This window comes from Saccopteryx bilineata, chromosome X (genome assembly GCF_036850765.1).
Source record: "Saccopteryx bilineata isolate mSacBil1 chromosome X, mSacBil1_pri_phased_curated, whole genome shotgun sequence".
In the NCBI taxonomy this organism is placed as follows: Eukaryota; Metazoa; Chordata; class Mammalia; order Chiroptera; family Emballonuridae; genus Saccopteryx; species Saccopteryx bilineata.
The window spans coordinates 109,202,659-109,340,579 of NC_089502.1; the positions used below are offsets into that span (position 1 = coordinate 109,202,659).

General features: G+C 50.6%; 6 protein-coding genes, 1 non-coding gene and 1 pseudogene across 17 annotated transcripts; 4 read left to right on the forward strand and 4 right to left on the reverse strand.

Moving 5' to 3' along the window:
* Window positions 1-2,298: 2,298 nt before the first annotated feature.
* On the reverse strand, window positions 2,299-2,374 carry TRNAS-GCU (transfer RNA serine (anticodon GCU)). The gene has a single exon. It is a non-coding gene; the product is annotated as a tRNA-Ser (tRNA).
* Window positions 2,375-25,972: 23,598 nt separating this feature from the next.
* On the reverse strand, window positions 25,973-26,793 carry TMEM187 (transmembrane protein 187). The gene is given in 6 exon segments (XM_066250518.1): window positions 25,973-26,262; window positions 26,265-26,377; window positions 26,379-26,453; window positions 26,455-26,530; window positions 26,533-26,562; window positions 26,565-26,793. Coding segments are annotated over 6 exon segments (813 nt in total).
* A 6,479-nt stretch (window positions 26,794-33,272) lies between these two features.
* On the forward strand, window positions 33,273-59,000 carry HCFC1 (host cell factor C1). Of its 7 annotated transcripts, XM_066250240.1 has the most exons (27): window positions 33,274-34,101; window positions 34,368-34,777; window positions 40,595-40,743; window positions 40,989-41,149; window positions 41,706-41,914; window positions 43,098-43,182; window positions 43,701-43,807; window positions 44,946-45,125; window positions 45,252-45,611; window positions 45,854-46,014; window positions 46,744-46,941; window positions 47,303-47,527; window positions 48,051-48,155; window positions 48,350-48,569; window positions 48,817-48,959; window positions 49,107-49,245; window positions 49,456-49,676; window positions 50,269-51,802; window positions 52,077-52,240; window positions 52,708-53,284; window positions 53,691-54,014; window positions 54,176-54,294; window positions 54,375-54,512; window positions 54,898-55,083; window positions 55,727-56,030; window positions 56,639-56,702; window positions 56,921-59,000. In XM_066250240.1, the coding sequence occupies exons 2-27, from the start codon at window positions 34,585-34,587 to the stop codon at window positions 56,958-56,960; spliced, it is 6,306 nt and encodes a 2,101-aa protein (XP_066106337.1). In that variant the 5' UTR covers window positions 33,274-34,101; window positions 34,368-34,584; the 3' UTR covers window positions 56,961-59,000. The 7 variants fall into 7 exon arrangements, with proteins under 7 accessions (XP_066106340.1, XP_066106338.1, XP_066106339.1 ...); XM_066250243.1 differs by having other exon boundaries at window positions 33,273-34,777; window positions 54,378-54,512; XM_066250241.1 differs by having other exon boundaries at window positions 33,273-34,777; window positions 53,694-54,014.
* A 5,550-nt stretch (window positions 59,001-64,550) lies between these two features.
* On the forward strand, window positions 64,551-72,371 carry RENBP (renin binding protein). 3 transcript variants are annotated; one of them, XM_066249291.1, is made up of 11 exons: window positions 64,551-64,653; window positions 64,920-65,029; window positions 65,184-65,259; window positions 65,482-65,557; window positions 65,740-65,912; window positions 66,518-66,742; window positions 67,270-67,351; window positions 67,667-67,842; window positions 68,481-68,612; window positions 72,042-72,129; window positions 72,219-72,371. In XM_066249291.1, exons 2-11 carry the CDS (start codon window positions 64,923-64,925, stop codon window positions 72,350-72,352), a joined length of 1,269 nt encoding a protein of 422 aa, XP_066105388.1. In that variant the 5' UTR covers window positions 64,551-64,653; window positions 64,920-64,922; the 3' UTR covers window positions 72,353-72,371. The 3 variants fall into 3 exon arrangements, with proteins under 3 accessions (XP_066105388.1, XP_066105387.1, XP_066105389.1); XM_066249290.1 differs by having other exon boundaries at window positions 64,553-64,631; XM_066249292.1 differs by having other exon boundaries at window positions 64,553-64,631; window positions 65,740-65,828.
* A 218-nt stretch (window positions 72,372-72,589) lies between these two features.
* On the forward strand, window positions 72,590-77,758 carry NAA10 (N-alpha-acetyltransferase 10, NatA catalytic subunit). 2 transcript variants are annotated; one of them, XM_066249294.1, is made up of 8 exons: window positions 72,590-72,784; window positions 73,202-73,300; window positions 73,635-73,675; window positions 74,879-74,924; window positions 75,011-75,126; window positions 75,326-75,370; window positions 76,675-76,759; window positions 77,440-77,758. In XM_066249294.1, exons 1-8 carry the CDS (start codon window positions 72,764-72,766, stop codon window positions 77,674-77,676), a joined length of 690 nt encoding a protein of 229 aa, XP_066105391.1. In that variant the 5' UTR covers window positions 72,590-72,763; the 3' UTR covers window positions 77,677-77,758. The 2 variants fall into 2 exon arrangements, with proteins under 2 accessions (XP_066105391.1, XP_066105390.1); XM_066249293.1 differs by having other exon boundaries at window positions 72,593-72,784; window positions 73,635-73,693.
* Window positions 77,759-81,549: 3,791 nt separating this feature from the next.
* ARHGAP4 (Rho GTPase activating protein 4) lies at window positions 81,550-101,386 on the forward strand. 2 transcript variants are annotated; one of them, XM_066249810.1, is made up of 22 exons: window positions 81,550-81,692; window positions 86,618-86,822; window positions 87,005-87,167; window positions 87,401-87,463; window positions 87,715-87,903; window positions 88,588-88,716; window positions 88,797-89,018; window positions 95,702-95,803; window positions 95,954-96,145; window positions 96,235-96,319; window positions 96,597-96,624; window positions 96,879-96,981; window positions 97,556-97,616; window positions 97,695-97,772; window positions 97,847-97,981; window positions 98,101-98,206; window positions 98,304-98,537; window positions 98,628-98,701; window positions 98,774-98,981; window positions 99,172-99,261; window positions 99,574-99,667; window positions 100,824-101,386. In XM_066249810.1, exons 1-22 carry the CDS (start codon window positions 81,626-81,628, stop codon window positions 101,055-101,057), a joined length of 2,862 nt encoding a protein of 953 aa, XP_066105907.1. In that variant the 5' UTR covers window positions 81,550-81,625; the 3' UTR covers window positions 101,058-101,386. The 2 variants fall into 2 exon arrangements, with proteins under 2 accessions (XP_066105907.1, XP_066105908.1); XM_066249811.1 differs by having other exon boundaries at window positions 98,792-98,981.
* Window positions 101,387-101,749: 363 nt separating this feature from the next.
* On the reverse strand, window positions 101,750-104,306 carry AVPR2 (arginine vasopressin receptor 2). The gene is made up of 4 exons (XM_066249389.1): window positions 104,261-104,306; window positions 103,668-103,721; window positions 102,474-103,358; window positions 101,750-102,295 (listed from the first exon to the last, which is right to left on the reverse strand). Exons 2-4 carry the CDS (start codon window positions 103,684-103,686, stop codon window positions 102,090-102,092), a joined length of 1,110 nt encoding a protein of 369 aa, XP_066105486.1. The 5' UTR covers window positions 103,687-103,721; window positions 104,261-104,306; the 3' UTR covers window positions 101,750-102,089.
* Window positions 104,307-135,769: 31,463 nt separating this feature from the next.
* Window positions 135,770-136,092, reverse strand: LOC136317166 (cytochrome c oxidase subunit NDUFA4 pseudogene; annotated as a pseudogene).
* Window positions 136,093-137,921: the final 1,829 nt, after the last annotated feature.

The window sequence follows — 137,921 nt, forward strand, 5'->3', positions numbered from 1 at the left end:
AAAGACCATGTGGAGGAGAGGAGAAGCAGCCAAGATGGCAGAGTGCTGAAGAAGAAGTCAGTTTGTACAGAGAGAAGGAGATGGGGAACAGAGGTGAATAAGGCTGGTGAGGTAGAAACCTTTGATTCTAGGAAACTCGGATGAGTCAGTGGCTTTGGGAGCCCTGAATGGAAAGGGAAGTGTTTTCCCATTGTGTGTATTTCTTGCCCGCTGGGTGCAAACTAGGATTAAATGTAATGACCCACTGGTTCTTGGCTTCGTTGTTTCATTACCGACTGTCCAAATCAAATGCGAACCTGCATGGGCCAGGCAGCTGTGATGGTGGCTGCAGCTACTGGCCATACATTTGGCGTAGTCTGTGGCAGAATTTGGATCAGTTCCGTATGGAGCCACCACCACCTTGAGTGGTGGAGTAGAAGACTGGCTGCTGTTATGGTTCCCCATGGCTGTCCTTTTAGGGGCTGTAGGCTGGCTGACTTTTACAGCCATGTGTGAGGAAACCGAAAGCTCTGTGGAAGAGGCTGCCCGGGACCTGCAAACCAAGCAGTGGAAGGAGCTGGAGCAAACGTGGTAGAAACAGATGCTGAACCTGGAGCTGGAGGAAGCGCTGGAGGAGGAGGCCGACCAGGTTTGTGAGATTCGCTTGGAAATGGAGCAGCCGCTGGAGAAGGAATCACAGGTTCATGAGTTGCAGCATGCCCTGGACATTGTGGAGAACCAGCAGCGGTGGGAGGCCGGGGCCGGGGCTGCAAGGCCCACAGAGCAGAAGAAGGCAGCGGCGGCGGCCTGGGGCTCAAGCCCGACAGCGGGAACTGGTGTTTTCAGTTCCCCTTTGGAGGAGGAGGAGAATCGTGCTGGAGTTGCGATCCACAGTCTCCAGAAGATGAGGGCCCAGCTGGAAGGAGTACCTACTATGCCCCTGGTAGGTCTGCGATTTTGGGACATAACGGTATATGCCATCATGCTCTCCAGAGCAGAGATGGAAATGCTGACTGCCATTGCCACGTGCTCCTCCTTAGGACAGAGTTAAGACCTGCCAGGACGGCAGGGATGAGGGGGGTGGCTGAGGCCCCATGTGTGTGGACTGATTCCTGGACTACGACCGGAGTGGGCACTGGCTCCTTTGTTGGATGGACTTACGGATTTTGGACAATGTGAAATACCCTGATGGGGGTGGGGGGCTGCTTTGCTACAGGCCCTTCCTCTGCCCCGGGAAGCTTTTCAAATGGCTAGAAAGAAGGCCAAGGACATTTTGTGCTTTTGGCAAAGTGCTCAGAGACTGGTGAAATGTACCTTTGTAATTGTTAAAATTGTATGATTTGTCATGTTGTTGTAATTTGTGTAATGTGCCTAATTTCCTTGTGCAGGAATACCTGTGCTTTAGATTGTGAAGCAAGCAAAAGGGGTGGAATGTTGGTCAAATAAGTTTGTAAATATGATATATATGTTTGCTCGCTTATAGTTTGCATTGGGTATGGCAGGCAGGGTTGTTATACCCTAAGGCTTGGGATTTTTTTGGGGGGGGTTGTTTTTTTTTACAGAGACAGAGAGAGGGATAGATAGGGACAGACAGACAGGAACAGAGAGAGATGAAAAGCATCAATCATCAGTTTTTCGTTGCAACACCTTAGTTGTTCATTGATTGCTTTCTCATATGTGCCTTGACCATGGGCCTTCAGCTGACCGAGTAACCCCTTGCTCAAGCCAGCAACCTTTGGTCCACGCTGGTGAGCTTTACTCAAACCAGATGAGCCTGTGCTCAAACTGGCGACCTCGGGGTCTCAAACCTGGGTCCTTCCGCATCCCAGTCTGACGCTCTATCCACTGCGCCACCGCCTGGTTAGGTGAGGCTTGGTTTTAAGACTAGGCTTTTCCTCACACCCTTGACTGTTGCATGATGTGGGGGTGGTGCACTGACATGAGGCATCCCATTATGCCTCAGATAAATGACTTTGTATTAGAGACTTCCTTGTTTGTATATTGGATTAAAGGTGGTTTGTTTGTTTTTTTGTTTGTATATTTCTGAAGTTGGAAACGGGGAGGCAGTCAGACAGACTCCTGCATGCGCCCGACTGGGATCCACCTGGCACGCCCACCAGGGGGCGATGCTCTGCCCATCTGGGGCGTCGCTCTGTTGCAACCAGAGCCATTCTAGTACCTGAGGCAGAGGCCACAGAGCCATCCTCAGCGCCCAGGCCAACTTTGCTTCAATGGAGCTTTGGCTGCAGGAGGGGAAGAGAGAGACAGAGAGGAAGGAGAGGGGGAGGGGTGGAGAAGCAGATGGGCACTTCTCCTGTGTGCCCTGGCTGGGAATTGAACCTGGGACTCCTGCACAGCAGGCTGACGCTCTACCACTGAGCCAACCGGCCAGGGCTGGATTAAATGTTTTGATTTCTATACTATAAAATGGGACAGAGGAGCCCATACAGAGGAGAGCAGAGAAAGACCATGTGGAGGAGAGGAGAAGCAGCCAAGATGGCAGAGTGCTGAAGGAGAAGCCAGTTTGTGAAGAGAGAAGGAGATGGGGAGCAGAGGTGAATAAGGCTGGTGAGCTAGAAACCTTTGATTCTAGGAAACTCAGATGAGTCAATGGCTTTGGGAGCCCTGAATGGAAAGGGAAGTGTTTTCCCACTGTGTGTATTTCTTACCTGCCGGTGCGAACTAGGATTAAATGTAATGGCTCACCAGTTCTTGGCTCCATTGTTTCATTACCGTCTGTCTGAATCAAATGTGAATCTGCATGGGCCAGGTGGCTGTGACGGTGGCTGTGGCTACTGGCTTTACAGGGGGGGGGGGGGGGGTTTGCGTGAAAGAGAGACAGGAAGAAAGGGAAATGAGAAGCATCAACTCATAGTTGTGCCGATTGACCAGGGGGCTCTAGCCAAGCCAATGACCCCTTTCTCAAGCCAGTGACCATGGTGTCATGTCTATGATCCCATGCTCAAGCTGGCGACCATGAGTTTAAGCTGGCAACCTTGGCGTTTTGAACCTGTGTCCTCAGCGTCCCAGGCCAATGCTCTATTTACTGCACCACTGCCTGGTCGGGCTAGGGTAATGTTTGAAAATTAACACCATTAGTTTCAAGAACCAATGAGACTAGCGTGACCTGTGGTGGTGCAGTGGTTAAAGCGTCGACCTGGAAATGCTGAGGTCGCCGGTTCAAAACCCTGGGCTTGCCTGGTAAAGGCACATATGGGAGTTGATGCTTCTAGCTCCTCCCCCCCTTCTCTCTCTCTGTCTCTCCTCTCTCTCTCTCTCTCTCTGTGTGTCTCTCCCTCTCCTCTCTAAAGTGAATAAATAAAAAAAAATTTAAAAAAAAAGAACCAATGGGACTAATTACAGGAGACCTGAAAAATGATGGACTTGGCCTTTGAGGTCCTAAGGGGGGATTTGGTACAACCTAATGGTGGGGCAGGGACAAGTGCTGGTAAAAATAAAAGCCATTTCATGCATATGCTTCCAAAGAGTTGAGACTTCTACAAAGTCTAGTTGAGGGAGTGAGACCAGATGTGAAAAGAGAAAATGATGCCCAGTCTCAGATCAGGCCCAGTGAAGAGAGCCAGAATCAGGGCTGGCAAGGCGACCTCGGTCCTGCCTTACAAGCCATTCCAGCAGACCCAGACCGAGGAGCTATCTCCCTGACTGAGGATGGGCAGCCGCTGGGCTCCCTGACACCTCGGCAGTCTCTCACAGCCCCCGTCAGAGCCTCGGGCCGCAGATGAGCCCTCTCCACTGTGAAGCTCAGTTGCCAAGAGGAACCCTGAGCTGCATGTCATCAAATGAGACTTGATATTGTAAAGATGACAGATCCCTTACACATTAGTTGGGTTTTCTTGCTGATGGTTGTTGGTCAAATAAGTTTGTGAGGCGAATGTGATAACCACTACACTACGGAAACCACCACTAAATAAGTTTGTAAATATGATGTATATGTTTGTTCGCTTTGGGTGTGGGAGACAGGCTGTAAGCTGGCAAAGTCATTATAGCCTAAGGCTTAGTTTTAAGACTAAGCCTTTCGCACCCCTTTAATACTAAGATCTTTTCAAAACTAAGCTTTTCTCCACACCCTTGACTGTTGCATGATGTGGGGTGGTGTACTCTTATAAGGAATTCCATTTATGCGTCAGATGAGTGGCTTAATATCAGAGACTTTCTTATTTGTATATTGGCTTAAAGGCTTTAATTTCTACACTATAAAATAAGGCAGACCAGGGGCACCCTCGCTCAGATCCTGTCATAGAGAAGAGATGCAGATCCATGAGCACAATGAGCATTTGGAATTATTTTAAACCATTGTTTGGGGTAGAGTGTTCTGCAGCGATGATTAACTAGAACAGCATCGTTCCAGTCCCTGTGTATTAAGGAGACTGAATTTCGCCTAGGCGGGTAGCTCAGTTGCTTGGGGCGTCATCCTGATATGTCAAGGTCGCAGGTTGGATCTCCGCTCAGGGCGCATACAAGAGGCAACCAATGAGTGTGTACATAAGTAGAACAACAAGTCGATGCTTCTCTCTCTCTCTCACTCTCTCACATCAATAAATAAATAAATAAAATTTTTCAAAAAGAAGAGCTTCTTTAAAAAATGAACTGAAATTTGCCTGACCTGTGGTGGCGCAGTGGATAAAGCGTCGACCTGGAAATGCTGAGGTTGCCGGTTCGAAACCCTGGGCTTGCCTGGTCAAGGCACATATGGGAGTTGATGCTTCCAGCTCCTCCCCCCTTCTCTCTCTCTCTCTCTCTCTCTCTCTCTGTCTCTCTCTCTCTCTGTCTCTCCCTCTCCTCTCTAAAATGAATAAATTAAAAAAAATTTTTAGCCTGACCAGGCGGTGGCGCAGTGGATAGAGCGTCAGACTGGGATGCGGAAGACCCAGGTTCGAGACCCCGAGGTCGCCAGCTTGAGCGCGGGCTCATCTGGTTTGAGCAAAGCTCACCAGCTTGGACCCAAGGTCGCTGGATCCAGCAAGGGGTTGCTTGGTCTGCTGAAGGCCCGCAGTCAAGGCACATATGAGAAAGCAATCAATGAACAACTTAAGGTGTCGCAATGCGCAACGAAAAAATTAATGATTGATGCTTCTCATCTCTCTGTTCCTGTCTATCCCTCACTCTGACTCTCTCTCTGTCTCTGTAAAAAAAAAAAAAAAAAAAAAAAAAAAAAAAAAAAAAAAAAAAAAAAAAAAAATTTTAAAAATGAACTGAAATTTATCAAATACCTTTTTCCTATATTTTATTTTTTATTGTGGTAAAATATAAACATGAAATGTAACAATCTGACCATTACAGTTCAATGGCAATTAAGTTCAGATCGTTCACATTGCTGTGCAACCATCCCCACCATTCATCCCAAGAACTTTTTCATCTTTCCAAAGTGAAGTCTGTCCCCATTAGACACTAACACCCCCTCCCCCAGCCCCTGGCACCAACCACCCTGATTTCTGTCTCTGTAAGTTGGACTCCTCTAGGGATGCTATGTAAGTAAAGTCATACAGTGTCTGTCCTTTTGTGACTGGCTTATTTCACTTAGCGTATGTCCCCAAGTTTCATCCATGTTGAAACATGTATCGCCTGACCAGGCCATAGTGCAGTGGATAGAGCGTCGGACTGTGATGTGGAAGACCCAGGTTCAAGACCCTGAGGTCACCAGCTTGAGCGTGGGGTTATCTGGTTTGAGCAAGGCTCACCAGCTTGAGCCCAAGGTTGCTGGCTCGAGCAAGGGGTCACTCGGTCTGCTGTAGCCCCCGGTCAAGGCACATATGAGAAATCAATCAATAAACAATTAAGGAACTGCAATGAAGAATTGATGTTTCTCATCTCCCTCCTTTCCTGTCTGTCTGTCCCTATCTGTCCCTCTCTCTGACTGTCCCTCTGTCTCTACCACCAAAACAAAAGAAAAAGAAACATGTATCAGAACTCCCTAACTTTTAAGGCTGAATGACATTCCACCGCAGGGAGAGACCATATTTTGTTTATCTGGTCACCCATCAATGGGTTGCTTCCACCTTTTGGCTACTGTGAGTAACACTGCCGTGAGCACTGGTGTATAAGTATGGGTTCCAACCCCTGCTTCCAATTTTGTTGGATAGATACCCAGAAGTAGAATTGCTTCAAATACCTTTTTTTTTTCTTTTTTACAGGGACAGAGAGAGAGTCAGAGAAAGGGATAGATAGGGACAGACAGACAGGAATGGAGAGAGATGAGAAGCATCAATCATTAGACTTTCGTTGCGACTTCTTAGTTGTTCATTGATTGCTTTCTCATATGTGCCTTGACCGTGGGCCTTCAGCAAACTGAGTAACCCCTTGCTCGAGCCAGCGACCTTGGGTCCAAGCTGGTGAGCTTTTTTTTTTTTTTGCTCAAGCCAGATGAGCCCGCGCTCAAGCTGGTGACCATGGGGTCTCGAACCTCAGTTCTCTGCATCCCAGTTCAACGCTCTATCCACTGCGCCACCGCCTGGTCAGGCCAAATACCTTTTTGACATCTGCTAATGTCATGTTTTCCTTCTTTGACACATTCATATTACTAATTATAATGACATACTTCTTAAATGAATCTCCCTGCACTCTTAGAATGAACTGCATTCAGTTATGGTATATTCGTTTTTTAATCCGCTTTTGGATTATACTAGCTAATTTTTCTTCTTTTTTTTGTACTAATTTTTTAAAAATATTTTATTTATTAATTTTTAGAGAGAGAGGAGGAGGGAGGAGCAGGCAACACCCACATGTGCCTTGACCAGGCAAGCCCAGGGCTTCGAACCGGCGACCTCAGTGTTCCAGGTCGATGTTTTATCCACTGTGCCACCACAGGCCAGGCTTTTGTACTAATTTTTAATGGTCAAAATGTGCATCAGCCTGACCTGTGGTGGCGCAGTGGGATAAAGCGTCGACCTGAAAGTGCTGAGGTCGCCGGTTCGAAACCCTGGGCTTGCCTGGTCAAGGCACATATGGGAGTTGATGCTTCCAGCTCCTCCCCGCTTCTCTCTCTCTGTCTCTCCTCTCTCTCTCTCTGTCTCTCTCCCTCTCCTCTCTAAAATGAATAAATTAAAAAAAATATATGCATCAATTTTTTTAGTGCTAATGAACTGCAATTTTCTTTGTGGTGTGTGTGGGTGTGTGCTCTTTGTCAGGTCTGGAAAGCTGATTCATTCCGTCAGTCAGCCCAGGAGTGCCTACTGAGCAGCAGATGTGGCCTGGACTCTTGGAATGGAGCAGTGACTGAGACGCAGTCTGTCTCTGTGCTGCTAATGGTCTCCTAGGAGAAGAAGATTCTTCAGGTTTCATGAAACATATTTGGAAGCTTTCCTTTACTTCTTTTTTTTTTTTTTTTAAAGAACATTTTATTAATTTGGGCTAGGCGTACAGAGAGATTTTTTCTTTTTTAAATTTTTATGTATTTATTCGTTTTAGAGGAGAGAGAGAGAGAGAAAGGGGGGAGGAGCAGAAAGCACCAACTCCCATATGTGCCTTGACCAGGCAAGCCCAGGGTTTTGAACCGGCGACCTCAGTGTTCCAGGTCGATGCTTTATCCACTGTGCCACCACAGGTCAGGCTCCTTTACTTCTTTAACACACTAGCACTACCCCTTTCTGAAAGGCCAAAAAGAATTCATTTGAGACCTGAAGCTGTGGCAGGCGTGTCTGTATGCTAACCCATTTTCTTCTCTACTCAGCTGTTCTCTTTCTTCTGAGATCAATTTTGGCAATATCAGTTCCCACTATGGGAGGCCAGGTAGCTCAGTTGATTAGTGTTGTCCCAATATGCCAAGGTTGCAGGTTTGATCCCCCGTTAGGGCACATATAAGAATCAACGAACGAATGCATGGCTGAGTGGAGCAACAAATTGATGCCTCTCTCTCTCTCAAATCAATATGGGGTTTTTTTTTGTTTTTTTTTAATAATTTTATTTTTTAAATTTTTTAAAGATTTTATTTATTCATTATAGAGAGGGAAGAGAGGAGAGAGAGAGAGAGAGAGAGAGAGAGAGAGAGAGAGAGAAGGGGGGAGGAGCTGGAAGCATCAACTCCCATATGTGCCTTGACCAGGCAAGCCTAGGGTTTTGAACCAGCAACCTCAGCATTTCCAGGTTGATGCTTTATCCACTGCATCACCACTGGTCAGGCAAATCAATATGTTTTTGTCACAAACCAGCTCGACTCATAATTGTGCAGGTCGACTGGGAACAGTGGAGGATTAGAAAATAAACACAGAAAGAAGAAAAAGGATGGGATCGGGAGGACTCATTGTCAAGACTGATGGTCTGCAAGAGAAAGTCTGCACCCCCAAACACTTTATTTATAGTGCAGAGAGCAAAGCCATTTGCAAAACAGAGAGCTCAGATACAAAGTCACATTTCTGAGGCAAACCAAGAATTCTCCCAAGTGCAGAAAACCCCCCACCATGCATAACATCTTTTTTTTTTTTTTTTTTTTTTTTTGGTGGGCCATTAGCTTTAATCCTAGGTCGTACCCAGCGAGCAAGAAATACTCACAGTGGGAAAACATTTCCCTTTCCATTCAAGGCTCCCAAATCCACTGACTTACCCGAGTTTCCTAGAATCAAAGGTTTCTACCTCACCAGCCTTATTCACCTCTGTTCCTCATCTCCTTCTCTCTGCACAAACTCGCTTCTCTTTCAGTACTCCGCCATCTTGGCTGCTTCTCCTCTCCTCCACGTGGCCTTTCTCTGCTCTCCTCCATAACATCTTAACTTCACAAAACAAAGGGTAAAAAGAAAACTGCCTTCAATCTCTTTGAGGGAAATGGGGGATAGGACAAGTAGAAACCATCAGCATTGCAACTAACATTGAGGTGCAGGGAAGGGCATGTAAATTGCCTTTACCAACTTAATCAATCAGCCAGAGGTTGTGGGGAAGAGCTTAGCCCTTTGGCTTAAGCCTTAAACTGCGAGGACTTTTGTCAGCTTGCAGTCTTCAACATTTTTTTTTCAAGAGATATAAACAGACAGACAAACCGGAAGGGAGAGAGGTGAGAAGCGTCAACTCGTACTTGCGACACTTGTAGTTGTTCATTGATTGCTTCTCATATGTGCCTTAACAAGGTGGGGGGCTCCAGCCAAGCCAGTGACGCCTTGCTCAAGCCAGTGACCTTGGGCTCAAGCCAGCAACCTTGGGGTCATGTCTATGATCCCACACTTAAGCCAGCAACCCAGTGCTCAATCTAAAGGAGCCCATGCTCAAGCTGGTGACCTCGGGATTCCAAATCTGGGTCCTCAGTATCCCAGATCAATGCTCTATCCACTACGCCACTGCCTGGTCAGGCTCAAATCAATATATTTTAAAAATTTAAAAAAAAACCACCTTTGGGCCATGGTACTGTCAGAGTTCCTCACAGCCTGTCACTTAAGGCTACTGCTCAGCCACAGAACAGACCTCACCTTGGGTTATAGCGGTTCAAGAGTGAGGAGGCCAGTCCTAAGAACCCCAGTGCTTCTCCCTGTGGAACGCTGCTCTTCCTCTCACTCTCCCGTCCCTCTCTCCTCATCACATCCCCTCCCCCCTCCCACTCTTCTGCCCTCACCTCATGCTCTCTGCATTAAGACAGATGCAGGACCCGGGTTCGATTCCCGGCCAGGGCACACAGGAGAAGCGCCCATTTGCTTCTCCACCCCTCCACCGCGCTTTCCTCTCTGTCTCTCTCTTCCCTTCCCGCAGCCAAGGCTCCATTGGAGCAAAGATGGCCCGGGCGCTGGGGATGGCTCTGTGGCCTCTGCCTCAGGCGCTAGAGTGGCTCTGGTCGCCAACATGGCGACGCCCCGGAGGGGCAGAGCATCGCCCCCTGGTGGGCAGAGCGTCGCCCCATGGTGGGCGTGCCGGGTGGATCCCGGTCGGGCGCATGCGGGAGTCTGTCTGACTGTCTCTCCCTGTTTCCAGCTTCAGAAAAAAGAAAAAAAAAAGAAAAAAAAAAAAAAGACAGATGCAGACAAAGAGATGTACAGCTTCATTAGTCATGAGAAAATGCACAAGAAAATCACAATGAGATATGCCCTGGCCAGATAGCTCAGTTGGTTAGAGCATCGTTCAGAAGCACAGAGGTCGCCAGTTCGATCCCCGATCAGGGCACATATACAGGAATGGATCAATGTTCCTGTCTCTCTCTCTCTCTCTCTCTTCCTTCCTTTCTCTCTCTCTAAAATCAATAAAATAAACATTAAAAAACCCCACAGTGATATAGCTATACACACACACAGCAGAATGAATAACACTAAAAAGACTGATCATACCAAGTGTTGTTAAAACGTGGAGCCAGGGGAAAGTAAACTCAGACAGCCACTTGGATAACTGTTGGGCAGTTCCTATGAACTTGAACTTTACCTACTCTATGTAAGCAATTCCACTTCTAGGTGTATACCAAAAAGAAATGAATGCGTATGTTCATAAAAAGTCTTGTACATGACTGTTCAATAGCACTTTATTTATATTAGCCAAGAACTAGAAACACACCAAATGCTCATTAACAGACAAACATAAATAAAGCTGTCATGTATCCATGCCATAGAAAACAACTCAGTAATAAAATGGAATGAATGTGCTGATAAGTGTATGAGTGCCACACACATGTACTATATGTTTCCATTTCTATGAAGTTGTAGAACACAAAAGACCAATCTGTCATGACACAGGTGACAATAGTCTTTACCTTTGGGGGTTGGTTTGATTTGGAGCCACATGTAGGGAAAGTTCAAGGTGTACACTTAATGTTTTGGTCCAATAAAAATAATATAAATATGTCAATGTCTAAAGCTATAAATTTTACTTTAATTACCACTTTCACTATCATCCACCAGTTTATTTATTTTTATTTATTTTTGAGAGAGGGACAGACAGGAGGGTAGAGGGATGAGAAGAAACAACTCATATTTGTGGCACTTTAGTTGTTAATGGATTGTTTCTTCTATTTGTCTTGGGGTGGGTGGCTTCAGCCAAACCATGGAGCCCAGAAACCATGGGCTCAAGTCAGCGACCTTGTGGTTCAGTTCAGCGACCCTGGGATCATGTTGATGATCCCATGCTCAAGCTGGCACCCCGCGCTCAAGCCTGTGAACTTGCGCTCCAGCCAGTGACCTCGAGGTTTCGAACCTGGGTCCTCAGCATCCCGGGTCAACTCTCTATCCACTGTGCCACCACTGGTCAGGCTGTAGCTATTTTTATTAATGTAGTTCTAAGTATTTTAAAAATTCTCATTATGATTTTTGAAACTTTGCCACGTACAGTGCTTGTGCGTGTTTGTGCATGTGAGCACGTGCATATGCGCTATATTGACTTTGAACTTGATTGTGCTGTGCTCCCACAATGTGGTCTGACACCAAGTCTTCCAACTTCCTTGCTTTTTGTTTTATGGCTAGGATGCCACCATTGTCTTTAGATGCCGCTTGTGGACATGGGGTGAATTGAGAGGACACTAGCCCATCAGAGAGCTTTTTTTGTGTGTATGTGTGACAGAGAGAGAGACAGAAAGAAGGACAGATAGGGACAGACAGACAGGAAGGAAGAGAGATGAGAAGTATCAATTCTTCATTGCAGCATCTTAGTTGTCCATTGATTGCCAGAGAACTTTTAATCACAAGTTTGTTCACATTTTCTGTGTTTTCTCAGAATCGTCTGCTTGACCTTAATACCTTCAAGGGAAGCCCATAAAAACCTCCCTTTATGCCTGACTAGGTAGTGGCGCAGTGGATAGAGTGTCGGACTGGAACGCAGAGGACCCAGGTTTGAAACCCTGAGGTCTCCAGCTTAAGCGCGGGCGCATCTGGTTTGAGCAAGGCTCACCAGCTTGAGCTCAAGGTCACTGGCTTGAGCAAAGGGTCGCTCACTCTGCTATAGCCACCCTGGTCAAGGCACATATGAGAAAGCAATCAATGAACAACTAAGGTGCTGCAACATAGGACTGATGCTTCTCACTCTCTCCCTTGCTGTCTATCCCTCTCTTTGTCTCTCTCTGTCTCTGTCAGAAAAAAAGAAACCTCCCTTTATTATGCTAAATTTGTCTATTTCGTCTTGGAGTTCTGTCAATTTTTGCTTTGTACATTTTAAACCTATTTTAACATTATTCTTAAAATGTTCTTGTTTTGTCCCAAAGTCTTATTTTGTCTGATTTTTTTCTTTTTGTATTTTTCTGAAGTTGGAAACCGGGAGGCAGTCAGACAGACTCCCGCATGAGCCCGACTGGGATCCACCCCGCACGCCCACCAGGGGGCAATGCTCTGCCCATCCGGGGTATCGCTCTGTCGTGACCAGAGCCACTCTAGCGCCTGAGGCAGAGGCCATAGAGCCATCCCCAGTGCCTGGGCCATCTTTGCTCCAATGGAGCCTCGGCTGCTGGAGGGGAAGAGAGAGACAGAGAGGAAGGAGAGGGGTAGGGGTGGAGAAGCAGATTGGCGCTTCTCCTGTGTGCCCTTGCCGGGAATCGAACCCGGGACTTCCACACACCAGGCTGACGCTCTACCCCTGAGCCAACCGACCAGGGCCTATTTTGTCTGATATTAATATAGCTATGCCGGCTCTCTGTTGATTAATAGGCGCCTAGTATATCTTTTTTTCTCATTCTTTCACTTTCAAGATTTCAAACTGTAATCTTTCTGCAGATATATGTTTTAGGTGTGTCTCTAGTAGACAACATATGCCTGAAGGTTGTGGTTTTGATACAATATGACAATCTCTGTAATCTCTGACAGTTCCTTGATCTGAAGTTCTCTGAGGTGACATTTGTCGTTTGTTGTGTCTGCCTCCGCAGAAGCCTCCATTGGGGCTGGCTCAGCTTGTTGTGGGTATTATAGGCTCAGCTCCTCCCCTTGTCTGGGTTGTACAATATACAGAACAGTCTGGGGTGGGGAGCCCATCTTAATAGCAAAGATGAAGAGTTTCAGATGGTAAACATTTCTGATGGCTTGCCTGGCAAGGGCAGGGTACCCTCTGGTGAAGCTGAGAAGTTAGGGGCTGGGCAGAGTAGCCTCCCGTGTCTACACTTGAGGTGTGACACATCGGAGTGCAAATGCTATTGCATTCCTGATTAAAAACTTTTTTAAGGCCCTGGCTGGTTGGCTCAGTGGTAGAGTGTCGGCCTGGCGTGCGGAAGTCCCGGGTTCGATTCCCGGCCAAGGCACACAGGAGAGGCGCCCATCTGCTTCTCCACCCCTCCCCCTCTCCTTCCTCTCTGTCTCTCTCTTCCCCTCCCGCAGCCAAGGCTCCATTGGAGCAAAGATGGCCCGGGCGCTGGGGATGGCTCCATGGCCTCTGCCTCAGGCGCTAGAGTGGCTCTGGTTGCAACAGAGTGATGCCCCAGATGGGCAGAGCATCGCCCCCTGGTGGGCATGCCGGGTGGATCCCAGTCGGGCGCATGCGGGAGTCTGTCTGACTGCCTCCCCGTTTCCAGCTTCAGAAAAATACAAAAAAAACACAAAAAAACTTTTTTAAATGTTTATTTCATTGATTTTAGAGGGAGAGGAATAGAGAGAGAGACAGGAACATCTATCCATTCCTGTATGTTCCTTGACCAGGGATCAAACTGGCAACCTCTGTGCTTCAGGACGATACTCTAACCAACTGAGCTATCCAGCCAGTGCCTGATTAAAGACTTTTGAAAATTAAGAATGTACTTTCAAACCATAATAAGATACCACCTTCACACTCACTCGGATGGCTATAGTCAAAAATTGGTAACAAAGGGTGGTAAGGATGTGGAGGAATTGGAATCCTGTGCATTGCTGGTGGGAATGTGAAATGGTGCAGCTACTGTGGAAAACAGTGTGGTGGCTCCTCACAGCATTAAACCTGGAATTAGTATATGACCCAGCACTTCCACTCCCAGCTACATACCCAAGAGAAAGGAAAATATCCGTCCCCACTGAAACATGTACACAAATGTTCATAGTGGCATTACTTATAGTAGCCAAAAGGTGGAAGCAACCCAAGGGTCCGACACCTGATGACTGGATAAACCATGTGTGGTCTATCCACACAGTAGAATACTATTCAGCCATGAAGTCCTGACACATGCTCAACATGGATCAAACTCGAAAACATGATGCTAAATGAAAGAAGGCACAAAAGGTACATATCATATGACCCCAATTATATGAAATGTCAAGAAAAGGCAAATCTATAGAGATAGAAAGTAGATCAGTGGGGAAAGTGCATCAGTGGGGAATGAATGCTTATGGATCCAGGGTTCTTTTCTGGGCTAATGAAGATGTTCTGGAATTAAATAATAATGATGGTGGCACAACCCCGTGAATATACTAACAACCACTGAAATGTACACTTTAAAAGGGTAAAACTATTATATGTAACTTATATCTCAATTTTTTTAAGTGAGAAGAGGAGAGATAGACTCCCACATGAGACCAGACCAGAACCCACCTGGCAACCCCTGTCTGGGGCCAATGTTCAAATCATCCGCGCTATCCACAGCACCTGGGGCCATACTTGAACCAATTGAGCCACTGGCTGCAAGAGGGGAAGAAAGAAAGAAAGGGGAGAGGGAGCCTGACCAGGCGGTGGTGCAGTGGATAGAGTGTTGGACTGGGATGCGGAAGACCCAGGTTCGAGACCCCAAAGTTGCCAGCTTGAGCGAAGGCTCATCTGGTTTGAGCAGAGCTCACCAGCTTGGACCCAAAGTTGCTGCCTTGAGCAAGGGGTTACTTGTTCTGCTGAAGCCCGTGTGGTCAAGGCACATATGAAAAAGCAATCAATGAACAACTAAGGTGTCGCAACAAGAAACTGATGATTGATGCTTCTCATCTCTCTCCCTTCCTGTCTGTCTGTCCCTATCTATCCCTCTCACTGACTCTGTAAAAAAAAAAAAAAAAAAAAAAAAAAAAAAGGGGGAGAGGGAGGCGAATAGAAGCAGGTGATTACTTCTTATGTGGGCCCTGACCGGGGATCAAACCCAAAATGTCCGTATGCCAGGTTGATGCTCTATCCACTGAGCCAACCAGCTAGGGTCTATATCTCAATTTTTAAAAATATTTTTATTGATTGATTTCAGAGAAAGAGGAAAGAAGAGACAGATGTAAACATCAATTTGTTTTTGTATGTGCCCTAGGGATCGAACCAGCAACTTTTGCGTATCAGGACAATGCTCTAAACAACCAACCTATCTGGCCAGGGCTATATCTCAATTTTTAGAATATATTTTCAAAATGAAATTTGGACCCCAAGTTGTGATGACAAGGGCTCCAGTTACACACAACAAAGTATCAGCCAAGAGCCAGGGAGGGAAGTGGCCAGGCAAACCCCACTGTGGCCACTTCCTACCTCCAGTGAACTTGAAGCTCATTTAACTTCTCAAGACTCACTTTCCTCGACAGAAAACCTTCAGTTACTGTTAGCTGACAGAATGATTTGTGTCTCCTCATTTATAATGCAACCATAAGAATGCAGCACAAGGCTGTGAAGAGTTGACAATATCGACACCTCATTATACGAAGAGCCTGAGCTGCCTGTATGGGTTACCCTGTCTAACTCTCACAGTCACCCCATACCATAGGAGAGAAGTGCTGTTAGGATCTCCTTTTAGAGAGAGGAAACGGAGGCACGGAGAGCTTACGAAACTCACCCAGAGCCTCCGATCTAGTGAATTGCAAAGACCAATGTCGACTCTTTTAAAAATGTGTGGTTAAACACAGATAACAAAATTTACTATTTTAACAATTTTTAAAAATATGTCTTTTTTCAATAAAGATTTTTATTTATTCATTTCAGAGAGAGGAGAGAGAGAGAGAGAGAGAGAGAGGAGATGAGTGGCAAGCATCAATTTATGGTTGCTTCCTGTATGTGCCTTGACTGGGCAAGCCCAGGGTTTTGAACCAGCAACCTCAGCATTCCAAGTCAATGCTTTAGCCACTGAACCACCACAGGTCAGGTTTAACAATTTTTTTTTTTTAGTGAAAGGAGGGGAAGCAGAGACAGACTCTTGCATATGCCCTGACTGGGATGCAACCAGCAAGCCCACTAGGGGGCGATGTTCTGCCCATCTGGGCCATTGCTCTGTTGCAGCCGAAGCCATTTTAGTGCCTGAGGCAGAGGCCATGGAGCCATCCTCAGCGAGGGGGGGGAGGGGAGGGACGACTTGCTCTAATCAAGCCTTGGCTGCAGGAGGGGAGGAGGAGAGAGAGAGAGAGAGAGAGAGAGAGAGAGAGAGAGAGCACGTGCGAGAAGAAATAGGGTAGGGGTGGAGAAGCAGTTGGGCGCTTCTCCTGAAGAAATAGGGTAGGGGTGGAGAAGCAGATGGGCGCTTCTCCTGTGTGCTCTGGCCGGGAATCAAACCGGGGACATCCACATGCTGGGCCAATGTTCTACCATGGAGCCAACTGGCTAGGGCTATTTTAACAATTTTTGAAGATTTTATTTATTTATTTTTAGAGAAAGAGAAAGAGAGAGAAGCATCAAGTCGGAGTTGCTTCACTTTAGTTGTTCATTGATTGCTTCTCAGATATGCCTTGGACAGGCAAGCCTGGGGTTTCGAACCGGCAACCTCAGCATTCTGAGTCAACGCTTTTATCCACTGTGCCACCACAGGTCAGGCAATTTTATTTTATTTTATTATTATTTTTTTTTTACAGAGACAGAGAGAGAGTCAGAGAGAGGGATAGATGGGGACAGACAGGAACGAAGAGAGATGAGAAGCATCAATCATTAGACTTTCGTTGCGACACCTTAGTTGTTCATTGATTGCTTTCTCATATGTGCCTTGACCGTGGGCCTTCAGCAGACTGAGTAACCCCTTGCTCGAGCCAGCGACCTTGGGTCCAAGCTGGTGAGCTTTGCTCAAACCAGATGAGTTCGCACTCAAGCTGGAGACCTCGGGGTCTCGAACCTGGGTCCTCCGCATCCCAGTCCGACGCTCCATCCACTGCGCCACCGCCTGGTCAGGCAGGTCAGGCAATTTTAACAATTTTAAATTGATTTGTTTAGAGAAAGAAGAAAAAAGAGAGAAAAAGAGAGTGAGAAACATCAATTTATTGTTCCACTTATTTATGCACTCATTGGTTGATTTTTTTTTTTTTTTTTTTTTTAGAGGCAGGGGAGGGAGGGACAGGAAGGGAAAGAGAGAGGGAGGAGTGAGATGAGAAGCATTAACTCGTAGTTCCTTCGCTTTAGTTGTTCATTGATTCTTTCTCATACATGTCTTGACTGACAGCTCAAGCCGAGCCAGTGACCCCTTGTTCAAGCCAGCAACCTTTGGGCTCAAGCCAGCGACCTTGGGATCATGTTGATGATCTCGCATTCAAGCCAGCGACCCTGCACTCAAGCTGGTGACCCTGCACTCAAGCTGACGAACCTGTGCTAAAGCTGGTGACCTCAAGCTTTTGAGCCAGGGACCTGAGCATTCCAGATTGACACTCTGTCCGCTGTGCCACCACTTGTCTGGCAAAATTGCCTGGTTGAATTTTGTATGTGTTCTGATCAGGGATCAAACCTGCAATTTTGGCTTTTTGGGAGGACACTCTAACCAACTGAGCTACCCTGCCAGGGCTTATTTTAACGATTTTAAAATGTACAGCTCTATGGCGTTAAGAGCATTCATATTTTGTGCAATCACCACTATTTATCTCCAGAACTTTTTCATCTTTCACAACTGAAACTCTGTCCCCATAAGAAACTCTGTCCCCTTTCTCTCCTTTCCCGAGCCCCTGGCACCAACCCTTCTACTCTCTGTCTCTAAGACTTGAAAACTCTAGGGACCGCACAGAAGTGGAATCACACAGTATTGGTCTATTGTGACTTGCTGGTTTCACTTAGCATCATATCCTCAAGGTTCAAACATATTGTAGCATGTGTCAGAATTTCCTTCCTTTTTAAGGCTGAATAACATTCTACTGTGTTGTCCATCCATTCCTCTGTCAATGAACCTTTTGGCTGATGTGCATAACTACTGCTATGAATACAAATGTGCAAAACTCGCCTGACCTGTGGTGGCGCAGTGGATAAAGCGTCGACCTGGAAATGCTGAGGTCACCAGTTCAAAACCCCGGACTTGCCTGGTCAAAGCACATATGGGAGTTGATGCTTCCAGCTCCTCCCCCCCTTCTCTCTCTATGTCTCTCCTCTCTCTCTCTCTCTGTCTCTCCCTCTCCTCTCTAAAATGAATAATAAAAAAAAACTCTTTGAGACCCTGCTTCCAATTATTTTGGGTAGATACCCAGAAGTGGAATTGCTGGATCATATGGTAATTCTATACATATTTATTTTTTTCAAGCAACCTCACTTTTAAACCAGGAAAAGCAAACAAGAAGGAAATGAAATTTTACTTTACCCCCATCAGATCGACAGAGAGTAAATCCTCTAACAGTATTGAGTACTGACAAGGCCATGGAGCAGTCATCCTGGAGGGCAGTAATTTCAGCAACCACTTTGGCAAGGAATTTGGCAACTTCCAGTCAAGTTGAAGCATAGCTGTGCCACATGCAAGCACCTTCCCTTGCACAGTGTTCACACATAAGCAGAGAGGTGTGGACAGCCGCACCAAAGGAGGAACTACCCAAACAGGCATAGCAGGAGACCTGGAGGAAAACTCTCACCAACCAGGTCCTACAGCCAGTGGGAGAAGGATCTGGACCGTACAGTACATTTATATAAAGTTACAACACATACAAGACAGTAGTATATATTGCCAGTGCATATGCCCACTCATCAGGAAGGCATGACAGCGTGCCAGGGAGTAGGGTATACCCAACTCCGGATCGTGTTTACCTCTGGAGTAGGAGGGCAGGGACAGGACTCCAACTCAGTCTATTAGGTTTCATGTCTTTCAAAGGAGGAAGCCGCCCTGGCCGCTTTGCTCGGGGGATAGAGCATCAACCTGGCATGTGGATGTCCCGTGTTCGATCCCCGGTCAGGGCACACAGGAGAAGCAACTGTCTGCTTCTCTTCCCTTCCCTCTTCCCCTTCTCTCTCTCTTCCTCTCTCGGAGCCAGTGGCTTGATTGGTCCAAGCATCGCCCTCAGCTGATTTGAGCATCAGCCCCAGAGGGGGGTTGCTGGGTGGATCGAGGTCGGGGTGCATGCAGGAGTCTATCTCTATCTCCTCTTGTCTCACTTTAAAAATATAAAATTAAATTAAAAAAAAAATAAGGAGGAAACCTGTGCCAGCTGAGAGGGTGGCGACAAACACCCTGGCGGAGGCCCCAGTGGAAGTTAGGCAGGGCGGAGAAAGAAGAGGCAGAAGTAAAACCAGAAGTCAGCAGTTCTGAAGAGAAGCAGAAGGCAAAGATCAAAGCGAAAGGCAGGAAACAGAAGAAAGAATTAGAGAAGCATGAAAATGGTTAGGAAGACCTGCTGTGTTTCCATGGTCCAGGCTGCAAATAGCAACGTAGCTCTCCGGTCCCACAGGGGCCAAGCCCTGGCAATCAGCCAAGCCCCTGCCCGACCATGTGGCCCAGCAGCTACCAGGTCACTTACCAGAGAGACAGCAGGGACTCAAGGGGCGTCTAGAATGAGGATTGCTTGTCTCAGCAATGAGCATGGAGATTGCAGAAACACACTGGGACTGAGAAAAACAGGACCTCAGCCTTCACTTAGTAGGGGAAGAGATGCTCCCTAATCACATGACTATCTGTGTCCTCACTTAGCTGATATTTATCCAAAAATTTCTATTCATGGAGACCTTTAGAGGTGAGAGGGGAAATGCTTTGCCTGTTGGATGTGCTCAACTTTAACTGCCGAGAAACAAAATCTCCTTTGTTCTCTCAGGATGCAATGAAACATCTTACACAGGGTTTGAGAGTTTCTGCTCCTCAGTTACACATGATCATTAAATGTGACAGTGAACTACACTTGGTAAACCATCATGTTGACAATGATGAAAGCTCCTCTGTTTTTTGTGGGGTTTTTTGTATTTTTCTGAAGTGAGAAGTGGGGAGGCAGAGAGACAGACTCCCACATGCGCCCGACCGGGATCCACCCAGCATGCCCACTAGGGGGCGATGCTCTGCCCATCTGGGAAATCGCTCTGTTGTGACTGGAGCCATTCTAGCATCTGAGGCAGAGGCCACAGAGCCATCCTCAGCACCTGGGCCAACTTTGCTCCAATGGAGCCTTGGCTGCAGAAGGGGAAGAGAGAGATAGAGAAGAAGGAAAGGGGGAAGGATGGAGAAGCAGATGGCCGCTTCTCCTATGTGCCCTGACCTAGAATGTAACCCGGGACTTCCACACGCCAGGCCAATGCTCTACCACTGAGCCAACCGGCCAAGGCGGCTCCTCTGTTTTATTTCTAAATGTAAATTTTAACTTTTTATAATAATTCTTGTCTTTAATATTTTTATAATTAAAATTTTATAATAAAAAAGGTCTGAAGCAGCTATAGGAGATGTTAAGATTTGACAAAGCTAGCTTATGTGTAGACAAGTATTATCTAGACAACAAGAACACTTTTCTACGCAAGACTAGAAACTCAAAAGCTATGAAGAAAAAGACAGACATGACATATATGACTACAGCAATCTTCAAGCATGTTGCTATAAGGATACCCATAAAGTCCAAAGACAAAGAAAACAGATTTATCATATGTATAACAGATGAATGGTTAATATTTACAATACAAAAAAAGCTTCTACACATTGAGAAGAATGAGGAAAGCATATAACATGCAACTTCCAGAAGAACCAACACAAACTTCCAACAGCCCAATGTACAAGCACCAGTTGTGCACATGTATGTGCATGTGTGTGGAGGAGGCATGAGTTAAGAGTCACAATGAGATCTTGTTTCACCCCCCTAAGATTGGCACAAAATGAAAAAGCGTACTAACACCTGCTGGTGGGTGGTGGCCCAGGGAGCCCTCTCTCGTAGCTGGTAGAAATGTGAATCATGAGTGTCAGTAGGATAAGCAAGGGATTTAAAACCCATTTGCCTTTCGGCCCTGGCCGGTTGGCTCAGTGGTAGAGCGTCGGCCTGGCGTGCGGGAGACCCGGGTTTGATTCTCAGCCAGGGCACACAGGAGAAGCGCCCATCTGCCTCTCCACCCCTCCCCCTCTCCTTCCTCTCTGTCTCTCTCTTCCCCTCCTGCAGCCAAGGCTCCATTGGAGCAAAGATGGCCCGGGCACTGGGGGTGGCTCTATGGCCTCTGCCTCAGGAGCTGGAATGGCTCTGGTTGCAACAGATCGACACCCCAGATGGGCAGAGCATCACCCCCTGGTAGGCATGCCGGGTGGATCCTGGTTGGGCGCATGTGGGAGTCTGTCTGACTGCCTCCCCGTTTCCAACTTCAGAAAAATACAAAATAAATAAATAAAAATAAAACCCATGTGCCTTTCAATTGCACTCCTGAGACTGACCTGGAGAAAGGGGAGCTCCAATGTGCAGTGGTGTACACATGCACTTTTATTTTATTTCATTTTATTTTATTTTATTTTTTGTGAGAGGGAGGGAGAAAGGAAGGGAGAGAGATGAGAAGCATCAATTTATAGTTGCATTACTTTAGTTATTCACGGATTGCTTCTCATATGTGCCTTGGCTGGGGTCTCCATCTGAGCTATTGACCCCCTGCTCAAGCCAGCGATGTTAGGCTCAAGCCAGAGACCATGGTGTCATTCGACAACCCCATGCTCAAGCTGGCGACCCCGCGCTCAAACCGGTGACCTTGGGGTTTTGGGCCTGGGACTAGCATCCCAGGTCGAAGCTCTATCCACTGCACCACCACCAGTCAGGCCACAAGTACACTTTCTAGCAGGGAATCAGTTCGCTGGATGAGGACTAGTAAAGTAGTTGGGTGCCAGCTCCAGCTGTACATGGGCCATCACTAAAGCCGAACAGTGCCTGGGGCAGCACCTGCACCCATCACTGTGAAGTCAGGAGAGCACGTGCATGGGAGTACGTTTCCCACAGTGAAACCACCAGACTCCTGACGTCCTTTCAGAGGGCTCGTTATCTCCCTCCCACCACCATGAGCCTGCGCTAGCTACCCAATCAGAGCAAAACCAACACAACTATTTTCACTGGGGGCAGAAAGCAAATCTCCAGGCCATGGTATGGCAAGGCTGGGGAAAGGCCATGCGGCAACACTATTGCCACTTCGTTCAGGGGGAGGTAGAGCAACAGCTGCGGCCAGGAGGGGGTGCCTGGGTTTCTGGTGCTCAGTGTTGCAACTTGTAGTCAAGTTGAACTTTGAGAGTTTCAGTTTCTGTGAAATGTGGGGGTTGGCGCAGATGGTTTCTAAGATTCCTTTCAGCTTTGGAACCTCTAAACCGTTAGGCCAAACATGGGGAGACGGCCCCTTTGGTAATCATTGGCTTCTCAGCTGTGCTATGTGAGGGGTAGTGGTGGAAGATGGAGCCAGATAGTAACAACAACAAATAAATGAACAGGGAGGGGCAAGGACTTCTCAGAGCAGAGCCAGGCAGGGCCACAGCCACCAGCCTCCTTCCTCTAGTGTCTCAAGCACTGCAGGCACTCTCGAATCCTGAACCCCGGGGCAGGACTGAGGCAGTCTGTGGTCCCTGCCCTAGAAGCCAGGGCTTGCCAGGGCTGGAGGGGACCAGGAAACTGCTTGGCTAATCCTGGCCACACTTTTTTTGGGGGGGGGCAGAGAGAGTCAGAGAGAGGGACAGATAGACAGGAAGGGAGAGAGATGAGAAACATCAATTCTTTGTTGCAGCACCTTAGTTGCTCATTGATTGCTTTCTCATATGTGCCTTGATGTGGGGGGGCACGCCTTGGCGGGGGGGGGCACTACAGCAGACCGAGTGACCCCTTGCTCGAGCCAGCGACCTTGGTGAGCCTTGCTAAACCTGATGAGCCCGCGCTCAAGCTGGCAAACTCCGGGTCTCAAACCTGGGTCCTCCGCATCCCAGTCTGGTGCTCTATCCACTGTGCCACTGCCTGGTCAGGCTCCTGGCCACACTTTTTGAGAAACACTGAAAAAAATTGTAGGCAGAAAGAGAAAGTTCCAGGCCTCTGGCTTTAATTGGGAAGGTTCAATGCAGGGCTATCGGGTTTAGCAAATAAAAAGACATACCTAGTTCAATCTGAATTTCAGATAACAATGAACAGTGTTTCAACAGAAGCACATGTCATGTGAAATCTTGGACATACAGGTACTAAAATGTTATTCGTCATCCTGCATTTCATCTGACAACCTTGGACAGGAGCCCCTGCAGGAGAGAGTGGGGTTGGGCTTCTGGAGGTCTCTGCCCTCCTCGAGGTGTCTCTAACACAGGAGCCCTTCGGTGCAGTTCACTCTCCTGGGTGTCCCCAGGCCCTGGAGTGGTGAAGGCCCCTGTTGTTCCCCATGAAGCCGTCCTGAATCACCCTCCTCTGAATGTACCACCTGTTTCCTGTGGGGACCCCGCCTGACACAGGAGCGGAATGAAAACCACAAGGTTCTCAGGGTAATTTATTAAGTAGGTATTGGTAGAAATAAAATAAAATAAGCTGCCTGACCTGTGGTGGCAGAGTAGATAAGGTGTCGACCTGGGAATGCTGAGGTCACCGGTTTGAAGCCCAGGGCTTGCCTGTCAAGACACATAAGAGAAGCAACTACTACAAATTGATGCTTCCCGCTCCTCTCCCCCTGCCTTTCTCTCTCTCCTTCCTCTCTCTAAAGTCAATAAATAAAATCTTTTAAAAATAATAAAATTAAAAGTAATAATAATAATAATAATAAAATAAGCTATTGGTGCTTGCAGCTCAAAGGTGTGGAATGAGCAAGACTGCAAAGCCCCAGCAATTTTCAGTGGATCCACTCAGTCAATCAAGTAAACAGCTACTAAGAGAAATAGCGAAAGGGGGAAAGATCACCTAGACACTAGGTGAAGAGCCTGTCCCCTTCATTCCTCCACCTTCGCACCCCCATCTCTAACTGAGCCACCCAAGGAAGAACCTCTCTCTCTCTCCCTCTGGCCTCTTTGAGATAAGGGAGGCCTCTTTGGAGACGCCCATAGTTTTTTTCTCTTCTAGGGCATATAGAGCCTTATAATGGAATAAAGCTGTTTCCCCAAGCAAATGCTGCCCTGGCTTTTCACCTTCTGGCTTGCCCTATTTCAGGCCCCTAAGTCCTGGGCCTGGCTCCACCATTTGTCCAGGCCTTGGGGGTGGGGTAGAGGCTGGTTAGCCAGCACCTGAGCAGAAGCAATCCTTATGGGGCTTGTACCTGCTGGGCTCTTCAGGTGACTCACCACCCATTCTAGGTATGCCCAGCCAAGACAGAACATCCGACCCAGGCACCCAGTTTCAAATGCATCTCAGTAGTCATGGCAACGGACCATATGCCAACCCGAGAGGCTTTTGGAGAGAGACGTCAGAGGGCACTGAGCTAATGCACATGGGCATCCAGACCTGAAATGCTATTTGGCAGGGACAGAGTATCCTCTCTGTCCTCACCTTTGTCTTTGAAGACCAGAGGCTTTCCAGGTCACAGAGGATGAAACAGGCATCTGAAGAACACGTTAACAGCAAGGAGAGAGAAGGATCTCCAGGGGTCTGCGTGGGGCAACCCAAAGGCAGATCCACAGCCTCTCTCCGACTCCAGTGTCACCCCAGGCTTGCTGGTTCAAACACTACCATTTGTAAGAGAGGTATGCTGAGGGGTTTAAAGATGCCAACTCCAGAGACCCACTCCGAGATGCCATAAGGTCATGATTCCTAAGGACCCGGGATGACTGGGATGTGGGGATTGCTCAGACTATGTTCTGGGTCTCTCTCTCCAAGCGTGACTGGCATATGACATTTCGGTAACCCTAGCCTCTAAGGCGGCGATTTTCAACTGGTGTGCCACAAGAATTTTTTTTTAATTTCCTTTTTAAATTTTTTTTTTTCAGAGACAGAGAAAGAGTCAGAGAGAGGGATAGACAGGGACAGACAGACAGGAACAAAGAGATGAGAAGCATCAATCATTAGTTTTTTGTTGTGCATTGCGACACCTTAGTTGTTCATTGATTGCTTTCTCATATGTGCCTTGACCACGGGCCTTCAGCAGACGAGTAACCCCTTGCTTGAGCCAGCAACCTTGAGTCCAAGCTGGTGAGCTTTTGCTCAAACCAGATGAGCCCGTGCTCAAGCTGGCGACATCGGGGTCTCGAACCTGGGTCCTCAGCATCCCAGTCCGACGCTCTATCCACTGTGCCACCGCCTGGTCTGGCAAATAACACAAGAATTTTTAAAACATGCAATTCCTGACTATTTAGTTGGGGGCACTGACCTCTTTTCCCTGAATTGTCAAATACAAAAATGACAACAGCCAACACAACAATAGTTGTCTGGTATGAATCAAAACTATGCCTATTTTTTTTGTCAGATCGCTAAAAACATCTATTTTTTGGTGTGCCAGAATTTTAGTCATTACTTTATGTATGCCATGAGATGAAAGAGGTTGAAAATCACCACTCTAAGGACATCTCAGGCATACCCTGGCTCTGAGGCTGACCCACCAAGCAACATTCTGTTAAGAATTTAACTTTTAATATCTGTGTATACTTCTTCATCTAGACGCACCCTGCCTTGTTCCACAAAGGCTAGGAAGTGACATCGCTTCCACATGACCTGCTGTTAGCTTGGCAGTTAAGATGGCATGGTGAGTTAATGCTCTGGCCTTCTGATTTCCCTATCAGTCTGCTGGGCATGGATATTTCATGTGACTCACTCACCCTGAACCCTCCTCTCTGGAACACTCGCTGACAACCCCACTGCCTGGCCTGGTGTGCTGGCCAGAAGCTACCCTTACCCCACTGTCACCAGCCCACATTTGTAACCCACATCCTGAAGTTACTGCAAACAACCATTCTCTCTCCAACTGGGAGCGTCATGGATTTCTTGGGGTGATTTTCCCCCCAACATTTTATTTTGAAAATTTCAAACTACAGAAAAGTTACAAGAATAGTACAATAAAGTATAACATTTCACCCTTAAATATTGAAGCCCATGATTTCGAAGGAAAGGACAGTCATCCATGTAATAATCATATCACATTCAGGAAATTTAACAATGAAGATAAAATGTCATCTGATTGTCTATTTTGACATTGGGGGTCAGTGGCTGTAAGTAGCCTCTTTCCACACTTTAATGCACTTCCCCTCAGGAGGGAGTTTCTGGCAGGTGTTTAACTTTGTCAGAAATAAGAATGCAAAGTGGAACTGAAGCACATCACAGACTTTGGATCAGAAGTGGCCCGTGAGCTGTAGAGATATATGCGAACGTGCCAGCTGATGGTCACACAGCTGGAGGACCACAAAGGCCAGGCAGGAGAGCACCTCCAGAATCAAGTATATTCCTGAACAGTCACTGCCATAGCACCTGCGGACATGCAGGGCCTGGCCACAGTGGCAGCAATGCACACACCCAGCGCAACCTCAAACCCACGCAGATGCAGCAGAGCAAGGCCATAACTAAACAGCGAGAGGCACTCGATGGTGAGGAGCAAGCGGAGCTCCCAGTAGGTCTAGGTAGAGGCACCAGGACACTGACCGTGCAAAGATGGGCAGAGTGGGCCGCTGATCGAACACAGCAGCAACCCAGCATCACAGTCTGCAGCCACTGCACTGGACTGTAGGCCAGGGCCATGGCAGCGAAGACATCCTTCAGGTAACAGCCCGCTGTACCTCATTAGGGCGCCTGGGGCACTGACATCTCTCTATAGCCAGTATACTGCCGGGAGCACAGAGGTCTAGTTAATGATTGAGTTAAAGGGCGGGGCAAGGAAAGTGGGGAGGTTGGTTCCCGGGGCTTCCGCATGGTGCTCATAACCCACGCGGACCAAGATGTCTTCAAAAACACCTGTGTAGACAGTGGCCATGCAGAGGCAGCTAGTCACAGCCACATGGCAGAGGGCCTGACCTGACTTGGGCTTCATCTGGAGCCCCAGTTGTGACTTGGGGCAAAGAGCTTAAAAGCATGGCAGCCTTCACTGTTATTTCAGAATTCAGATAAACAGCTTTTGCAAAACACTCAGCCTCCCAGCTGAGCCAGCAGGAAGAAGTCCTGTGATTTCCCACGCAGATGCTGTGACCTTGCCCTGGAGAGGCGGTGGCAGGCCAGAGGAAGGCAGGGGTCCTGCTGATTGGCTGGCATGAGTGGAGGACCGTTCTGCCTTTTCCTTTGTGGTTAGAAATAAAACCATCCAAAAAAGAGCCTCCTTCTTGATGACTTTCAGCCTTAGGATTCACCAACAGTTTTTATCAGAAGAAAAAAAAAAAGCCTGACCTGTGGGGGTACAGTGGATAAAGCCTTGACCTGGAATGCTGAAGTCACCAGTTTGAAACCCTGGGCTTGTCCAGTTGAGGCACATACAAGAAGCAACTACTACGAGTTGATGCTTCCTGCTCCTTCCTGCAACGTTCTCTCTATCCTCCTTAAAATCAATTTAAAAAAATCTTTAAAAAAATAAATAAAAGTGAAACGATACTTACAGTATGTTCACCTTCTTACACACGACTTCTAGAAGCCTCTAGAACAGGGGTCCCCAAACTTTTTACACAGGGGGCCAGTTCACTGTCCCTCAGACCATTGGAGGGCTGGACTATAAAAAAAAACTATGAACAAATCCCTATGCATACTGCACATATCTTATTTTAAAGTAAAAAAAAAAAAAAAAGGAACAAATACAATATTTAAAATAAAGAACAAGTAAATTTAAATCAACAAACTGACCAGTATTTCAATGGGAACTATGGACCTGCTTTTGGCTAATGAGATGGTCAATGTGCTCCTCTCACTGACCACCAATGAAAGAGGTGCCCCTTCTGGAAGTGAGGAGGGGGCCAGATAAATGGCCTCAGGGGGCCGCATGTGGCCCGTGGGCTGTAGTTTGGGGACCCCTGCTCTAGAATCTTCTCTTGCCTAGGCATTTTGTGCCTCTCCTGACACCTGTGCTGTTCTTCTCTCATCTGTGGACTATAAAAATCCTGCTCCTTACCCTAATTCCCTTGGAGCCACTATATTTAGAGATTCCAATCTTCCCTGGGTCTGTTCTTATAACTCAGAATGGGCTTCCCACCTCAGTAGTGTTATAAATGTGAAACTCTCCAGGCTAGCCCCCAAACCCTTTTAACCAAATACCCAGTTGAACAAGAGACCATCAGCTGTGGTCTGAGTTCTGGAGTCCAAGGCAAGAGATGGCGTGGTGATGGAGGAGGCGAGGGAGGAGGACAACGAGCATCTCCCCTCTGCTCTCTGGGTGTGAGGCCAGGCAGCACAAGGAGCTCTCCTCCAGGCCTGCTACCCTGGCTCCTCCTCTTGCCCTCTCTGGAAGTTCCATATCATGCCCAAATCACCTTCTTTCCTTGGCCCACAATAAAACTTTTCATTTCCTGCAGTCACAGAAGCAGACAATTTAAAAACAATGTAGACTTATCAGTGATTGTCAACTGCTTTGGGGCTGGCTGTGGGGTGAGTTGGCCTACTAGCCTAGAAATGTATTAGCGAAGAAAGAAGAGGTTTGATGCTCTGAAAATGACTCAAAGCCAAGACAGCAGGCGGTGGCAGGCACGGGAAAAGAAGGACGGTCTGTGTTCAAACCTCAGCTCCCCCACCTTCTGTGTGACGTGGGGCCTTAATCATTCTGGGCCTAAGTTTGCATACCTGTAGAATGGGGTCACTACAAGTACCTTCCCACAGATTCCTCATATATATTAAATGAGTTCTTATATATGTAGACCACTTAGCAGCATTTACTTATTTTTTAATGTTTATTTATTGATTTTATTTTATTTTTTATTTATTTATATATTTTTTTGTATTTTTCTGAGGTTGGAAACGGGGAGGCAGTCAGACAGACTCTCGCATGCACCTGACTGGGATCCTCCTGGCATGCCCATCAGGGGGCGATGCTCTGCCCATCCGGGGCATCGCTCTGCCAATCAGAGCCATTCTAGCGCCTGGGGCAGAGGCCACAGAGCCATCCTCAGCACCCGGGCAAACTTTGCTCCAATGGAGCCTTGGCTGCAGGAGGGGAAGAGAGAGACAGAGAGGAAGGAGAGGGGGAGGGGTGGAGAAGCAGATGGGCACCTCTCCTGTGTGCCCTGGCTGGGAATCGAACCCGGGACTCTCGCATGCCAGGCCGACGCTCTATCACTGAGCCAACTGGCCAGGGCCTTTATTGATTTTAGAGAGACAGGAAGAGAGAGAGAGGAGAGAAACATCGATTTGTTGTTCCACTTATTTGTGCACTCATTGGGTGATTCTATCATGTGCCCTAACCGGGGTTTGTACCTGCAAATTACATGTATGGAGACTATGCGAGATCTAACCAACTGAACTACCCAGCCATGGCAGCACCATTTATTTATAATTATTATTTTTTTTAAGTGAGAGTGAGAGACAAAGAGATAGAGACAGGAAGGGAGAGAGATAAGAAGTATCAACTCATAGTTGCAGCACCTTAGTTGTTCATTGATTGCTTCTCTATTTTTTTTTTTAAGTGAGAGGAGGGGAGATAGTGAGACAGACTCCCGCATGGGACCCTGACTGGGATCCACCTGGGAACCCTCGTCTGGGGCCAATGCTCTAATCAACTGAGCTATCCTTAGAACCTGGGGCCAACGCTCGAACCAGTCAAACCACTGGCTGCGAGAAAGGAAGAGAGAGAGAAGTAGGAGAGGAGGGGAAGAAAAGCAGATGGTCGCTTCTCATGTGTGCCTTGACTGGGGATTGAACCCGGGACACTCACAATACTGGGCCGATGCTCTATCCACTGAGTCAACCAGCCAAGGCCTGATTGCTTTTCATATGTGCCTTGACAGGGGGAAGGGGGTTGGAACTCAAGCCAAGCCAGTGACGCCTTGCTCAAGGCAGCAACCTTGGGCTTCAAGCCAGCAACCTTTGGGCTCAAGCCAGTGACCATGGGATCATGTTTAGCCCACGCTCAGACCAGTAATCTCAGGGTTTTGAACGTGGGTCCTCAGTGTCCCAGATTGACGCTCTCTCTGCTGTGCCAGCACCAGTCAGGCAGCACCATTTATTTTTGAAGCTCAATATCTATCTCCCTTCCTGCAGTTTAGGCCCTGAAAGGGTGAGACAGGGACTGATTCTCTGCTCTCCCTTCAGTGCTCAGTGAAGACCTACTCAATTTCAATTCAGTTTCATTTAAGCACCAAGCTGGCACCTTTGCTCTTTTTCCTTGCTCTTCCTTCGGTTCCCTTTGCCACTTCACTTCTCAGTCGGGCCAAGGGGCCCACCGGCATCCTTTGGGGAAGGAACTGCTAGGCCTTAGGCCAAGTTTTCTTTCTTTCTTTCTTTTTTTTTTTAGATTTTATTTATTCACTTTAGAGAGAGGAGACAAAGACAGAGAGAGAGAGAAGGGGAGAGAGAAGGGGGGAGAGAAGGAGGGAGGAGCAGGAATCATCAACTCTCACATGTGCCTTGACCAGGCAAGCCCAGGGTTTTGAACCGACGACCTCAGTGTTCCAGGTTGACGCTTTACCCACTGTGCCACCACAGGTCAGCAGGCTGAGCTTTCTTATCCCTGTCTGTCCTGTCTTGGGGGTTTGCTCTTGAGGACCACGTGGCCTCATATTTCCACAAGTGAATGGAAGCCCTCACCCTGACTCCGCATCATGGGGCTGACCACAAGCCTCCATCTCAGCCTGTGCCACTGTCGGCACCTCCCACATCCTCTTCTCTGTAAGGGACCTCCAGGCTACCCCTGCCCTGGGTTCCCATTTTCAGGCTGGTGGCTGTTAACGTGGTCTGCACACACCAGTCCCCAGCGTCTTCTTCCTCAAATACCCCTAAATCGAATGGTGTCACTCCCTACTCAACACCCTGCAGTGGCTGGCACTTCACTCCGCACATAATCCCATCCCAACCTCTTGGCCAGACATCAAAGTGCCATCCCCATGGGGCCCTGAGAGCTTTCCAGGCACAGTCTGTCCTCCAGCTAGAACGAGACTGGTCCTTGTTCCCTCATGGCCCGCTCACACCCCAACTTGGCTGTCATTTCCTCGCAGGCACATCCCCATTCAGCCCGATTCTGGCTGGGATGGGAGCTGAGGCCCGCCTAGTGTCTCTGGGCCCCTCCTCGCACCCGTCTAGGACCTGGCTCCCTAGTGTGGCAGTGCCCCGCCTTCAGGGCTCCATGGAGCCCGAGGTAGCCTAACTTCCTATCTGCCAGCTAGCATGGAGGAGAGCCAAGAACATGAGTCAACACTGTCAACTTGATAGAGAAGGAGGTCCAGGAAGGATGTGGAAAGTGACTCCTTTCTCGGGCCAGTCCGCCAGAGTCCACTTGAGCCCTTGTGCAAGCTGAAAGTGACATCTAATCAAACCAACTTCCCAAGTCCAACAGGAAAACCTGGTGTTTTATGGCCTAGCTTCTCTGTACCCTTGAACTGCCACGACCCTTGTTACAGAATTCAAAATTTTCAGATTCCCCCAGCACCTGGCACACAAAGGCCAAAGGATCCACAGCATTTGGATGAATCCCTGTCTGGGGTCTTTGGGGAAAATCCTGCAAAGCATGGCTAAGGGGCTAACACAGCTCCTTATCTTCTCCTGCTTTCTGTTGTGATATGCATTTAAATAGGAAGAATCACTATCACCTGTCACAGTGGTGACTTCTTGGGCCTGGAGCATTTGACAACTGTTTGCTGTGCCCCTGACTACCCTAATCACCCTTGCTGCCTTTCTGCCGATAAGAAGATGCCAGCCTGAGGGCTGCAATGTGGGACATCCCCACAAAGTGAGGTCTCAATCACCTGAATGCCCAAGGGACCTGGAAGCAACCACAGGGATTCCTGCACTTTGAGGAGAAAACTGCTGGGGGTAGACAAGGCCCCTAGGACCCAGCAGTTCCACTTCCTTCCTTACAGGGGAGGGACTCCGAACCAGAGAGGGGAGGCGAATGGCCAAGGTCACTTAAGGCAGTTGCTGAGGTCCTGAGTAGCAGGGCCACACAGGTGAGGCCTCTTTGGCCTTTCTCAAACAAATGCTTTCAAATGCATAAAGTAAAACAGAATTGCAACATAAGTTTAATATGTCAAAAGACGGTTGCTAAAAGATTTTTTTTTAAATGTGAGATATGATAATGTATGCGCTTCTTTACTAATAGGTTAAATTCCAGGATCAATGGGCAGGTTGAATAACTACAGTAATTTCAAAGTAGTTATTCTGCCAGCCAGTAGGTCTTGCCATTTAGTTAATTTCAGGATATCTACAACAAAAGCTATACCATCATAAATGATTTGTCATTTTCTTTATTTAAAGATTTTATTTATTGATTTGAGAAAGGGAGAGAGGGAGGGCCAGAGAAAAAGGTGTGTGTAGGGGTGAAGGAGAGGGAAGTATCAACTCAAAGTAGTTGTTTCACGTATGTGCCTTGACAGGGCAAGCCCAGGGACCTCAGCTTGCCAAATTGAGGCTTTATCCACTGCGCCACCACAGGACAGGCAATCCATCATTTTCATTGGTGACAGTCACCTAGCTAACGCTTTGTTCTCCACGCCTACATTTGTAATTACGGTAAAGGCCAAATTTCGGGTAGAGGGCTGGTAAAAATAAAGAGGAGAAAAAGTGAAAAAGTCATCTGTTGTTAGTCCAAGCTCTCAGACATCACTACAGCCTGTGTCAGGAAGTGAGCATGACCGTGCAGGGTCCAGGCGGCCTCTTGCAAGATTTGTACCCAATTTGGAACCCGGGGAGGACGTCAGTACCCACCTCTCAAGGTTGTTGTGTGAGAACTCGCAGTATTGGCGCGAAAAGGCACGCAATCACCATCCGGGTATTTTGACTCTCTCGCTTTGCTAGGGGAAATTCAAATCTCGAAAAAGGGCGGACCCGAAAAGCGGTCTTGCGCCTGCGCGCGGGGCGGGGCGCGGTGCTCTGGGAAGCAGGCGGGGCGGGGTGACGCGAGGTGACGCGAGTTGACACAGAGCTCTCCCGCGCCCCCCTGCCCCCCTGCTCAGCTCGAATGCTGCCAGCCTGGCTGCTCGCCCTGCGGCCGGCGGGTCTGGGGGCAGCCCAGCGCGCAACGGCGCTCTGGCGCGCACCCGGCTTATTTCGTTGGGGCGCGGGCGGTGGCGGCAGCGGCTCCCGGGGGCGGAGCCGAGGGCCTGGGAGCCTGGGAGCCTGGGAGCCGGCTGCGTCACTGTCTACTCTCACCCCACCCCCGGATCCCCGCGCAGGGTTCTCGAGCCGCCTTTCCCGCGGATGCGCGGTGTACGGAGCCGGGGAACGGACATTCTCCGGCTCGAGGCGTGACTCTGGTGTCTCCTGTCAGCCATCCTCAGCAACCTATGCCCTGTCAACTCTAAGCGTGTGTCCCTTCAGCGACCCGGGGAACAGTTCCCAAGGGGGGCGGGGCCAAGCTCGTCTGAGACATTCTCATCCGGGCATTCCCCAGATGCCGCAGCTGCCATCTTTGTTTTGTGCTGAAAGTCGCTATTGACGCCCGTGGACGGCCGGGCGGAGGGAAGTGGCAAGATGGCGGCTCCCAGGGCGGAGGCGTGGAGGAGTGCTGAGAGGGACCTCGGGACTGGGCGCGCGTGCGCCTGACCTGGGAGAACAATAAGCCCAAGTCGAGAGCGCAGCGACCCCAGGTCTTCGCCGCGGAGCAGTGCGGAGGGGTTCCTTTAAAAGGCAAAGCTGAGCGAAGGCGGGAGGGGTGTGTGTGACGTCACCATACCCCGCCCCCTCGCCCGACCGACGCCGCCGCCATGTTTAGTTGTTACTTCTTCACACAAGATGGCGGCTCCCAGGGAGGAGGCATGAGCGCCCTGCCGTTACCGCTCTTCATGCCGTACAGTTGCCACTTCGGGGCCTAACTCTGGCTCTTTGCAGCGGCTCTTGTGGGTAGGAGTCGTAAGGCGGGAAGCGAGGATCGGACGCTACCTTGTGTTTGGTTTGCAGTGGAAGAACTGACCCAGGAGGGAGAGAATAGGGGAGAAGGGGGAGGTAATCTCAAGATGGCGGCTCCCAGGGCGGCAGGCGCAGCCTGAGCAGCAGAGCCGGACTGAGGAAAGAGGTTCGAGACCTCACAAGCAGCACGGCGCAAGCCTCCGAGCGGTCCCCGAGAATTTGAGCTCGTTTCACTGGACTCTGGCGCGCCTCTATTCCTTACGAGTATCGAGGCTGTTTTGGGAGCGGCGCCTGCACTAAGCGCTGGGCGGGGAAGCGGGACGGTCTCAAGATGGCGGCTCCCACAATTGTGGTCTGAGCACCGGCAGAGGTGGGATATCCGCGGCGCTTGTGGCTCCTTTCCACCCGCCCCGGAAGCCGGCCAGTGTAGGAGTCTTAAGGGGTGTGGGAACCGGGCCGGGGCTCCGCCATTTCCGGCGGGTGAGTCTACGACTGAGGAAGGGAGGAGAGAGAGGCGGCTCAAGATGGCGGCTCCCAGGGCCTCCGGCTCGAGCTTGTAAGCAGGAGCGCCCAGGCAAGTAGTCAGAACACCGGGACTCGGCGGCCTCCAGCTTTTTGAGCTCAGCCGTTCTACAGTTTTAGGACGTTCTTGAGGAGTCAGGGTGAGAGAGAAGAAGGGGAAGAACCGAAGGGAAGGAGGATAGTTAAGATGGCGGCCTCCATGGAGCCGTCCACCGCTGTGTGAAGAACTGCTTTTCCGTGAGAGCTGCTTTAGACGAAAGGGGTGTGTGGGAGGTGTTGGGGGGCTCCCTTCCCGCTTGGTCACTTTCTCACTGTGTCCCTTCCCGGAGACATGGCTTCGGCCGTGTCTCCCGCCAACTCGCCAGCGGTGCTCCTGCAGCCCCGCTGGAAGCGAGTGGTGGGCTGGTCGGGTCCAGTGCCCCGACCTCGTCACGGCCACCGCGCCGTGGCCATCAAGGAGCTCATCGTGGTATTTGGCGGCGGCAACGAGGGGATAGTGGATGAACTACACGTGTACAACACAGGTGAGTGCAAAGCCCGCTCGGTCTTTGGATCTTTTCCTCCTTTCATTCCTCCTCTCCTATCTTCCATCCCTCCCTCCATCACTTCCCTCATCTTTCTTTCTCCTCCCTTCTATCCCCCTCCCCTATCTCCCATTCCTCCCCCTCTCTTCGCTCTGCTGTGCTTTCTCCTCTCCGCGACTCTTTGCTCTGCCCGCTTCTCTGCTCTTCTCCCCATTCTGACTCCTGTGTTTGAGGCTGCTTTCTTTATTGAAGAGGAACCGTCTTGTCCGGCTGGTGCGGGGGCGTCGCCTTCGTTGGTGACTTCAGACATACACCGTTACCCGGGCGGGCGGGCGGATGCGTCCCTTTGGCGCAGGCAGATTCCACCCCCTCCTTCCTTCCCTCCCTCACTCCCTCCTTCCTCCTGCGCCTGCTCAGCTATTCATCGCTAGTGCTCATTCGGGAGAGATGACAACTTCTAGATTACAGATGAGTTCTGTTTCGAGAAAAGAGGGAGAGTCGAGCAAGCCTAATCCTGATTTCTGGGGTTGTGTGCGTGGTGGGTAACCTCTCCTAGATGGTTCAGGAGGCTTGGGGAACCACAGAACAGGCAGCATTGCTGCTTTCCTCTCCCGGCATTCACTTCTGCAATGCTTCTCTTCAAATTACCGGTTTTCTTGATCCTGGGATGTAGGAAATGAATTCCAGTGAGGTCGCAGCGAGCTAGGTGGTCCCTTACCTGATTCTCCTCTTCCTTAGAGGTTGAAGAGATTGCCTGCCCATGTCCATGCCTTCCCTAAACCCAAGCCCTGGTTCTTTTCTTGGGAGGAGTAGATTGGATGGCAGACAACACTGTGATGCGCTTCTGCATTTGGGTATCACTGGCCTGTGGCTGGCTTTCAGCTTTTGCCAGGTGTCCTTGCTAGCTCTCTAGGACTTGGCTGCAGCCCCCTCCCCATGGTGACCACTTGGCCTGGTTTGCACACCTATTGCTTCATTCCAAATGGGTGGTTGAATGGCTGCTGGCCAATAGCACCTCACCTTGCTCATAAGGAAGGGCTAGGTGTTGTCACTGAGAACAGTGGGCCTGTGTGCGTCTGTTCTGTTCTGGGTGAGAACCTGAAGGACTAAGGCATGGGCAGGGAAAAGCCCCCCCACCCCCAGGTCAGACAGTAGTCTTTTAGGAAGCTCCCCTCTGCAGGAGCAGAGAGGTGTGGACTCGTTGGACATTGCCAGGAGCCATTTGCCAGCTCTTTCTCTCTTGCTATCTCATCTAGCAAACTCCTTTTGCTCTAGATCCATTCTGTTCCAGAGCTCTGGTGGTACTGATACTGGGCCTCCTGCTTTGATGTTGCTGTGGGGTGGAGAGCTGGCAGCTGGAGGGAGAACTTGGTTGGAGTGGCAACGGTCAGAGCTGGGTTCTTGGTTGGATGCTTCTCACCCACCCACCCACCCATCCCCAGGCGGAGTGCAATTTTCCCTGAACCTTCTGGGTTGTTGCCCCCAACCGACCAAATTGACTTTCAAAGGCTGGTGGGTTGCAGTGACCCTTTGCATTCCAGGTCTCAGCACCTGTTGCCTCCAGGGAGGCCAGGCTGGTTGGTGGAGCTCCGTGCCAGCTCAGACAGCTGCGGTGGCAGCAATTAGCCCAGTAAGGTAAAGCTGAGGGGCAGGGCTGTTTTTAGAGAGGCTGTTGCCCTGAACAGAACCTTAGCTCCTTGGACCGACTTTATTCTCACAAGGCCTGGAGCAGGCTCCTTGGCTGGGAAATACCATTTTAGAAAGTAGGGCAGGGGCCTAATTAGCATCAGCTCCAAAGTCCACTTCTTCTTGGGTCCTCTGCATATTCGTTAGTTTATTACAATAAACTGGTTGCTTTGGCCTTGATGCATTCCCAGGCTGTAAGAGTATGTTGTGTAGTAGAGGATAACCAGCCCTCCAAAGGGCTGCAGCTCCGATTCCTCCAGGGGAGCACTTTGGAAACTGGCTTAATCAACTCCTTAGGTGATTTCCCAGGAGAGCAACTAACTATCCACCATACTCCCTGTTCTTGAGTGTTTATGCTCCATCAAATATGGTCAAATAATGGGGCAGGGAGCTCTCTGGCCTTTCCTGTAGCTACACGGTTCTTGTGTTCTCTGGACAGATGGAGCTTGGTGTTAACCCTCTTTCACCAGTGGTGGTACAACCTGTCATCCTCAGCTGCCTCCACAGCTGCCTTCCTGCTTACCTTTTTGTTCTGTTTTAAATGAGGTTAGAGCATATTGTCCTTAGGCCTCTTCTTGCACTTTTCTTTCTGCAGGATGAGTGCTTCAAGACCCGCTGATCTGGAAGCATTCCCTGTTGCTCAGATAAAAGATTGCAGGGGGTTTGTGCATGCACACTACACTGGTTTGGTTAGCTCAACAGTCTGAGGATGACAAGGGGCTGCAGGGTGGCAGGTGTGTGAGAAAGTGCATGTCCTCCTTCGGCTGCAGTCACCATAGCAGCTGTGGGACACTTGACTGACTTTTGGGAGGTCTTAGGGTAACTACTCTCCTTGACCTCGGGGAATTTTATTTCAACCTAGCAAAGCAGATTACTCAGAGGAGCTGGTGCTGACGGTGGGGTGCGACCTGGTGAGGGGAGGATGTTGGCTAGTCGCCAAACCAGTCACCCAAGGCTGTTTGGCCTCTGTGGTTTTTTAAGGTCTGCCAACTGTTTCAGCTGGAAAGAGCCTTGGAAAAAATGTGGTAGAACTTCTTGTTCTTGCACATAAGGAAATTGGGGTCCAAGAGGGGAAGTGACAGGTCCAGGGTCACCCTGCCAGCTGGTTGCGGAGTTTGGTGGAAGTACAGACCTCCATGGAGACTGTTAGGCTCTCTCTTCCTTCAGTTAACAGGCAGAGGCCACTACCTTGGAAACACCTCCCTGTTCTCTGTTCCTATAGCTAATTGCTCACTGAATTGAGCTTGTGTCAATCTACTCCCCCTCCATTCTGGGCCCTCTTTTCTCACATGGCTCCTGCCGTCACTTCCCAATTGGCCCTGTTAGTTTCATTGGGCAGGGAGTCCTGTTCAGCCTTCCAGGCCCGGTTCCAGCGGTCACCTCTTCCGAGGAGGCCCACCCACACACTAATCGCTCCCTGCTCGCTGCAGAGCTCTTTCCGGGCTGCTCTTCCCATGTGGGAGGAGGGCATGGCAGCCTCTACTAGATGGGAGTCAGTACACAAGCTGTCTCCTCTCTGCCTCCCAGCAGCGGGCACTGTGTCTCCCACACAGGAAGTGCCTCAGCGTGACAGTGAACAAAAAGGCAGCTGGTGCAGCTTGACCATGTATTCACTGTGTGGGGATGGGTCTCTAGGTGTGACATATAGAGGTTGATAGGGTGGCAGCAACTCCAGACAGTTGGCACAAAATGGAAAGGGGGGGTTGATAAAACGCAGAAGCTAGGGTTTCAATCTTGTTGAGGAGAGAGAAGATGGAGTCATTTCTGGTCTTTGCACAAAGGGTCCCAGGTGCAGGTGGCCTCCATTCCTTAAATCCCCCTCCTAGCTCTGAGCAGTGACAAAACCAGAGCACATCGAGAATGAGAGACTCAGAGATTAAGTTACATAATGCCCTTAGATGAGCTAGAGTTAATGTTATTAAGGGGTGACTATGAGCAGCTGTCATATTTAAGAGACAGTTTTCTGTGCCATCTCAGAGGCAGAACTGGGACTGTGGAGGCAGTTTTCAGCTTCATACCAGAAACTGCACTGCTTGGCAGAATGCTCTTGATGTGGGTGCAGAGGGTCCCTGCCCTGCCTGGAGTGTTCTAGAATGAGACAGGATCTCTTGGGTTACCATAGAATGAGCTGGTAATTGTGAGCTCTTAGGATATCCCAGGTTACTTCTAGTCTGGCAGCTGGGTCCAGTGATCAGTGTGATGGGAAAGCTGTGGGCTGATTCCATTTGCCATGTAGCTTTGTCCTAGCCCTGATTACTGGCCCCATAGCTACATATGGCAGCCATGAGGGTGCTTAGATGAGCGAGGTGGGCACCTTGCAATCACTTTAAGTTGGTGACTAGGTTCTTCTCTGTGTCTGCTTTGCTCTGTGACCACAGGTAGGTCACTTCCTCTTCTGGGTTCTTTCTGTCCTATCAATTAAGGGACATTGGCTGAGGAGGTCCAGATTTCTGTCAGCTTTTATCCCACAACTTGGGTGAAAACCCTTTCAGGAACCATTCATGCAGGCAATTTGTCTCGGCATGGGAAACTGCTGGCTTTTCTTGATGTGTGTTTGCACTAAGAATGAGACCAAGGCAGTGAGCTGGAACCTGGGGTCTGGGTATATGCGCATGGCAGGCAGTTCAGCATTGTGCTTCTACTAGGAAAATGGCAGAGGCACAGAGAAGAGAATTGGTGCTAGGCATCCTGAAGTCCCTGTGACTCATCTAAACCACAGGGGTAATGGACAACCTTTTCCAAACCAACCTGTAGAATTGGGTACTGGGGAGTGACAGGAAAGGCTGTAATTGTCTTGGGAGGTACAGTTGGACTTTTAGATGAAGCTAAGGCTTTCGGGCGAGGTGCATGTTAGGCCTTGGGGGTGATAACATAGGGTTTGGGTTACATAGGACACATGGAAGCTTTGTCAATGACCAATTGCATACCTGGGTGGGAAGTCAGGCCACAAAGCAGTGAGTGGCTGGGGCCTCTGAAGGCCTTCCCCACAGGACTAGCTTAACTCCCAGTCAGTCCCAGGGAGTGCTATGTTTACACCCAAATCCCAATCCCTTTGCTTGCTCATATTGACTACAACTGATTTAGGGGCATAGAGGCAAGCAGAGTTGCATCTGACTCCCAGTTTGAGGTTTTTGGAAAGAGTATAGTATATCTGTTTGGGAACAGTCCTTTAAATAACATAATTAAAGCCCCCCCCCCAAAAAAAAGAGGAGGATGTTTGCCCTGTGACTTTTCCAGGAAGTCCTGGCACCTCCGGTATGAGAGGAGTAGAACATGAGGACTCAGAAGAGAGGGCAGGTCATGCACGTCACAGAAGGCAGGGCCACCAGGCTCACTGCCTGGCTTCTGATTTACCCTCTTCCTGGTGGCCTCCCCAGCTCACCCCCAGCTAGAGAGGATGGGCTTTGGGGAAGCTCTGTGGCTAGAAAAGACTGTGAGATTGCCATACAGGCTCGCTCACACTACTGCTGTCATCTCTGGCTTTTGAGATGTTCTGGAGGGGTGTGGGCGTGGCTTGGAGCAAAAAATGATGTGGGCATTGCCTAGGAGACACCAGGAGAGCTTGTTCTTGTATGTCCCCGTCCCCCACCCCCACCCCCCCACCCCGCAGGCCAGGCTGCCTTGATTGGCTTCCTTCAGGTGCCCTGCACCTGTAAGGAGGGAGGTCACCAGCCATTACCAGTTGCTCTTTCAGCCACTTAAAAATGCAGCCGTGGGCCCCCAGGAGGAGGAGCTCAGGGCCACCGAGAGAGTATTTTGGGCATCAGAAGTTTCTTTCTGATGACCCACCAAGCAGTAGGGGAAGGAAGTCAGTGGCCACATTCCCAGAAGCTAATAAATTATCTTGGTCACTGACTTCCGGCTTATTAAGGCAAACTTGATGAGAAGCAGGGTGTTCACAGGCTGTTTTGAGGTAGCCTTTGAGGTCAAGGGGTTTGGAAGATGGCTGAGATAGAGTTGGCACTCAGATGCTGAAAGGAGAAAGTCCCATGTTCCTGGAAATAGAGGCATTGTCTCAGCCCCTCCTTTCTGGACCATATTATGTAAGCTGGTGGATTTGGGGAGCAAGAGGAGTAGGGACTCTTTCTAGGAGTTCCCAAGTTCTGATATCTGCTTCTTTTTGTTCACCAGCAACCAACCAGTGGTTCATCCCAGCTGTGAGAGGGGACATCCCCCCTGGATGTGCAGCCTATGGCTTTGTGTGCGATGGGACTCGTCTTCTGGTGTTTGGTGGAATGGTAGAGTATGGGAAATACAGCAATGACCTCTACGAGCTCCAGGTAAACAGCTCCTTGTGTGCTCCTTACCATTGTGGCTGGGGGTGGGGTGGGATGGGGGCAGTGAGACAAGAATGGGTGGTAAAGGGGGCTGTTCAAGGGGCTGTCCAGGCCCTGTGCTGCCCAGGACCATCTCACTCCAGTTAAGCATCTACTTCAGCCTGTCTAGCTCCTCCCCACATGACAAGGAGCCTGGGCACAGAAGGCAGGCTCATCTCCAATTCAATCACCGAGTGTTGATTTTGCAGGCAAGTCGGTGGGAATGGAAGAGACTCAAAGCAAAGACACCCAAAAACGGACCCCCTCCATGTCCTCGTCTTGGGCACAGCTTCTCCCTTGTGGGCAACAAATGCTACCTGTTTGGGGGTTTGGCCAACGATAGCGAAGACCCCAAGAACAACATTCCGAGGTGAGGCTGTGTCCTCTTCACGTGGAACCCCACACGCCAGCCAACCCCACCATGCCAGGTTCCTTTCCTTTGTGAAAGGAGGGGTGGCACTTAGGTGCCCTGGATGGAGTTTTTGGCTCTGAGGTTTCTAACTCTGAGGAGGTGTCGGGGAAGAAGGGCCAGGCCAGGAGGTAGAGATCTCCCGGTCCTCAGGCTGGTCCCTATTCCTTAGACCCAATATAGAGCCGGTGATTTCTGAGTCTTCTGTTGCCTCTAGGGTTAGTGATGGTTATTTTTATTTTCCAAGGCTGGTGGCCAAGGGCCTTTGTAAAGTCTGGCGGCCCTTGTCTAACGCCCAGCTTTGTGTGCAAGGCAGCCCTGTCCTGCTCCTCTTGGACTCACACTCAACCTCAGGGTTTTTGGCAGCCCCTCTTTGGGAGCGAGGGTCGAAGAAGAACTTGTTTGTGGGACCATAGCCCCCTTTTCCTCCGAAGGACTCCATGGTTCATCCCTAGAAGTTGGTGAGCCCTCTGGCACACAGAGTTGGGGCTTGCCATAACTGACCTTTCTTTTTCAGGTACCTGAATGACTTATACATCCTGGAATTGCGGCCAGGCTCCGGAGTGGTAGCCTGGGACATCCCCATCACTTACGGCGTCCTGCCTCCACCGCGGGAGTCACATACTGCCGTGGTATACACTGAGAAAGACAGCAAGAAGTCTAAGCTGGTGATTTATGGAGGGATGAGTGGCTGCCGGCTAGGGGATCTCTGGACCCTGGATATTGGTAAGATGTGGGTGCAGCTTCTCCAGTAGCCTCAGATCAAAGCTAGTCTGCTGGACGGGCAGCATGGGGTGGTTGAGGTAGGGCTCACAGAGAGAAGGGAGTGTCTGCTTGGCTCCTTGTTTTGGGGGGGGGGGTGAGGACAGGGCCCTGTTTGGGGCTATCATCTGTGCCCCAACCTTGTGGTGTTGCCTTTAAGGAACAACAAGTTGGTCTGTCCACTTATAGAACAAGGGGAGAGATCAAGGCCTTTTGAAATGGAATTGTCTAGGTTAGGTAGCGTTAGTCCCTGCTCATTCATCATTTGTCATACTGGACCAGGACTAGTACACACTGGTGTGTTGTAGTTAGATTGGATCTCAAGAGCCTGTGAGACCTCTAGGAGCTACTTGGGCTGGTGACAAGATGAGGTGTCAAGAAGTGCGGGGTTGCCTGACCTGTGGTGGCGCAGTGGATAAAGTGTCGACCTGGAATGCTGAGGTTGCCGGTTCAAAACCCTGGGCTTGCCCGGTCAAGGCACATATGGGAGTTGAAGCTTCCTGCTCCTTCCTCTTTCTTTCTTTCTTTCTTTCTTTCTTTCTTTCTTTCTTTCTTTCTTTCTTTCTCTCTCTCTCTCTCTCTCTCTCTCTCTCTCTCTCCTCTAAAATGAATAAATAAATAAAAAACTGTTTAAAAAAATCAAATGCTTTAAAAAAAAAAAAAAAGAAGTGCGGGGTTTTGACCTGAAGGAAGGCTGAGGAGAGAAGGTGGTGGACAACATTATCTTTGGAGGGTAGATTAGATCAGGTGGGTACTCAGAGTTTTTAGTGAGCGAAATTCCCAGCAGCATGATGCTTCCTGATACTCGGTCTGTAGGACAGTGGAGATGGTATGGATGTGAGTGCATTTTGTGGAAAGTAGGACCCACTGTGGCATGTCTTGTGCTCCTTTCTTTTACCCCAACTCCAAAAGCAGCTCTAGCCCATAGCAGATATCTGAAGAGACGCTAATTGCCAGGACGGTAAACACAGCTTGAGAAATGCCAGAACCTGATCCAAGGGCCTCCAGTGAGCTATAGGGAGGCCAAGCATGAAATTCTTGGACTGGGTTAGCACCCACCTTCCAGAGCTTTCTCCAAGGCCAGGGAATGTCCTCCAAGTCAGAAGATATGTGTCTGACCCCTCTCTTTTCTCCACGCTCTGCACAGAGACTCTGACGTGGAATAAGCCCACCCTCAGCGGAGTGGCACCTCTTCCTCGAAGTCTTCACTCAGCCACAACCATAGGAAACAAGTGAGTACGAGCCATTGCTTTTCTCTTTCTAGCCTTCTCCCTGCCTGCCTTCACCTCTGGCCCCGAAGGGCTCTCAGTTTTGTTCCAGCAATTCTGAGGAGGCCGCTTTCTGCCTGAGCTGGCATTCAGCAGCCCCATATTTTCATTACAACCCCAGAAGACCGAGAGAGGACAAACTCAGGGTAGAGGGGCACGGACCATTCTAGATTCTCTACATATAAGCAGCTGGGTGTCTTTGTCACTACCAAGCTCCCAAAGCGAATGTAAGGATGGTGGGGACTGAAATGAGTTTTGAATAAACTAAACAGTGGTTTCATGTAGTGGAGGTGACACAGTTCTTCTGAGGGCTGAGCCACCATGTAGAAGAGGGCCACATTGAGAGCTTCATGCGTCCTAGGGGACTCTCCTGGGGAGAGCTAGAGGACCAAGTATGTTTAGAGCTCTCTGGATGGAAGAGGTGGCCTCTAGCTTAACACCTTCTCTACAATTGTCTCCTACTCTTCCCTCCCTTGTTCCAGAATGTACGTGTTTGGTGGCTGGGTGCCTCTCGTCATGGATGACGTCAAAGTGGCCACACATGAGAAGGAGTGGAAGTGTACCAACACACTGGCTTGTCTCAACCTGGGTATGCTCCCTCAGGCTTGGAGTGGCTTATGCAGGACTGCAGAAGGCTGTCCCTCGGCCCCAAGAATTGTGTGGGGTGTGCAGAGAGCAAAGTTTCTAAGGTCCATGCCTGTAGAATCCATGAGAAGTAGCCACTGGTCAGAGCCCTTGGAAGGACTCTCCATTTGTTGAATAGGCTCTTCTTACACAAGGTCAGGCATATAGAAGTACAAAAGCCTAAGAGTGCAGAACCTTCCCTGTTTCCCATTCTGCTTCTCAGAGGCAGACACTTTGATAGGTTCTCTTCCACCTCGCAGGTACCATTCTGTATATATAAACGTTGCCTGTAGATTTCTTTAGAAACAGAACAGCAGCCGCCTGCTCTGTGCAGAGCCACATCTGGCTTCTTTCATTTACTCTGTCTTGGAGACCATCCCATCCCCACATGTCAAGCGGCCTTATTCTTTTCAGTTGCTATCCTGGTGTTGAAACTTGAACAGATACTGCTTCGTGAGTATCATTGCACCATTCTCACCCATGTGCAAATGTATCTGAAGGGTAAAACTCTCAAGCTAGAATTGCTGCAAGAGAGATGTAGCCAAGCTGCCGTGCATGTTGGCTATACCCACATAGACGCCCCTCGCCTGCCAGCACAGCAACTGTCAATCCATTTGTTCTTCAAGCTCCATAAGTGATTAAACTTTCCCCTGAGCCAGCCTCGTGTCCCTACTCACTTTGAGCCCCAGCTGCAGCAGGCACTGAAATCAAACTGTCAGGCACCTTATGGGTTAAGTCTGCACCTCTCTTATTTTGAGCACCATACTCCATTTGTCTTAGGTCTGTTGCCTTTTCCATAACTTGCGTTCATGTTTGCCTGTCTCTTTCTATAGGCTTTTGTGTGGTTTGATGTCCAAGAGGTGAAACATTTGGCTGTGCATTTCAAATAACTTTCCTAGTTTGTAGTTCATGGTTTATAATTTTGTTACACTCTTTTTGACATACAGAGGTATTGTTTTGGGGGTTTGTTTTTTTCTAATTTGGTAATCTCTGATGATTTGCTGGTTTTAATTCCCCATCCTTGACAGCAAAAGGCCAAAGAGCCAATAGAGGTTGTGGGTTCCTCTGCCTCCCTGCTGACCTCCACCTCCTGCTCTCCTCAGATACCATGGCCTGGGAGACCATCCTGATGGACACACTGGAGGACAATATTCCCCGGGCTCGAGCTGGCCACTGTGCTGTAGCAATCAACACTCGTCTGTACATTTGGAGTGGGCGTGATGGTTACCGAAAGGCCTGGAACAACCAGGTCTGTTGCAAGGACCTTTGGTACCTGGAAACAGGTAAGGGCAACTGGAGGAGACCGCCTTAGGGCCCACCGCAGTGCAGCTGAGCCTGAGGGCATAGCCTTCTGCCCTGATCACCCCTGAAGCCTCTGCTTCCTCCTCACTAGCTGTGCTCTCTTACAGAAAAGCCACCGCCTCCGGCCCGGGTACAACTGGTACGAGCCAACACCAACTCCCTGGAGGTGAGCTGGGGGGCAGTGGCAACCGCCGACAGTTACCTTCTGCAGCTCCAGAAATATGACATTCCTGCCACGGCTGCTACTGCAACCTCCCCCACACCTAATCCAGTCCCGTCTGTGCCTACCAACCCTCCCAAGAGCCCTGCCCCCGCAGCAGCCGCACCTGCTGTGCAGCCGCTGACCCAAGTAGGCATCACGCTCCTGCCTCAGGCTGCTGCCGCTCCCCCAACCACCACCACCATCCAGGTGTTGCCGCCAGTGCCTGGAAGCTCGATTTCTGTGCCCGCTGCAGCCAGGACGCAAGGTGAGGGGGGCGGGGGGGTGGAGGGCAGGAGCTGCACTCCGGGACAGTGTGTTCCTGAGGAAGGTTTGTTCTGAGTGCTGGTGGTGGGTTTGGGGGAGCAGACTCAGTTCCTCCTGTGGAGACTCCCTTGAGGGTATTTGGAAGGGCCAGGCATGAAGCACAAGCAGTTTATATGTAAATGCTGAAGGACTCAACAGAGGGGTTAGAGAGCTCTGCTGATAGCCACCCCCTTCTCTTGTCAGGTGTCCCTGCTGTTCTCAAAGTGACTGGTCCTCAGGCTACAACAGGAACCCCGTTGGTCACCATGCGACCTGCCAGCCAGGCTGGGAAAGCCCCTGTCACCGTGACCTCCCTTCCTGCAGGCGTACGAATGGTTGTGCCTTCGCAGAGCGCTCAGGGGACGGTGAGGAGTTGTCATGAGGCTGGGCTGGGTGGGTGGGATTTCCTGTGATTGGTGGCATCCTGACTGGGTTAGAATCCCACCCAGCTTCAGCACCATTCATCCTGGGCCTTTCTTGCCTATAAAACACTGATGAGGCGACCTTTCATTGCCAAGTTAATGAGAATTAACAGGTTAATGCCTCAGATGGACCTTCTGCCACCTGATTCCAAAAGCCTTTTAGATGTGGACTTTCTTTTTTTTTTTTAACTTTTATTTACTGATGAGAGAGAGAGAGAGAAACATCAATTTGTTGTTGCTCTTATTTATGCATTCATCAGTTGATTCTTTTATGTGCCCTGACTGGAGATTGAACCCACAACCTTGGCGTATTGGGGTGACGCTCTAATCAACTAAGTCTCCTAGCCAGGGCCTGAACTTTCTTATTCTGAAGCCTGAGGGGAGAATTGAAAGGTTGGTGGGGAATTGGTTGACCCAGGCCCATGAAGAGGGAGCTAATTCTGACTGTGGTCTTTAAAAAAAGATCCAGTGCTCCTGACAAACTGCAGCCTTGGTTTACTGTGCCTGCTCAGTGGCTTCGTGGTAGGAGTGCAGGTTTGGGGCCAGGAGAGCTGAGGTGCTACTGTGAAGAGTCGTGGGCGGGAAGGACGGCTCCCTGGTGAAATCTGTGGACCAGGGAGCTGGGTAGCCTAGGTCCCGGGCTCTGGTTCATGCTCCCTGTGCCCACCACAGGTAATCGGCAGCAACCCACAGATGAGTGGGATGGCTGCATTGGCCGCTGCAGCCGCTGCCACCCAGAAGATCCCTCCTTCCTCAGCACCCACAGTGCTGAGTGTCCCAGCAGGCACCACCATTGTCAAAACCGTGGCTGTGACACCTGGCACTACCACTCTTCCAGCCACTGTGAAGGTGGCCTCCTCACCAGTCATGGTGAGCATCCTTCGGGCCTGGTTCTGAGGCAACAGCCTTGGGGCTTGGGCTTCTGGGAAGTGAGTGTGATCTGACAATGGTCACTTCTTCAGAGCTTCAGACCAACTCACGGAGGCTGTTGGTCTATCATTGGTGCTTGCTGTGGGCTCTGGAATAAGCTTTCCCGCTTAGGGATGTAACAGCCTTAGGCTAGTCCTGTGGTTGTTTAGTCAGCCAAACCCAGCTCTTCAGTCTGGGAGGGACGGAAGAGGGGGAGGGGGGGAGGGGAGCCAGAGTTGTAGGCCCGTCTCAACAGCCCAGACATAGGCTCAGCCTTTCTCAGTTCCACTCATCACTGTCTTTCTCCCCACCCCTCTCCCAGGTGAGCAACCCAGCCACACGCATGCTGAAGACTGCAGCCGCCCAGGTGGGGACGTCCGTCTCCTCTGCTGCCAACACATCCACTCGCCCCATCATCACAGTGCACAAGTCTGGGACTGTGACTGTGGCTCAGCAAGCCCAGGTGGTGACTACAGTTGTGGGCGGGGTCACCAAGACCATCACTCTCGTGAAGAGCCCTATTTCTGTCCCAGGAGGCAGTGCTCTGGTGAGTGGTGGATGCCACCCTGCTGCATGTTACAGCTGCCAGGCTATGGCACTGTCCTGAGCTCGTGCCAGAAGAGCCTGAGCCCAGGCCATGCTCTTTTTATTTTTTTCCGAAGCTGGAAACGGGGAGGCAGTCAGACAGACTCCCGCATGCACCCGACTGGGATCCACCCGGTATGCCCACCAGGGGGCGATGCTCTGCCCATCTAGGGCATTGCTCTGTTGCAACCAGAACCATTCCAGCGCCTGAGGCAGAGGCCACAGAGCCATCCCCAGCGCCCGGGCCATCTTTGCTCCAATGGAGCCTTGGCTGCGGGAGGGGAAGAGAGAGATAGAGAGGAAGGAGGGGGGGAGGGGTGGAGAAGCAGATGGGCGCTTCTCCTGTGTGCCCTGGCCGGGAATCGAACCCGGGACTTCCGCACGCCAGGCCGACGCTCTACCACTGAGCCAACCGGCCAGGGCCAACCCGGCCATGCTCTTGATTGGTTTCCAAATAACTACCTGCTCCATCATTTGCTTTTTAGATTTCCAATCTGGGTAAAGTGATGTCAGTGGTCCAGACCAAACCAGTTCAGACGTCGGCAGTCACAGGCCAGGCATCTACGGGCCCAGTGACTCAGATTATCCAGGTGAGCTTGTGGGTCTCAGAATCTGCAACTCAAGCAAGTAGTACTTGCCTCCCTTCTTGGAGAAGATCCCTGGAGCATGTGTTGCACAGAAAGTCCTGCTGCTTGGGCTGCAGTGGAGAATAGTCAGACTAGACTTCCTGTCCTGGCAGGGATGCCAGTCCACCTTACCCTCGTCCACCTATTTTTCCTTGCAGACCAAAGGGCCCCTGCCAGCCGGAACCATTCTGAAGCTGGTGACATCAGCAGATGGCAAGCCCACCACCATCATCACTACCACACAGGCCAGTGGGGCTGGGAGTAAGCCCACCATCCTGGGCATCAGCAGTGTGTCCCCCAGCACCACCAAGCCTGGCACGACCACCATCATCAAGACCATCCCTATGTCGGCCATCATCACTCAGGCGGGCGCCACAGGTGGGGGTCTCCCCCAGCGTAGGGGCAGGAGGCTAGTGCCATGCTCTTGGTCTCTTGTTTTTTCCCTCCTCTCTACCCTTTTTGTTAAAGGTTCATAGGGAGGTGGCAGAGAGAGTGAGGCTTTAATTGGCACTTCGTTTTAAGTGAGAGACATCAGGAGTAATTAGTGGAAGTGGGACATGGGAGCTGGCGCTGCTGGAGCTTCAGAAGCCCAGCCAGAAGCTAAGCTACCCCCTCTCCTGTCTAGGTGTGACCAGCAGTCCTGGCATCAAGTCCCCCATCACCATTATCACCACCAAGGTTATGACTTCGGGAACTGGAGCACCTGCAAAAATCATCACTGCTGTCCCCAAAATTGCCACTGGCCACGGGCAGCAAGGAGTGACTCAGGTGAGGCATCCCTAGCTCTCTGTTAACCCCACTGTTCAGTCCAGGATCCAAGCAGGCCACATGTGTCCTGAGGGTCCCAGGAGTGGGGAACATAGTGTCCAGCCAACCTGTGAGTGATACTGGGGGTGGTTTCCTGTGGTGTTCCAGGTGGTGCTAAAGGGGGCCCCTGGACAGCCGGGCACCATCCTTCGCACTGTGCCCATGGGGGGCGTCCGCCTGGTCAACCCCGTCACTGTCTCTGCCGTCAAGCCAGCAGTCACCACATTGGTTGTGAAGGGCACCACAGGTGTGTAGCTGCTTCGCATATTCTTCCTGGGTCCACCTCCCTTAGAAGGGTTGGAGGAGGATGCAGGTGCTCTCTCTGGAGCCTTCTGTTCCTCCTGTTGGGGACACTCTAGAGTTCCCAGTGCTCCCAGCCCCATCCAGGGAGAAAAACTGCAGGAGTGGAAATACCACCAACAGGGCTCATCTCAATCCTGCCTCTTTCTGCCTTTAGGTGTCACAACCCTAGGCACAATGACAGGCACCGTTTCCACCAGCCTTGCCGGAGCTGGGGGCCACAGTACCAGTGCCTCCCTGGCCACACCCATCACCACCTTGGGCACCATTGCCACCCTCTCAAGCCAGGTGATCAACCCCACTGCCATCACTGTGTCAGCTGCTCAGACCACGTTGACAGCGGCCGGGGGTCTCACCACCCCCACCATCACCATGCAGGTAGGGGAGCTGGAGTGCGCGAGAGCCGTGGTTTTGTCACGGAGGGCTGTGGGGAAGAACGGGAGCCCCAGCCTGTGGTGTCCGGTCTCCTGTCTCTGCTACTGTGTGCATTAGGTCCTCCTCCTTCCTCCTGCATGTAGCGCCCACGGGATGTATTCTTTGTTGAGGATCATAATTTTTAATCGTTAAGATGTAATTTAGTCATGATATTTAAATACTAGGTTCTTCTATCTAGTAATGTTAGAGACAATGCAACCATTTATCTTCATGTGTATGTAGCAATTTTCTTCTCTTTATATATTTTAAGCTGAATTTCTAGAATTGGTGAAGTGTCTGATACTGGCCTTTATGTGGTGCAGGGTCAGTGCGGTTCCTTTCTAACCAGGGCAGGCCCTTTCCAGCCCCAGTTGCCCCTGCAGCAAAACGGTGCCTCTTCCTTGATTCCTAAGCAAGTCAGTGTCTTGGGATCAGAGGGTGACCAAGAGCTGAGTCCATGGTCCCAGCTGGCATGAGTGACACTGTAGGACATTGGGAGGGACAGATGGGAAGTTGTGGTTGTAGCACTAACTCTTCCTGTTTGGCATCTTTTCAGCCTGTCTCCCAGCCTACCCAGGTGACTCTAATCACAGCACCCAGTGGGGTCGAGGCCCAGCCTGTGCATGACCTTCCTGTGTCCATTCTGGCCTCACCTACTACAGAACAGCCCACAGCCACCGTCACCATTGCTGACTCTGGCCAGGGTGATGTGCAGCCTGGCACCGTGACACTGGTGTGCTCCAATCCACCCTGCGAGACCCACGAGACAGGCACCACCAACACGGCCACCACCACTGTTGTGGCTAACCTTGGAGGGCACTCGCAGCAGCCAACTCAAGTGCAGTTTGTCTGCGACAGGCAGGAAGCATCTGCTTCTCTTGTGACCTCGACAGTGGGGCAGCAGAATGGCAGTGTCGTGCGTGTCTGCTCTAACCCACCGTGTGAAACCCACGAGACAGGCACCACCAACACAGCCACAACTGCCACCTGCAACATAGTTGGGCAGCTCGGCTGCTCCAACCCGCCATGCGAGACCCACGAGACGGGCACCACCAGCACCGCCACCACTGCCATGTCGAGCATTGGTGCTGGCCAGCGACAAGACAGCTGGCACACCTGTGTGGCCGCTGCCACCCCTGCTGCGGTCCGGGTCAGTGTGGCTGCTGGGGCACTGGAGGGAGCCCAATGTTCTATCAAGTCTTCATGCCAAACTCACCAGACCAGTGCAACCAGCACCACCATGACTGTGATGGAAAGCGGGGCTCTGTGCTCAGACAGCCCGCTCCTTGGGCCAAGTCTGGCACTGGAGGCTGAAGGCCACAGCACTGCATTTGTGCAGGTGGCCTCTCCGAGCAACCAAGTCAGGCCCAGCGGCCCCAGCAACAAGAACAGCCCTGTAGCTGCCGACTTGGGTCAGTTGGTGTCCATGGGGCACCAGCTGGAGGCACATCACACCCACACAACCAACACCCCCACCACAGGCTGCTCCACCGTGGGTGCTGGGGAGCCCAGTGAGGTGCAGGGGATCCCCACACCTGCATGTGAGAGCTCACCTAGTGCCGCTGTGACTGTGACAGCTCTGGAGGCACTGCTGTGCCCCTCGGCCACCGCGACCCAAGTCTGCTCCAACCCACCCTGCGAGACCCACGAGACGGGCACCACCAACACGGCCACTACCTCAAATGCAAGCAACGCCCAGCGGGTCTGCTCCAACCCGCCCTGTGAGACCCACGAGACGGGTACCACCCATACACCTACCACCGCCACCTCCGGTGGGGGCGCAGGCCAGCCTGAGGGAGGGCAGCAGCCCCCTGCTAGCCGCCCTTGTGAGACGCACCAGACCACTTCCACCGGCACCACCATGTCAGTCAGCGTGGGTGCCCTGCTCCCTGACACCGCCCCCTCCCTCAGGACCCTGGAGTCCGGGTTGGAGGGAGCAGCGCCGTCCGCCATCGCTCCCCAGACCAGCGCTTCATTGCTGGCTCCTTTCCCAACACAGAGGGTGTGCTCTAATCCCCCCTGTGAGACGCATGAGACTGGTACCACGCACACGGCCACCACGGTCACCTCCAACATGAGCTCAAACCAAGGTGAGTAACAGTGGCCAGCCTTGTGTTCGTGGTCTCCTGAAGCCCAAGGCTCTAAAAGTGAGGGGACTTGTGGCTAAAAGCCAGCTGGTGGCTGGCTAGATACAGCCAGAGCCCAACAGATTTCGTGGGGCTCAATTTACCTGAGGTGGGGGGGTTCCTCCTGGCAACTGTGTCTTCTAGTGGCAAAACTGGGTAGAGTCCCTGGGGCTCCTGTCAACCAGCCTTACCCCTAGACCTCTACTGGCTAAGTGCCTGTCCCCCCCCACACACACAGAACCCCCACCAGCTGCCAGTGACCAGGCAGAGGTGGAGAGCACCCAGAGCGACAGTGTGAACATCACCAGCTCCAATGCCGTCACAACAACTGTGTCCTCCACGCTGGCGCGGGCTGTGACTACTGTGACACAGTCTACACCAGTCCCCGGCCCCTCTGTGCCGGTAAGAGTCCTGGAAGGGTTTCCTTTTACCTCCCTGCTGCCCAGTGCACCTTTAGCCTGTGCTGTTTAGAGTTGAACACTGGATGTCACTCTTGTACCAGGCACAGTGTTGCTCCTGGTCCCTTTTTCAGATTATGAAAGGGTAACCTCCTGGCATGACAGGACAAGAGTCAGGAATCCCCCAGTCCCATGGCTTGCTGTTTTCCTGTAGCCTATACAAGTGACAAGGAGGCCTCCGAGTGCTCCTTTTTGACCAGACTGGGATGTTTCTCTGAGGATGGTTTAGCCGGACGCAAAAGTCTCCTCCCTTTGTCACACATGTGCTACTTGGTGACCTGCTTGCCCTCCCTACGTAACAGGGTTGTGCTGGCCCGTTGAGAATGGGAATCCAGGCCTGCAAGGAAAGATGAAGGCTGCCTGGTTCTGGTCTCCCTCTCCCCTCTGACAGGGGCTTCTTTCCCTTTCTAGAAGATCTCATCAGTGACTGAGACTACCCCAGGGGCTCTGACCACCGAAGTCCCCATCCCGGCCACGATAACGGTGACCATAGCCAACACAGAAACTTCTGACATGCCCTTCTCTGCTGTTGACATCCTGCAGCCCCCAGAGGAACTCCAGGCCTCCCCCGGGCCTCGCCAGCAGCTGCCGCCACAGCAACTTCTGCAGCCCGCCTCCACACCCCTGATTGGGGAGTCCACCGAGGTCCTGTCAGCCTCGCAGCCCTCTGAGCTCCAGGCCGCTGTGGATCTAAGCAGTACAGCGGACCCGTCTTCAGGCCAGGAGCCTGCCAACTCAGCCATGGTGGCCACTGTGGTGGTCCAGCCACCTCCGCCCACACAGTCTGAAGTAGAGCAGTTGTCACTTCCCCAAGAGCTGATGGCTGAGGCCCAGGCAGGCACTACCACCCTCATGGTAACAGGGCTCACCCCCGAGGAGCTGGCAGTGACTGCTGCTGCTGAAGCGGCTGCCCAGGCCGCAGCCACCGAAGAAGCCCAGGCTCTGGCCATTCAGGCTGTGCTCCAGGCTGCGCAGCAGGCCGTCATGGGTAGGTGCTGAGAGCGGGAGCTCATCACACCTCACGAGGTCAAGACCAGATGAATGCCCTGAAGGGAAGACAGGCCCCTCAGGAGCATTAAGGACATGGGTCTGGAGCCTCCCTGTTGACAGGCAACCAAGAGAAGGAGGCCTGCTTTCTGCTAGGGTGGCACAAGTCAGACTTGATGGGGAGGATGGGCATGGCTGCTGGGCGTGCGTGGAGATGCAGGGCCACTGATTGGGGGAAGGCAGGGCAGAGGTAAGCCAGGAAACAAGGTTGGCAGGACAGGCTTTCAGGGCCTATGTCCCTTAGAACTAAGTGCTGGGGGTGTCTTGGGGGATGACACTGGGAAGCCAGGGGTGGGTTGTCACCTGCCTTACATCCGTCTTGAGTAGTATTTTTCTCCGCTCTGGAGCAGGCACTGGGGAGCCCATGGACACATCTGAGGCGGCAGGAGCCGTGACCCAAGCGGAGCTGGGCCACCTGTCAGCCGAGGGCCAGGAGGGCCAGGCCACCACCATCCCCATTGTGCTGACACAGCAAGAACTGGCTGCCCTGGTACAGCAGCAGCAACAGCTGCAGGAGGCACAGGCCCAGCAGCAGCACCACCACCTCCCCACTGAGGCCCTGGCCCCTGCTGACAGCCTCAATGACCCGACCATCGAGAGCAACTGCCTCAGCGAGCTGGCCGGGGCTGTCCCCAGCACTGTGGCCCTGCTGCCCTCCACAGCCACCGAGAGTAAGCACGCCTGCTGTCCATGCCTTCTATAGCACTGTCCCCAGGGGAACTCTGGGCCTCTCCGTGCATAGATAGGGTATATGGCCTGGCCCAAGGGAGGGGTTTCCTTGCAGAAGTCAAGTCTCTGGGGTCTTTCCCATTGATGTCTTCTTTCCTTTCAGGCCTGGCTCCTTCCAACACATTTGTGGCCCCCCAACCAGTTGTGGGATCCAGCCCTGCTAAGCTGCAGGCTGCCACTACTCTGACTGAGGTGGCCAATGGCATTGAGTCCCTTGGCGTGGTGAGTCTGCTGTGATGGGGCTTCGGGGGGAACTACCTCCGGCTGCAAGGGCTGAGGGCCTGACGTCTTCTGTCTTCCAGAAGCCAGATCTACCACCACCGCCCAGCAAAGCCCCCGTGAAGAAAGAGAATCAGTGGTTTGATGTGGGAGTTATTAAGGGCACTAATGTAATGGTGACACACTATTTCCTGCCATCAGATGACACTGTTCCATCTGATGTAAGTGTTCCTGGAACTTGATGCCCTCAGGTGGGTGGATCCTGGCCATAGGCAGGTGCAGGGGCTTGAGGAGACTTCTAAAGCTCCCCAGGGGTGCCCCCCACCCTGTCTTGGGACCAGCCCAAGGACAGCTAGGTGCCGTTTTCCCCTCTCTCTTCCTGCTCTGCTCCCCTTGAAGCAGCAAAGAAGCCCAGTTTCAGTCCTTGCATCATATCCCCCATTGTTGTGAAGGGGGTGCCATTGCTGCCCTCTTTCCCTTCCCCACATGGATCTGCGCCATCCCAAGGTTAGAAAAATGGTTCTGCTTGCCCCAGAACTACCCTCCTGACGTGGCGTTTATGTCACTTTCTTCTCTCCCTCTTCCTATTCTGGCTTTTTTCTCCAGGATGACTCGGGCATTGTTCCCGACTATAACCAGCTGAAGAAGCACGAACTGCAGCCTGGCACCGCCTATAAGTTTCGTGTTGCTGGGATCAACGCCTGTGGCCGGGGGCCCTTCAGCGAGATCTCAGCCTTTAAGACATGTCTGCCTGGTTTCCCAGGGGCCCCCTGTGCCATTAAAATCAGCAAAGTGAGTCTTGTCGCAGTGTAGCCCAAGGTCCCTGCCTGGTCCACTGCCCACCTGGAACAGAGCAGGTCTTGGTCAAATGCATACAGTGCTGGGCCAGGTGGGGTGACTCAGGATGGGCCCAAGATGTGAACAATCCAGCCAGGTTTGGAGTGAAGTTTCTGCTCTTGGCATTGTCACCAATTGCTGGGGTGACAAGGGCAAGTTCTTTCTTGTCCCCTGGCCTCATTTTTCTCTCTCTGTAACATGCCAGCTAATGTTTGGTAAGTGTCCACTACATGTCATATTCAACATTTTTTAATCTAACTCTTAAAAACATTCTGAGGAGGTTTGGGACCTGTTAGCTTCATTTTCCCAATGAGAAAACAGGCATGAAGAGGCCAACAAATTATTGGGTGTCACACTGGAAGGCTATATTTTGAGTCCTCATTCATTTTATCTTGCCATCGCATGAAACTGCCCTCCAGGTGGGGACAGGTGAGGCCCTCCCTCAGGAGCTCTGTGGCTTAGGTCTGTCGTATCAGGAGTGGTGAAGTGTAAGTGGTCAGTTCTGGAAAATGTAGAGCAAGCGGTCTAGCACAGGCAGGGTGGGGTCGTCACAAAAGCTGAAGACTGCCTAGCTTGACCTCTGCCACCTTGGTTCTAGAGCCCAGATGGTGCTCACCTCACCTGGGAGCCGCCCTCTGTGACCTCTGGCAAGATTGTTGAATACTCAGTGTACCTGGCTATCCAGAGCTCACAGGCCAGCAGCGGTGAGGCCAAGAGCTCGACCCCAGCCCAGCTGGCCTTCATGCGCGTGTACTGTGGGCCCAGCCCCTCCTGCCTCGTGCAGTCCTCCAGCCTCTCCAATGCCCACATTGACTATACCACCAAGCCCGCCATTATCTTCCGCATTGCCGCCCGCAACGAGAAGGGCTATGGCCCAGCCACCCAAGTGAGGTGGCTGCAAGGTGAGTGTCATTCACAGGGCTCCTTGGCAGCCTTTGGGGAGGGGTGGGTTAGGGAATGGAGGCCCTTGGCAAGTATCAGGTGGGCAGGGTGATCCAGCTCCAAGCTGGACTGACACTTGACAGTCTGGAGGAAGGTGATGGCCTAGGGTGCTATGGAAGTGTTTTATGGGGGATACTTTGCCTCATCTGGGGATTCAAGGAAAGCTTCCCAGGAGTGTGAGGTAAGATGGGGTAGAGGGGGCTAGAAGAGCCTGGAGTAGGAGGCACAGGTGAGGCTGGAGCCCAGTGGTGCAGGGTGGGGGGTGTAGGCCCCAGCCTTCCCTGTCATGTTATGAGCCAGTCAGTTCCCACAGGGCTGACCAGGAAGGACATTGAGGACCTCTAACCTGAGTCTGGGCCCACCTTTGGTGGCATACAGGTGGCCAGGACCATGGGGAGCATACCCACAGGAAGGGCCGTCACATCCAGCAGACATGCTGATCATGCCACAGGGCGAAGAGGTTGGGTGTGGAGGTAGTGGGTGCAGGTACTTTCTTGGCCTGGAGACTGCTGTGGCTGAACTTATCCGACCCACCTTGTGTTGCTCACTGCCCCCCTTTTTTTCTCAGAGACCAGTAAAGACAGCCCTGGCACCAAGCCGGCCAACAAGCGGCCCATGTCCTCTCCAGAAATGTAAGCAGGAAGCCCCTTTTGGAGCCTTCTGAGACTGAGGGTGGGTGGCTCCTGGGAGGAAGAAACAGTGGAGATAGTAGGGGGCTTCACTTAAATGATTTAGGGGGCTTAACTGGGTGTGACTTCCCACTGGGTACCAGCTAGAAACCTACAAATCCTGCAGTGTTGTCAGAAGCCACACTAACACGTCCTCTTTCCTTTTCCTTTCATCTTCCCAGGAAAACCGCTCCAAAGAAATCTAAGGCAGATGGTCAGTGAGAGGCAGCTGGCTTGCATCTGGATCCCTCTCCCGACCCCCCTCTGCTTCAGGAACACCACCTACTAGGCCCCGACCCGCCCATCCCAGCTCCCACCTGGAGCTCACACTTCACCCTCCCAAGCTACTGGCCACCATCCATTTTTTCTTTGTCTTTAAAATATCAAGAAAGCACATTTTACCATTGCTGTTGGGAGGAAGCAGATCTGGAAAAGCAGTGAGCCAAGTGAGAGCAACATCTGTCCCGTCCCCCCGCCCCCGCACTTGCCTTCCACTGGTGGGCTGTGTGAGCCCCCCGAGTCCAGAAACAGAAACTTAGAGCAAAGAGGCAAAAGCAGTGGAGGCATGCACCTCCATGTCCTGCGAACCTCTTGCTGTTTATCACCCTTGGCTGGCGGGGACAACCAGAGGTGGGAGGACGTGAAAGCCGCCAGGGAAAAGCAACAACCCTCAGTCCCTCTCCAGCCTCTGCTCCAGGAAGCAGGAGGCTTTGTGGGGCACCCTGTGATGGGTATGTGATTCTATTTTATTTTGTACCCTTTGCATTTCCTCCCACCTAACAGCCCACCCCTCGAGTCATCCAACCCATCTCTGCCCGTGATCCCACGGGAAGCTTATACATTTTCTCAGAGGCCTTCTTATCTACCCCACCCCTTCTCCCCTTCCCTCTTCTTTCCCATTTAAAACGAGAGAAGAAAGAGAGAGGGAGAGGAGGGGCCCCATGGTTGCCTGAGCAGTGTTCTGTGAAAACCTGATTCCCAATGGGGTGGACAGAAGCCCCCTCCCCACCAGCCTGGCTTTGGCCCCCTGGGTCGGGGCTAGGGGCCACATCACCAACTGCTGCATTTGTTGTATTTTTTTAAGTTGAAATTGAAGTTAACATTTTTATTGTAATTTTAGCCTTAGCGTGTGGGGTTTTGTCCCTTTTTTTGTTGTTAGCTGTGTACAGAATGTGTATCTTTTTTTTTTTTTTTTTTTTTTAACTTTTCTCTCCTTGGCTAAGCCTTGGTGGGGATCTTTCTAGAGGAAAAGCCAAGGTAGAAGAGGCATGGAATTTCCTCAGTAGACCTGGTGTTTTCTGCCCAGCTCAGTTTTCTCTTGCTGATCCCTGCCCTCTGCCCCTTTGCCTGCCTCCAAGCCTCTGGGACAAAGGAGGGGTGAGTTGTCAAACTTCACTCCTCATGGGCAAGTGCTCCACATCACACCACAGGATTGAGCTTGAAAATCTGCAGGAGCCTAGTCCCATTTCTGAGGAGTACAGCCCAGAGGCGGAGGCTGAAGACCCTCCTGGTCCTGAGTTCGCAGCACTCTCCCCCACCCCGCCCCACCCCCAAGGCTCCCTCCTTGGCATAGCTGGTTTAAGAGTTTGGTACCCTCAGTTGCTGCTTCCGGCAGCCACCCCCTGTTCCACAAAGTTGTAAGGAAAGGGGTGGGGTAGGGCCATGAAGGGGAACTCCTTTTCAGAGTTCTGAGGACGAGTGTGTGGCTTCACTCAAGACGAGAGCCTGGGGAAGGAGTAGGCTAACAGCACTAGCCACCCTGTCCGAATCTGCAGCCTCGTCCCCAGGCTGTGCAGTCCATCCCAGGATCAGACTGAAGCTTGGGGCTCTGCTGGGATGGCTAATGAACCAGCTCGCTGCCCCGCACCCAAGCTTTAGGTAAGGAACAACGCTTGTAAGCAGGTCACACAAGATTTAAAATGAGCAGCCTACCTTTTCAGACACCCCTCCCGGTCTGTGCCCTGGAGACCAGCTGTGGCTGCCCCTACCAACCCCACCGCCTGGCTCCTTCTGGGGGCCCTGGTTTGTTGTATTATAGTACATTTCGCTGTGGAAAATGTCATGTTTAGTCACTTTGGAGCCTACTCGCCTGATCTCATTGTTTCCCTGTTCCTTGTTCCAAGCGCCCTTTGATTTCTCATTTCTGAGAACAGTACATCCCTTCATCTATTGTAGAGTAATCCCTGTGACTCAATATTACCATAGTGCAATGTCGTTTTGTGCTATTTTGAACAATTAAGACTTTTTTTGAAATAACCACCTGGTGTCCCTCACTGTGTCTGGGTCTCCTGGGGGTGGACTAAAGGTGGGGGCCTGGGACCCCAAGCTCACCAAATCCCCAGGGAGCCTCTTATGGGGCCTGTCTACAAATGGGATTTTGTTTCCCAATTGCCTCCCAAGTTTCAGGGTTCCACCATGGCCCATGACCTTAAATAGGACCAGATTGTCACAGCAGCTACTGTGCAGCCACAGGGTTCCCTAGGCAGCTCTAGCAACTTCCACTGGCAACCAGATCATGTCCTGCCCCAACTGGGGGACTGGGCCAAAGGCTAGGTGGGTCACTAGCCACTAGTTGGGGATGGCTTAATGGGAGCGCCTTCCACCAGAAGGCCAGAAAGCCTGAGAAGATCAGTTTCCTGGACATTGTTACCCATAGGGTTATTCCCATGTCTCACACTCAGCAGGGACTGCAGGAGTGAATCTTCTTGGCCAGCTTCCCTGGGCACTGCAGCCAGGCCCCCAGAGAGGAAGAAGCAGAACTTACCTTGAATCAACTGGGATAGCCCCACTGTTGGGGTGGGGTGGTTTTGTTAGAGTATAGCCAGGGTTAGGTAAGCCAAACTAGTACTTCGTGCCAATGAGCCAAGAAGCTCAGGGAGCCTAGGCATGGCCAGGTGCCCCCACCGCCTACCCCTGTGCTAGTGCTAGGGACATAAAGCAAGAGGAGAATTCTTCAGTGTGCTACCAAAAGCTGCCTCCATCTCTGCCTAGTAAGCGGGCGTGCCCATGCAGTGCCAGCTCATCGACGCAGGGGAGGCCCAGACCAATTCCAGCTTTCCCAGGAAGCCTCTTGGGGCCAGCTGTTTCCCTGGTACTCACTCCTGGGCTCATGGTATTCCCTACTGTGGGGTCCTATTGATTTTGACAAGGAGTCACAGCTCTGTCATCCCCACTGCACCAACTCTGACCTGACAGCCAGGGGCCTCCAGGGGAAGAGACAGGCACATGTCCTTCAGATTGGAGCAGCAGTAGCAATGCTCAGTGGCGGGAGGATGTGGGACATCTGTGGACAAGGGTCTGTGGGGCTGGCTCCAGAAGGGGAGTGGCCTGTGCAGATCTGTCAGGTGTGTGACATGACTGGATGCTTAGCCATCAGAGGACTGCAGAGGTTCTTTCCAGCCTCTGCTGTCCCCATGCTTACCTGCCTCGAGGCGGCCTGCATGGCACTCGGGAATGCAAGGGCCACACCAGCTGGTGCTGGTCTCAAAATAATGGGCTCACCATTGTCAATGTTAGAAACATCCAAACCTGTAAGAATTTTTACGAGTTTATTTAAGCCAAACTGCTGACAATTTGGGGGAAGCAAAAGCTCAACGGATTGAGAAAATGCTCTGGCAAATGGCAGCTTTACCATTTATCTTATACATTAGAATTAAAAGGGAAGATGGAAGGGGGTTACATGAAATCTATTGATGATAGGTTAGGGAGGCGGGAGAAAGCCAAGTGGGGAAATCTTTGGGATTGGATAAAAAGTAAAAATGTATAGACTTAAACTTCTTTTACATAGGCAAGCATAAAACAACATGATAATAACGAAGGGCATTGTTGGTTTCTGCTGTGGTGGGGTTGCTGTGCCCTGAGTGGGCAGGAAAAGATTATCTTACATTTCAAAGGCATGTTATCAAGTACGTTATTGTAAATACAAGACAACAGACAGGCTCCATTAGGTAAGCATGGATCACCTGGCCCGTGGTGGCGCAGTGCATAAAGCATCGACCTGGAAATGCTGAGCTCACTGGTTCAAAACCCTTGACTTGCCTGGTCAGGGCATTGATGCTTCCTGCTCCTCCCCCCAGCTCTCTCTCTCCCTCTCTATAAAATCAATAAATAAAATCTTTTTAAAAGTTAGTTTTAGGCCCTGGCCGGTTGGCTCAGCAGTAGAGCGTCGGCCTGGAGTGCGGGGCACCCGGGTTTGATTCCCAGCCAGGGCACATAGGAGAAGCGCCCATTTGCTTCTCCACCTCCCCCCCTCCTTCCTCTCTGTCTCTCTCTTCCCCTCCCGCAGCCAAGGCTCCATTGGAGCAAAGATGGCCGGGGCACCGAGGATGGCTCCTTGGCCTCTGCCCCAGGCGCTAGAGTGGCTCTGGTTGCAGCAGAGCGACGCCCTGGAGGGGCAGAGCATCGCCCCCTGGTGGGCAGAGCTTCGCCCCTGGTGGGCGTGCCGGGTGGATCCCGGTCGGGCGCAATGCGGGAGTCTGTCTCTCCCTGTTTCCAGCTTCAGAAAAAAAAAAAAAAGTTAGTTTTAAAGAGACATTGATAAGAGTGTGGTGGTTAGAGGGAGGGAGGGGGGAGAGGCACAAAGAAAACTAGATAGAAGGTGACAGAGGACAGTCTGACTTTGGGTGATGGGTATGCAACATAATTGAACGACAAGATAACCTGGACATGTTATCTTTGAATATATGTATCCTGATTTATTGATATTGCCCCATTAAAAAAATAAAATTATTAAAACAAAGTTAGTTTTAAAAAAATGGTAAGCGGCCCTGGCCAGTTGGCTCAGCAGTAGAGTGTCGGCCTGGCGTGCGGGGGACCCGGGTTCGATTCCCGGCCAGGGCACATAGGAGAAGCGCCCATTTGCTTCTCCACTCCCCCCCTCCTTCCTCTCTGTCTCTCTCTTCCCCTCCTGCAGCCAAGGCTCCATTGGAGCAAAGATGGCCCGGGCGCTGGGGATGGCTCCTTGGCCTCTGCCCCAGGCGCTAGATTGGCTCTGGTCGCGGCAGAGCGACGCCCTGGAGGGGCAGAGCATTGCCCCTGGTGGGCGTGCCAGATGGATCCCAGTCACATGCGGGAGTCTGTCTGACTGTCTCTCCCCGTTTCCAGCTTCAGAAAAAAAAAAAAAAAAAGGTAAGCATGGACCTTTGTTAGAGAAAAATAGGACATGACTACTCACCATGAACTGTTTTGCAGTTAGAAAGTTTTTACTTCAGACCATCCTGTGTGGTTACTTTAGGTCTCTTAGTTTTTGCAAGGCCACCAATGCAGGTCTCTCCTGAGCTTGTCAGGTTCAGCAACTGGCCCCTTTTTGTCCAACACCATTCATCAGCCTCCTAAGGAAAGACCTATGAGAGGAGAGGAATGGTGTTAGTTCTTCAACTCACCTCGGGATTGGCCAAGGCCTCGTCTACTGGATCCAGGGCTAGGGGCCCCACCAATACAGACCTTAGAGCCCTGGCCCTGGCCAGTTAGCTCAGTTGGTTAAAAGCGTCATCCTGAAATGACAAGATTGCGGGTTCGACCCCGGTCAGGGCACACATGGGAAGCAACCAATGAGTGCATGACTGAGTGAAACAACAAATGAATGCTTCCCTTCTTCCGCTCCTTTCTCTCCCTTCTTATCTCTGTCTCTAAAAAATCAATCAATTAAAAAAATTAAGCCCTGGTTGTATGGCTCAGTTGTCCCAGAGTGTGGACATTGGTGGTTCAGTTCCCTGGTCAGGGCACATACAGGAACAGCTCAATGTTCCTGTCTCTCTCTCCTTGCCTCTAAAAACAAACAAACAAAATGAAAAAACCTTAGAATTGCCCTGGCCGGTTGGCTCAGCGGTAGAGTGTCGGCCTGGCGTGCGGGGGACCTGGGTTCGATTCCCGGCCAGGGCACATAGAAGAAGCACCCATTTGCTTCTCCACCGCCCCCCCTCCTTCCTCTCTGTCTCTCTCCTCCCCTCCTGCAGCCAAGGCTCCATTGGAGCAAGGATGGCCCGGGCGCTGGGGATGGCTCCTTGGCCTCTGCCCCAGGCGCTAGATTGGCTCTGATCGCGGCAGAGCGACGCCCCCGTAGGGGCAGAGCATCGCCCCCTGGTGGGCAGAGCGTCGCCCCCTGGTGGGCGTGCCGGGTGGATACCGGTCAGGCGCATGCGGGAGTCTGTCTGTCTCTCCCCGTTTCCAGCTTCAGAAAAATACAAAAAAAAAAAAACAAAACCCAAAAAACAACCTTAGAATTCTCCACATACTAAGGCTTGTCCTTGGCTAGGCAAGAGGAGGACAGAGTTCAAGGAAGGCAGGGGAGATGCTGGACTTAAAGGGATAAGCCATAAATAATGACAGGTATCTGTGAGTAGAGCAGATCAACACAAGCCCAGCTGGGCCCAAAGCAAGGAGCCCCTGCAAGCATGAGCAAAGGTGGAGAGTGGAGACAAAACAGAGAAGCTACAGTGTACAAGCATACCTTGTTTTACTGCATTTCACTTTATGTTTTTATTTATTTTCTTCATTTCACCTTACTGCTCTTCACAGATGTTCTGCCTTTTACAAATTGAAGGCAAGACCCGCCAGCAGCACAAAGTTTACAACTCACTTTATTCCCGTGTTCTGGAACAGAGAACCCGCAGTATCTCCGAGGTGTGCCTGTACACCTACCCACTAGCCAGAGGGCAGTCTTACTCTCTGGCATCACAAAGGGGAATTGTTTGGGCTTGGGAAGGTCAGCCTGCAGCAGGAACTCTGCCTGCCTAGCAGCCAGAGCCTGGAAGGAGGCAGCCATTGTGACATCAAAGACCAGCACATAGCAATGGGAGCTGCAGTACAGGGCCGTGCCCAGCCACTGAAACCTCTCCGTTTCACCTGCGTTCTGGAGCTGCACACATGAGGCAGAGAGGCCCACTTACACCCCTGGGCTGCAATCCATTCGTCCAGAAGAAGGTGTGGTCAAGCCAGAAGTCCAAGCTCCCCCAAGCCAAACTGCAAGCCTAGGGCCCTCAGGCAATCTGGCCCCTGGCCTCCACATAATGCCACCCTTGGCAAGGAAAGTGGGGGACAGTTGGTCAGCCAGCCTTGCTCAGGGCACCTGACCAGGTCAGACCTCACAGAACCACACAAACCACATCTAAGCGATGGGAGACAGGCCTGGAGAACTTGGGGGGCTGGAAGGCAGCAAGGTCCCAGGATGCCCACTCTTACTTGCACAACTGCTGTCTGAATTTTGAGCTGCATCGCTTGAGCTAAGAAGTCAATGCCAATGGTTGCCCTGTACTGACCCTGACCACTGAACTGGTTGATGAGGAGCTGATTCAACCAGAGGAGTTGCCCACCCTGTGGGGTCACAAGTCAGAGGGACCTCAGTTCAGGCACCTCCAGCTGTCTCCTCTCTTGCTGCACCTGAGCTCCACACTTGCTGAGGCCACCACCCTTGGTCTGCCTGCTCTGCCCAGGACCCCCAGACACACTAGGGCCCCTTCCAGGATTCAGATCAAGGGTGGGAAGAGGTGGGGACGGAAAGCCGGCCTGCGTTCCCCAACAACGCCTCCCCATCCCCAACCCCATCCCCATCCCAGGCCTTCCTGCCAGTTCACCCAGTGTTTCCCACCAAGAGAATCTTGAGCTGAGGAGCCCAGTAGCAGCAATTGCGAGGTTCAGCCCCCTGAGGGTCACAGCCAGCCGAGCCTGGGGTCCGAGCAGAAGCACGGGGGCAGAGCCGAGGGGCGAGGGCGGGGCATAGTGATGACCAGCCCCGCCCCCACAGCGGACCCCGCCCCCGGGTCCTGTAGAACCCCGGAGGAGGTGGTGGGTGGAGCGAAGCTGGGTCAGCTGAGTGACAGTCACGGGACCGTGACCAGCTCCGTCTGGCTTCCTGGAGGAGAGGGAGGGATGAGCGGGGGTCTCCGAGTGTGGCAGGCCAGTGTGGGACCCGTGGGCGGTAGGGTGTTGTCCTGTTGGATCCCTGGTTTGGTGGGGTCATTCCTGGGGCTGGTCCCGGGCAGGAAGGCAGCCCTGCACACGGGTGGGGTGAACCCAAAGGGCTGGGGGCCTAGAGGAGACAGATTAGGCAGTGGTGCCTACTCAAGCCTGGGGTGACATGGGGCACTGAGGAGCGCCATGAGGGAGCCCCGTTGAGGAAGTTGGGATCCAGGAAGATAGGGAGGTCTGTAGGGGAGCTGCACCTTTAAGTCGCAACTTCCCCAGGACATGGAGAAGGAGCAGGAGACACTGAAGGCCTGGAAGGAGCGTATCGGGCAGGAGCTGGACCATGTGATGGCTTTCTGGATGAAGTACTCCCATGACCAGGAGTATGGGTGCGCCTCACCCTTCCGGTGCCCTCAGAAGGGTCTTTGCCTTACTTGAACCCCCCCCACCCCCGCACTCTCAGCAGACTCAGATCTGCTGGGCCCAGCGGGCTGTTGGGGGTATAAGGTCCCTCCTTGCCTTTGCTAACACTATGTCCCACAGGGGCTTCTTTACATGTCTCAGCCGCGATGGGCAGGTGTATGACGACCTCAAGTATGTCTGGCTGCAGGGGAGGCAGGTAAGGATTTGCCCGGCTTTGCAGCTCTCCCAGGGGCATAAGCCAAAGTCTGCTTGGCCTGTCCTACTTCAGTCCACGCATGCACGCACACACACACACACAGAGCAAGGTCTGTCCATCTCAGCACTATTCCTCTCCTGACAAGGGCACCTAGGACTCCTTCTCATCCCAGCCCTGAACACCCCGCCGCTCTTAAACCATGTTCCCTCTGCTCTTCCACAGGTGTGGATGTATTGTCGCCTGTACCGCAAGTTTGAGCGCTTCTGCCGCCCTGAACTTCTGGATTCCGCTAAAGCAGGTGCCCTCTCCCTATCCCTATCTCCCCAGAGGCCACTCCAAGTGTACTCAATAGTTCATGTGTGGCTACTTCCTAGAGGGATCTAGAAACAGCGAAGGGCCTGGGGATGCTCACTCCTGGGAAGGAAGGGGAGGTGGAGGTGTCCTCATCTGAGTTCTAGCATGCCAACTTCTCAACCACAGGTGGCGAATTTTTGCTGCGCTATGCTAAGGTGGCGCCGCCTGGGAAGAAGTGTGCCTTTGTCCTGACGCGGGATGGCTGTCCGGTCAAGGTGCAGCGAACCATTTTTAGCGAATGTTTCTACACTATGGCCATGAACGAGCTGTGGAGGGTGACAGGGGAAGCACGTTACCAGGTGCATGGGAGGGAGGCTGCCCTGAGAGTCTCTGTCTTTTCACCTGTGCTGGGCATAGCCACCTGATGCATTCGCACTCTTGAGTGTAAGCCCTTTCCCCAGGCCCTCTGTGCAGGCTGGATCTGTTGTCAATGTCAGTCCCTTCTCGGAGCCCCTACAGCTCCATGGCTGCTGGCATTACACCCTTATTGCACTGTACTGTCACTATGTGTCTAAGAGTGTCCCTCCCCAGCAGTCTTGGTTACTTCTGAACTCCCCCTCCCTCCCGGAACCTTCACAGGGGCTCTGGATACAGAGGGGCCAATCTATACCCAGCCCCCACCTGGGATGGAGCCTCTCCCTCCTCCTTTGGGCCTCTTATGCTTTCAGACTCAACTTTACTGCCTGCACCCCCAACCTTGGAGCCCCTGTGGCAGGGTGGGGCAAATCCACTCTGGCCCCCAGCACCCAAGCCAGGACGAGGCCCAGAGTAGGCCTTTAGTGACAAAAGGTGTCCTGTCAGTGGGTAGGACAGCACAGCTTTCCCACCCTAGAGCTGAGCTCTGGGGACTGGACTGGATGGGATCCAGCCTCAGCCTGGGCCTCCCCTCACCCCCCACCCCAAGAGCGAGGCTGTGGAGATGATGGATCAGATCATACACTGGGTGCGGAAAGACCCAGCAGGGCTGGGCCGGCCTTGCCTCCCAGGGACCCCAGCCTCAGAGTCCATGGCGGTGCCTATGATGCTGCTCAACCTGGTAGAGCAGCTCGGGGAGGCAGACGAGGAGCTGGCGGCCAACTACGCGGAGCTGGGTGACTGGTGCGCCCAGAGGATCCTGCAGCATGTCCAGGTGGGGAGCAGGAGGCTGATGCCAGCTGCCTGATGGGCCTTGAGTGCGGGGGGGGGGGGGGGGCAGGGCATCTCCCACCCCTCAGGGCACCTCCTCTGCCTACACCTACACTGACCTGGGCCCTGATAGTCCCCTTCAAGATGGGGAGGCTCGGCCTAGGACCCTTGGGAATGTGGAGAGCCCACGGAGCTGGGTGAGGCCAAGGGCAAGAGAGAGGGTGCCAGAGCCTCAGCACTTCAGAGCGCAGGAAACCCAGCCAGACCCAAGTCCTTCCAGGTTACTGTGGGCAGCTCAGTCTACCCAATCTCAGTACCCCTTCATTGTTTCACCCTTCCCACCTTGGAGAGCCCAGACCTAAGCAAGGGTCAGAACCCAGCCAGGCTTTTGGGAGTGAATTGGCCCCTCCTCAAATGTCCCTCTGAGCCAGGCTTGCCCAAGATTATGGAGAGAGGGTGGAAGGGAGGGTTTTCTGGTTGGCTAGTGGGGGCTGAAGGCAGAATTACCTTCTCCGCCTCCTCCCCTGGCAGAGGGATGGGCAGGCTGTGTTGGAGAACGTGTCAGAGGATGGCAAGGAACTTTCTGGTTGCCTGGGGAGACACCAGAACCCAGGTAAGGGACAGGCTTCAGATGTGGGGAATGTCTGAGGACTGCCTTCCTCCCTGAACCCTCCTCCAGCCAAGGTCCAGGCAAAGAAGGGGTGACAGGCCTCCCATGCTGGGGTGTCAGCAGCATGAGAGGTGGTCTGGGTTGGACTGTGGGAGACAAACTTTCTGCATAGGAGGGGCCCTTGGTTGGCCTGAAGAAATTCAGACAAGCTCCCATTGTTAGAGAGGGAAGGAGGGAGGCACGGTGGTCAGCACAGAGGCTTGAGCTTCCCTGCTTCGGGGTGGAACCACTGCCTGCCTTACCCTGAGCCTTCACCAGGCCATGCGCTAGAAGCTGGATGGTTCCTGCTCCGTCATGCTATCCAGAAAGGTGATCCTGAACTTCGAGCCCATGTTGTTGACAAGTTCCTATTGTTGCCCTTCCGCTCTGGATGGGACCCTGACCACGGAGGCCTCTTCTACTTCCAGGATGTTGATGGCCTCTGTCCTACCCAGGTGGGAATGTGCCCAGGGCCACATGATACTAACCTGTTCCAAGCTTTCTTTCCTGGGAGGTTCAAAGCTTGCTCTCATCACCTATTTCTTAGAAGGGGACCTGGGGCTTAGAGCAGTGAACTTACCCCGTGTGACCCAAGCAGTAAGCTCTTGACTTCTGTGCCAGTGGTCTCAACCTCATGTACATAGGCCATTAGGGAGCACAGACAACGCTGATGCAGACACTTGTTCCCTTCATCTTTGAAAGGCTCTCTGGGTGATTTTAAGGTGTCAGCAGCCAGAGCAGATTTTCTCTCTTATGTCTATTTCCTCTGATGTGCCTTGACCCTGCTACTGGCAGGAACTGAGTGTCCAAGGGGCTTTAGACAGACTGACAAGACAGACAGGGTTTCAATTCCAGGGTTAAAGGAAGGCCTGCCCCACCCTTGCCCTCAGGGTACACTGGGTCAAGATGCAAGGCCTATTCTGAGGGGCCATTCAGATCCCCAGAGATGTCCATTCTATGATTAAGCTCCAAGTGCTAAGGTCAGATGGAGTCTAAACAAGGACCTGAAAGATGAGGGTGACTTTCCTGTAAGAGGTGATAGCGGAGAGTGGGACCCAGGGCTCTCAAATGCCTGCCTCTGCTCTGCTGTCAGCTGGAGTGGGCCATGAAGCTCTGGTGGCCGCACAGTGAAGCCATGATTGCCTTACTCATGGGCTACAGTGACAGCGGGGACCCTGCCTTACTGCACCTCTTCTACCAGGTGGCTGAGTTTACCTTCCGCAAGGTAAGTGCTGCTTCCCAGTCCACAGCCCAGTATGGGCTCATCAAGGGTGTGGAGTAGGCAGAAGGCCATCATTCCTCCCCAGGCAGGCCAGGGCTGAGCTCTCCTGGGTTGTGGGAGGAGGTTGGGCAGGGATGGGAAGGCTTATCCCATAACCCCTACTCCCCACTTCACTTGGTGTGGTCCCTCAGCTGGTCTGAGGGTTCCTGGAGGTCCTGAGGTGCCCTCTGTTTAGTTAACAAAGCAGTCCCTGCTGCCCTGGAGCTCATGTTTCAGTGGGGTGTGGAGTGGAGAGACTAAACAAGTGAACAGGCAAACATAGGTGGCAGTGAGAGCTATGGAAAACAGAGCAAGGTCAGGGGGGCTATGGTAAGGAATAATGGTGGCCGGGGGTGCTCTGTACAGAGTTGTCACCTTGTCTGACTTAGGCATTCCTGGGTCCGGGGCCTTCAGGAGGGGAGGCTCCAGGGCACTGGGCAAAGGCGGGGAGACAGGAGGCTGCAGCTGTCATCCTGGCCAGTGAGGATGGGGGGTTGGCCTGGGGTGCAAGCTGCAGTGGGCAGACGGATCAGTCTGGTTAAGTGGGAGAAGTCTGAGCCATGGTTGTTTGGGTGTCATAAGAATATAGATGAAGCTGGTAGCCTGGAGACAAGTAAGCTTTTGAAAGTCCAGAAGGAGAAGAGGGAATAAGAGTGCCCAGCAAAGGAGGCAAGAATCAGCTTCAAGGCAGGAAGGAAGCCAGGGGCCCCCAGAGGCCACAGTGCCATGAGCAGAGTGATGAGCTAGACCAGCTCCTGCTGAGGGCACTTCGGCTGCTGAGCCTGACGGTGAATGAAGATTCCTGATGTGTTTGTTTCTAAAGCCACAACTTACTCCACTGGTAAACTCCCGAAGGGGAAGGACTATAGCAGGGGGTCTTACTCCCGGGTCTGTGGGATTCAAAACCTGAGAGAAAATCACATCTTTATTTGTACTAAGCCAGCATTTACTGCCATTATGAATGGAGGCAGTGACCACAGTAGTATTTGCAACGCCTGACTTTGTCACCAAAAGAAATCCCAAATATGTTCATGTTATATTATATTTAGAGAGGCATCTCCAAGTATTGCACAAGCTCATCACTGTTTTCAAACCCAGGAATCATGAGACTCAAGGCTATATCTTTTCTTTAAGATTTTACTTATTCATTTTTTTTAAGAGAGGAGAGAGAGAGAGAGAGAGAGAGAGAGAGAGAGAGAGAGAAGGGGAGAGGAGCAGGAACTATCAACTCCCACATGTGGCTAGACCAGGCAAGCCCAGGTTTCGATCCAACGACCTTAACGTTACAGGTCGACGCTTGATCCACTGCGCCACCACAGGTCAGGCTCAAGGCTATATCTTAATATTGAATGCATTCATAAAGGACAAGTATTAGAGCCTGACTGGTGGTGGCACAGTGGGTAGAGCGTCAGATTGGGATGCGGAGGTCCCAGGTTTAAGACCCCGAGGTCGCCAGCTTGAGCGCGGGCTCATCTGGTTTGAGCAAAGCTCAGCAGCTTCGACCCAAGGTCGCTGGCTTGAGCAAGAGGTTACTCGGTCTGCTGTAGCCCCACAGTCAAGGCACATATGAGAAGGCAATCAATGAACAACTAAGGTGTTGCAATGAAAAACTGATAATTGCCTGACCAGGTGGTGGCGCAGTGGATAGAGCGTCGGACTGGGATGCGGAAGGACCCAGGTTCGAGACCCCGAGGTCGCCAGCTTGAGCGCGGGCTCATCTGGCTTGAGCAAAAAGCTCACCAGCTTGGACCCAAGGTCGCTGGCTCCAGCAAGGGGTTACTCGGTCTGCTGAAGGCCCATGGTCAAGGCACATATGAGAAAGCAATCAATGAACAACTAAGAAGTCGCAACACGCAAGGAGAAACTGATGATTGATGCTTCTCATCTCTCTCTGTTCCTGTCTGTCTGTCCCTGTCTATCTCTGCTTCTGTAAAAAAAAAAAAGAAAAAAAAAAAAAAGAAAAACTGATAATTGATGCTTCTCATCTCTCTCCATTCCTGTCTGTCCCTATCTATCCCTCCCTCTGTCTCTGTCAAAAATAAATAAAAAATAAAGTGCACAACTATCAATTGATGCTGTGTGTGTGTGGGTGTGTGTGGGGCAGAGACAGAGAGAGAGAGGGACAGACAGACAGGAAGGGAGAGAGATGAGAAACATCAATTCTTCATTGCGGCGCCTTAGTTGTTCATTGATTGATTTCTCATATGTGCCTTGATGGAGGGGGGGGAGGGGCTACAGCGGACCGAGTGACCTCTTTTTTTTTTCTTCATTTTTAGAGAGGAGAGAGAGAGAGGGAGAGAGAGAGACAGAGAGGGAGAGAGAGGAGAGAGAGAAGGGGGGAGGAGCTGGAAGCATCAACTCCCATATGTGCCTTGACCAGGCAAGCCCAGGGTTTCGAACCGGCGACCTCAGCATTTCCAGGTCGACGCGTTATCCACTGCGCCACCACAGGGCAGGCCCGAGTGACCTCTTGCTCGAGCTAGCGACCTTGGGCTCAAGCAGTGAGCTTTGCTCAAACCCAATGAGCCCGTGCTCAAGCTGGTGACCTCGGGGTCTCTAACTGGGTCCTCTGCGTTCCATCCCGATACTCTATCCACTGCGCCACCACCTGGTCAGGCAGTTGATGCTTCTTATCTAACTCCCTTCCTGTCTCTTTCTCTGTCTTTTGTCTCTTGCTAAAAAAAAAAAGTTTTAGAGGCCACCAGTTTTAATTGCCTAGAGTTAAATTTAAGGAATACAGTTTAAAGAGATAGAGATGGCTTTTGAACAGTTACAAAAGTTATCAACAGGTAAATCATGCACTAATCAACATACCAATACAAAAAGCAAAAATTTAGACAGCCACAGAAAAACTGGACAGAAAAAGTTAAATTCTTTTGTTATCCTTCCGCGTCAGATTAAGTAGTCTAAAAATGTATTATTCTTGATTGTCCAGTTCACTAAGACTTGCCAAAGAACACAATCAAAATACAGAATGTTTATCGTCCCCAAGCAGGGTTCTTTTTAGTCCATCTTGCCGTGTTTTCCAGAATACAGTGTGGAGTTTAAGAGCACTGATTCTGGAGCGGGTTAGTGAACAATTAAATGTATCTCTAAATACAATATAACATGGGTTTGGAAATAGTGATGAGCTTGTGCAATACTTGGAGATGCCTCTCTAAATACAATATAACAAACATATTTGGGATTTTTTTTTTTTGGTGACAAAGTCAGGCATTGCAAATACTACTGTGGTCACTGCCTCCATTCATAATGACAGTAAGTGCTGGCTTAGTACAACCCTAACTCTGGCCACAGTAGTGGCGCACTGGAGACAGTAAGAGGCCCTTCCCCAGGCCTGTCGCTTTTGGACAGCTGCAAGTGCTGGCTGTCACTGTCTCATTGTTATTCCAGTTTCGCGATCCCGAGTACGGGGAATGGTTTGGCTATCTAAACCGAGAGGGGACGGTTGCCCTCACCATCAAGGGGGGTCCTTTCAAAGGTGAGTGGGAGACAGGATGGGGCCGCAGGGGCTCGGAAAATTTGGCTGACCCGGGCTCTCCCAACTCGTCATCTCGCTTCTCCCCCCAGGCTGTTTCCACGTGCCACGGTGCCTGGCCATGTGCGAGGAGATGTTGGGCGCCTTGCTGAGCCACCAAGTCCCGGTCCCTGTCCGCAGCGCCGGGTCCCCGCCCGCCGATCCCGCCCGCCGGAGCGCGGAATAAAGCTGAGCCTGCAACACTACCCGCGTGCGCGTGTCTGTGGGGTCGCGGGAGGGGCAGCCCTCGCGCTGGCCTGAGGGCACCTGCTCTCAGAGACAGTGGCCCGCCAGCCAATTCTCAGGACTGCCGTGCACATTGGCCCGCCCCGCGCCCCGCCCCGGCCCGCTCGACGACAGTCCCGCCTCGGCCCCCGCCCACCCCGTGCGGCCGCGAGGGCGGGTGCGGCGGCAAGCACTTCCGGCCGGTGGCCGGGGCCGGCGCGCGCCGCCCCTTCCGCCGCCTCCTCCGCGAGCCCAAGCCCGGCCCCGGCCCCGGCCCCATCCCCAGCCTGGCCAGCCCGGCGTCACTTTGGAACGCGGCGGCAGCTGACTGCGCGTTCACGACCCGCTGGGAGCCGTGATCCCCGCCGCCGTTATGAACATCCGCAATGCGAGGGTGAGGGGCTGGGGCGGAAGGCTGTCCGCGCCTCGTGGGTGCGGGCCGAGTGGTCGTGTGCGCATGCTTTCGAGGGGCCCGGCGCGGAGAGGTGAAGGCCACCGTGTCCGTGGGGCTTGACCTACCCGAAGAGGGGGCCGGGGCTGCGAACTCCGTCTTTGCGGGATGTCGGGGCTCAGCTGGATGGTGTCCGGGAGCCCCCCTGGCACCTACGTGAATTCCAGGAACAGACGATTTTTGCACAGCGTCTTTGGGCCAGGCCTATGTAAAGAGAAGTCACAGGCCCGCCCAGCCCCGCGGGTGGTGGGGGGGCGGGCTGGTGAATAGACAGAAGCGAGCAGGCTTCTGACAGGACCGAGGCCTGCTTAGTCACCGCAGCCCCTGCCTGACCGCATTCCACTGCCCTCCTCCCCGCAGCCAGAGGACCTGATGAACATGCAGCATTGCAACCTTTTGTGCCTGCCCGAGAATTACCAGATGAAATACTACTTCTACCACGGCCTCTCCTGGCCCCAGGTGGGCAGTCGGGGAATTTGGGGACTGGGGACACCAGGTGTCAGTTTGCGAGGAGTGGGTGCTTTCAGCTGGGGTGAGGAACTTAGAACCGGACCAAGGGAGGGGCAGGATGTCCACCGGTGTCTGTTTTTTCCCCTGTGAACGACAGGGGCACAGTGCGGTGTGAGGAAACCAAGCCACTTGGCCTGGAGGTCAGGAGCTGTCACTGAGCTCGCCGTTTGACGGACATCTGTCTGTCACGCACACAGCAGGCCGTGGACCAGGTGTTTGCTAAGGGCTCCACACTTCCGACAGGAAGTTGTTTTCTCACTTCTTTCTCTTCCCTGTCACGCAGCTCTCGTACATCGCTGAGGATGAGAACGGGAAGATTGTGGGGTATGTCCTGGCCAAAATGTGAGTTACCAAGGAAGGAGAGAAGCCTGTTGAGGAACTGGGCGGGGGGGTGAGGCACTAACACCCCACATGTTTGGTGGTTGCTGCCTGGGTTGTTTTTTTAAAATTAATTTATAGATTAATTTTTTTTAGTTTAGTTCTAGCAAATTGAGTGGAAAGTACAGAATTCTTATATTATCTCCTCCCCTCTGCCCTCTAGTTTCCTTTATTATTAACATACTGTGTTATATTTATTTCAATGGATGAAGCAATATTGCTATATCATTAAAGTCCTTACATTTCACTCTTGGTATTTTAGCTTCTATGGATTTACACAAATGTCTGATGGCATGTATCCACTATTAGAGTACCATACAGAGTAGTCTCACTGCCCTAAAAGTCCCGTGTGTCCTTGCCTGTTCATCCCACCCTCCTCCTCTTCCTGGCAACCACTGATCTGTTTCTGTTTTTCATGGACTTTATTGGGATGACATTGGTTAATAAAATTCCATAGGTTTCAGGTGTACCAGTCCATGCTCCATCACCTGTATACTGTACTGCGTGTTCGCCACTCAAGTCAAGTTCCCTTCCATCACCATCTATCGCCCCTTTAACCATTGATCTTTTTACTTTCTGCATAGTTTTGCCTTTTCCAGAATGTCATTTGGCTGCAATCAGAAACTATATATAACCTTTTCAGATTGGTTTCTTTCACTTAATAATGTTCATTTAACGTTTCTCCATATCTTTTCATGGCTTGCTAGCTCATTTTTTTTAACTTTTCTTATTTATTGATTTGAGAGAGAGAGAGGAAAGAAGAAAGAAAGGGAGAGAAAAACATCAGTTTGTTGTTGCACTTATTTATGCATTCCTTGGTTCTTCCTTGTATATGCTCTGACTGGGGATTGAACCCACAACTTTGGTGTATTGAGTCGATGCTCTAACCAACTGAGCTACCTGGCTAGGGCACTAGCTCATTTCCTTTTATCACTCAACAATATTCCATTGTACTCCATTGACACTACACATGTATTTTGGCTGCTGTGAGGGGTTTTGAGAGTCTCAGCTCCCCCCACACTCCAGGTCTGGGGGGACTTTGGGGCCAGCCAGAGGAGTTTGTGCTCCCGCCATGCATATGTGTTGGGGGTGTGTGTGGCTGCATCTGTACAAGGCTCCTTGCTAGCCTCTCCTTTCTTCTTGCTCTAGGGAAGAGGACCCAGATGACGTGCCCCATGGACATATCACCTCACTGGTACGTAGGGCCCACACAGGCTTTGATGGGGGTGGAAGTAGGGGTTAGTTGGGGCAGCCCTCAAGGTCCCACCCTTCTCCCACCAGGCTGTGAAGCGTTCCCACCGGCGCCTTGGCCTGGCTCAGAAGTTGATGGACCAGGCCTCCCGAGCCATGATCGAGAACTTCAATGCCAAATATGTCTCCCTGCATGTCAGGAAGAGGTGGAAACCAGGGCTGAGGGGAGGGAGGAGTGGGGATGAGATACTGTCTTGATATGGGTCCTGGGGTGCCCTGGCTTTTGGAGAAGATCTGGGAAGTAGGGTTGGAGGGAGAGGGTGCTAAGAAGAGGGGCAGGACCTGAATGTGCTGTCCCTGCCTGACCAAGTCTGTGCAGTTCAGCAGTGCCTTATTTCCCTGCAGTAATCGGGCGGCCCTGCACCTCTATTCCAACACCCTCAACTTTCAGTAAGTACATCTAGATTTTTCTAATGGAGTTGGGTGGTCCAAGATCTGGGCTCATCCAGGTGGCTGAGATGAGCTGAGCTGCCTTCCAGGCAAGGGGGCGGGGGCGGCTGAGACGGGGAGCCGGTCATGGACTCCACACACGTTGCCAGGGTGCCTCCTGCACAGTCAGTGGCGATGGCACCTACCTGCTGCCATCTGCTCAAAGCAGGAGGCTGTGTGGTATGTCTTGCTGGGTGGAGGAGCAATTGCTTGACGCTGGCTGAGAGCAGGGAAGGGCAGTGTGGTGAAGAGCACTCAGGCTTTTCAGCGAAGGTTCAGGAGTAGAGATGAGGGCTCAGGATATGAGCAAAAGCCTAGGAGCAGGACTCAAAGTGGCCAGGCATCTAGAAGCCTCTAAGTGGGACCAAAAGAAAGGAGAATGTGGTGCTACAGAAGCCTAAGCATGTCCAGGCAGGATATGCTGTTAGCACGAGGAGCAGAGGGATCCTAGAGCCCTGGCCATCTGGGTGAGGGGGGGTCCACTGAGGGTCTTGGGAGTCTCTGTGCGCCTGGCTCAGGACAGAGAGCCTGGTAAGGAATGGACACATCTAATACATGATGGCAAAAGCCAATTAAAAGTGAGGCTGGGGTGGATTGTCCACGGCCTACTGAGACAGCACTCAGAGTCAGTTTGGTGGGGAATGAGAGGGGACTGCTGGGAAGGGCATTGTAGGAGGCATCTTTGACCCAGATGTGAATACCTCAGGTGGTCAACAATTCCAGGGGATGAGGTATGGCAGGGAGTTTCTAGGCCATCGAGTCCAGTTCCCTTCCAGGGCAGGTGCCCAAGACTGCACACACATCTGCAGTGAAGGCTCAGCCCCTGAGCTGCTCAGTCCAGGGGCCACACTGCCCAGTAATGCCTGTCAGGAAAACGGTGCAGCCACCTCCCCCTGGTTCCAGTTGCTAGGCATAGGACTGACCATGCATTCCCAGGAAGTGACAGGCAGCAGGGCAGAGAAGGAAGAGGATGGCTAAATTCTGAGCTTCAGCTCCCAAGAAACCACAGAAAGGTCTTGGTGGCCAGGTTAGGGATGCAGGACCATGGCAGAACCCGGGGTAGGGGAAAGGGATAAAGGTGCTGGGCACTACTTACTGATGGAGAGAGCAGGGGGAAGGCTGTGTTGGAAATGAGGCTTGTCTACAAAAGTGTCCTTCGGTGAGAAGTGACATCCTGCTCCACTAGCATAGCATATGATGCCAGGAGGCTGAGAAGAATTTGCCCCCAGATTTGGGTCATTCTCCTCTTCATCACCTTCCCACAGGATCAGTGAAGTGGAGCCCAAATACTATGCCGATGGGGAAGATGCATATGCGATGAAGCGGGATCTCACTCAAATGGCTGACGAGGTAAGGATCTAGTGGGGCCAGGGCCATAGTCCCCACAAATAAAGAAAAGCAAGACAAGTAGCGGAGGCCCTGCTGGAGGGAAGGTGAAGCTTCCAGGGGTCCTGAGACAGTAGCAATGGCTGGAGGCAAGATGGACTAGGTGCTAGCCATTGTGGCTACGTTGCTAGGAGTCACAGCCCTCATCACTTCAGTTTCCTCAGCTGTCAGATGGGAAGCTGGGTCTTGTCAGGGCTTTGAAGGAAGCCCTATCAGCCCACGATTCCATTTTCAGTAAGATGCCTGTGCTGCTGCCCTGAGGCATGATGTGAGAGAAGGGAGGGGTCCCTAGACGCTGAGAGTGAGGGCTCCAGGAGAGCATTGGGGGCTGGAGAGAGCCATGGCCTGCCCCGAGGCTCAGGGTTAAGACAAAAGAGGAGAAAGTCAAGGTCCTGCAGCAGCCCCTGTGAGGGAGGCGTGAGCATACTCCCTTACAGGAGGGAAAACAGGCCCAGAGAGGTCAGAGCTGGGATGCAATCCATTGCAGTCCTGTGTCTCCTCACCTGGCCCTGCTGCCTCTCATTTTGCTTCCTGCCCCCAGCAAGTGACAGGCACAGAAACTCCCTTGGGTGACCAGAGAGGGCCTATATGGGACTTAGGCCCTGTTTCTTTCCTCTTGCCTCTCTCTCGGTTTCTGCTGGCAGCTGAGGCGGCACCTGGAGCTGAAGGAGAAGGGCAGGCACACGGTGCTGAGCTCCATTGAGAACAAGGTGGAGAGCAAGAGCAACTCCCTTCCAAGCTCAGGAGAGCCCTGTCGTGAGGAGAAGGGCCTGGCTGCCGAGGACAGCGGCGGTGACAGCAAGGATCTCAGCGAGGTCAGCGAGACCACAGAGAGCACTGACGTCAAGGACAGCTCAGAGGCCTCTGACTCGGCCTCCTAGAGCTTGCGATTGCTCCTCTCCCTGCCCTGGCCTGCCCATCCCATCCTCACCTGAGGTTTCACAATAAACTTTACCCAGTGGCCTTGGGGGGGTGTGTGTGTACGAGTGTGCACATTTGGGGGGCTGCCTCTGTCAGGCCCCTGCTTCCCTGAGGAGGTGGATCTCACAGCCTTTGGCACAGCACGTCCTGGAAAGTCCAAGCAGAAGGGAAGAGCTTTGAGCTTTGGAGGTGGAGCTCCCAAATCTGATGGTTTTCAGCATCTTTGGGTCCTAGGGAGGGAGACCCTGGCGTTGTGGGAGCCACCCCCATCTTGGAGGCAGATGCTCTGCCTTCTGAGCCCTGCTCTGTCACTGCCTTGCGGGGCTCTAGATGCCTAAGTGCAATTGCTCATTGGGTTTATCTACTGATGTCATATCCGGGTGATGGTCCTACCCAGTTGCTGAAGTCCTGGTAACTGTCCTTGACTCCTCTCTCCTCTGCCATCCAAAAGGTCAGTGAGCCCTGTGTGTTCGACCACCATAATACCTCCTTGAATCTACTCCCTAACCTAAGCTTTAATTTGAAAATAATTAATAGATGTTATTTTTAGTACAGTTTTAGGTTTACAGAATCGAGAACACTGATAGTAAGTACAGAGTTCCCATTGCATCCCCTCTGTTCCCTTAGTTTCCCCTATTAACATTTGGCATTGTGTTGCATTTATTACAACTGATAAGCCAATATTGATGCATTATTAACTATATAGTCCAGGGTTCACATTTCCCTCTTTGTGTTATACATACTATGGATTTTGACAAATGCCCTCTGTTTTTCATAGCTTCACTCTAACCTCCAAATTTGTTCCTGTGCCCCTTTCTCTGGCTGCAGCGCCATCTCTTGCTGTCCCTAGTCGTTGAGTGAGCTGTCTGGGCTGCCCACCTCCCAGGGAAGCTCAGCACTCCTGAGCTGTCACTGTATCTTACTGTCCCTGCTACTGCAGATGGCACCTTACTCCCCCTCCAGGCGGAATATTTTGCCACCGGGGCCTGGAGCTCGGCTCTCTTTGGCGGGATCCTGGCACGTGACCAACAGGCCGTCGGAGAAGCTAAAACGCGGGGGCGGGGGCGGGGGTGGAGGTTAGGGGAGACTGGAAGTTGCATCTGCGCAGGCCCGCTTGCTCGCTGGTTTTGGTGACACTATTCTAATTGGTTCAAGTTATGAGCTCCGTGGTTGAAGTCGGAGACGTACGTTCACTCCGCCCTCCGTGCCTGGCATCTGTCCCTTCCGGCTCGCAACCGGCGGCGGGCTTTGTTCCCAGGCTCCGATTGGTCCGGCGGTGGCGGAAGCTATGGATAGCGTCCTGGCACCGGGCCAGGGCCGAGCCGCGGAGCTGGCGGGAGGGAGCTGATGGAGCCTTTCGTGGTCCCCTGTGGCGCCCGTTTTCCGCCCTTTGCTCTCGGTGCCCTGTGTCCCTGGCGGCCTGTTGACACTCGGCCGCCCCCAAGTGGTTGGGTTTCCTGGGCGGAGGTGGGACCTGTCGGGGGAAGGAGGGGAAGCTGCAAGCCCGACTACTCCTGGGGCCCAGCACTTTCCCCGCCTGTGTGGGAGGGGCCACTTCCATTACAGTGAACCGAACCGTGGCAGGAAGGCTGATGGAAGAAAAGGCTCCCTTACACCCTCACCTTGTGGCTGGGGTAGCTCCAGGGATGTCAACCCTGCCCCCCCCCGAACCCATACACTGGAGTGAATAATGTTGTACCTCACTGTTGAACTTCTGGAAAGCTGATTTGTAGGAAAAATAGGTGGAGTCTCACTGCCCAATTCATGTTCTCATCTATTCTTGCTCTGCTGTGGACTGCTTGTAACCCTCTCCTTGTTGATCTCATCTCTCCTCTGGCCTGTCATCCACACTCAGACCCAGTGTACACTCCACTCATCAACAGGTTAAGCAAGGTTCCACAGATCTGGTCGTTGACTAATACGGAATAATGGGATTTTGGATTCTTTGGGAACAATGGAGCTGAGGATAGAGCAAGTGCTAAGCCCTTAAATGCCAAACAAGTGTCCTAAAAGTCAGGGTTAGTTCCTTGAGGCTTTAAAGCAGCGGCTGAATGGGAGCATCACCTCAGTGTTTCTGGAGTCAGAAAAAGACTGAGGAGAGCCCTGGCTTGGTTAGAGCGTTGTTCAGATACGCCAACGTTGCGGGTTTGATTACTGGTCAGGGTACATACAAGAATCAACCAATGAATGCTTAAGTGGAACAACAAATCACAGATGTTTCTCTCTCAAAAGAAAAAAAAAAAAAGGACATTTGACAGTAGGGGATGAAGTGAGTTCATCAGCAGTTTCCTATGGCCTTGAGCCCTGTGTCAGGCCCTGTTGGGCAGGTGGGGGACTTTTGGGGATCATTCAGGGCTTGGATGGAGAAAAGGAGGCAAGGTGTGTGGGGGTTAGCTGGTGAAGGGCATGGGTTCCTGACACAGGAGCAGTTTGAGGGTAGGTGCAGGCTGTGGGAAGGGGCAGGAGGCTCGCTCCCTGCCTTGTTGAAGGATTCGAACAGTCGATACAGCTGAGACCAGCTACTGGAAGCCCAGGTCCTGGGCCTGCTGGTGTCTGGCCAGCTCCCAGGCCTTCCATCCAGACCCTGAGGACACATAGCGTCCTAGAGAAGGCCTTTGCTTTGGTACTGAGGTGGGGCTGGGGGGCGCAGCAAGCTGAGGAGGTGTTTTCCCCTTCTGGGTAAGAGAATTGCTTATAGTTGAAAGGCAGGAAGTATCTGCACAGCCTGCCCTCCCTCCTGAAGAGCTGCAGGTCTAGATCGCGTGTGCTCACATGTGTACAGAGTCTGACTTTGACATCGATGCACGCAAAGGCCTGGATCACTCGCACTAGTGCCTACAGGTCTGCTTCCTTGGGCCTAAGCCTAGCTGCCTCACTCCTCTACCACCATCTAGACTCCAGAGATTTCCCTCCCACTCAACTGAAGACAGTTGTATAGTCTGGCTTGTCATCTGCCACCTGCATCTTGCCTTCCCAATTTACAGGAGAAAAGCTGTTACCCTGTGACTGAGTTGGTAGAGAGAGGTGGAAGGAAACTACAGTACCCTTGGATAAAGGAGGTCCTCAGATTTGGGGAGCCTGGGGAGGTTTGCGAAGGCCTTGCTCTGAGGGAGCAAGAAGAAGGCTATGCCCCTACCCCCAGGCCTAGGACAGGACAGGTGCAAGCTGCTGGGGAAAGGAGACAGAAGAGTTTCTTCCGGTAGCAGGAAGTGGTAACCACCTATGGGGAAATGAGGCTTGTTCCTCCCTATGGGGTGGAGCAGAAGGGGAACCTTAGGTGAATATTGCTCCCACTCTTACAAGGGGCCTGGAGGGAACAACTGTTGAGGTTGTGTTCACTGGCGCTGACCTTCGTTCCTACTCTGGGAACTTCTCACCCTTATCTCCGGGTTCCTTGCACTGATCTCTCAGGGCTGTGACTTAGAAAGGGTGGGCCCCATCTGATGTCTTGAGGATCTGGGGATTCCAGGGCTTGGAGCAGCTATGGTGTCCCTGTGTATTGGCATTGAAGGCCAATGGCCATGCTGTGAAGGATGCTGTCTGACAGCCTTCTAGGGGTGAGGGGACTGCGGCCAGAGAATGCCAGTTTGCTGGGCACCTTGGGGCTCTAACACTAATCCTGGTTGCTTGGACAGAGAGCTTTGGGCACGAGGCAGCCCAACTTTGGCCCAGCGCCCACGGGAGGGGAGGCAAGGCAAGGCAAGGCTCCAGCGCAGTAGGACCCCTACAAGAGTCCCTCCTGGGCAGTGCCGGGTCTCGGTCGCCCCGCCCCTGGACCGCGTAGGGGGCGGGGCGGGGCGGGGCGGGGCTGGTGCAGGGTGCTGGCTACGGAACCCTAGGTCCCAGCGCCTGGCCGGCTCACGGCCGCGTGGGAGCAGCGGGCCTCGTCGGCGCCGCTGCTCGGCTACCATGGCCGCGCACGGGAAGCTGCGCCGGGAGCGGGGGTTGCAGGCCGAGTATGAGGTGCAAGTAAAAGGTGAGAGGGCGCTGGGCTCTTCCGGTCCGGTTCCCTGCGGAGAACTCAAGGCTGTGGGGGAGCCCCCAAAAGCCCCCCCCCCGCTGGCCCAGGGCTAGCTGTCCTTTCCCAGCGAGTTGGGGTGTTGGAGGAGCGAGCTGCTTCTTTGTACCCCTTTGGCCTTAACCGCCTCTCTGTCCCTCTTTCCTTTCCCCCTTCCTTCCCTCCTTCCCTCCTCCATACATCCATCACTTCCTTTCTTTGGACTCACTCCCCTCCTTGGTTCTCCAGGCAGGCACCTCACCCCAAGAAGCCCGAGGAGAGAAAGGGGTCGCTGGGTGCAACAAGGTGACCCCCCCCCCAGAAAGTGGCATTCTAGCCAAAATGAGATTGAACCCCTTGCCTTTGCTGAGGGGGGGCCGGGTAAGGGAGTCCCTGTGCTTAGGTGGATGTATTAGTGATGGCTTTGTCTTTAAACCACTTCAGTCCTTGTAGCCCACTCCCTTTGCCCTTCCTTGGGCACTGAGGTGGATCCGAGCTAAGGGCCGCTGTCTCTGGGTCAAGCTAGCGCAGTGAATCTTGGCCTGAGAGATTCCACAGGGCCAGCCTCACAGCCTTCTGAAGAATAGAACTTTGGGCGCTGATAAAAACTCTGTGCAAATTGCATGCAAATCAGCTTTGTAAATTCTTAGTCGACAACATCTGCGGTTTTATTTAGGGTGTGGTAACTCTTGCAAAGGAAAGTAGCATCCAAGCACCAGCATTTTGGGGCCATGTTGCCCAGTGTCTTTAGATATGTGACCCCCATATGTCATTTTCAGTCGCTCTGTTTACCGATGGTAAAAAGTGAAGCTCAGAGGAGCAGTGACTTGCTCATGGTCACACAGCACTAGAGCGCCTAAGGAGGTAGAATGAAATGACCCTTGAATTTCCTTACAACCCAGAGATGCAGGTTCCAATGTAATTATCAATGCAAACAATTTACCCAAAGTATGCTTTAGCTGTCCCCATCTGAGAGAGAAGCGGCCTGCCACCCAGGGCAGCCTGAGGCAATGGCCCAGAGTGAGCCAGCTCTCCAAGCCTCATTTTCAGCATTTCTCAGATGGAGATAGTGATTCCCACCCAGCTTCCCCGAAATGTCAAGAGGCTGAAGGACTTTGGAAACTCTCCAGTCAGCAAATATGGGTCAGTTAATTTACACTGAAAATTTGGCAATTTGAGTAAGGCTGTCTTTAAGATGTGCCTTACCTGCTCTGGCCCTCCAGTTATTTTAGTTTCTGTTCCCTGACCCCCATCCCTGCCACCACCAAAAGAAACTTCCTACCATGCTAGAAAACAGGACCACTGTCCTGACACCCTAAATTCTGAAAGGTCAGCATAGTCGTGGTTGGGAGGCCATCTTCTCTTCTGCTTTGCTTGTCAGCAGAAATGAGACCTAGGCCTTCCTCACAGGAAGTGCTGGTGGGGCCCAAGCATAGTGGATTCCATCCTTCCTTATGGCAGATGTTTTGCATACGTCTATTCTGTCCCAGGCCCTGATAGTACAGTGCTGAGTAAAAGAGATCAAGTTCCTGCATGCCCTCCCATGGCTCGGAGACATCTAGTAAACAAGGCATCATGGTTTCTTCTCTTTCTTTCTTTCTTTCTTTCTTTCTTTCTTTCTTTCTTTCTTTCTTCTTTCTTTTCTTTCTTTCTTTTTTCCCTTCCTTCCTTCCTTCCTTCCTTCCATCCATCTTTTTCTTTTTTTTCTCTTCTTTTTTCTTTCTTTCTTTTCCTCCCTCCCTCCCTCCCTCTCTTTGTTTCTTAATTTCTTTTTTTTCATTTTTATAATTTTAATTCTTTGTGTTTACATGGATTCAAGTGTCCTACTGAATATAACTCTTTCTTAATTCCTTTCTTTCTTTTTTCTTTCTATTTTATATAGAGAGAGGAAGGGACAGAAAGAGAAACATTGATTTGTTATTGCACTTATTTATGCATTCATTGGTTGATTCTTGTATGTGCCCTGATGGGGGGTTGAACCCACAACCTTGGCTTATCAGCATAATGTTCTAGGCAACTGAGCTACCCCGCCAGGGCCACAGTTTCAATTATAATGCTAACCACTGTAAAGGGAAAGCCCGGATGTCAAGAAAGCAGTGGGAAGAGAGCCAGTCCTGGTTTGGAGAGAGGTCAGGAAGGGTTCTCTGATGCATGCATCTTAGCTGAGATCTGAGAAATGGACAGAAACACAGCCCGGAGGCTGGGGCTAGACACCAGCTCTTTGTGCTTAGACAGCGCTTATTCACAAGTCTCCTACGTGACACCAGCCAGTGCACATGTCTGGATCCTGACTAAGGCATGGCTGCCCCAAAGAATACAGGAAACAGTTTGGCGGCTGCTCCATTCAGCACTATTTAATTGTCCTCAGGGAGCTGTTGCTCCTGGAAGGTGGGGCAGATGCCACAGGAAGGTGAGGTGCGCTGGGATGTCTCAGACATTTCTTAGAATGAAATGAAATTTACTCTTATTTTAAAAATGTAGCCTGACCGGGTGGTGGCGCAGTGGATAGAGCGTCCCACTGTGATGCAAAAGACCCAGGTTCGAGACCCCGAGGTCGCCAGCTTGAGCGAGAAATCATCTGGTTTGAACAAAATCTCACCAGCTTGACCCCAAGGTCGCTGGCTTGAGCAAGGGGTTACTCGGTCTGCTGAAGGCCAGCGGTCAAGGCACATATGAGAAAGCAATCAATGAACAATTAAGGTGTTGCAATGTGCAAAGAAAAACTAATGATTGGTGCTTTTCATCTCTCCGTTTCCTGTCTGTCTGTCCCTGTCTATCTCCCTCTCTGTCTCTGTAAAAAAAAAAAAAAAAAAAGGTTACTGTGATTCAGTGGAGACTCACCTGATTGCAAGTGACGTAGAACCCGCTCCACCTGGCCTGTGGAGCTGAGAGCCGCTGGCGCCTGGCCTCAGGTGATACAGTATAAGGACACTGCACTGCTTGGCTCTGCCTTGTTCTCCATTGCCTTCACTGTCAAGAACCCCTTCCCCGGGCTTTCATTTATGCAGCTTGACCCCTCGGTCGAAAAAGAGCACCTATTCAGTAATTCTAGTGAAAGTGTGAGGACTTTGGCTCATCACCGATCTAATGGTGGATGGGGTGGAGTGGCCAAGGGACTGGTTATGCATGCAGCCACAACTGGGGCACCTAGAGTCGGGGACAGAGACCCAGCGGCTGAGAATAGATAAGGGCTGTTCTCCAAAGGAAGATCAGAGTTGGAGATGGGGATGCCTGGCAGGCAGAACTCACTGAGGCTGCCCTACACTCCACAATCCCTGGGAAGTCACTGGTGGCACAGAAATCCAAATGGCGCCAGACTGAGCTGTCTACAGTGGAGTCTCCGCAAACAGCCAGCCTCAGCCCTGCCACTTTACACATCCTCCCAGGTTGGCTCCCTGCTCTGAGCCCTTACTGTCTTTTGCCTGGACTGGTGCAGTAGCTGCTAACTGGGCCGGGCACTTCCCTCTGTCACTTGACCTCCTCCTGGGCTCGCTGTGGTCACCCAAGGGGACTGTGGCCGCTCTCTCCCTTGGCCTCAGCCGGGAGTCTCCTGGACCAGGGGCCCTGTGCCTTCTGCCCCCACTGGATTCTCAGACTCCCTCACTTCCCCTGGCACAGTTGACTCCCGCCACACTGGCTCCAGCCACCTTCAATGTTCCTTCTTTTTGAACACTCTCCCCCCAGATATCCCCACGGCCCCTCCATCACTCCCTTCAGCTCTCTGCTCCAGTGTCACGTGTTCCTAACCGTGCTCCTCTAAAATACCCTACCCAGTCCCCCTGCCCCGATCTGTTCACTGACTGTCCCCCCCATTCCCATCTCAGCACCATGAGGGCAGGTACTTGGTCAACCTCCTTTGCCACTATCTCTTTGTCTAGACTCTAGAATGTGCCCGGCACAGACTGGGTATTTAATCAACATTCTGCCGAATAAAATAAATCAATTACTGTAATGTCCTTCGCTAAGTACATGGGCAGAGATTAGTAAGTGGGTGACTTGCTTGCGAGAAGCCAAGACAGCGACTTACCCAGGAACCCCAGTGCTCTCCTAGGCACGCAGTGGGTGGCACAAATGTTTGCAGTGGTTGCTTAAGATTCTCATTCAGGCGGTTCTTTGCTTTAGGTCTGTGTGGGGAAAGCAGCGTTGCCCAATCAAACCAGTGATAAGGTGTCAAAAGCTAGCAGTGTAGGGGCCCTCAGTGTGGCTCTATCTGCTGTGAGGTGGGGCTGGTGGGTGATCAGGAGTGGGAACTGGGGACAGAAAACAGACCAGCTTCCTCAGTCCCTTCACTTGTCAGTCCTGACCAGCTCTCCCTGGCCGCTGGCCTTCAGCATGGGCTGCCCTTTGCCACGGGTTCGCTGCATGGTTGGCAGAGTGCCACGGCCACCTCGCCCCTGTGCAGCCCTGTGTGTCTCTGTTTGCAGGGAGGCTGCTCTGCCTTTTGTCCTGGGCGCCTGAGGGGCAGGAAGTGACAGGGGAAGCAATTCGGGGGCTTTCCAGGAACCGGCGAGTTATGGGAAGCCTAAGTGAAAGGTGCCTGGCCGAGAACAGGGCGAGAACAGGGCGAGATGGGGCTAGGGCAGCTAGCCCTGTTCTCATCGTCACACTGGCTCCCACCCTCCTGGGTCTGCCACCCTCCCTTTCACCCTTGGGGCTTTGCATGACTCTCCCCTCTCCCTGAAACAGCCTTCCCATTCCTTTTCAACCGGTTGAGCCTGCCTGGTTCCCTTTAGTCTCAGCCCGGAGGTCCCTTTCCTCAGGACTGCCTGGGGCCCAGCTGGGCAGTTGAACCAGAACTCCTCCCTGGGGGCAGGCCTCCTCTTCTCTCCTCCACCCCGGAGCCCTGACCCTCAGGGAGGACAGGATGGTCTGCGGCCCAGGCCTGAGCCTCCGTTTCCCCACAGAGATGCGCTGGCAGCTCAGTGAGCAGTTGCGCTGCCTGGAGCTGCAGGGCGAGCTGCGGCGGGAGCTGCTGCAGGAGCTGGCCGAGTTCATGCGGCGCCGGGCCGAGGTGGAGCTAGAGTACTCCCGCGGCCTGGACAAGCTGGCCGAGCGCTTCTCCGGCCGGGGAGGCCGCCTGGGAGGGAGCCGCGAACACCAAAGCTTCCGGTAGGTTCCTCGTGGACAGGGCGCCTCCCTTCCAAGTACTAGCCAGGCCCGACCCTGCTTAGCTTCCGAGTTCAGATGAGATCAGGCACATTTCAGGGCGGTGTGGCCGGAGACCCTGTTGACAGAATGGCTGCGGCAGGGCCCGAGCCTGGCCCCTAGCCTGAGTGCCCCTCTGCCCCCAGGAAGGAGCCGTCCCTCCTGTCATCCTTGCACTGCTGGGCCGTGTTGCTGCAGCAGACGCGGCAGCAGAGCCGGGAGAGCGCAGCCCTCAGCGAGGTGCTGGCCGGGCCCCTGGCCCAGCGCCTGAGTCACATTGCAGAGGATGTGGGGCGCATAGTCAAGAAGGTAAGGTTCTCATCCTGGGTAGAGGTGGTGTGGACGGCCTCACATCTCTCAAGGGCAGCCTGTAGGTACTCAGTCCAGAGGCATAAGGGCTGGCCAGGTGAAGGAAGCCAGATGGGTGTCGGGTAGGGAAAACTGGGGGGAGCCTGAAGTGCCAAGCTGAGGTGTGGTGACCACCCAGGACAGCAGTGGGTGCTGCACTGGGGCAGTGATTCGGTCACACTTCCCCTCCCCAGAGTAAGGATCTGGAGCAACAGCTGCAGGAGGAGCTCCTGGAGGTGGTGTCAGAGCTTCAGACGGTAAGGATGCCAATCAGAGGGAAACTATCACATTACATCTCGCCAAGTCAGGCTCAAGGAGGAGGATTGGGGGACCACAAGCACGGCCCTTTCTCCCTGCTCTGGGCACGGACTGGGTGGGCTAGGTGCTCAAGTGGGATGGCCTGACTCTCAGGTCCGAGTCCCAAGTGGGCCGGGAGGAGGTGGGCGAGGACTGGTCGTAGCCTTGGCCTTCAGCAAGGCTGCCCGGCCCTGGGCGGGCCTCCCTGCAGGCCAAGAAGACGTACCAGGTGTACCACACGGAGAGCGTGAATGCCGAGGCCAAGCTCCGGGAAGCAGAGCGGCAGGAGGAGAAGCGGGCTGGTCGGAGTGCTGCCGCCGCCACAGCCACCACCTCCACCCCTGAGGCGGGGCCCCTCCGCAAAACCTCCCTCAAGAAGGGGTCACGGCTAGTGGAGAAGGTGGGCCTGGAGGGCATCGGTCTGTCTCTGAAGGCTATGGCTCCTGCTTTGTTCCTTGGAATCCCCTGCCCTCACCGGGTGGTGCATGAAGAGGGAAGGCAGGGCTGGGGAGGTCTGGGAGAACCGCAGACCTCTGGTGAGGCTACAGGGGAGGGACTGGTCCTGGTCAGCCCTGTTGGCTCTGGAGGGCTCCCCACGTTGGGGTGGAACGGAGAGGTCGGGAGGACAGCAGCTGTCTCTCGTGCTCCTAGCTGTTTCCTCCCCAGCAGAGCTGGTGTGAAGAGAGCTCTGGTACTGCCGAGCCTAAGGGCCTTGCCACCCACCCTCTTTGCCTCATACAGTGCTGTAAGGTTTCAGAGGAGGGAGAAGACACTAGAATGGGTGATGTGCAGGGATGGGAAGCATTTGAAATGGGCCCTGCAGAGGATGAAGAGGTTGAGGGTGGCAGAAATACCAGGATATGGGGGTGCCAAGCCTAGAGAAGCCGAGGCAGAACTGGGGTTGCCAGCCCAAGACGAGGCTTTGTACACAGCAGGGTGGGGTAGGTGAGCACATTAGGACTTCTGGCCATGCTGTTTGAGGGACCTGTGGGATTTTTGGACTGTCTACATGGAGAGGGCAGGGGAGAAAGATGGGAGGCCGGCCAAGTAGATGACCCTGGTGTACTTGTGTGGTCTTGAGCAGCGCCAGGCCAAGTTCTTGGAGCACAAACTCAAGTGCACGAAGGCACGCAACGAGTACCTGCTCAGCCTGGCCAGTGTCAACGCTGCTGTCAGCAACTACTACTTGCATGACGTCTTGGACCTCATGGACGTGAGTGCTGGTGAACAGGCGGGGGGCCGGTGCCCAGTGCACTGGGGCGCACCCAAGCCGTGTCTTTGCTTTCTCCTCAGTGCTGTGACACTGGGTTCCACCTGGCCCTGGGGCAGGTGCTCCGGAGCTACGCGGCTGCTGAGAGCCGCACCCAAGCGTCCCAAATGCAGGGCCTGGGCAGCCTGGAAGAAGCGGTGGAGGCCCTGGATCCTCCCGGGGACAAAGCCAAGGTGCTGGAGGTGCACGCAGTTGCCTTCTGTCCCCCGCTGCGCTTTGACTACCAGCCCCACGAGGGGGATGAGGTGAGGGTCACTGCCCCTGTCCCTTAATGTCCCCAGCATCAATGCCAAAGGCTTCGTGTTACCTGCCCTTCAGGTAAGTCAACGAATTTCACTGCTAAGGAGTTGAAACTCCTGAATGCAGCTTATTTTTCAGACCCTCATTCAATGGCCTTGAGTTAAATGAGGTCTCCCCACTTGCATTTGAAGCAAACAAACTTCTGCAGCTTATTGCAGTTCAAGCAGCGAATGAACACCCCCCCTCCCCACAACAGCAAACACAGCAACACAGCAGAAACGTCTCCAATGTTGACACCAGGTGGTAGGTGGACAGCTGTCCAAATACTCTTTTTCCAACTGTTATGTATGTGTTAGACATCTCACAACACAAACTTAGAGGGAAATAAACCATATAAGCAGTAAAATATAACTAGGCATCTTTTTGCTTGTCTCTGAGCTGTTTACTCCTTTACCAGTTCATCGTAATGGGTATTGCATATAGACTGGGGGTTACATAGAGCTTTTAGTTATTTTATCTGTATTTTGACCAAAATAATAGTTGCAAAAGTCAAGGTTACTCAAGGTTTATAATGACACACAGCTGTTTTCTGACTAACCCTTTCTGTTCCCGATTCCCACTCCCAGAAACAGCCACTTCCCAGTCTTGTAGCTGCTGCTCTGAAGCTTCCTTCTGTGTGTTTAAACCATGCAGCAGGCTGCTAGTTGCTTTGCAGCTTTCCGTAGGCTCTCCTGACTGCCTTCCATGGATGACCCGGGCTCAGCCCCGTCACTGTAATAGTCTTCCTGGAATAGTCCTCTCGGTCCTGTCCACCACACCAGGCAGTCTGTGCACTCCCTCTTCTTGTCAGAGCCCTGCCCTGGAGCGTGTCTGAAAATGTCTGTATTCTGTCCTTAAAATTGATTGGCAGTTTAGCTGGATAGAGTTCAAGGTGGAAGATCATTTTCCTTTCAGTATTGTAGGTGAGAAGTCCAGTGTCATTCTTATTTCTGAACCTTTGTGGGTAGCCTGTAATTTTTCTCCATGAAGCTTTCAAGAGAAAGCCCCCTTTGTTGTAAAATTTTATGGTGCTATGCTTTGGGGACTCTTATTCACAATGCTGAGCAAACAGTGGGCTTTGTCAGTCTGGAAAGTTGTGTCCTTAGGTCATTTCTTTGATAATTTCCTCCCCTTGATTTTTTTTTCTTTCAAGAATTCTTGCCTGACCAGGCGGTGGCACAGTGGATAGAGTGTCTGCCTGTGACACTAAGGACCCAGGTTCGAAACCCTGAGGTCGCTGGCTTGAATGTGGGCTCACCAGCTTGAGTGTGGGATCATAGACATGACCTCAAGGTTGCTGGCTTGAGCCCAAGGTTGTTGGCTTAAGCAAGGGGTCACTGGCTCAGCTGGAGCCCCCTCCCCTTATCAAGGCACATATGAGAAAGCAATCAATGAACAACTAAAGTGCCGCAACTATGAGTTGATGCTTCTCATCTCTCTCCCTTCCTGTCTGTCTGTTCCTATCTGTCCCTCTCTCTCTCACACACTAAAAAAAAAAAAAGAAAAAAATTATGGATGAAACTAGAGGGTATTCTGTTGAGTGAAATAAGCCAGACTGAGAGATAAATACGATATGATTTCACTCATATGTGAAATCTAAAGAACAAAATAAATGAATAGACAACAGAAATAGACTCATAGGTGCAGAGAACAAACTGAAAATTGCCAGATGCGATGGGGGCTGGGGGACTGGGTGTAAAGGGTGAAGGGACTGAGAAGTACAGATTAGTAGTTTCAAAATAGTCATGGGGATGTAGAGTACAGCACAGGGAGTACAGTTAATAATATTGTAATAACTATGCCCGGGGCCAGGTGGGGACTGGAGTTATCAGGGGAGATCACTTTGTAAAGTATATGATTGTCCAACCACTATGCTGTACACCTGAACCTAACGTAAAATATTAACGTCAACTGTAATTGAAAGATAAAATAAAAAAGGTGCCTTGTAATTAAATGTTGGACCTCATGGGTTGATTCTCTAATTTTCTTATCTTTTCTCTTTCCATTTTATGCCTTTTAATTATGCTTTCTTAGAGATTTCTTTAACTACTTCTTCCAACTCCTTGTTGAACTTATAAAACATTTACTTTCATACTTTGTGTTTCCTTTTTTAATTGAATCAATTGGGGTGACACTGGTTAACAAAATTATATAGGTTTCAGGTGCACAATTCTATAACATATCTTTTCATACTTTTTGCTTCTAAGAGTTCTGTTTTGTTTTCCAAATTCCTGTTTAAAATAACTCTTTGTTCTTGTTTCATGAATATAATATTTTCTCAAATCTTTCTGAAATGTTTGTTTTTTCAATATTTTTCTGTTTTCTTGCAGTATTTTTATTTTTAAAAAGTTTTTTAATGTCTTTTTTTAAAATAATTTTTTAAAGACTTTATTCAGTTTTTTTCAGAGAGGAGAGAGAGAGAGAAAGAGAGAGAGAAGGAGAAGGAGCAGGAAGCATCAACTCCCATAAGTGCTTTGACCAGGCAAGCCCAAGGTTTCGAACCGGCGACCTCAGTGTTCCAGGTTGAAGCTTTATCCCACTGCGCCACCACAAGTCTCTTGCAGTATTTTTAAAAAGCTTGCTTTGATCTGTGTCTTCCATTTTAGAGTTTACCTGAGATGGCTGACACAGACATCAGTTCATATTTAAGAGGATGCATGGAGAAGGGAATTAGATATGTGATGTGCATGAGCAGAGATGGCCAGCAGTGCCCTTCCCCAATGTGGCTGGGTAGGGACTCAGATCATCGCTGCAATGGAGACCCGCGCCTTGGGGAACCAGGGAGATGCGTCTCAAGAAGAGGGTGCTAGGAAAAACTCTAGGACTTGAACGAGAATCCAGAGAAAGGGAGTTGGGGCAGGGGTTTGACTCTGGCTTGGACACTGTCAGGAAGCGGGGGTAATTCTGACTATGTGTCTTAATAAATCTTATCTAGAAGGCGTGGCGAGGGCTGAAGGGAGCCTAAAGCTGTCGTCTGTGAGGAAGCAGCAGTCACTCGTGAGCTGAGTCAGGGAGATTTGCTTATTTTTGTGGCTTGACTGTTTTTGTTTTTGTACTCAGACATGATACAAGGTGGTCTTGTATTTGTCTTCACCTGTCATGGTCACAGAGGGGCCTTGTCTGATGCTGATGCTCTCTGACATTCCTTATGTTCAGTGGGACAGCACCAGGATCCAGCTGTGAGGTGCCTGGGCAGCTCCAGATGGCGGTGGCTCCTTCGCTCTTTGCCATCAGTCGGAAGTTTCGTCTCCTTCTTCAGCTGTGACTAGTGTCCCTGAGTCCAGAAGTCCTCTGATTTATCCTTTCTAGAAAGTAAATCTTTGACTTTCTCTTAATTGTGTGGGTTTATGACAGTGTAGGTCTTCTAATGTCAGTGCTCCCTATGGCCTGAATAGACTTGATTTTTAATCATTGTGGTAAAGTATGCATGAGACTTTAAGTGTACAGTTCAGTGGCATTGAGCACATTAACCACGACCACCATCCCATCTCCAGAACTTTTTCATCTTCCAAACTGAAACTCTGTCCCCATTAGACACTTAACCCCGCATTCCCCTCCCCCAGCCTCTGGCACCAACTGTCCTCCTCTCTGTCTCTATGATTCTGACTCCTCTAGGACCTCATACAAGTGGTATCATACACTATTTGTCTTTTTGTGACTGGTTTAGTTCACTTGGCATAATATCCTCGGATCATTCAAGTTGAAAATTGTATGAGAATTTTCTTTCTAAGGCTGAATAATATTTAATTGCACGGATAAACAATGTCTTGTTTATCTATTTCTCCACCGATGGACACTCAGGTTACTTCCACCTTTTGACTGTGAATACTGCTGCTGTGAATACGAGCGTACAAATATTTCTTCAAGACCCTGCTTCCCATTCTTTTGAGTAGATACCCAGAAGTGGAATTGTCAGATCATCTGACAAATCTATGAGTAAATTTTTGAGGAACCGTGGTACTGTTATCTAGATAGACTCTTTTTTTTTTTTATGAGGGACAGGAAGGGAGAGAGATGAGAAACATAAACTTGTAGTTGCAGCATTTTAGTTGCTCATTGGTTACTTCTCATACATGCCTTGACCTGGGGGCTCCAGCTGAGCCAGTGACCCCTTGCTCAAGCCAGCGACCTTGGGGTCATATCTGTGATCCTGCGCTCAAACTGGCAACCCCGCGCTTAAGGCGGTGAGCCCGTGTTCAAGCTGGTGACCTCGGGGTTTCAAACCTGGGTCCTCGGCGTCCCAGGTCAATGCTCTCTCCACTGTGTCACCGCCAGTCAGGCTCCTAGATGGACTTTTAGCCAGCCCTGTTTTCTCTGCCCCTTGCACCTGGGAGGAACCCACTGCTTCCATCTTCTGAGCTTTTCTGGGTTCAGTGGCCTGCTTTGGCTGGCTTTTTCCTGGCTTTGTGGAGTCAGGTACACCAGTCTTCATCTTCCACAAGTCTGTTGACATCTCTTGTGTGCTGTTATCTCCTCCCCTCTGCCTGGTGTCCTTGTGACTTGCACCTTCATGCATCCTTTTGTGGTGGGGCTTGGGGAAACAGAGAGCAGAACCTGGTTAGCCTGCCATGGGTAAGTGAGGTCCTCACTGCATTTTAACTTGATGTCCGAGTATCTAGATGTTTACATCTTCAAAAGAGAGGAATTCTTCACTTCCTAAAGCTTTCTCCTCCCACCCTGCCCTCCTTCGCTCATGGAAATCTGTTTCTGATCCATGGAAAACTGCTCACTGATTAGAGTGAGCAGTTTTTCAGCCCTCTGCTCTCCCCAATTGATGTCTAGCTTCGTGTTCTCTTTTCTGTATCAGACCCCAGCAGTCCTGACCATTTAAAAATAATAATAGACTGCCTTATCTTTTATTTTTTTACAGGGACAGAGAGAGGGATAGATAGGGACAGACAGACAGGAATAAGAGAGATGAGAAGCATCAATCATCAGTTTCTCATTGTGACACCTTAGTTGTTCATTGATTGCTTTCTCATATGTCCTTTGACCGCCAGCCTTCAGCAGACTGAGTGACCCCTTGCTGGAGCCAGCGACCTTGGGTTCAAGCTGGTGGGCTTTTGCTCAAACCAGATGAGCCCGCACTCCAGCTGGCGACCTCGGGGTCTCGAACGTGGGTCCTCTGCATCCCAGTCTGACGCTCTATCCACTGTGCCACCGCCTGGTTAGGCTAGACTGCCTTATTGAGGTGTAAGTCACATGCTATGTAATTCACCAATTTAAGGTGTACAATTCAGTGGCTTCTACATTGTTAAGAGTTGTGCAACCATCACCACTATCCAAATTCAAAACATGCGCCTGACCAGGTGGTGGCATAGTGGATAGCGCGTTGACCTGGGACGCTGAAGACCTAGGTTCGAAACCACAAGGTCACTGGCTTAAGCTCGGGCTCATCCATCTTGAGCACAGGGTTGCTGGCTTCAGCATGGGATCGTAGACATGACCCCATGGTTGCTGGTTTGAGCCCAAAGGTCTCTGGCTTGAATAAGGGATCACTGGCTCGGCTGGAACCCCCCTGCCCCAGATCAAGGCATGTATGAGAAGCAATCAGTGAGCAACTAAGGTGCCACAACTGTGAGTTGATGGTTCTCATCTTGCTCCCTTCCTTTTGTCCCTGTCTGTCCTCTCTCTCTCAAAACAAACAAAAAAACCCAATAAAAACACATTTAAAATATGCTCACCCAGCCCTGGCCGGTTGGCTCAGCGGTAGAGCGTCGGCCTAGCGTGCGGAGGACCCGGGTTCGATTCCCAGCCAGGGCACACAGGAGAAGCGTCCATTTGCTTCTCCACCCCTCCGCCGCGCCTTCCTCTCTGTCTCTCTCTTCCCCTCCCGCAGCCAAGGCTCCATTGGAGCAAAGATGGCCCGGGCGCTGGGGATGGCTCTGTGGCCTCTGCCTCAGGCGCTAGAGTGGCTCTGGTCGCAACATGGCGATGCCCAGGATGGGCAGAGCATCGCCCTCTGGTGGGCAGAGTGTCGCCCCATGGTGGGCGTGCCGGGTGGATCCTGGTCGGGCGCATGCGGGAGTCTGACTGTCTCTCCCTGTTTCCAGCTTCAGAAAAATGAAAAAAAATATATATATATGCTCACCCAAAAAAGAAACCCTAGCAGTCACTCCCACCTCCACCCCCCCAGCTCCTGGCACCCACTAATCTAGTTTCTGTCTTTATGGATTTGCTTCTTCTGGACATTTTATGTAAATAGATTCATACAATATATGGCCTTTTGTGTCTGGCTTTTTTCACTCAACAGAATGTCTTCAAGGTTCACCTACATTGTAGCATGGGTCAGTCAGGACTTCATTTTCGTGGCCGAATAATATTGTGTTGTGTGGGTGTAGCACACTTGCCTATCCATTCACAGCTGCTGAACACCTGGGTGGCTGCTACCTTAGGGCTATTACGAGTGTGTGCACAAGTCTGAGTGTGAATTGTTGTGCTCCTTTCTCTTGGGGCAGTGCCCTTGGCATTGTTCAGAGCCGGATGTATGAAGCATCAAAGCCTGGTGGCCCTGTACATCAGGCAGAGGAACTGTGCTGAGTTCTCTCGGGCCCCAGAGACCTCAGTACCCGCTGCCCAGCTCCACTCTCACGTCTGAGCTCTCTGTCTTCAGGCGTGGCCCTCATTCCTTGGACGCTGCCCTTTTCAGGTGGCTGAGATCCGGGTTGAGGTGGAGCTGCGGGATGAGATTCTGCCCAGAGCCCAGAATATCCAGAGTCGCCTGGACCGGCAGACCATAGAAACAGAGGAGGTATGAGTGGCCTGGTCTGGGGTATGGGACAGAGACTTGGAGACACAGAGCCAGGTGGCCATGGCATCCCTTTCTCCTTCCTTTAGCGTTGAACTCCCTGTCACTTGCTTGGTCCCCACGTCTTCCTACCCTGGACTGTCTCTTCCCCAGGTGAACAAGACACTGAAGGCCACACTGCAGGCCCTGCTGGAGGTGGTGGCATTGGAAGAGGGGGAGGTGCTTGACTCCTTCCAGGCCAGTCCCTCCACTGAGTCCCTCAAGTCTACCAGCTCGGACCCAGGAGCTCGGCAGGCTGGCCGGAGGCGGGGCCAGCAGCAGGAGACCGAGACCTTCTACATCATGGTGGGGAGGGCCCGGATGGGAGGCGGGTGGAGTAGAGGGAGGGCCCAGGGCTGGGACTAAAACTTCGGGCTCTCTGGGGGGCTTCCCAGAAGCTCCAGGAGTACCTGAGTGGACGGAGCATCCTTGCCAAGCTGCAGGCCAAGCACGAGAAACTGCAGGAGGCCATCCAGCGAGGTGGGCCCCACTCCTGGCCCCCTTAGTCCCTTCCACTCCACCCCCAAGGCCAGGAGCGGCACCTGGCCTTGGCTGTCCTGCCTTGGAATCCCACCCAGCCCATGCTCCTCTCTGCCCAGAGAGGTAGGTCAGTGAGAAGGAAGTAATGCAGCAAGGGTCCTGGTCACTATTGCCCCCTGGACCCTTCTACCGCCCTTGGCCTTCAGGCTGCACCTTTCTGTCTGCGGCACACTGAGGTCCTGGCCTCAGAGGCACACCAACATTTTCTGTTCCCCAGGTGACAAGGAGGAGCGGGAGGTGTCTTGGTGAGTCCTTTATGGAGGGCTGGTTTGTTTCGAGGAGTCGGGGCTCTGCAGCGGGTCAGGCTGTGATGTCCCCACCTCCCTTCTCTGTGGAGCCTAACTCTGTTGCTCATTCCTCTGAGGCCTCAATTTCCCACCTCGCTCAGCGAGTTCTGGAATAACGTGCGAGCTCCAGGGCCCTGTTTGGTTGGGCTGGGAGGTGGGGCATCCTATTCTCCATGCCTGCAACCCTCAGACCCAGCTCCCATCCACCACAGGCCCCAATACACACAGAGAAAATTCCAGAAGAGCCACCACCCCCGCCCCAGCTCCCAGTATAACCAGAAGCTCTTCGGGGGAGACATGGAGAAGTTTATCCAGGTACTTGCTTTTTGTCTCGCACTCCATCTAAATGCAACCCCCCACACACACACACTCTGGGCCACCTCTGTGGGCTGGCCGCCTGTGACCCCAGTGTCCTTCGTTTCCAACGACTGGCCACCCATCTTCCTGGGTGGGCCTTTGCCAGTCTTCTACTGATCGAAGGGAATGTCCTTAACTAGTAGCAGAAAGCTTCAGGCAGCAGCTATATTTGCTATGATGTGATTCTGTATTTGCTAGGATGTGATTCTGTATGTACACATTTAAAAGTCAACAGACTTTTCAATGAACAAATTTGAGTTTTGCAATGCTACTTAATTTGACATCAACATACAGAATTGTATTACACATTTTCACATGCTAGCAAAGAACAGTTAGCAACTACAATGTATGGCTCTGTGTAAAATGGCATCAGAACATCAGACACTTGGGAGTGAGTCTTGCAGGCTGCATGCCAGGCCTCGTTGCCAATAAGAACGCATTGTTAAGAGAAAATAAAAGCGAGCAAATGACAAGGTGGGACTTGCTGAGTCCAGAGAGATAGAGATGTGACCAACACCTTCTCTGTCCCCAGAGCTCAGGCCAGCCCATCCCTCTGGTGGTGGAGAGCTGTGTCCGCTTCATTAACCTCAATGGTAAGCCTGGCACCCAGCACCTGGCACCCATGTAGAGGGCTGGGGAGAGTCCTCGGTGCCCACTGGCTCTGTCTCTAGGCCTGCAGCACGAGGGCATCTTTCGAGTGTCGGGAGCCCAGCCCCGGGTCACAGAGATTCGCGAAGCCTTCGAGAGAGGTGGGGACAGGTGGGGTGGGGGCGGGGCTAGCTAGAATGGGTGTGATAGCCTCATTGCCCTGTGATATCCTCAGGGGAGGACCCACTGATGGAAGGCTGCACGGCCCACGACCTGGACTCGGTGGCAGGGGTGCTGAAGCTCTACTTTCGAAGCCTGGAACCCTCACTCTTCCCCCAAGCCCTGTTTGGAGAGCTTTTGGCTTCTGCCCGTGAGGCTGGGGCCTGAGGCTGGGGCCTGAGGCTGGTCAAGCGGGAGGGGCCGACCCCCAGTGGCTGTGACCACACTCATGTGCTTTTTTCCTCTCTGGGGTGGTGAACTTGGCCGCAGAGCTGGAGGCCATGGAAGAGCGGGTGGAGCAAGTGAACCGCCTTCTGGTGCAGCTGCCGGGACCCGTGCTTGTGGTGTTGCGTTACCTCTTCACCTTCCTCAACCAGTGAGTGCTTCTCGGGGGGCACGGATGGCTGATGTGAGGTTGTGGAGGGGACACTGGGAAGGGAGTTCCCTGCTTGTGACCCACATGTGCCCCCCAGCCTGGCCCAGTACAGCGATGAGAACATGATGGACCCGTACAACCTGGCTGTGTGCTTCGGGCCGACGCTGCTGCCCGTGCCCGCCGGGCAGGACCCCGTGGCCTTGCAGGGCCAGGTGAACCAGCTGGTGCAGACGCTCATCATGCAGCCCATGCGGGTTTTCCCACCCCTGACAGTACTGCCAGGTCCTGTCTACGAGAAGTGCATGACGCCGCCTTCTGCCAGCTGCCTGGGGTATGCTTTGGGTGCTGCCCGGGGTGGGGGGATCCGGCCGAGGGGAGCCCCCTCAACCACTCATCCTCTTCACTCTGCTCTGGACTTTAGAGACACGCAGGTGGAGGGCCTGGCAGGGGAGACTGAGCCAGAGCTGGAAGCTGGGATCCCAGCCCAGGAGGATGGTGAGGGTGTTGGGAAGGAAGACCCCGCCCTGCCCCTGCCCTGAGTGCCCACTCCATACTCCCCCCATTCAGACCCCATCTTCTCCCCAGTCCTGGAAGGCGTCGTGGAGGCTGTGGCCTGCTTTGGCTACAATGGCCGCACGGCCCAGGAGCTGACCTTCGAGCGAGGGGACGTGCTGCGGCTGCATGAGCGGGCCTCGGACGACTGGTGGCGGGGCGAGCTTGCGGGCACGGGCACCCGGGGACTCATCCCCCACCAGTACATCACACTGCCCGCAGGGTGAGTGAGAGCCCTGTGCTGCCGGGAGCTCCCTGCAGCCTCCCTTCCACCCAGGCCCTGGCCCTCCCCTCCCCCAAGTCACGGGGTCTGGAGGCGTTCTGCGGGCCTTTCCGACCTGTTCTGGCCCACATGAAGGCACAAAGCCTGCTGGCCCCAGCACCCTGACCAGGCCATCTCTTTCTGAGCACAGAACAGAGAAGCACACGCTGGGCCAGGCGCTGCAGGCTGTAGGGGAGCTGCCCAGCAGTCCGGAGGGCTTGGCTTCAGAGTTTGTCCATCGGTGAGCAAGAGAAACGCAGCTCCTCAGGAAGACCCCTTCTGGTGGCTCACTTACCCAGCCTCACCTGAGTGGCTGCTCTGGGGGCCAGGCTGCAGGGGCTGGGGTCAGGTTTCAGACAAATGTGGAAGGGCCAGGTGGGGGAGAGTTGTCCAGGTGAAGGGTGTAAAGGAAGACAGAATGGACCCTCTGGGCCAGCCTGGCTTTTCCCTTGGCCACACCCTGAGACAGGAAGAGCCACTGCCAGGTTAGTGCAGGGACTTCCCAGCCCCCTCACCCCCACCCGCCACCTGGCTCACTGTCCGTGCCCTGCAGGTCAGAGCCATGCACCCCACCTGGGGCTCCTTCTGGGCACAGACGGCCCTGCTTGGTCCCAGCCTCCCCAGAACAACATGTGGAGATGGATAAGGTGAGAATGGGGACTGGCTGAGTGGCAGGTGGGGCGGGGGCTCTCCCCTGGGGGGAGGATCTCTTCCTCCCCTTAGGAACCAAATTCTTCCCTCCTGAGGTTTGAGTCTGCGCTTCCTGGCCTCAGACAGGCTGGCTGAACCCAACCCAGGGAGGGCCAAGCCAGCAAGGATGTTAGTGTAAGGGAATAGGGGGGCGTGGAGGCTCATGCATTTGGGCTTCATGTTTGGTTCTTGAGTGGGAAGTGGCAAGTTGTATGAGCGAGGGGCTATCCAGAAAGCTTCAAGGCTGGACTCTAGAGCCAGTCTAGGTGACAGGTGCTAACATGGTAGGAGCTTGGTGGGCCAGGAAGGAGGAAAAGGACAGATGAAGAAGAGGCCGGAGGAGGGTGACTGGCTGGGAAGCCGGGCAGCACAGTGGTTCTCTCAAGGGGAGAGAGTGGGTGCCGTGCGGGGCCCTGACAAGGTGGGAAGCCCGGGAAGACCTGGCTCCCTACTGTCTGATGGGTCCATCTCACCCACCTGATAGGCGGTCACTGCTCCCAGCTGAGACAGGCCCTGGGCCCAAGGAGAGAACTCAAGAGCATGTTGTAGCCGGGGTGTGGCCCTGTGGCCAGTCCTGGGAACCGGGACGGGGGACAGGGGGTGAGTTTGCCCACCAGGTGGTGGTGGTGGGCAGGGCAGCTGAGAGATGCTCGGGGAGGCAGGCAGCAGGTAGGGCAGGTGGGATGCAGATGGGTGCTGACCTGGTAAGTCCTACATACTGGTGGCCCCTGCGGTCATGTGGGAGACCTCAGCCAGGGAGGGAGTGAGCATGAGAAAGTGAGGGACAGTCGAGACTCAGCCAGAGGTTCCCCCACTTCAAGGCTGGGTTGAAAATCACTGCTCCCAAAGGAGATCATGACAGTCACACCAAAAGTGGTAGGAAGGAAACTGGGAAGAGGAGGAAGGACAGCAGCTGCGGGCCCGCAGAGAGGAAGGGCCTGGTGGCAGGTTGGTGGCAGCGGACTTGGTTTTTGGCGTGGGGAGTTCTGGCAGCAGCCGGAGGAGAGCGTCACTGTGGGGCGGGTTGTCAGCACACTGACCCGGGGTCGGGGGTAGTGGTTGGGCGGTGGGGGCCACTCCTACCAGATGCCTTCCCTCTCACCTCTCTGCCAGGCTGTGGCCCAGACCATGGACTCGGTGTTTAAGGAGCTCTTGGGAAAGACTGCTGTCCGCCAGGGCCTCAGGCCAGCATCCGCCAGCTCTCCCAGCCCGGGGCCCCGCAGCCCGAAGCCCCTAGGCTGCAACCGCCTGGGCAAGAACAAAGGTTTCTCCCGCAGCTCTGGGGCCCCGGCTTCACCCTCATCACCGCATCCCCAGGGCCTGGACTCGCCCCTCAAGCCACACTGAGGTGCTGCCGGCTCCTCAGCAGAACCCCCTCACCTAGGGCGGGGGTCACTGCCAGCACTGAGCGCCTGCTCTTGATCCTCTGCAGAGAGGACGTGGCTGCCCACACAGGGTCCTGCCTGCCCCGGCCCTGCCTACGCCCCTTTAAGAGGCAGCTGGAGAGGGAGGCCGGAGCAGACCTTTCCCCAGCTTTTCTGAGGGCTCATCGGTGGTTGTTGGGTGGTTGGTGCCCTTGCTCAGATGAACATGCTTACCGATGCCCAGGCCCTTCTCTGCCTCAGCTGAGGGTGTGAGCTGGCAGGGGTTGGCAGGCACTGGCAGCCATTCATAAAGACTTATTCAAAAAAAAAAAAAAAAAAAAGACTTATTCATTAACTCCCCCCATGAGCCAGTTCTCTTGTCTTGGGCGACTGGGCAGGTGGGTACAGGGCCACCCCCTGCCATCCTCACTGCTTGAGGCCAGATAGTGGCACTCTGCAAAGATGGCAGGGTGGGCAGTTGAAACAGCTTCTGCTGGGAAGAGGGGGGAACCTTGGCACAGGGCTGTGTGGGTTGGGAACTTGTGTGAAGGGTCAGTCACCTGCTTCATGGGTTCCAGAGTCATACACATGTCTGGGTATCCAGGAGGAGGTGGGCTGAGAATGTCTTTCTATGCCACCTTCACACCCAAGCCTGATCCAGGGAGACTCACTGGGTGGAAAATGAGTTGCCACTTTTATTATTCTGGAGAGGAAGGAGGGCAGAAGGGTACTAGAGCTGTGAAGAAAGGAAGGTCCCCTGGCCTTACCCCCTTTCTTTCCTCCTGCGTTCCCTGGGACCTCCATGTCATGGACAGGCATGGACCAGGGTGGGAACTACGAGCCACAGCCGTGCTGCTGCAGCCCCTTTCCATACCCGGCAAGGAGCTGACCTGGGCGCCTCACAATCTGGAGCCAGTTTCCAGTGGCCCCTTCTCTCCCAGTGCATCCCAGGGCCAGCCCCTGGCAGGCAGCTGAGCTTTGTGGAGCCTCTGGAGGGAAAGCGCCCCCTGGCTTCTCAGGAGGAAGTGTCCTTGGCCAGGAAGGAGCTGGCAGTGGCGCAGGACTCCTCTTGGGGCCCCAGGTTGGGTGGGGCGCGCTTCCGAGCGCAGCAGAGCAGGCCGCGCAGCTCTGAGGACACACTGCTGCTGAAGGAGGCATAGATCCAGGGGTTGGTACAACTGTTGAGGCTGGACAACAACATGAGCAGCACAAAAGGGGGCCCTGTGTAGATGGAAGAGAAGAGCTGGGGCCGAGTGTGCTCAGGCAGGGGTGCATCCCATGTGCCTGCTGGGGACTGGCGAGCCCACGGCTGCATATGTGTGTGTGTGGAGGGGTAATAGAGGTGCGAATGCAGCCAAACCCAAGTGCTCCCCATAGCCCTAGCCACAGCCACACCCACCTTCCAGAGGTGCCTCAGGGTCCCACGCTGCCCACAGTTGCACAAGGAAGAAGGGCGCCCAGCACAACACGTAGACGATTACAATCACCAGTGTCATCCTCACGGTCTTGGCCATGGCTGCCGACACAGGAGCTCCTTCACCAGGACTGCCCGTCCGGCGCCGTCCTCGGCACCCCCCAGCCCTCTCTGCTGGCCCTGGCACCAGGCTGGCGTGAATCTCCCGGAAGATGAGCACCTGACAGGCAGCGATGCCCAGGGCAGGTGCCACAAACACCATTAGGGCAATCCAGGTGACATAAGCACGGAGGCCCCAGGGTTCGGCAAAGCGGGCCCAGCAGTCAAAGACCCCGCTGCCATCTCCCACATCACGCCGGGCAAAGATGAATAGCTGGGGCAGGCTGAAAAGGAGGGAGAAGGCCCAGGCCACCAATACCGGCCTGTTCCAGTGAGCCCCGCCTCCATGGCGGTGTGCCAGCATGGGGCGGCAGATAGCACGGTGGCGGTCCAACGTCATTGCCAGGATCATGTAGGAGGAGGCATACATGCCCACCATCTGCAGGTACTTGACAGCGCGGCACAAGGCATCGGGCCCTTGGAAGCGGTCGGTGGCATCCCAGGCCAGCTGGGGCAGCACTTGGAACAGAGCCACAGCCAGGTCAGCCAGGCACAAGTGGCCGATGAAGACATGCATAGGTGCCCAGCGGCCGCGCCGGCCCCGCCGCATTAGCGCTCCCAGCACCAAGCCATTGCTCAGGGACACAGCCACAAAGACTATGGAGAGCAGGGCCAGCTCCGCCTGGGCTAGCAGCTGGTCCCGGGTGTCCACAGGCTTCTCCTTGCTGCTGTTGCCAGTTGGGAGAGGTCGAGAGAAGAGTTGAGGCGCAGCTGGGCAAGAATGGGGGGAGAGAGCCGAGTTAGGCAGTGTGCTCTGCAGGGGACCAGAGCACCCAAGGAGGTTCCAACTGGACAGACAAAGCCAGAAACCCGGGCCTTCTGCTTCCCTTCCACCAGCAGAGCACACATGGTTCCCTCCCATCACATGGTAGAGAGGGAAGGGCAGCCCACGGGCAGCCTGGAGAGAAGGATGAAAGAGGTCTCTGAATGAGGGGCTTCTTGCTTTCAGCCAACCCCGCTCGGCCCACTTGGCTCATCCTGCTTGGGGGAGAGGGAGGGGTCCAGTGACTAGAACCTTACCAGAGGTGGTAGAAGCCATGAGCGCAGTGGGGCTGGGGCGGGCGTCCTGAGCGCCTGGAGGAGATAGAGTGGTGAGTTCAACCTCCCATCCAGAGGGGCAGCCCCCTTGCACACAGTCTCTGGACAGAGGCCCTCAGAGAGGTGCCCAGGTGGCGGAATGTCTGTGTGTGTGGTGGGGAGGGGTGGGGTTGTCAGCCTGTGCATACAGCTGTGTGTATGCATGCACATGTGTGTTTTCCAGTGACCAGGCCCTGGGGTTCGTGTGTGTGTGTGTGTGTGTGTGTGTGTTTGTCCGCTTGTGTTTTCTAGCGAACAGGAGCTGGGGGTACACCCTTAGCTCAATCAAGGTTGGTAAAATCTGGCCCCACTGAGCAGGCATGGACCTCGGAACCCTGCTATGTTCTTCCCAGGGCTAGGCAGGGGAAGACAGAGGGACAATCAAACAGATGGATAAACCGAGCCTAGGACCCACCTAGGCAGCTCACAAAAACCCAAGGCCTTGCCCTAACGGAGGCCAAGAGCGGGGCCAAGGGAGGGTTGGGGACTGGGTGGGAAGGGCCAACATGCTCCCGGGGCCCTTTGCAGCCCCTTACCTGGCTGGGCTTCTGAGTTCCTGAGAAGTTGGGCAGCAGCAGGCTCAACGGCGTCCCAGGAGTTCAGATCAACTCTCCATCGCCCGCCCCGCCCCAACCCAGCCTCTGGGAGTGACCTGCCCAGGAGGGGACTTCCTCCCCCCTCCCCCAGGCGCCTCCCCTGGCCTCCTGCCTGTGGCACCGGGAAGGAGTGCTTCCCTTCCTGCCCCCAGCCCCTCCCAGGTCTGTCCCTAAGACTCCTTTCCCCCCCACTCCATTCCTGAGGGCCCTGAGGCTGGGCTCCAGCTTGGCCCAGCTGCAACCGATTGCCAGGTCGGCTACCCTCCCCCTCACCGTGCCTGCCTGCTCCCACCCCCACAGAGCCCACCTTACTAGAATGTCAGTTCTGGGAGATCACTTACTCAACGTTTCCATTTTATTTTATTTTATTTATTTATTAAAATATTTTATTGATTTTTTTTTTTTTTTAGGAGAGAGGGGAAGGGAGGAAGAGAGAGAAAGAAAGAAATATCAATCCACTGCTGGTCCACCCGTTGATGCATTCATTGGTTGATTTCTGCACGTGTCTTGATCAGGGATTGAACCCACAACCTTGGTGCATCAGGATGATGCCCCAACCAACTGAGCTACCTGGCCAGGACTCAGCGTCTTCATTTTATTTTATTTATTTATTTTTATTGGTTTAGCAAGAGTGGAAGGGAGAGAGAGAGAGAGACAGGAACATCGATCTGTTCCTGTATGTGCCCTGACCAGGGATCAAGCCAGGGACCTATGCGTTTCAGGACGATACTCTAACCAACCGAACTATCTGGCTAGGGCTCAGCATCTCCAGTTTATAAGTGGGGAAATTGAGACCAGAGATGGCTGGGACTGACTAAGGATCACACAGCTTTTTTGTGTGTGTGGCAAAGTTTAACTCCTCTTTCCCAAACCAGGCTCTTTCTGTGCTTTGGGCTGGGGTGAGCAAAGAGCAAGAGTTCAAAGAATCCCCACTAACACAGAAGGACTGCCCCTCCTAGGCCACGAAGGCCCCACCCCCCTCAATTAGGGCCAGCCGGAGATGAGGGACAGGAACGGAGGAGGTGGGGTGGGATCAAGCTGTGTGCTAATGTGCCCTGTGAGATCCAATTTCCTCCCGGAGGCCCATGGAAGTCAGGGATACTCCGGTCCTCTTCCTCCTCCCCCACTTGAAACTACCTGTCCTAAGAGGATGAGGCTTCTGAGCTCCTGTATTCATGCAAATTCCAGCAATTCCTTTCCCTCCCCCCTCTCCCCCACCCCCCTCTCTTTCTCTCTCTCTCAGTCACACAGACACACACACACACACACGCCCTCACATATATGAACCAGCCATAGACCCACAAAGGCATGCACACTTGACATCATAGAAACAAACACGCACCGACATTCCTGCACCCTGTGTGGAGGGTCTGAGAGAAGAGATTCCCGGCCGGGAGCTTCAGGGCAGGGCCTTCCCTACCTCCTTCCCCTCCTCGGGCTCCAGGACTCCTTCCAACCTCCAGCCCATCGTTTTCCCCCGTCCAAAGGGCCCTCTTTCCACCCTCCCCTGCCACAGACCTTTGTCTAGCTCAGCCCAGCCCAAGGCAGTGGCCTGCACACTGCCAAGGGCCAGGCTCTTTTTTCCTGTTTGTCCGTCTTCCCTGTTGACCTGCAAGTCTAGAGACCAAAACAACCCCTCACTGACCCCTGACCGGGCCCAAGTACAACCAGGGCCAAGGCCTCCACTTACTAGCCAGAGACTGGCTGTGCCCCAGCTCCTCCCAGCCCCTGAGCGCACAGCAAGGCACGTGGGGGCAGGCGTGTTATCTACTCACCATACCCCCACACTACACACTGCACACAGAGCATACAGCACACACTGCGCTTGCACATGCCACACACAGCACCCAGTGCACACACATGCACACGCATACACTACCTCCCTCCGGATATTACACATGTGCTGTCATAGAGTGGCCTCTCTGGCCTTGGTCCCCAAGACTCTCCCAGCTTTGCAGGCAAGATGGGACCTCCCTGGAGGTCCACCCCAGGGAACTGAGGCACCTGAAGAGGAGCTTATGCCTCTGCTTTGCCATTCCCCAGCTGTGTGACCTTGCACAGGTTCTGCCCAACTCTCTGCGCCTCGACTTCCTCCTCTGTGCACTGGGGATCTAATGACCGAAGGCGGAGCGCCGTGACAGGATGGGCAGAAACCTGGAGCCAGCAGATGATGAGCTTCGGGAAGCGGCTGCTTTCACTACACGTAGGGCAGCACGAGATGCTGGGGAGGGAAGCCCCTGGGACTGGTCAAGATGTGGTGGCAGCCTTCCTGGGCAATCATTTCCTTATGAGTTTCTCTGCTTGGATTCCACAGAAGCCATGTGGGGCTAGATCCCAGGGGAGAGCAGGGCGGAGCCCCAGAGCCATGAAGCCAAGCCCGTGACCATCTCTGTTCTACGTACTCCTTATTTCCTGTTGTTGAGCCCAGGAAAAAGTCTTGGAGAAGGCACCCCCACCCCCATGAGTAACTCTGGGCTCCAAGAAGCCAGGGAAGGGGGTTGTGTCCACACCAAGGCCAGGACATAAAGGAAAGCTGCTCACAGAACTCACCCTGGTTAGCCAAAACAAGTCCTGGGGACCTCTGAGGAACTGAGGGCTGCAGGGCAAGAGGGCATGCCAGAGAGAGTCTGCTTCTTCAGCCCAGAGCCCCAAAGGCTCAGGAGCCCAGGGTGCACGTGCTGGTGCTGCACAGGCACTGTGCCAGGGGGAAGGCCAGGCCTGGCCGAGTCCCACCGTCTACAGGACAGAGCCGGGCAGAGGTGAGAGGCCCCAGGCAGGCCCCTGCCTCAGCCACCCCACAAGGGACAAGGAAGATGGGGCTCAGAAGCAGTTCATGAGAAGAAAGGCTGACCAGATTGTTCACTATCAGAGCCACGTGAGTCAGCAGAGATGTTACTGGGTTGCCCAGAAACCCCTGCCCCCCGGGCAACGTGAACTGAGAGCAAGACACATACCTGAAGACAAGCAAATGGGTGGGGGCCCAGGAAGGAGAGAAGGCAGGATCCCTGACAAGTGTTTGAAGGGGTGTCCTAACTTGCCCATGCTCACCCCAGGGAGCACTGGGAAATTTGTTCTGGAAGGCTGGAGAAGGGCCTGACCATGGGACTGATCAGTTAGCTTCAGCGGGACCTCAGGCCTGGGGCAGGACTGAGCAGACACCCTCCCTATGTCCTCAGTCCCCCCAGTGCAGCCCGCTCTGCCCTGCTCTCCACCGACCGCCCTCTAAGCTTGCATTTGCAGAAGGAGTTCTATGGGTGGTCAAGGTGCGAGCCTGTGTCTCCACTAGCCCAATGTCCGAGCAGAAGAGAACAGGCAGCCCCAGGAAGCATGGAGCATCGACTGTCCCAGGTACCAGCGGCTGGGGCAGGATACCGGAGCTGGCAGGGCCTCAGGCGTGCCCGTCCTGCTTGTCATTGGCTATCTGAAATTAGGCCCATTTGCTCAATGAACAGCAAGTTCTGCTGGCCCTGTGCTGTGTGTGCCCAGGAAGGGCACAAAGTCCTGGGCCGAGAGAGGAATAGGGGCAGAGGTGCCAGAAGGAGCACCCAGGAGAGAAATGGTGGGACATGGTTAACGTCTCCAGGCAGTAGGGATGGAGAGAAAAGGCATTTCTCGAGCCCTGGATAGACCCTTGAAAGACATTTGTGATGAAAGAGTAAGAAGAGCCAGCCAAGGACGTGGAGGAGTGATGAAAAACCAGGAGAGGTCCTGGATGGTCGGCTCAGTGGTAGAGCGTCGGCCTGGTGTGCAGAAGTCCCGGGTTCGATTCCTGGCCAGGGCACACAGGAGAAGTGCCCATCTGCTTCTCCACCCCTCCCCCTCTCCTTCCTCTCTGTCTCTCTTTTCCTCTCCCGCAGCTGAGGCTCCACTGGAGCAAAGATGGCCTGGGCGCTGGGGATGGCTCCTTGGCCTCTGCCCCAGGCGCTAGAGTGGCTCTGGTCGCAACAGAGCGACGCCCTGGAGGGGCAGAGCATCACCTCTGGTGGGCAGAGCGTTGTGCCGGGTGGATCCCGGTCGGGCGCATGCAGGAGTCTGTCTGACTGTCTCTCCTCGTTTCCGGCTTCAGAAAAATACAGAAACAAAACAAAACAAAACAAAAAAACCCCAGGAGAGCTTGGGTTCACAAGCTGGGAGGACAGAAGTTGCTCCAAAGGAGAGAAGAGCACAAGCAAAGCTGCTAAGAGGCCATGCCCAGGGAAGGGGAGAGGTGCCCCAACTGGGCACCCCTCCCAACCAGGTGCGCATTGCACATGGTGGATCCTGTGTGGCGGTGGAAGAATGAATGTGCTCACACCAACTGATGTGATGCGTAAAGAGCACAATGAGGAGAGCTCGGTGTCATTCAAATGCCTGGGAGCGACTTGGGTAGGGTGAAAGAACATTGGGTCATAGGATGGTATTGAAGGCGGGAAATACACATGTATGTGTACAAGTATTCACTGGGACATACATGGGCCAGTGACAACAGGAAGACAGGGTGTCCACTTATCTGAAGTCCGAAGTAAAGTGAAGAGTTATTTTGAAAGTCAGACAAGCCTGACCAGGCAGTGGTGCAGTGGATGGCCTGGGATGCTAAGGACCCAGGTTTGAAACCCTGAGGTCACTGGCTTGAGCAAGAGGTCACTCTTTCTGCTGTAGCCCCCCCGGTCAAGGCACATATGAGAAAGCAATTACTGAACAACTAAAGTGCCGCAACTATGAGTTGATGCTTCTCATCTCTCCCTTCTTGTCTGTCTGTCCCTGTCTGTCCCTTCATCTCTTTCACCTGTTTGGCTTCCTAATGGACGAGGAGCCCTGCAGTCTCGAAGGGGCAGGGTCCCCAGGAAATTCTGGGGTCACCTTCTCCTGGGCTGAGTAATGGGGTTGTAGGAGGCTGGTGAACAGTTGAGGGCTGTGCCCCCAGATGGCCATAAGGTCCCTATCCAAGGGAAGGACAGCCCCATAGGAGGCATCTCCTGTTTGGTCAGTATAATAAAGGCATGTGGCTTGAAGTGGCAGATTGCTCGAGGCTGAGGCTTGTAACAAAAACAGCAGCTTCTCTTCCTCGTTTCGCCATCCTAGAGACAGCCGGTTCCAGCTCCTTCCAGGGGCTCTCTGGGTAATTACCTCTGTCTTACCCAGTAATGAACCTTCAGCTCTGTTTCACCGTCGCCACAACCACACATTCTTCTTCCTCCACTGACCTTCCTTCCATAAGGCTGCATCTAGATCCGCCTCATCAGTGCTCAGTGCTATTCTGGCTGCCATGGCCCAGGCAATGATTTCTCTCCCTGTTCTGACTTTTATTTCATTTTATTAATTGAATTTATTGGGATGACATTGGTTCACAAAACCATACAAGTTTCAAGTGTACAACTGAATAAAATGCCATCTGCACACTGCATGGTGTGCCCTCCTCTCCAAAGTCTTTTCTTGTCACCATTTTCCCTATCTGCCCAGGTCCCCCGAGCCCCCGCCCGCTTTGCTTCAGGCTGTTGCCATCTCGTTGACTGTGACTAAGTGGTATGCATATACGTTTCTTGGCTAATCCCTTCACCCTCTTTCCTCCGGTCCCCTCACCCTTCTCCCCTCTGACAGCTGTCTGTCTCTTCCATGTGTCCGCACCGCAGTTTCTATTTTGTTCATTTGTTTATTTTGTTCACTATATTCAATATATAAGTGAGATCATATGGTATTTGTCTTTCTCTGCCTGCCTTATTTCACTTAGCATAATAATGTCCAGGTCCATCCATGCTGCCTTGAAAGGTAAGATTTCCTTCTTTATGGCCGTGTAGTATTCTATTGTGTGTATGTACCACAGCTTTTTTATCCACTCATCCACTGATGGACACTTGGGCTGTTTCCAAATCTTGGCTATTGTATTGTAAATCCACTTCAATAAACATGGGGGGTGCATATATTTTTTCAAATTAGTGTTTTGGAATTCTTAGGATATATTTCCAAAAGTAGGATTGTGGGTCAAAAAGCATATCAATCTTTATTTATTTATTTATTTATTTTTTTGTGGCAGTGACAGAGAGAGGGACAGACAGGAAAGGAGAGAGATGAGAAGCATCAATTCCTCGCTGAAGCACCTTAGTCGTTCATCAATTGCTCTCTCATATGTGCCTTGACCTGGGTGGGGGGGGGCTACAGCAGAGTGGGTGATTCCCTGTTCAAACCAGCAACCTTGGGTTCAAGCTTGTGAGTTGTGCTCAAACCAGATAAGCTTGTACTCAAGCCGGCGACCTCAGGGTTTTGAACCCGGGTCCTCTGCATCCCAGTCCGACGCTCTATCCACTCCACTACCACCTGGTCAGGCTAATTTTTAAACTTTTAAGGAAACTCCATACTGTTTTCCACAGTGGCTGCACCAGTCTGTATTCCCACCAACAGTACAGGAGGGTTTTCTGTTCTCCACATCCTTGCCAATAATTGTTGGTTGATTTGTTGATGATTACCTTTCTGACAGGTGTGAGGTGATATCTGATTGTGGGTTTTTTAAGGTATTTTTTAGAGAGAGAGAAAAAGGGAGACACAGAAAGAGAGGCATTCATTTGTTCCTCCACTTAGTTGTGCATTCATTGGTCTCTTCCTATATGTGCCCTGACCAGGGATCAAACCTACAACGTGGTATTTCAGGACAATGCTCTAATTGACTGAGCTAACCAGACAAGCCTTCTCATTGGGCTTTATTTATTTATTTATTTATTTTACAGGGACAGAGACAGAGTCAGAGAGAGGGATAGATAGGGACAGACAGACAGGAACGGAGAGATGAGAAGCATCAATCATCAGTTTTTCATTGCAACACCTTAGTTGTTCATTGATTGCTTTCTCATATGTGCCTTGACTGGGAGCCTTCAGCAGACCGAGTAACCCCTTGCTTGAGCCAGTGATCTTGGGCCCAAGCTGGTGAGCTTTTTTTCTTTCTTTTTTTTTTTTTTACAGAGAGAGAATCAGAGAGAGCGATAGACAGGAACAAACAGACAGGAATGGAGAGATGAGAAGCATCAATCATTAGTTTTTCGTTGCACGTTGCAACACCTTAATTGTTCATTGATTGCTTTCTCATACGTGCCTTGACCGCGGGCCTTCAGCAGACCAAGTAACCCCTTGCTTGAGCCAGGGACCTTGGGCTCAAGCTGGTGAGCTTTTTGATCAAGCCAGATGAACCCACGCTCAAGCTGGCGACCTCGGGTCTTGAACCTGGGTCCTTCTGCATCCCAGTCCGACGCTCTATCCATTGCACCACCGCCTGGTCAGGCTCATTGGGTTTTAATTTGCATGTCTCTGATGATTAGTGACGTTGAGCATTTTTTTTTAATAAGATTTCTTTTTTTTTTAACTTTTTTTTAACTTTTTTTTTTTTAATTTTAGAGAGGAGAGAGAGACAGAGAGGGAGAAAGAGAGGAGAGACAGAGAGAGAAGGTGGGGAAGAGCTGGAAGCATCAACTCCCATATGTGCCTTGACCAGGCAAGCCCAGGGTTTTGAACCAGCGACCTCAGCATTTCCAGGTTGATGCTTTATCCACTGCGCCACCACAGGTCAGGCCAGATCCTCTCACCAATTTTTAATTGGTTTGTTTGTATTCCTGGTGTTGAGGTTTACAAGTTCTTTATAAATTTTGGATACTAAACCCTTATCAGATGTATCAGCAAATACGTTTTCCCATCCAGTAGGTTGTTTTTTTATTTTGTTGATGGTTCCTGTTGCTGTGCAAAAGGGCAGATCTGCCTTTTAAATTTGATATAATCTCATTTGTTTATTTTTTCCTTTGTTTTCCTTGCCTGAGGAGATAATATTTCTGAATGACTTTTTTTTTTCTTCTGGGTGACTTTTTTTTTTTTAAGTGAGAGGAGGGGAGATAGAGAGACAGACTCCCACATGCACCCAGATCGGGATCCACCCAACAACCTTTATCTGGGGCCCAGGCTGGAATCAACCCAGTTATCCTCAGTGCCTGGGGCCGATGTTCCTACCAATTGAACCACTGGCTGTGGGAGGGGAAGAGGGAGAGAAAGGGGAGAGGAAGGGGGAGATGGTTGCTTCTCTTGTGTGCCCTAACTGGGAATTGAACCTGGAATGTCCGCATGATGGGCCAACGCTCTATCCACTGAGCCTACTGGCCAGGGCCTGAACGATTTCTTAAAATCAGCTTCATTGAGGTATGATTAGCATAAAATAAAAATTTTTGATGAGATTTAACACATGGATACAGTTGTGTAACCACCACCATAATCACAATATAGAACGTTTTCATCACTCCAGAAAGTTTCCTCATGGCCCTTTGCAATCTTCTTCCCCTACCTGGACCCTGGCAACCATGATCTTTGTATCACTATAGATGTGTCTTCTCTAGAATTTTTATATTATAAAACCATAGAGAATGTAGTATTTCATGTCTGGCGTCTTTCACTTAGCAGAATGCTTTTGAGTTCTCCATTGTTGTGTGTTGGGAGTTTGTTACTCTTCATGTTAAGTGGTGTTCCATTGTATGGATAGACCACAGATCATTTATCCCAGTACCAGCTGATGGACAGACATATGGGTTGTTTCCAGTTTAAGGCTGTTATGAAGAAGGCTACTTCGCACATGTTTTAATTTCTCTAGCTAAACCCTTAGAAGTGGGACTGCTGGATCATATGATTGCTGTATGTTTCAGTTGATAAGAAACTGGCAAATTGTTTCCCACATTCATTGTATCACATGGCAGTTCCATTTGCTCTGCATCTTTGCCAGCACTTGCTATCAGTCTGTTATTTTTTTTTTAACCTCTTTAATCTTAACCATTTTAGTGGTATTTTATTGGGGTTTTATTTTGCACTTTTTTATGACTGATGATGGTGAGCATCCTTTTATACACTAACTTGTCATTTGTATATCTTCATTGGTGAAGTATCTAGTCAAATATTTTTTGTGTGTGTGTGCACATGAGAAAGACTGAGACAGACAGGAAGGGAGAGAGATGAGAAGCATCAATTCTTCATTGCGGCACCTTCGTTGTTCATTGATTGCTTCTCATACGTGCCTTGACCAGGGGGCTCCAGCCTAGCCAGTTACCCTTTGTTCAAGCCAGTGAACTTAGGTTTCAAGCCAACGAAACTTAGGCTAAAGTCAGTGACCTTGGGGTTCATGTCTATGATCCCACGTTCAAGCTGGCAACCCCATGCTCAAGCTGGTGATCCTGCGCTCAAGCCGGCACCCTTGGGGTTTCAAACCTGAGCCCTCAGTTTCCCAGGTCAACACTCTGTCCACTGTGCCACCACCTGGTCAGGCGAATCTAGTCAAATCTTCTATCAATTTTTTCAAGTTTTCTCAATTATTGAGTTTAAGAACTTTTTTTTTCATTTTTAACATATTTTGTTTACAAATCCTTTAACAGGTACGTTTTGCAAATATTTTGTCAGTCTGTAACTTGCCTTTTCTTTTCTTTTCTTTCTTTCTTCCCCTTTTAAATATTGATTTGAGAGAGAGAGACAGGGAGTGGGAGAGAGAGAGAGGGAGGAGGGAGATGAGGAGCATCAACTTGTAGTTGTTTTCCTTTAGCTGTTCATTGATTGCTTCTCTTACTTGCCTTGCTGGGAAGAGAGTGCTCAAGCCAAGCCAGCGACCTTTGGACTCAAGCCAGCAAACAGGATCATGTCGATGATTCTACTCTCAAGCCAGCGACCCTACGCTCAAACTGGTGACTGCGGGATTTCCAACTGGGGATCCCAGCATCCTGGGTCAATGGTCTATATCCACTGTACTGTGGGTCAGGCTGTGACTTGTCTTTTCATTTTATTAATAATGTCTTTTAAAAAGCAAACATTTCAAATTTTGATAAATCTAATTTTATCTTCTTTTTTTCATCTTTGTGTTTTTTGTATCCTATCTAAAAAGTCTTTGTCTAGCCCTGTCTGGATAGCTTGGTTGGCTAGAGCATTGTCTTGATATGTAAAGGTTGCTGAAGCAATCCCCAGTCAGGGCACATACAGAAACAGATTGATGTTTCTGTCTATCTGTCTGTCTGTCTGACTCTCCCTCTCTCCCTAACATCAACAAATAAATTTAAAATAAAAAAGTTTTTGAGAGCGAGACAGGAACATCGAGGGGCTCCTGTATGTGCTCTGACCAGGGAATTGAACTGGCAACCTCTGCACTCTGGATAGCTGAGCTATTCTGCCAGGGCTTAATTTCTTTTGATTTATTCTTTCAGAGAGACAGAGAGAGGAAAGGAGAGAGAGGGGAGGGGAAGGGGAAGCATTTATTTGTTATTCTACTCAGTTGTGCATTCATTGGTTGCTTCCTGTGTGTGCCCCGACCAGAAATCGAACCCACAACCTTGTTGTTTCAGGACAACGCTCTTAACTGACTAACTGGCCAGGGCCAAAAAATTTTTTTAATTGAAATAAAATAAAAAGTCTTTTGCCTAATCCAATGTCACAGATATTCTTCTATTCATTTATAGTTCTAGCTCTTAAATTTAGGTCTGGAATTCATTTTAGTTAAATTTTGTGCATAGGATGAGGTGAAGGCCTAGATTCATTCTTTTGCATGTGAATAACCAGTTGCTCCTGCACCATTTGTTAAAAAGACTGTCCTTTCCTCATTGAATTACCTTGGCACCTGTGCCACAAATTGATCATATGTGTGGATCTATTTCTGGACTCTTAATTCTGTTCCATGATCTATATTCTACCCTTATACTAAAGCTACACTGTCTTGATTACTGTAGATTTATAGTAAGTCTTTTTTTTTTTATATTCATTTTAAACAGGAGAGAGAGAGAGAGAGAGAGAGAGAGAGAGAGAGAGAGAGAGAGAAGGGAGGAGCAGGAAGCATCAACTCCCATATGTGCCTTGACCAGGCAAGCCCAGGGTTTTGAACCGGCGACCTCAGCATTTCCAGGTCGACGCTTTATCCACTGCGCCACCACAGGTCAGGCCATAAGTCTTGAACTCAGTATAAATCCTTCAACTTTGTTCTTTCTCAAAGTCATTTTGGCTAGTCTAGGTAATTTGCATTTTTCTATGTAGATTTTAAAAATCAGTTTGTCAATTTCTACAAAAAAAAAAAAAAAAAAAAAAAAAAAGGCCTAGCACCCTAGCCAGATAGCTTGGTTGATTAAAGCATCATCTTGATACACGAAGGTTACAGGTTCGATCCCTAGTGAGGACACATACAGGAACAGATTGATGTTTCTGTCTCTTTCTCTCTAAAATCAATAAATAATTTTTTTAAAGACCTGGATTTTAATTGCCATTATGTTGATTCTATAGATTAAATGTAGGGAGAATTGACATCCTAACCATAATGAGTCTTTCATCCCATGAATAGGTTATTTCTCTCCATTTATTTAAGTTTTTTTCATTCTCGCAACAATATTTTATAGTTTTTGGTATATAAGTTTGCACATATGTTATTAAGTTATCCTTGAGTATTTCTTTGTTTTTTTTGCATGTGTGTGTGAGAGAAAGACAAACAGACAGACAAAAAGGGAGAGAGATGAGGAGCATAACTTGTAGTTGCGGCACTTTTAGTTGTTCACTGATTGCTTCTCATACGTGCCTTAATGGGGAGGTAGGCTCCAGCTGGGCCAGTGACCCCTTGCTCAAGCCAGTGACCTTGGGCTCAAGCCAGCAACCATGGGGTCATGTCTATGATCCCTGAGCTCAAAGCCAGCAATGCCGCGCTCAACCTGGTGAGCCTGCACTCAAGCAGGCGACCTCGGGGTTCTGAACCTGGGTCCTCAGAGTCCCACGTTGACATTCTGTCCACTGTGCCACCACCTGGTCAGAAATTTCTTTCTTTTTGTTTTTCTTTTCTTTTAGGTGTGAGAAGAGGAGAGATAGTGAGGAAGACTCTGACATGAGCTCCAACTGGGATCCACCCAGCAAACCCATCTAGGGCAAATGCTTGAGGACCAAACCATTTTTAGCACCTGAGGCTGTCACGCTTGGACGAACTGAGCTATCCTCAGCACCCAGGGCTGACATTCGAACCAATCAAGCCACTGGCTGCAGGAGGGAAGAGGGAGAAAAAACCCTGGCCAGTGGCTCAGTGGATAGAGCGTCAGCCTGGCTTATGGATGTCCTGGGTTTGATTCCCTGTCAAGGCACACAAGAGAAGTGACCATTTGCTTCTCTTCCCCTCCCTCTCCCTCTCCCTCTTCTCTCTCTCTTCCCCTCCCACAGCCAGTAGCTCAGTTGGTCTGACCGTTGAGCCCAGGTGCTGAGGATAACTTGGTTGATTCAAGCATCAGCCCCAGATGGGGTTGCCGGGTGGATCCTGGTTGGAGTGCATGCAGGAATCTGCCTCACTATCTCCCCTCTTCCCAACTGTAAAAAAAAGGGGGAGAGAAGAAGGGAAAGGGTGGAGGTGAGGGAGAGGGAAGGGGAGAGAAGCAGATGGTCACTTCTCTTGTGTGGCCTGACTGGGAATCAAACCTGGGACATCCACATGCCAGGCCAACTCTCTATCCACTGAGCGACTGGCCAGGGCCCATTATATATTTTTTGATGCTATTGTAAATGGTACTTTTAAATGTCAATTTTTGCCTGACCAGGTGGTTGCACAGTGGATATAGCATCGATCTGGGATGCTGAGGATCCAAGTTTGAAACCAACCCTGAAGTTGCCAGTTTGAGCATGGGCTTACCAGCTTGAACATGGGGTCACTGACTTGAGTGTGGAATCATAGACATGACTCCATAGTCACTGGCTTTATAGTTCAAGGTCACTGGCTTGAGCAAGAGGTCACTGTCTCAGCTGGAGCCCCCTGTATGAGAAAGCTATCAATAAACAACTAAGGTGCCACAACTACGATTTGATGCTTCTCATCTGTCCTCCTTCCTTTCTGTCCCTGTTTGTCCCTCTATCTCTCTCTCATTCTCTATTGCTAAAAAAAAAAGTCAATTTCTGATTGTTACTAGTATATAGAAATGCTGATTTTTTTTTCGTATTGACTGTCCTGCAACCATGCTGAACTTACTTATTCTATAGGCTTTTGTAGATTTCTTAGGGTTTTTTTAAAACATATCCAATCATGCCTGACCTGTGGTGGTGCAGTGGATAAAGCGTCGACCTGGAAATGCTGAGGTCGCCGGTTCGAAACCCTGGGCTTGCCTGGTCAAGGCACATATGGGAGTTGATGCTTCCAGCTCCTCTGTCTCTCTCTCTCTTTCCCTCTCTCTCTCATCTCTAAATATGAATAAATTTAAAAAAAATAAAAAAACCAAAAAAACCATATACAATCATGTCATCTCTGAGTAAAGACATTTTTACTTTTTTTTCTAAACTATGTCTTTTTTTTTTTTCCTGCCTCACTGCACTAGCTAGGACTTCCAGTGCAAGGATGAGTAAAAGTGATGAGTGCTGATGTCTTTGCCTTGTTCCTGATCATAAAGGAAAAGCAGTTGGTCTGTCATCATTCAATACGATGCTAACTGGATTTTTCATAGACTCCTTTTATTAGGCTGAGGAAGTATCCCTCTATTCCTAGTTTACTGAGAGCTTTTATCATGAGTGGGTATTGAATTTTTTCCAAGCCTTTTCCTGCATCTACTGATATGATCATGTGGTTTTCTTTGTTGTTGCTCTGTTAATATGGTTAATCACACTGACTGATATTCAAATGTCGAAGCAAACTGGCATTCCTGGGAGGAACACTATTTGTCCATGATTTTTTATACATTTCTAGATTTGATTTGCTAACATTTTGGTTGGTATTTTTACATCATGTGTATGTATACGTGAGAGATACTGGTCTTGGTCTGTGCTTTCCAAATTGTGTGATGTCTTTGATTTTTGCATAAGGGTAATGCTTACCTTGTAAAATGAACTGGGAAGTGTTCCTTCCTCTTCTGTTTTCTGGAAAGGTTTGTATAGAATTTGTGTTATTTCTTCCATAATATTTGGTAGAATTCACCAATGAAGCCATGTAAGCCTGTAATCTTTTTGTTTTGTCTTGTTTTTATGGGGATATGGATATATATATATATATATATATATATATATATTTTTTTTTTTTTTTTACTTTATTTATTCATCTTAGAGTGGAGAGAGAGAGAGACAGAGGAGAGAAGCAGGAAGTATCAACTCCTATATGTACCTTGACCAGGCAAGCCCGGGGTTTGAACCAGAGACCTTAGTGTTCCAGGCCAATGCTTTATTCACTGTGCCACCACAGGTCAGGCTATGGGGTATTTTTATCTACAAGCTCAACTCCTTTAATATATTATTCAGGTTATCTATTTCTTCCTGAAAGAACTGTGATAATTTGTATCTTTCATAGAGTTTGTCTATTTCATCTAAGTCCTGGAATGTATTGGTATAAGTTTTCCCAGCATTCCCTTATTATTCTTTTAATGTTTGCAAGATCTGTAGTGATATTCCCTCTCTCATATTTTATATTGGCAATTTCTATCTTCGCTCCATTTTTTCTGATCAGACTGGCTAGAGGTTGATCAATTTCATTAATCTTTTCAAAGGTCAGCTTTTGCTTTAATTTATTTAATGTACTCTTTTTCTATTCCATTGATTTCTGCTTTTTATCTTCATTTTCTCCTTTCTATTTATTTTTAATTTTATTTGCTCTTTTTCTGAGAGATAGAGAAAGACAGGAAGGGAGAAGGATGAGAAGCATCATCTCATAGTTGCATCACTTTTAGTTGTTCGTTGATTGTTTCTTATACATGCCTTGACCTGCGGGGCTCCAGCTGAGCCAGTGACTCCTTGCTCAAGCCAGTGACCTTGGGCTTCAAGTCAGTGACCTTTGGGCTCAAGCCAGTGATCATGGGGTCATGTCAATGATCCCCACGCTCAAGCTAGCGACCCCACACTCAGGCTGGTGAGCCCGAGCTCCCTGCGCAATCACCAGTCAGGCTTTCTAGTTTCTTTTGTTTTAATTAAAAAACTTTATTTTTAATTTATTGTGTTGACATGGTTTCAAGTGTCCCACTCAATAAAACACCCCCTACACACACATCATGAAAAAGAAGAAAATCTTACCTTTTGCGGTGGCATGGATAGACCTGGAGATTATTATGCTAAGTGAAATAAGCCAGGCAGAGAAAAGCTTTCTAGTTTCTTAAAGTGAAAGCTTAAATAATTGATTTAGGAACTTTCTCCTTTTGTGATGTAAGCAGTTTATGTTTATATATTTTCCTCTAATCACTTGTCCAGTTGAATTCTAAATTTTTGATATTTTATGTCTTTAGTTTTATTCAATTCAATATATTTTCTTGCTTTAAGAGGAAGAGAGAAAAGTAAATCTCTTATGCAGAAACTTGTGGCCACGATTCTGTATAATATCATAGTCAGTAGTGTGTCTGTAACATGAGTTCCTTGCAGTTACAAATGGGCATTTAGCATAATATATGGCTATAACATTATGTAAGTAGCTTACTAATAATCATAAAGTATCAAGGTGAAAAAACATACAATTCAATAATTGAATATTTAGTGCAAACTACAGCTGCATCTCCATTCATCAAAACAACTCATATGCATTTTATTAATTTTTAACACATGGCTTTGATTGCATCTTTAAAATATCACAAATAAGTCTGAAGAATCATCTGACATCTTGCTTTTTCAGTACCTGGACAACTTAGATCTTATTAATCAGCTTACTGAACTGTTCTTTTTAAAAAAACATAGATACCGTCCAGAAATGTCCTGATATCCTTATTTTTAACTGTTATGAGTTGCAGAATCAAAACAGCTGAATTTGCCTGACCAGTAGTGACACAGTGGATAGAGCATCAACCTGGGATGCTGAGGATCCAGGTTCGAAACCCTGAGGTCGCTGGCTTGAGCATGAGCTCACCAGCTTGAGCATGGGTTCGAAGGCTTGACCGCAGAGTCACTGGCTTGACTGGAGCCCCCCACCTCCGGGCAAGGCATGTATGAGAAGCAATCAATGAACAATTAAGTGACGCAGCTACAAGTTGATGCTTCTCATCTATCTCTCCCTTCCTCTCTCTCTCTTTTTCTCTGTCTCAAGGGGGAAACAAAACAATAGCCCCCCCCCAAAAAAAAAACCCTCCAGAAAACAGCTGAATTTGATACAAATTCAATATCATTTCCTTCAAGAATCAACTCATCTTTCTGGTCTTGAGATACTTAACAAACAATGCCTGACCTCATCTGAACCCTGCAGATGAATTTTCCTTCCAAGAAATTTCTCATTTCAACAAGAGAACCATTTTCCTGAATAATGATGTTGATGGGAAGTGAGCGTGCACAGACCTCATCTTGTAACAGAAACCCAGTGGAACACCTTTGATCATGTTCTGTACATGACTGCAGACAATGCGGAACGGCGGCCAGTTTCTTTCTGCTTCTCCATTTGTCAGCCTAGAGCCTCTCCCCGCCCCCCGAGGAGACGGGGTTCTATGTTGATGTGATTGAAGTCCCTCTGCGGTGTGCTTCTGGGATCCTTCACAATAACTGCATTTTTTTTTCCAGGGTGATGTGACATTTTCTGGGATGCCAACAGTCTGTTTGATGAGAATGGTCTTCATCGGCATAGTAGATGTGGCAAAAAGAGCCTCATTTGCACTATGAATTATTCAGGTAACACTGAGCATTGTCTACGTAAGAATGGTGGCTGAGTGACCTTTTCGCTGGATAAGTGAGTGGTTGACATAAGGACCTAACTACTTGTATGAAGTCAGTGTTTAAAGCTTACTTAGATTAAAGTTTATGAGTTACAGCAAATTGTAATGCTGAAAACAGAAAATAAACATTTGATTAAAGACTTTGTAATGGTAATTTTGATCCAAAAATGTCATTTACTGGAAAATTTACATTGTGTTACTTTTTTTTTTTACTAGTACAGAACACTTTGCATGCTGTACATTTTTTAAAGATTTTATTTATTGCCTGTGAACCAGTGCATAAAGCTTCAATCTGGAGTGCTGAGGTCACTGGTTCAAAACCCTGGGCTTGCCGGTAGGCAAGTACGGGAAGCAACTCCTACGAGTTGATGCTTCCCACTTCTCCCCCCCCCCCCCACATACTTTTCTCTCTCTCTCTCTCTCCTCTCTCTAAAGATTAAAAAAGCAAACAAACAAATAAACAAAAAAAAACAACCCCGGGCTTGCCCAGCCCAGGCACACACAAGAAACAACTACTAACTATGAGCTGATGCTTCCCACTCCTACCTCCCCCTTCTCTCTCTCTCTCTCTCTCTCTCTCTCTCCCCTCTCTCTAAAAATCAATAAATACAGCCTGACCGGGCGGTGGCGCAGTGGATAGAGCGTCGAACTGGGACACAGAAGACCCAGGTTCGAAACCCCGAGGTTGCCAGCTTGAGGGCGGGCTCATTTGGTTTGATCAAGGCTTACCAACTTGAGCCCAAGGTCGTTGGCTTGAGCAAAGGGTCACTCAGTCTGCTGTGACCCCCACCCCCGTCAAGGCACATATGAGAAAGCAATCAATGAACAACTAAGGTGCCGCAACAAAGAATTGATGCTTCTCATCCCTCTCTCTTCTTGTCTGTCCCTCTCTCTGACTCTCTCTGTCAATAAATAAATAAATAAATAAATAAATAAATAAATGATTTTAAAAAATCAATAAAGACAATTTTTTATTTTAAAAAATTTTTATTTATTGAATTTTAGAGGGAGGGGAAAGAGAAAGAAGGGGGGAGGAGCAGGAAGCATCAATTAGTAGACTAGTTGCTTCTCGTGTGTGCCTTGACCAGGTGGGGTTTTGAACCAGTGACCTCAACATTGTGCCACCACAGGTCAGGCAACATGCTGTACATTTTAAGTAAAATAACATTCCAATTTTATTTTTTAAATATAAATTTTTTTAATTTAATAAATATATTTTCAAATTTAACTTGTGATTTCCTCTTTGATCCATGGGTTATTTAGAAGTACATTTTTTCATTTCCACGTATTTGGAAATTTCCTACATATCTTTTTATATTTTAATTTTCTTATTTATTGACTTTGGCAAGAGAGGAAGGGAGAGAGAGACAGGAGCATTGATCTGTTCCTGTGTGTGTCTTGCCTGGGGATCGAACTGGCAACCTCTGCATTTCGGGATGATGTTCTAACCAGGGTTCCTAGATATCGTTTTTTACAAATTTATTGATTGAGTTGAGAGAGACAGAAAGAAACACTGCTTTGTTGTTCCACTTATTTATGCATTCATTGATTGGTTCTTGTATGTGCCCTGACTGTGATTAAACTCACAACCTTGGTGTATCGGGACAATGCTCAAGTCTAACCAACCGAGCTACCCGGCCAGGACAATACCATTCCTTTATTGATTTCTAGTTCAACATCACTGTAGTCAGAAACCCTACTTTGTATGATTTCTATCCTTTATAATTTATTGAGGCTTGTTCTACTGCTCAGAATGTTATCTGTGTTGGTGAGTGGGTTACCTCTACTATATTGCTGGGTGTAGTATTCTAAAACTATCAATTAGGTCACTTTGGTTGATAGTTTTAATAGTTGATAGTCTTCTATATATTACTAAATTTTCCCTATTTGTTTTATCAGTTACTGAGAAGGGGATGTTAAAATCTCCAACTATGGCCTGACCTGTGGTGGCGCAGTGGATAAAGCGTCGACCTGGAAATGCTGAGGTTGCCGGTTCGAAACCCTGGGCTTGCCTGGTCAAGGCACATATGGGAGTTGATGCTTCCAGCTCCTCCCACCTTCTCTCTCTCTGTCTTTCCCTCTCCTCTCTAAAAAAAAATGAATAAATTAATAAAAAAATCTCCAACTATGTTTGAAGATTTTTGTCTATTTCTAGAACTCTTTGGTGCTGTCAATATTTTTTCCATGTATTTGGGAGCTTTGTTATTAGGTACTTACATATTTTAAATAATTATGTATTTTTGATTATTTGTCCTTTTTCTATTGTGGAATGTCCCCTCTTTATCTCTGGTAATAGTCTTTGTCTTGAATTCTACTCTGCCTAATATTAATATAGCCATATAAGCTTTCTTATGCTCAGTGTTTGCATAGCATATCTTTTACCATCATTTTACTTTCCACTTGTCTGTGTCTTTATGCTTAAAGTGTGCTTCCTGTAAGTGACATACAGTTATTTCATCTAGCCCGACAGTCTCTGTCTTTTAACTGGTGTGTGTGGCAGATTGTGTTTTTCGAAGGTAACCCCAACAGTATCTCCCATCCCACATGCTCCTCTGGCGCCTTGCCATTTTCCCATCAAGAGATGGAGTTTAACCCTCCCCCTTATAATCTGGAAAGGCTTGTGACTTGCTTTGAATCAACATAATGTGGTAAAAGTGATGCCAACATAATACAGTAAAAGTAAAAATTTGATTTCTGAAGCTGGGTCAGAAAAGGCAGTGCAGCTTCTGCCTTGTTGACACGGATATTCACACTTCCAGCTGTTAGTTGCCGACTAACCAGTCTAATTTCCCCAAGGCTGCCCTGCTAAGAAGAAGCCCAAACCAGCCCTTGTGGAGAGGATACATGGAGGGCTCTGAGACACGGAGAGGGAGAGCTGCCCAGCCTCAGCCGCTGTCTGACAGTGAGCACATGAGAGACCCTCAGCCAGACTGCCCAGTTGAGCTCTTACCGATTCTTATTTTCTGGAACACACACACACACACACACACACACACACACACGGACAAAAGTAAATTTACAGATGTGAGTATGTGAAATACAGAATTTATTCTTGTATTACTTATTAATTATTGTATTTTCCATATGAACAACTGTAAAGTTACTTTTGCCCCACCCTGTATATGTATATAATTTCATATATATGTAGAATATATATATATATATAATTGCAAGTGTATAATTTAGTGTCATTAACTACATCCCCAATGTTGTATAACCACCACCTCTATCTGTTTTTCCCCCCAAAACTTTATTTTTTAATCATCATAAAAAGAAGCTCTGTACCCATTAAGCAATAACTTTCCATTCTCCTCTTTCTTCAGCTTCCGGCCATGTCTAATCTACTTTCTGTCTCTATGAATTTGTCTGTTCTAGATATTTCATATAAATGGAATCGTACAACATTTGTCCTTCTGTGTTCGCCTTCTTTCACAATGGTTTCAAGCTTCCTCCATATGTAGCGTACATTCTTTTTATGAATATATGATATTCTATTGTATGTCTAGATTACTCTTGTGTGCCTATGCATCTGTTGATGGACATTTGAGTTGTTTTCACCTTTTGACTATTGTCACTCATGCTGCCATGAACAGTGGTGTATAGGTATCTGAGTCTTTGTTTGCAATTCTTTTGAAGGAATATTTAAGAGGCATAGAATTGCTGGACCATATGGTAATCCTGTTTAACTTTTTTTTTCTTTTTTAGCGAGAGAAAGAGAGACAGACAAAGAGAAGGACAGATAGGGACAGACAGGAAGATGAGAGACATGAGAACCATCAACTCATAGTTGTGGCACTTTAGTTGTTTGTTGATTGCTTCTCATACGTGCCTTGATGGGGAGGGCTCCAGCTGAGCCAGTGACACCTTGATCAAGCCAGTGACCTCTGGGCTCAAGCCAGCAACCCCATGCTCAAGCTGGTGAGCCTGTGCTCAAGCCAGCAACTTCAGGGTTTTGAACCTGGGTTCTCAGCATTCCAAGTCGATGCTCTATCCATTGTGCCACTACTGGTCAGGCTTTGTTATGTAATTTTATTTTCTTTCTTTTTATTCCTTCTTTCTTTTCACCCTTCCTTCCACCCTTCCTTCCTTCTTCCCTCCCCTCCCCTCCCCTCCCCTCCCCTCCCCTCCCCTCCCCTCCCCTCCCCTCCCCTCCCCTCCCCTCCCTCCCCTTCCCCTCCCCTCCCCTTCCTTCCCCTCCCCTCCCCTCCCTTCCCTTCCCTTCCCTTCCCTTCCCTTCCCTTCCCTTCTAAGTGTGTGAGGGACAAACAGTAACAGACAGACAGAAAGGGAAAGTGATGAGAAGCATCAACTCATAGTTGCAGCACCTTAGTTGTTCATTGATTGCTTTCACATATGTGCTTTGACTGGGGGGCTCCAACTGAGCCAGTGACCTCTTGCTCAAGTTGATGACCTTAGGGTCAAGCCCATGACCTTGGTCTTCAAGCCTGTGACCTTGGACTTCAAGCCAGCAATCTCTGGGCTCAAGACAGATGAGCCCGCACTCAAGCTGGTGACCTTGGGGTTTTGAACCCACCCGCATCCTCAGTGTCCCAGGCCAATCCTCTATCCACTGTGTCACTGCTTGGTCAGGTTTATTTTCTTTCGCTATTTGAGAAGTTGTTCCACTATCTTTTGGCCTCTACTGGCTTTAGATTAGAAGTGTGTTGTCACTCTTATTGTTTACCTGTAGATAGCATGTCTATTTTTATCTCTGTCTGCTTTCAGGTTTTGTTTTTTGAAAAATTGCTTTTCAGCTGTTTGACTATAAATAATTAGGTGATGTTGAAATTATGATAAATATGTTATCATTTTAAAATCTCTGATAATCCTAACATTTGGGCTTGGGCCATCTATGAGTGGTTTTATCATATCTTCTTTTTATTTAATTTTTTATTAATTTTTAGAGAGAGAAAAACATTGATTTGTTGTTCTAGTTATTTATGCATTCATTGTTTGATTACTTTTTTTTTTTTTTTAAGTGAGAAGAAGGGAGATAGTGAGACAGACTCCTGCATGCTCCCTGATCAGGACCCACCCGGCAACCTTCTCTGGAGCCAATGCTCAAATCAGTTGAGCTATCCTCTGCGCCCGGGGCTGATGCTCAAACCAATCGAGCCACTGGCTGTGGGAGGGGATGAGGGAGAGAATGGGGAAATGGAGGGGGAGAGAAGCAGATTATAGCTTCTCATGTGTGCCCTGACTGGGGATCAAACCAGGGACGTCCATATGCTGCGTCAACATTCTATCCACTGAGCAAACCGGCCAGGGCCCAATTTTTTTTTATTTTTTTAAAGATTTTTTTTATTCATTTGAGAGAGAAGAGAGAAGGGAGGAGCAGGAAGCATCCACTCCCATATGTGTCTTGACCAGGCAAAGCCCAGGGTTTCGAACTGGCAACTTCAGCATTCCAGGTCAATGCTTTATCCACTGCGCCATCACAGGTCAGGCCCGGCCAGGGCCCAATTTTTTAAAAAAATTATTGATTTTAGAGAGAAAGGAAGGGAAAGAGACAGACAGAAGCATCAATCTGTTCCTACATGTACCCTGACCGACAGGGGATCAAACCCATAACCTTGCTGTTCTGAGATGACACTCTCAGCTGACTGAGCGATCCAGCCAGGGCCTCTGTGGGGCAGCTAGCTGTTAGGTTTGCTCGCTGGCTTACCGGCTGCAAGCCCTTTGCCTGATTAGTGCGCAAGCACGTGGCAGCACCCCGTGCCTATGGCCTGTATAAGACTATGGGTGCCTGCGCTCAGGGGGATTGTGGATATGCGGATTGTCTGCCCGCCACAGTGAGGGGCCATTTGAGGTACCATTTTGCTGTTTCTTTGCCTGAGAGGCAGTTTTCCCCTGCCTGTGTGCTTCGCAGTTTCTCTACCGTCTGCCCCAATCCAATGTTAACCTGCCTGGCCTTGGCCACCAGCATTACAGATTCTTGTATGGGCCCTGACTGGGATCAAGCCCACAACCTTGGTGTATTGGGATGATGCTCTAACCAACTGAGCTACAAGGCCAAGGCCTTATTACTTCTTTTCTTGATAATGGGTCATAGTTCCTTGCTTTTTTCACATGTATCTTAATTTTTTAATTGGATTCCAGACATTATATGTAACAGAAAAGTAAGGAGTATAACATTTATGCTGCCCACAAAAGACATACCTTTTATTGTGAGAGAGGTAGAGAGAGGCAGGAAGAGAAAGAGGATGAGAAGCCTTAACTTGTAATTGCTTTCACTTTAGTTGTACATTGAGCTTCTCATAAATGCCTTGACCCACGCTGTGCCAGTGCCCCCTTGTTCAAGCCAGTGACCCCATGCTGCTGAGCCCACACTCAGAACCAGCAACCTCAGGGTTTCAGCATTCTGGGTCGACGATCTACTCACTGTGCCATCACCGTCAGGTGACATACCTCTTCTTCTATTAGGCTCGGGGTGTGTGTGTGTATATTGGAGGGCGTTTGTGAGTCAATATTGTCTGTAGACTGGGATTTCTTATTGATTTAGCTAGATTCAGTTCCCTATAGACTTCAAAGTATTTCAAAGTATAGGATGAGAATTTCCTGTTTAATAGGACTTTTGACCCGAGTATCTGGGAGATTTGTCTTAGCTTAGTTCTTCCTCACTATGGGGAAACAGCTGTGCTAGGCTTGCTCGCTGGTTCACAGGCTGCAGCCACTTTGCTTGATTAGTGAGTGAGTACATGGAAGGGCCCCATGTGTATGGTCTATGTAAGGCTGTGGGTGATTGCGCTTAAAGGAGATTGGGGATGGTGGATTGCGGATTGTCTGCCCACCGCTGTGAAGGACCATTTTTGCTGTTCATTCGCTTGCTGCCATGAGAAGCAGTTTTCCCTGCCTCTTTGCTCATCTGTAGTTGCGAGACTCTATTAAATGGTAATGGCTCAAAGCTTTCCGGTTCCAGTTTTTCTACCGTCTGTCCAAATCCAATGTGGACCTGCCTGGCCCCGGCCACCAGCCTTACACCCCACCCTCAGACTTTAGTAGATCTGTAATCATGTGCCTCAGGAGTGCCTCTTTCAGGTCCTCTGCCTCAACTCCTGCCATGGCAGGCTTCTTCTGCTTTGTACTCAGAGTGAGACTTGGAGAGCCTGGAAAGTCTCTAGCTGTCCTCTTCCTCTGCTTTAGACGTCAGCAGACCCTGTTGTCTCCCGACATCCTGGGGTTGATCTCTCTCAGCTGTTCTGCCTTTCTCTAGCCACCAACTGCCACTGGAAGGTCTGGAGTGTGGTTTCCCTTGCTTCTCCTGCCCTGCACTCAGACTTCAGCACTCCTAGTACATCTGTCTATACCTCAGAGAGAATTGCCCAGCCTGGCCTGTGGTGGCGCAGTGGATAAAGTGTTGACTTGGAACGCTGAGGTCGCCGGTTTGAAACCCTGGGCTTGCCTGGTCAAGGCACATATGGAAATTGATGCTTCCTGCTCCTCCCCCCTTCTCTCTCTCTCTCTCTCTCTCTCTCTCTCTCTCCTCTTTAAAATGAATAAATAAAGAAAACAAAACTGACTAAAAATGTTTAAAAAAATTGCCCAGTCCATCTGCCCTGCCTCCAAACTTTCTTGGTGAAGCCCTATGGAAAAAGAGTTGTGGGTGAATGCAAACTCTTTTTGTATCTGAGGTTCCCTAGGAATTCAAACTGTCATGCTATCCCACACTTGACCTTTAAAATGTTGTTTAAAAGCCCTGTGTTCTTCTTCCCTGGTCTATGGCAGCCTTCTCTCATTGCGGCTGCCGCCGGGGGTAAAAGCAGCAGTGGGTCTTTCTCCTAAGAAGGCTTGGTGTTTTTCAGATTTTGGCTGACATTTTTTTATTTTTGGCAACTTCAACTCCCTAATAGGCTTAAAAGGGAAAAAACTATTATTTTGTAGGTTTCCTAGCTTCTTTTTTATACATATAAGAGAAAGTTTATTTAGAAAGTCACAGAGGTAGAAGAAATAAACTGTAGAAGAAATGGGCTCAGGAAACAAGTTACAGCAAAAGAAGGGCCCTTGGAGCTTAGGAGAGAAAGAAAAGAAGGGCCCTTGGAGCTTAGGAGAGAGAGAGAGAGAGAGAGAGAGAGAGAGATGTGCCTTTGAGAGATAAAAGAGGGAGGAAAGACACGGATGTGCTCTGGGAAAAGAAAGCAAGCATACACTGAGTCTTCCATCCTGAGAGCTTTAATCTGAGGTCTCAGGGGAGGATCTCAATAGAACGCTCATCAGTTTTACAGGTATACTCCCTCCCTCCTGGTCTCCACTGACCAATTGGTCAGTGTCAGGGGGTCATCAGTCAATGCAGTTGGTCCCGATGTCAGCCATGGCATCACTCCGTCTGATTTTGCTGGTTCTCTGGGCTTGGAGCTGAAACACAGCTGAAGCCTCATGATTGGCCTTGCTTCACACCTCACTCTCCACACCTCATGACTGAGGGGGACCAGCCACTTCCTGGCCACAATTTACCTCCTGCCCGCCTAGTTGCTCATCTATCTAAGCTTCTTGTAGCTAGAGTGGTAATGATGCTGTGTTGCAACTTCTTGTATCCTAGGCAGAAGCAAAATACTCATTTACTGCCTTTTAATTTATGCTACCACATAAAGTTCTTGTTCGTTCTCCAAATGTTCCTTTTCATAGCACCCTGTTCTTTATTCATTGATATTCACATTCTATTATCTCTCTGAGAAAGTTAAGGAGCTTTTTGTTTGTTTGTTTTTTACTGATTTGAGAGAGAGAGAGAGAGGGAGACCTTGGCATATTGGGACGACACTCTAACCAACTAAGCTAACTGGCCAGAGCTAAGGAGTTTTAAGGAAAATATTTCTTATTCCTCATAATATGTTTTCCACAGGTCCTTTTCAGTTTGATCTCTATCTTTTATGTTTGTTATGTTAAAGTCTTCCTAAGATGTCTGGTGATCTTCAGTTGTCTCATACTTAAAAATTGGATACTTAAAAACTTATTAGGGGGAGTGGGTTTGTCAACTATGGGCTTCATTTTAGGTTCATGTACCTGGGATGTTTTAACAGAGAATCCAATGTTATTCTTTAATTCTTTCCTCTTGGAATGGTCAAATAGCTCAGATACAGAGCTTCAATCTGATTCCTGGGGCTGGCTGTCAGCACTCAAAGACCAAGTAGGGTAAGAGGGTCCAGAGGGTTCCACATACAGTAGGTAAATATTCAGTTAATCTACCTGTTTTCAGTGCAGTAACTCCTAAAGCTGTTCTTGGTGTTCCCGAACCGAGACACTTTTTGTTTCCTCATCTCTCAAGAGTCAACTTCTGCTGCTGCTGGGACGGAGGACGGTATCCAGAAGTCTAATTGCCTCTTAAACAGATTTCAACTGCAGGTCGACATTCACTGCCATTTCCACCGACGATTTTTAAGCCGCGTGTGAGCTCCGCCGTGGGAATTCAGCTGGTGTTCAGCTGTCCCCACTGCCCCCAGCTTCCTTGGATTTGCTACAGTGGTTACTGCTCAGCTAGCACAATCTTGTTGCTGTTATCTCATCTCCTGTTATTTTTGTCCTTGGGAATTTTTGCTTTTAAAAAGTCATTTAATGTAATTTTAGTGGGGTTTCAGGAAGGAGAGAAAGTTGATTCATGAGTTTAATCTGTCCCCTTTGTTTCCAAGTCAACAGCATGTGGAGAAAGTCTGGAAGAGCAACTGGGTGGAAAGAGGGAGGCTGGCTAGGGTCACATGGCAGGATTATGGTACTCACAAGCCAGCTTGTTTGGAGCCCATGAGTCCCCTAGTGATACCTGTCTACACACTGATGTGGTTCTTTCCAACAGCCCTTTCTGCAGCAGAGAAGTCAATGGGCAATTATAAGCTCAAATCCTGGGGGTTTGTATCCTGGCTGGTGGTTGGCGCAGTGGATAAAACATTGACCTGGAATGCTGAAGTCTGCAGTTTGAAACTCTGGGTTTGCCCAGTCAAGGCACATATGACAAGCAATCAGTGAACAACTAAAGTGAAGCAACTATGAGTTGATGCTTCTTGCTTCCCACCCTCTCTGTAGAATCAATAAATAAAATCTTTAAAAAATACTTTAAAAAAATCTTGGGGGTTTGTAGGAAAAAAAGAGAATAGGTGACTTAAGTGTGGTAAGACTAGACAGGCTAAGCAAGATGCCCACTGAGACACAGCTTCCTGCTGTGGGAGCACCTGTAGCCAGTGTTTCACACGTAGACGATGTATTAGTTAGCTTGGGCTGCCATAACAAAATACTGTAGACTGGAGGCTTCTTAAACAACAGACATTTACTTCTCACAGTTCTGGAAGCTGAAGTCCCAGATCAGGTAGGGTTGGTTTCTGGTGAGGGCACTCTTCTTGGTTTGCAGCACCCTCACCTAGGAGAGAGACAGAGGGAGAAGGAGGGAGGGTGAGGGAGCTCACTCTCTGGTGTTTTCTCATAAGGACATGAATCCTATCAAATCAGGGCCCCACCTTTATGACTTCATTTAACCTTAATTACTTTGTTCGAGACCCCAACTTCAAATACAGTCACATGAGGGGTGGCTAGGGCTTCAACATATGATAACTGGGGGAGAGAGACGGACAGAAAATTCAGTCCATGACAGATGGCCATCTTGTATATCACAAAATGAGCATTGCCCTGGCCGGTTGGCTCAGCGGTAGAGCGTCGGCCTGGCGTGCAGGGGACCCGGGTTCGATTCCCGGCCAGGGCACATAGAAGAAGCGCCCATTTGCTTCTCCACCCCGCCCCCCTCCTTCCTCTCTGTCTCTCTCTTCCCCTCCCGCAGCCAAGGCTCCATTGGAGCAAAGATGGCCCCGGGCGCTGGGGATGGCTCCTTGGCCTCTGCCCCAGGCGCTAGAGTGGCTCGGGTCACGGCAGAGTGATGCCCCGGAGGGGCAGAGCATCACCCCCTGGTGGGCAGAGTGTCGCCCCTGGTGGGCGTGCCGGATGGATCCCGGTCGGGCGCATGCGGGAGTCTGTCTGACTGTCTCTCCCCGTTTCCAGCTTCAGAAAAATACAAAAAAAAAAAAAAAAAAAAAGAGCATTGGCCTAAGATGCCAAGGACCCAGGTTCCAAACCCTAAGTCCGTGCTGGCTTGAGCACGGACTCATCTGGCTTCAGCATGGGGTTGCTGGCTTGAGCGTGGGATTATAGACATGACCCCATGGTCTCTGGCTTGAAGCCCAAGGTCACTGACTTGAGCAAGGAGTCACTGGCTAGGCTGAAGCCCCCCAGTCAAGGCACATATGAGAAATAAATTATTGAATAACTAAGGTGCTGCAACTATTAGTTAATGCTTCTTATCTCTTTCCCTTCCTGTCTGTCCCTGTCTTCTGTCTGTCTCTTCCATTAAAAAGAAGAAGCCAAAATATGTGTGGAGAAAAGGTAACATGTCATTGTCATTGTAAGGTATTTTTCCCCACCGATGGTCGCTGTTTTCCAAAGGGCTCCAGGAAAATTTCTTTTGGCGCGCTTGGTTGTGGGTGGTCCTAGCCAAAGTTCGTGGGTCTGAGTTCCCCCATTATCTACCGACCTTATAGTCATGAAGCATTAGAAGCCAAAGGGAAGCAGAGAGATGAAGGAAAGACTGACACAGAGGAGAAGGTTATATAGTTGGCTGATGGTGACAGGAGCAGGGACTGAGTCATCATAACAGCCCAGGGGTGGGAGGTTGGGGGTGTGAATAAGAAAACATGGTCCACAGAGCTGCTTTAAAGCCTGGCTCAACCTTGGCCGGATGGCTTCATTGGTTAGAGCACCCTCCCAATGCTCAGAGGTTGCTTGATCTCCGGTCAGGGCACATACAGTAACTGATCAATGTTCTTATTTCTCTCTCACTCTCTCTAAAATGAATAAACTTAAAACAGAACTTGTTTCAGACTTCCCAAAGCTCAGGTGTTTGATTCTGCTTGGGTTCCTGTCCAGATGTCTGTTCATGAGTCAAATTGACTGGGCCATGGGGTACTCAGACATTTGGTTAAACATCATTCTGGTGTCTGTGAGGAAGTTTTAGATAAGATTAATGTTTAAATCAATAAACTGAGTAAAGCAGACTGCCCTCTCGAATGTGGGTGGGCCTCATCAAATCCATTGAAGACCTGAATGGAATACCTGAACACACCGATCTTGTCTATCATGGAAGCTAAGCAGATTCGGGCCTGGTTAGTGCTTGGATGGGAGACCTGAATAAAATAAAGAGGCAGAGTAAGAGGGAACTCTCCTGCCTGACTATGTGAGCTGGGACATTAGCCTTTTCCTGCCCTTGGGCTGGAACTTAAACCATCCGTTCTCCCGAGACTCCAGCTTGCTGCCTGAACAGGTGGTGGCACAGTGGATAGAGCATCGGACTGGAATTCAAAGGACCCAGGTTTGAAACCCAGAGGTTGCCGGCTTGAGTGCAGGCTCACCAGCTTGAGCGTGGCGTCACTGGCTCAAGCATGGGATCATAGACATGACCCCATGGTTGCTGGCTTGAAGCCCAAGGTCATTCATTAGCTTGAGCCCAAAGTCGCTGGCTTGAGCAAGGGGTCACTCGCTCTGTTGTAGCTCCACCCCCCATCAAGGCACATATGAGAAAGCAATCAATGAAGAACTAAAGTGCCTCAACAAAGAATTGATGCTGCTCATCTCTCTCCCTTCCTGTCTCTGTGTTCCTATTTGTCTCTCTCTCTCTGTCTCTCTTTCAAAAAAGAAAAGAAAAAAGACTCTGGCTTGCTAATAGTAGATCTTGGGACTTCTCAGGCTCCATAGTCACATGAGTCAATTCTTTATAAATCCTTTTACACACACACACACACACACACAACTGTTGTTCTCATTCCTACATGAATCCTCCATTAATGGAGAAACTTGAGCATGTTGAAGAGATATGCTATAGGGCTTAGGTAGGATATGAAAGAGAGAAAGGCCAAGTGAGATCTAATACTTTTGCTGTAGAGGTCTAGGGATGGGAAAATTCTGCGAGGTTAAAATACAGAGGTGGTAGAAAGAAGAAAGTTGAAAAATGAGAAGGTCGAACCCAGAGAGTTGGCATTTGGATCTTAACATGTCAAAGCAATTCTGTGGATAATGAAGAGTTCTATATGGCACAACTGTGAGAAGGGGAGGCCATCTCACAGTTTTTTGGTCAAGGTCTTTGAAGGTGAGGTTAAGAAACTGAGAGGATGGGATGCTGTGTGAGTGAGAGGAAGGTTGGGAGTTGTTGGTGAATATGGCAGAGTGATAGCATAAGAAGGGGAAGTTACGCAAGCTCAATGAGGAGAACCTCAAAGGAACCTCTTTTTTTAATTTTTAAAAATGTATTTATTGACTTTATTTTTTATTAATTTTTTTAATTTTTCTTTTATTTTTAGAGAGGGGAGAGAGAGAGAGAGAGAGAGAGAAGGAGGAGGGAGGAGCAGGAAGCATCAACTCCCATATGTGCCTTGACCAGGCAAGCCCAGGGTTTTGAACTGGCGACCTCAGCGTTCCAGGTCGACACTTTATCCTCTGTGCCACCACAAGTCAGGCTATTTATTTACTTTAAAGACAGAGGAAGGGAGAAAGACAGACAGAAACATCAATCTGTTATTGTATGTGCCCTGACTGGGAACTGAACTCACAACCTTGGTGTATTGGGGTAATGCTGTAACCAACCAAGCTATCCAACCAGGGCTCAAAAGAGCCTCTTGATAAGGATGCTGAGTGCCCTCATAACATGGTGGCTGACTTCTTCCGGACAGAGCAATCCAGGAAAGGGGACAAGGAGAAAGTAGAGGTGCTTTAATGACCTGCTCCTCAAAGTTGCCGGCTGTCACCTCTGCTTCACTATACTCACTAAAAGTGAGTTACCAAGTCCAGCTCTCACTCAAGAGAAGGGGAAGTAGGCACCACCTTTTGAACAGAAGAGCATCAAAAAATTTATGGTCATAGGTGAAAACCATCAGAGCAGAGTTCTTAATTAACTTTATTTTTTTTTATTTTTTTTTTTAACGGTAATGGTATTTTTTTTTTATTCATTTTAGAGAGGAGAGGGAGAGACAGAGAGAGAGAGAGAGAGGAGAGACAGAGAGAGAGAAGGGGGGGAGGAGCTGGAAGCATCAACTCCCATATGTGCCTTGACCAGGCAAGCCCAGGGTTTCGAACCGGCGACCTCAGCATTTCCAGGTCGACGCTTTATCCACTGCGCCACCACAGGTCAGGCTTAATTAACTTTAGATGTTAATAATGCACATGAAAAAAGCTAGAGTAACTACTAAAAATTTCATACAGTGCTTCTAAACAAATAGAAGAGAAATGAAAGAAGAAATAAAATCCATTCCATCTAAAAGATGATCAAGTCTGACCAGGCACAGTGGCTAAAGTGTTGGCCTGGGATGCTGAGGACCCAGGTTTGAAACTCCAAGGTCTTGGGCTTGAGCTCAGGATCACCGGCTTGAGTGTGGGGATCAGAGACATGATCCCATGGTCACTGGCTTGAGCCCAAGGTTGCTGGCTTGAGCAAGGCAAGGGGTCATTGGCTCAGCTGGAGCCCCCCCCCCCCGCCCCCCGTCAAGGCACATATGAGAAAGCAATCGATGAACAATTAAGATGCCGCAACTATGAGTTGATGCTTCTCATCTCTCTACCTTCCTGTCTGTCACTGTCTATCCCTCTCTCTTTCTTTTTCTCTCTCTCTCTCTCTCTCTCTCTCTCTCTCACTCTCACTCTCATTCTCTCTAAAAATAAAATAAAATAAAATAAAATAAATAAAAATGATTAAGAATGGAGGAAACAAACAAGATGGTTGCTTGGGCTCAGCACTTACTCCCACTTCCTTTTATTTATTCTTCAAGTTTCAACTATTTATTCATCAGTGTAAACCCCAACACAATGCACCAACATGATTTTCTGCATTTGGAGGGGAAGTACTTCCTGGTTAAGTGGAAAATTGTGTAGATGGCTCCCGGAAGACCTTCATTCTAAGCAGCTTTATAACGAAATGTTTCATTTAGGAATCTGGACGTTCTTTCTTCAATTTGCTATAATTTATATTCACTGAGTAGAACTTGTACTGCTTATTCGGACCCAGTTTATTCCAGGGTTCTGGGTTATTCTTTTTTTGTACCAACAGACAGCTGGCTTGAACAAGACTAATTGCAAGACATACAGTGCTGCCCCAGTACCTGCAGCTGCAATAAATACAAAGAAGGGGATCAAGCTTGGATGTTTCCTGGCCTGGGTGAGAATCTGACAAAGCATGGTTGTGGTAGAGGTCCTGGCAGCAGAGAGAAACAAAAATGCATGGCCTCGGCAGAAGGTAGTCAATACTCCCACCTCCTTTTTTTTTTTTAAGTGAGAAGTGGGGAGGCAGTCTGACACTCCCACATGTTCCCCGACCGCTAGGGTGTGGTGCTCTGCTCATCTGGGGCCGTTGCTCCATTGCTCGGCAACTGAGCTATTTTAGTGCCTGAGGGGAGGCCATGGAGCCACCCTCAGCACCCGGGTCCAACTTGCTCCAACTGAGCCATAGTTGTGGGACAGGACGAAAGAGATAGAAAGAGAAGGGAGAGGGAGCGGGGTGGAGAAGCAGATGGTCTCTTCTCCTGTATGCCCTGACCAGGAATCTAAACCGAGATGTTCATACACTGGGCTGATGCTTTACCACTGAGCAAAACAACCAGGACCTCTTTTATTTTTTAATTATTATTATTTTTTTTAGTGAGAGAGAGATACACACAGAGAGAAAGACAGAGACAGAGACTGGAAGGGCGAGAGATGAGAAGCATCAACTCCTAGTTGTGGCACTTTAGTTGTTCATTGATTGCTTCTCATATGTGCCTTGATAAGGGGAAGGGGCTCCAGGTGAGCCAGTGACCCCTTGCTGAAGCCAGCAACCTTGGGCTCAAGCCAGTGTCCAAGGGGTCATGTCTATGATCCCACGCTCAAGCTGGTGCCCCTGCACTCAGGCTGATGTGCCTATACTCAAGCCAGGTGAGCCCACACTGAAGCCAGCACCCTTGGGGTTTTGAACCTGGGACCTCAACGTCTCAGGTCCATGCTCTATCCACTGTGCCACCACCAGTTGGGCTATTTTTTTTCAATTACAGTATATATTACACTTGGAATTTTTTTCTTGATTTTTATTTATTAATTCTGAGAGAGAGAGAGAGAGAGAGAGAGAGAGACACCAACTTGTAGTTGCTTCACTTCGGTTGTTCACCGACTGCTTCTGGTATGTGACCTGACGTGGTGAGCCCAGTGTTTTGAACCAGCAACCTCCGTGTTCTAGGTTGACACTCTATCCACTGTGCCACCACAGGTCAGGCCTTCCACTTCCTTTTAATGGACCTCTGTACTTCCTTCTGAGGTAAGGTGTTTCCCAGACTATGTGCAGCCAGGCTCTGGGATGCAAATTAGGTTTTGCCAGTTAGGTGCACTTACACACGATTTGGAAGGCTGAAGGAAAGGGAGGCCATCTTTTTATTGTGGGGAGCTGTTTTTCTGCTGGATATCAAGGTCAAGGAGGAGTGGGGCTTCAACAACAATGCTCCCGGGTCCGTCTTCCTTTCCTGTGGCAGAGATGGCTCCAGGTCCCAACCTGCTGATCCCTGGCTCATGACTATGGTGGTGTCTTCTTGAACTCAATAGTTACATTGCTGACTGCCTGTCCCCTCGCCTTGCTGATGGTGGCAGAGGTAGCAGCAGATCCTTTGGAGAGCCGGTGCTGTGGTGGCATCCTGTGGATCCCACCTACAACACACCCCTCTGGCCTTTTTGATGGTTGTGCATGGTTTTAATTCCTTGTACAAAATCCTTTTCTGTGTAAACTGGCTAGAGCAATTTCTGCTTCCTGCCCTGGAACTTCACAGATAGAAAGTGGGGGCAGAGAGAGAGAGAAATTTGGAAAGGAAGACAAATAGAAAGCACTGAATAAGTGGGCAAGAGTGAATCTACACATCCAGCAACTACCACCAATGTGATTAACTAAATCATACAGGTAAGAGACAAACAGGTAGACCCAGCAGTTCCAGTCCTTGGTGATTGCCTTACAAAAATGAAAGCTGCTCACACAAAATCCTCTACAGTGA

What these genes read in the sequence shown, in the direction of transcription:
- AVPR2 (XM_066249389.1), bottom strand. An exon ending in CCCTGAGGCACCTCTGGAAG is followed by an intron (nt 102,296 to 102,473) that starts GTGGGTGTGGCT and finishes CCATCTACACAG; the next exon opens with GGCCCCCTTTTGTGCTGCTC.
- HCFC1 (XM_066250240.1), top strand. Translation starts at nt 34,585, where the DNA reads ATGGCTTCGGCCGTGTCTCCCGCCAACTCGCCAGCGGTGCTCCTGCAG. An exon ending in CGCAGAGCGCTCAGGGGACG is followed by an intron (nt 46,015 to 46,743) that starts GTGAGGAGTTGT and finishes TGCCCACCACAG; the next exon opens with GTAATCGGCAGCAACCCACA. An exon ending in GCATTGAGTCCCTTGGCGTG is followed by an intron (nt 54,295 to 54,374) that starts GTGAGTCTGCTG and finishes TCTGTCTTCCAG; the next exon opens with AAGCCAGATCTACCACCACC.
- RENBP (XM_066249290.1), top strand. Translation starts at nt 64,605, where the DNA reads ATGAGCGGGGGTCTCCGAGTGTGGCAG. An exon ending in ATGGCCTCTGTCCTACCCAG is followed by an intron (nt 67,843 to 68,480) that starts GTGGGAATGTGC and finishes CTCTGCTGTCAG; the next exon opens with CTGGAGTGGGCCATGAAGCT. An exon ending in CTGAGTTTACCTTCCGCAAG is followed by an intron (nt 68,613 to 72,041) that starts GTAAGTGCTGCT and finishes TTGTTATTCCAG; the next exon opens with TTTCGCGATCCCGAGTACGG.
- ARHGAP4 (XM_066249810.1), top strand. Translation starts at nt 81,626, where the DNA reads ATGGCCGCGCACGGGAAGCTGCGCCGGGAGCGGGGGTTGCAGGCCGAG. An exon ending in TGGTGTCAGAGCTTCAGACG is followed by an intron (nt 87,464 to 87,714) that starts GTAAGGATGCCA and finishes GCCTCCCTGCAG; the next exon opens with GCCAAGAAGACGTACCAGGT. An exon ending in GAGGAGCGGGAGGTGTCTTG is followed by an intron (nt 96,625 to 96,878) that starts GTGAGTCCTTTA and finishes CATCCACCACAG; the next exon opens with GCCCCAATACACACAGAGAA.
- NAA10 (XM_066249293.1), top strand. Translation starts at nt 72,764, where the DNA reads ATGAACATCCGCAATGCGAGG. An exon ending in TCCAACACCCTCAACTTTCA is followed by an intron (nt 75,371 to 76,674) that starts GTAAGTACATCT and finishes ACCTTCCCACAG; the next exon opens with GATCAGTGAAGTGGAGCCCA. An exon ending in TCACTCAAATGGCTGACGAG is followed by an intron (nt 76,760 to 77,439) that starts GTAAGGATCTAG and finishes TTCTGCTGGCAG; the next exon opens with CTGAGGCGGCACCTGGAGCT.